Below are 144,179 nucleotides of genomic sequence, written 5' to 3'. Positions count from 1 at the left end.
ATCTGCTTGAAGAACTTCAAATATGCCTTGTTTCTCTGGGACAAGTATGCTAACCAGTGTAAACATAAAATATTAACTTTTTTCCTATTTCCTTTGGCTGATATTTTCTGTAACCTCTTCTAAAAACTAAGAGTCGTAACATCTATTAGGTAATATGTTGTATAATGAGAATATTACTATCTTAAAGTTTAAATATGACTAGCGATTTTAAAATAAGTTCCATCTACCTACATTTAATACACACGCATTCCATTCATAATGCACTCAAAATGTTGTGTTCATTCATGTTGGAGATATGTCTAAAACGTCTTGGCCTTTTGACTAATTACATCTAATTAGAGGATACATTGAAATATAGAGCAAAACAGAGTTTACATTTCTCCTTTTTGGGAGGTTGCCAACGATATAGTTACAAAGAGCTAATCAAGAGCCAATATCTTGTAGGTGCAATATACTTACTGTTTGACTTCTCTGTACATACCTGTGTAGCAAGCAGCAAGAAAGCAGCAAGCCTTGAGAGGTGAATATATTTGGGGCACTTAGAAAATGACAGGTAAACAAGTAAATGAAAACAAATAAAACATACGACGTTAATCTTATATTTGTGCCTTGAAAAAAAAAACCTTCAAACAGGCGAACTTTTGGTTGAGTTATTTATGTAAAACTCTTAAGAGTACAATCACTTTCAAGAGAAAGATGTGGTTTCCCTTAAAATCGTTTTCCTTAACCTTCATTCTCCCAGGGGTTTTATGGATTTTAGATAAGAATTTCAGCTATGTTGATGTGAAAGCTGCTTATGAAAGAGCCAGGGTAAAGATCTGAAATACAAATAACTATTGAAAAGTAAATTACTGGACACTTACCCTATTTATTTGTTTCTACTGAGTTGGGCACCAACATTATTGGTATAAGAAAGCAGACTCTTATCTATTCTGTATGGAGTTCCTGATGAATTTGATAACTTGTTTCCAATCTTATTTAGTTGATATTGTAAAGATATTTTCCAAAGAAAAAGATTGTAAGTAGAAAGTAGAGCATATGTATTAAGAGAGTCTTGAGTCTTACAGAAAGCTAGATGGAAAAACATACATATGTCCCAAGTCCCTGTTTTCTATCAATGTGAAAAAATATGAAATATTAGAACCAAAGATATTTTCATGAAATCAATAAATTGCTCACCTTTGTGGATCTCTTTAAACAAATCAATAATTTGGAACAAATACTCTGACTCCCAGGCAGTGGTTCAGCAATGAACTTTTGAATAGAAATTTAATATAATTTGGAGTCTTAAAAAATGAAAATTATCTCCCATCCTAACTTCTCTGTTAAGATATTTTAATATAAATAAAAATGGGCTCCCATAAAGCTAGGGAATCACAGAGTAAGAGATTTGCTGGTGTTCTGCGTCCCTTCTTCTCCTTCCATTGATAGCTAGGGAAGAGTTTCTTATGAAAGGTGCTCAGGAAGTTAAGTTTCCTGGCCTTTTAATGATATGTGAGGGTACCTTCTTGAAGATGAACCCAAGTGGAGGCAGAAGAGGCTTCTACTTAGGATTTTCCCATAATGTCTTCTGTTTAAAAATTTAAAAAAAAAAATTCCAAACAAATGTCCCTTTACTAAAAAGTGGAAGTTGCCACAGAGTCTTGGAAATAAATCACCTAAATGTAAACAGTAGTTTGATCCAAATGATGTTATTAACCTGGCTCTATGTTAGAGTCCTAGAGTCTAAGCTCCCAGGCATCAGAACCTCAACTTTCTTCTTCACTGTATTTTCATCTCACACATATTTGTGAAATGAATGAGTAAATGTTCACAGAAAAAATACATAGACCCTGACCAATTGAGTAATCTCATTTGTTTCTTAACTCTAATTGGTTAAAAACGAGTGACCATATGCCCTTATTATATGATTCCTATCAAGTTTATATGCCTTCATAGTTTCATATCTTTATATCATCATAACAGCCATGTAAATTTGCTGTCCCTGCTTGGTTTTGGAAAAATACTCTTAAGAATACTTGGGTGACCATACTTAACAATAACATATTATATATTTTAAAATAACTGAAGGAGTGGAATTAGAATTTTCCTAACAGAAAGAATGACAAATGCTTGAGGTGATGGATACTCCCAGCTACCCTGATTTGATCATTACACTTTGTATGCCTGTATCAAAAAATCACATGTACCACATCAATATACTAACCTATTATGTATTCATAATAATATAAAAAATAAAATAAATAAATACATTTTGAGTGTATCAGCAAAAATAATATTTGGAAATTTTCATTTTTTTTTTACTGTACTTGGTAGCACTTACAGAGAATGTACATTTTTAGCACAATTCAATAATTAAATTTAGTTTCTCTTTTTACTTTTTCTTAGAATGATACCTTAACCCTCCTCACCCCCCTGCCACCTCCACACACTCACACTCCCACACACAATTTTCAAATAAATGCATGTCATATTTGGGGAAATTTTTAAGATTACGTTTACTCTGCCTTCAATGACAGAGAAACCATGGGTTTGAATATTTGTATGCACATTGATCTAAGGGTTTCTAATCAAACTTGAACTCATTTAGGATACTGCTAGTAATCAGAAAGTGGGTAGGAGAGCTAATATTGGTTAAAGGGAAAGCCTCATGAGCTTTACTCCGTGCCATCAAGTTTCCTAATCCTATTTGCCCACATGTTGCCATCCCACAAAACTCCAAAGATAAGAATTGTCTTAGGTATGAATATTGCCTCATGATCACAGGAATGGCTTGAAACATAGATACTAATCCACATTTACTTAAAGTCAAAGAATGTAAAATATTACAGGCTGCCATAATACTTATTATAACTTAAATAATTTACAGTCTTTTATTTTGTAGTGGGGAAAAACTAAACAGAATTTAGTGGAATTTTTTCAATTGTTAAGAGATTTATAAGCCCCTTCAGAATGATTACTCAATATTTAGAATCATAACAGAGTGTAAGTATTGGATATTAATAAATCTTTTAAAAATCAATAGGTAAACACACAAGGCATTCTAATTCAGACACGAATTTCAAGAATTCAAAAACATTACCGCTATCAGCAAAAAAACCCTTGTGTCTACAGTTTATCTTACCAGTCATGGTTGTATGTCAGGGTCTAATTCTATGTTTTTAAAAAAGGGCTTGCTAATTGTAGATGCCTGAGATATTTATTTTCTGTACAGAGGCCAGATCCATTGTGGGTTTTATTGGAAAAATCTTGTGCTTCATTTCATTATTCCATCTTGTTGTCACAAAATCACCATGAAGTCCTTATAATGTACTTCCACACATTCCAAAAAGAATTAGCCCCAGTAAAGAGGTTTCTTTTCTTTGGAGATTTAATCATTGTGTATGTTGAGAAAAATGCACATCTTTGTAGAAATTATTCTAAGAGATGTTAAATTCTGATTTTTCTCCATGTTAGAGTGCTTTTAAGTCTTTATGTTAACATTTTTAAAAGTTATATTATATTCAAAGATTAAAGCAGTTTGCAAATATCCTGTGAGCTCCTTTTAAAGGTATTCTTTGTTTCTGTTTTTGTAAGATTTAATTTTTTGGAGCAGTTTTAGGTTCACAGCAAAATTGAGAGGAACAGATATTTCTCATACACCCCTGTCCCAATTCATGCATAGCCTTCTGCATTTTCGACACCTTTCACCAGAGTGGTACATTAGTCACCATCAATGGAGCTGCCTCAACATATATCACCCAAACCCCAGAGTTTACATTAAGGTTTGATGTTGGTGTTGTACATTCTGTGGCTTTGAACAAACGTATAATAACATGTATCCATCATAGTATCATATGGAATATTTTCACTGCTTTAAAGATCATCTGTGTTCTTCCTATTCATACCTCCTTCCCCACAAGCCCTGTCAACCACTGTCTCCACTGTCGGCAAAGTTTTGCCCTTTCAGTAATGTCATATAGTTGCAGTCATACAGTATGTTGCCTTTCTAGATGTCTTATTTCACTTAATAATGTGCCCTTAATTTTCCTCCATGTTTCTTCATGGCTTGATAGCTCATTTCTTCCCATGGTCTGGATGTACTACAGTTTAATTATCCACTCGCCTACCAAAAGGTCATCTAGGATGCTTCCCAGTTTGGGCAATTGTAAATAAAGCTTCAATAAACATATATAGGCAGATTCTGTTTCTTAGTTCTTAACAGCAAGATTTTTACTTGTTCTTAAAAATCTAACATTTTAATACATACTTAATAAATAATAATAATAAATTTAATCAATCTAGAATATAAAGGATAAAATATGAGAGTTTCTCCTTCTCCAACTCCCTCCACCCTTAAATCTCCCTCCACCTTTCCCAAGCCCTAAAGGTAACTACTGCTAAAATTTACATCATATATGTGCCAAACATAGATTTCAATATTTTTACTGGGCTCGGTAATTTAAGAACAAATGAGAGAAAGATACTTGGATTTTTAAAAATTACTTTAAAAAAATGCATTTAAACTGTTCAAAATAGAGATTATTACATAAGTTATCCAGGTTTATTATGTAGATACACACAGTTTGTCTTGCTGTGCCCTAATTTATATGAATATATCTTAGACAGATACATGAGTTGTTGAAATATATTTCTAGATGTATATAGTACCTCTATTTTATTTTTAAAGTTATGTTCTAAAATACTTTCATAAAAAATTAGACTCAAAATCTTCCATACATAGATTTTTTTAACAAAAACTAAAATGTCAGCTTTATTTTTGAAGAACTAAACTACAGATATAAAATAGCCAGACAGTTACTTTTCTTAAAAAAGAACAAAAGAAGTCTCATTTCTCTTGTCCTTTTTAATAAAAATAAGTATTTTATAACCCAAGATAATATTTCTAGAAAATAAAGGGTCATCAACAGAATACTTTTAACTATTATGATCATCTTGTATAATTTAATAATATAGAGAGCAAAAGCTCAATTTTAATATTGTTTTTAAATTAATTTTGAATTATATTTTTTAAAAACAAAATATAAAGATAAAAAAGCATGTTTTTGATTATTCAATGATTGGATAGATTCACAATTTTCCTTTTCTCTTGGGATCTATTTATTTGACTTTAACTGAAACATTCTCACCCTGACTTTATCAGTTCATGGGTTCTTAACTCCAACAACTTTCCAGGTCTGAAGAGAATTCTTAGTTCTTTTTCTACAGCCTGCCTCTTCATTAGCTCACCGTATTTCAACAAGCTGCTGTGTTTACTTTTCATCTCCTGCTGCAAAATTTTCTGTGGTTTCCCTTCCTTCCTTGTAGAAGTTTTTACAAATAAATCTTCAGAGTATAAGAGAATAATGTCTTCTTTTGAAACCTCAGAAAAATAGTTACATGCAGTAAAGGACTGGCTTTCTTACTACATTTAGGTAGAAAATATCAAATGAAGGAGAACATTTTAGCCCCAGAGAGGTAAATTTAGCTTAAGAAAAAAATATGCAAAGTTGAGTGAGCCTATTTTATTTCAGAAGTGAAGAAAAACATGTCAAAAATAAAAGTATAACAAGAAAATATTAATTATACCTAAGCTTCATAATGGCTGCAAGTGTGTTATTAAACATATATAGTTGTCTAAATGAAGTGTTTCTTTCATAGATGCAACAAAATAATGATCCAAAAGTAATGAGACACCTCCAGTGACCTCCACAGCCCCAGCCCTGCTTTCCTCCTCAACCCCTTGCCATGTTCCTCACTCTTGCCACAGGCGTTCTCTTTGTACCCCAAATAGGCCATGCCACTCTCAGGACCTTTGTGTACTTGCTGTTCTTCTCTCCTGTGGCTCTCCCTCGGTATTTGCTCCACATTCAGGATTTAGCTCAAGTTGTATTTCCTCACCATACTATCTAGTTAGCTTCAATACTGTTGATTTGCTTTCCATCATCTTACCTGTTTTAATAGCAATCAAAACTACCTGAAAGTATAATTTAATTTCATGCTTATATTAATTAAATGCTCATTTAATTGTCTATTGCCTGTCTTCTCCCTAGATTTAGTCTTTATGTGAGTAGGATCTGTCTGTCTTGTTCCTCTTCTGTAGCCCAATTGCAGCAGCCTGAACGGCACATAATAGTTACTGAATACATATTTTTATAATTATTTTATTCTGTGAATGCTTTTCCCATCTTCACAACATCAATTCTCCTTGACTGCACTTCAAGGATCACATAATTAACAAGTGGGAAGACTTCACAGTCATTGAACCTGATTATCTTTTCAATGTTAGCATCACCCAAAACTGTCCAATTTGAGTAACCAGCCCAGGCTGAATTTTTCTGTCACGGGAATGCAATACCTCCCAAAGACTTTCTTTTCAATATCGTTGTATATTTATTTCACAGAGTAAGCCTAAGTTAATTTATTAATCCAACAAATATTTATTCAGCAAAGACCCAATATATCCTAGGGAATGCTCTAAATATTTGGTGTGTATCATTTAACATAAAAACAACAAAAATCCTCATTCTTATGGAACTTACATTCTAGAAGTAAGAGATAAACTGTTGCACTTTGGAAGGCCGAGGTGGGCGGATCATGAGATCAGGAGATCGAGACCACACTGGCTAACATGGTGAAACCCAGTCCCTACTAAAAATAAAAAAAAAAAAAATTAGCCGGGCGTGGTGGCAGGCGCCTGTAGTCCCAGCTACTCGGGAGGCTGAGACAGGAGAATGGCATGACGTGGACCCGGGAGTCGGAGCTTGCAGTGAGCTGAGATCACGTCACTACACTCCAGCCTGGGCAACAGAGCGAGACTCTGACTAAAAAAAAAAAAAAAAAAAAAGACAAACTGTTAAATATAATATGTTTTTAGCATCCCAGTGTAACACAAGGTGAAACATAGAAGAGAGTGAAGGTGATCAGTAGCTACAGAATCAGGGAAGGTTGAAATTTTAAAGGTGTTTACAGCAGATCTTGTGCAGGTCAAGGAGATGTGTCACAATATATGGGGGTCATTGCAGGCAGAGAGAACTGCCTTGAAGTGGAGAGAAGGCCTGTTCTTTCCAGAAGCAGCAAGGAGGCTTTTGTGACTGGAGAGTGTCAGTGCAGTGGAGAGAACACGAGGAGGCAATTGGGAAGTTATTTGTGTGTAGTTGGGGATAGTGGTGGTAAGAGTGTCTTAGGATGTTGTTGGCTATTTTAGGAACTTTAACTTTCCCTACGAATGCAAAGGGGTCTTTTGTGCTGTGTGAAGTAATGACGTTATCTAACTTATGATTTAAACATTCCTTCTGGCTGTTGTATTGAGAATCGACTTTGAGGGTGAAGGGTTAAAGCAGGGAGTTCTATTAGGAGCACATCCCAGTAATCCTGGAAGGAGAAATCTACAGTATGGATCATGGTGGTTGTGGCTCAGTTAGTGAGAGACAGCGTGATTCCGGATATACTTTGGAATATAGAACCAGAAGAAATTTCAGGTGTATACGATGTAGAGTGGGAAAGAAAAAGAGAAGTGAAGAAGGACACCAAGTTCTTGGCCTTGGCCTCTGGTGTCGAGGATGGGCTGAAAGGTCAAGGTGAGGCTCAGAAAAACCGGTAGGCACACTAGTTCACCAGTCCCTCTAAAAGGAGACAAGAACCAAAACCAAGGCTGTGGTAGCAGAAGTAGGGAACAGACAGTTTTAAGCTTTATTTTGGGGAGTAGAAAAATTTTCAAAAACTAACAAATGTTAACAGCAGTAATAAACATTACTGAGCAATTGTTATGTGCCAGGCCTTATGGAAAAACATTCGTACATTAATTCATTAAATGCTAACATAATTAACATAAGCAAGGTACTGCCTGATGTAGTTTGTTCATAAGAAGAAATGCCAAGGATTTTAACTAATTTGCTGTGTGTGTGTGTGTAGGAGATGAAGGTGGTGATACTATCTGATTCACAGGATTCCCCATGAAAAAAAAAATTGGAGTAGGAGCATGTTGTATGTAAAAAAAGATAGCCCCTCTCATTTGGACAATTTATCTTATTCATCACTACCAGATAAATTTTCCTCAAGTACAACTCTGGTGCTATCTACCCTCTATTTAAGAAACACATAAGGCCAGGTGCGGTGGCTCACGCCTGTAATCCCAGCACTTTGGAAGGCTAAGGCCAGTGGATCACAAGGTCAGGAGATCGAGACCATCCTGGCTAACACGTTGAAACCCCTTCTCTACTAAAAATACAAAAAATTAGCCGGGGGTGGTGGCGGGCGCCTGTAGTCCCAGCTACTTGGGAGGCTGAGGCAGGAGAATGGTGCAAACCCGGGAGGTGGAGCTTGCAGTGCACCGAGATCAAGCCACTGCATTCCAGCTTGGGCAACAGAGAGAGACTCTGTCTCAAAAAAAAAAAAAAAAAAAGAAACACATAAGAACTATTACAACCTATAGGATTAAGGCCAACCTTGTTAAACAAGAACTCACAGATTTGGATTTAAAGGATCTTTCTAAATTCATTTCTCTATCCTTTTTCTCATAGCTTATGATTTAGTGAAAATAATCACATTCATTTGATAAGCCTCATAGCTTTCTATTTCACTGTATTTTTTCCTAACTGAAAAGCTCTTTTCCTGTGACATTTGACAGTAAGGAGAAAAATTAGACCCTCCTTTCAGGCCCAGCCTGCCTGGTAACTCTTTCCTGAAGCCTTCGCTGATCACCTTCATACCTTTGAGCAACCACTGTATCTTAGGAAAAATTGTTGCATGACTCATTATTTTCCATGTTGTATTATTAGTGTTCATTCAATATGCCTACTTAATGTATATGTAGGAATTTTTAAAAAGCAATAGGAGGCAATGTGTATTCTAACCGGAGGACATCTGATCAGATTAAATAAGCATAACATAATAATAAGGAGATAACAGAAAATTAAGGCAAAAGAAGCTTAGGTGGCATGTTCAAGGTCACATAGCTAGTATGTGATGGAGCTGGGACTTAATCATTATGCTACCATCTCACTATACTATTTCATAGCCTTCTTTGGTGAGCTGAAAATAGTTCCTCATGAGTAGATCTTCCTTTGTATGTAGTAGTGGCAGATGAGGCTATGGCTGTATGTAGGCACCAAACTTCCAAGTGAGTTAAATGCAATAAGTTGTTTGGATTATATTCTGATGGGGAGAAATGCAAGATGCAAGGGTATCATCACTCTGTGGATGGTATCTTAACAGAGTGAATTCATACCTTAGGCACATACTAGCTGTGTGAGAGGTTAAGAGTAAGTGTGGATAGTTTTAGCCTTCTCAATTGAGTCACTGACGGAGAATCCTGCCCTATATAACTCCATAGCATACACACAGCCATGCAAGGCTCAGGAGGACATGGACCCACAGATGCATTGGCTCACTCTAGTGAACTCAGCTGTTCCCTGTTGACCATGCTCTGAGCATCCCCACGGTGGCTTTTATCTCTGCCTGTCTGATAGGGTCTGAGAGGTGGGAGTAGGATGCAGGGTGCTTGTGGCTGTCAGCATGTGTGCTTCCTACAGGGCGGGGCATTGTGATCGGGCAACTCTGAGCACATTAGGGGCTCTGAAAAACTCCCCAACAGCAAGACAATATATTGTGCAATAATATTCTAAGTTTATATATTTCATTTTTAAAAGTATGTTCATTTGTATTTGTTTACTTCTACTTGAAGGAGGCAAGCTTTTTCTAATTTTCATCAAAGCACCATATGGACTTGAGGTATTTCTGATGCCATAATTAATTAGCTTTATTCAGATCTTTAATTACTTCTACAAGTATATATTAAGTGTCTTTTATGAGTCTAAACAATAAATTTGGAAGTGGTGTGAAAGATAGAGGAAGTGGAGCTTACAACATAGGCAAGAAGAGAAGTTAAAGGCTATCATAGAGTCTAAGTGGATGGGAGGAGAGAAACTATGAGAATAAAGAGAGGATCATATTCCCCAGATATCTCAGGGCTAGACTTGACAGCTCTTGATGATTATTTAAATGGACACATGGTTAGGAAGAGGTACAGGGAAGGCAAGGGATGAGAGAGAGAAAAGTCAAGGATTATTAAGATTCCAATTTCCTGTTTGAGGTCTCTGGGGAGAAGATTGCAAATCAAGGAAAAGCAGAATTAGTGGGTAAAGGAAAAACAATTTTACCTTTAGACATATTGTGCTTATATATGTATCTCATATATATTTATATTGGCATGTGTGTGTGTGTTTGAGTATAATTAATGTATGAGCTTTCTCTGCATTAAACACTGTAATTTGGATATAAAAACTATTTAGTGAATACTGATAAATTTATCAAATGTCATGATTTTTATGTTACATGTTGTTATGAGTAATTTCTGAACACTGTTTTTTTATTTTCACAGATATTTTGTGCAGAGAAGCTATGTGTATCATCTCTGGGGGCTCTATGTAAATAATATACAAAACCCTATAATTCAAGGCCTTACATTAACAAAATTACTAAAAACTCATTAAAAATGAGGCCTGAGGGAAGTGCCCCAACCACTCCTGGTGCCGGCCTAGAAAGGAGATTGGGAATAAAGAGGAAGGAAAAGATGGGGCCACAACCGGGGCAATTCCCTAGCTCTGAGATAGGGGATGGGGTGGGGGAGAAGCTGCCTATTGCTGCCATTGCTGTCGCTGTTGCTGTTGCTGGCTGCCACCTCCAGATGTGGTCCTGCTGCCGCTGTTTCTGCTGCTGCTTTTGCTCAGGTGGGATGACAGTTGACTGAATGCCTGAAGGAGAATCTTGCCCTATATAGCTTCATAATATACACATAGCCATGCACAGTCTGAGGAGCACATGGACCCATAGATTCATCGGCTCACTCTAGTGAACTCAGCTGTTCCCTGTCAACCATGCTCTGAGTATCCCCATGGTCACTTTTATCTCTGCCTGTTGCAAGCCTGATATGGTCCCAGAGGTGGGGATAGGACACTCTGAGTATTCAGTGGAGTCATAGTACCTGTGGGTGTTCACCACAGTGTCAGGTGTGAAAATCTTGGAGTGGAGCTCAGGCCATACCTATACGTTAAGGCCTGCTGGTACACATAGCCACTCAGCCACTGCTGTAGGTGGCACACAGGATCTACAAGAGTAGGTGTATTAGTCTGTTTTCATATTCATATAAAGAACTGCCCAAGACTGGGTAATTTATAAAGGAAAGAGGTTTAGTTAACTCACAGTTCAGCAGGGCTGGGAAGGCCTCAGAAAACTTCCAATCATGGTGGAAGGTGATGAGGAAGCAAGACACTTTCTGCACAAGGCGGCAGGAAGGAGAAGTGCTGAGCGAAGGGGGGAAGAGCCCCTTATAAAACCATCAGATCTTATGAGAACTCACTATCATGAGAACAGCATGGGGGAAACCCCCACAATGATACAATTACCTCCATCTGGTCTCTCCCTTGACATGTAGGGATTATGGGGATTACAATTCAGGATGAGATTTGGGTGAGGACAAAGACTAATCATATCAGCAGGGTTGGTAGAAGTGTGAGGGCTCTGATAAGGCTGGTTGGAGTAGCCAGGAGGCACCATGGTACCTGTGGGGCCTGTGTGTTCCTGCAATCCCACATGAAGTAAAGCCCTGCGAAGTATTCAAACTGTAGGAAGAGCTGGGAGTCCTCCGTAGACGAATAGCTGCTCCAACATACCCTGACTCTGTATCTTTGCCTGGATATTGGGCTCTGTGAAGCTACAGAAAATCATCACATTTTACTTGGCAAGAAAATGGATTTTACTTCTATTTATTTAGTTTTCAGAGATAGAGTCTGTCAGCCAGGCTGGAGTGGAGTGGTATAATGATAGCTCACTGCCGCCTCAAACTCCTGGGCTTAAGCAATCCTCCTGTCTCAGCCTCCCCAGTAACTGGTACTTTTGGTGTGTTATCACATCTGGCTGCTTTTTTTATTTTTCTTAGAGACAGGGTCTCACTATGTTTCCTAGGCTGGTCTCCACCTCCTGGCCTCAAGCAATCCTCTTACCCTGGCCTCTCAAAGTGTGGGGATTACAGGTGTCAGCCATCGCGCCAGGCTTGAGTCATTTTAAATTTGGGAAACTCACTTCTGAGCTCTGGCTCTTAAACTTTAACATATAATATTAAACATATAACAAAAAGTTATAATATTGCCAAATCAATGATAAATAGCATAAATAATGTGGTGTAAGTGTTGGAGGAAGGAGATGGATAGAAGACAGCCTAGGTGGAGTTCTCAGCATATAAGGTATTGAAAGGCCAGATTTTTATGTAATTGGTCAGTACCGAGGCTGCATTGCAAACTGAGAAAAAGTATGACAAAAAAAACAGTGAAATACAAAAGCACAAGTGAGATTTGGATAGAAAGAATAAGTTTTTTGTTGTTGAAATCACCAATCTGCTTGGCATTAGTTGGACATAAATTGTTACAAGTAGTCTGAGGCCAGTAATAAAGAACTTTGTGTTTCATGATAAGAGTTTGGATTTTACCCTGTCAGCATAGGGGAAACAATGAAAGTTTTAGCAAAGGAAATGACAAGTTGACGCAGTGTTTTAGCAATCTACCCACAATGCAGGGAAAGATGGGAAAAGAAGGGGAGCTGCTAAGACCAGGAAGAAAGCTTTTCCAATGACACCGGCATTTTATAGATTATGGATGCTATGTTAAAACAAGGGAAATGAACAGTGACATGCTTATACATATATAAGCACAATCCCTGAGACTGGGAACTTTCTGGATGAGGTGGGCAGTGAGGAAGGAGAGTGAGAGACAGGAGTATAAAAAAGCTGGAAAATCAGAATTAAAATACCATTGGCAGAAAGAATAAAGGAAAAAATGAGAGGCTGTTCAAAATAAACTATGTTTTGGGGAAAAAAATGAATTTTGGATGATGGAAAAACATTTGAGGATGTACATAAAGCTCAAACCTCTCAACTCCCTAAGTCCTCACCTCACTCTCAGCAAAGAGCCATACCTCTTCACTCACAGAGTTAAAAATCATCAGAGGAGGCCTGCTAATATCCCACACCAGTCTTGCAAACCGATCTGCCTCTGTACCCCTCCCTGACTCCTCGGCAGAAGGAGCCTTTGCTCCTTTATCTAAGACCTGCGCCCTGGATCTGTTTTCCCCAGAGACTATTACACAAATATTCTTTTCTTCCTAAGATTCTCAGTTTCCCCTTGTTCTCTGCCTGTCGCCCATCAGTATTTCAACAACAAAAATGTCTTCCATATTAGAATGAAAAGCATAAAACAACTACCAAAACCTAAATTTTAACTACCCCCCATGAAACCCCTCCCTTTCCAGCCACTGGTCTCTCATAGTCTCTTATTAGAACTTTAAACACTTTCTGTCCAATGTGAACACCTTTCATGGACTCCGCCCTCTGCCATCTGTATTGCCCTCCTTCCACTCCACCCAGACTACTCTCAAAAGGTTTCACAGGATTGCCTTTCTCTCAATGCTATGGGAGACTTTCAGTCCACATCTGACTTAATATCTCTTCAGCATTTAATACCATTGACCTGATTCTTTCTTAAAGGGCTTTCTCTTCATTGGAAAAGTACCATTTTCTACATCCCATTCTTTTTTTTCTTTCTTTCTTTTTTTTTTTTTTTTTGACCCATTGGTCTCCTACTCTTAAACCTTAAGCATTTGTGATGTTCAGGACACAGTCTTTTGCATCCTTTTACTTCTAACTCTGCCTATTCTCTCTTCATCATCTTGTCTACTCGTTTATAGTTTCAGTTACCATTTCTATGTTGATGAATTCACTATTATCATCATTATCACATATCCTTCATCTAAGTTCCATAATCATGTATGTCAAGTGATTTTATGGACGTAAGTCCTGGATTATCTTACAGGCACCACATTCCATCCAGTGGCTGTCAGACACTTTTAACACCACCACAGTATATCCCACACTCGACTAAACACCAACTCTTGCTATAACACATTTCCAGGTAACTTGGAATCTATATACAAATTTTTTTGCAGCTCCAAATTGTAATGTTTAAATTACCAGCAATATTTGTGTCTAGAGATGAATACAGCAATTAAATAGAAGAAATCAATTTGTTTTGGGAAAAAAACCTAGAATTATTCTCTATATTACATAAATGTAAAGCAATTTCTCACCTATTATCCTTGAAGAAAACTGTGATGTCTCTATTGATCTCAAACTTAAAACTAATTGAAATATTGATTATTTCTTAATTTTTTTTTTTTTTTTTTAGCAGAACTACATCCTTGCAGAGTGAGATAAATATTTATTTTTGGGGGGGATTTATTTTCTTTCTTAATTCTAAATATATATTTTGATAGTGCCGTCTCTGAAAAATATGATTTGTGGAGGACATGAACGGTGAGTATGTATGCGTATGCGTGTATGTATAGGTGTTTGCACACATGCACAAGTGCTAATGCACACACATGTGAGTGCATAGGGGCATGTGTATCATACAGAAGAATTACCTAGAGGAGATAGGAAGCAGAAATGTAATGACAACAGTGAGAGAAATATCTTTACCCTCCATGTAGGTGGTGTAACCTTGTATGAGTGAGCCAGAGTCATATTCCCTCCTAGATTTAAATTCCTCATTCTCCTTATTTCACATGGAGTAGAGCAATGAGCTGCTAAAACAGAATAGCATAGACTGAATGGCTTAGACAACAAACATCTATTTCTCACAGTTCTGGAGGCCAGAAGTCTGAGATCAGAGTGCCAGCATGGTTGGGGGCTTGGTGACGGCTCTCCTCTTTGTTCACAGATGACTACTTTCTCACTGCATTCTCACATAGTGGAGAGAAAAAGCTTTGGTCCCTTCATCTTCATATAAAGATACTAATCCCATCATGGGAAATCTACTTTTATGCCCTATCTGACTCTAATTACTTGTCAAAGGTCTCGCTTCAAAATATCATTATATTGGAGATTAGGGTTTCAACATTTGAATTTGGGGGGTATAAAAACCGTCCATAGCACTTACCATTTTTAATGGCTATCCTATAAGTGAGAGAAGAAACCTTTCTTAATTAGGATACCCTCTTTGTAAGCATTCTATCTTTGGTGAGGTTGTAATGAAATTTCCACTCAATGGTTTTGGAAATTCAGTCAACACACTTTGCATTTATAGATAGGAGATCTAAATTCCAATCTTAGTTCCAGGTTCTGTCAATATGTAAATAGGAGTCACTGAGGAAGTCTTTAGCTTTTTAACGCTTTAGTTTCCTCTTCTACAAAATGAGGATACTTAGCTGGATGATTTCTAAGAAATTCTTCACTTTTGAAGCTCTGATTATATGAATGAAAAATATAGAGTATATAATAAACAGGCAAGTGAAATATTTTGCTTTATCAGTGCAGTTACTTCGCTTTTAAGTCTTAGATAAATAATTTTAGCAGCACATATTTTTTAAAACTGCATTTCTGAGACAATATTTTCAAAGGAATTTTGAAAAAAGATCTTAAAGTGTAGAGATAGAGATGAAGGTTTTTTCACTTGTACTAATTACTCTTGAAAATACTGGAAACTCTCCTCTTGCCAAAGAGCCAGGAATCCTGCAGACTACAATATAGCCCAGTCTGCACTGTGAAATAATCCCAGTAAGCACGGTGCTGGTAGAAGGTTTGTATTTCTCTTTGTAATGTGGCTCTGGAGATCTTACAGGATTCTAAGATTGAGAAATAATTGCCTTTTAATGCCAGTCCAATCTTTGGCAGGAATGCCAAGCAGAGAAAACAGCACAAGGCAATTTGATAAGGATGAATATCCTCTCACAGGGACATATGATCACTTGAGCTTTCCTTCCCCCCAAATAACTTCTAGTCAAAGCATAAAAACTCCTTTAAATATTACTGACTCTTGGTAAGTCAACAATTCAACTCATACCAGAAATAAATGAAATCTAAGTTTTCTACAATGTTTTTCCACTGCATGTATTCTCAAATTGTGCCTCAGAGAAATAAACATTTTCCTAACTGGAAGTCCCTCAGCATACAAGCAGCAAATCCAGACACTTTGTGCATATAAGCCACCACGTCCCCCTAAGATGCCCGTGTTATGCTTTCCAATGCATACCTTATAAACATTTATTTAATAATCAAAACTGACAAAGATATTAAGATTCCTTAGTGGCTTTGCTAAAGGCTTTCACATGAATAGAGAGAGTACACAAAAATCAAGTGAAATATGAGATGCCAGCATTAATCTAAACTGTCCACTTTGTCAGTAAACGTCTCATTTCCTTTTGGCTTTGGTGGGATATAGCAGTTCATAGCAAGGAAAATTTTTTAAATTACAAACTTTTTGGTTAAACGTGCAAAATTAAAACAGAAACACTCTAGTTTAAACTTTAAATAGGCAAACCCTCAATGTTACACAAGATATATAGGGAAAATGGCATTTAAGCTGCAACTGGGCACAGTGGCGTGCACCTGTGGTCTCAGCCACTCAGGAGGCTGAAGTGGGAGGATCACTTGAGCCCAGGAGTTTAAGAATACAGTGAGCTACGATTGCACCATTGCACTCCAGCCTGGGGGACAGAGTGAGGCTCTGTCAAAAATAAACAAACAAACAAAAAACAACAAAAATTTAACAGTATTTCAGATGAGTACCTAATCTAGGACTAGGGTGAGCATTCACCTGAGTTCCAGTGAGGCATTCAACTTGGGAGCAAAATTTAAGGGGGTCAAAAAAAAGATAATATTTTTAAAATTCAAAATTAATGCCATGATAAAGTCTTAAAAGTTTAAATAAAGGGAGCATCAGTATTACTAATTTTCTTTTAGCTTCAGGCTCCAGTATGGCTTGGCTTGAAAATACTGGATACTATACTATAAATACCCAGGTTTTGGGGGCACATAATCATGTTGCAGCACAACAGTAGTCTTTTGGCACCTTTTTGTACAAACAGATACAGATCTGTGTATTCTGATTTTAATAGGCAGGTAGGGGGAGTGATTTCAGAAGCAAGAAATTGACTATCCTGCTTATGGTATGACAGTATAAGTTCATTTGCATTCAAATACATTTCCCTTAATCTTGCAACAGACATTATGAGTAATCACAAAGCTCAGAAGGATAGTTTTACAAAAAAAATCTCCCTTCAAGAGAAACATTTTATATTAAAGTTTTATTATATGTACAATTAATTTCAATAAGAATTGGTGACTAGGTAACTACATGTGAAGTATTGTGATGTGGAATTCATCCAAACATAAAATATACTTACCCTGATTTCAATAAACTCACTTTCTAGTGAGAGAGGTAGCTGAATTAAAAAAATATATATATACACACACACACACACACACACACACACAGTATAGTTAGGGTATTAAACTTATGCTCAAGCAGAAGATTCGGCATATAGGAAAGCGTGATTGTATTTATTGTGAGATCCTGAGATTAAAGGCTTAAATGAGGGTGAAAACTTAGTATTCATTGGTGGACAATAGTGAAATGTACACTTTGGGCAGAATAACATGTACAAAAAGAGTCAAGAAACTTTGTAATCTGTTTAAAGGACTCAGAGTAATTTGTTAAGGCCATAGCATAAAATACCTTCAGTGGATGGGATGGGATAATGAATAGGTAACAGTGATGATTGTCTTGTATAAAAATTCACTAAGAGATATATACTAGGGGAGATAAGAATCCAGATTTTCACTTAAAAGAATAAACTCTAGTGAAGGATTAAAGGATTGTTGGGGGATGGTTAAGACCAGAGTAAAGGCACCAGAAATGACTGTCATGATTACGGTCATCGTGTGTGTTTGTGTGGGTTGTGCCTGTATAGCTTATAAGGGCATCACACTCATGAATTGCAATATGCACTGCTGAAGCCCTGGAGGAAGTATTTATGGAAAGAGACATTGAGGTCAGAAACCAATAGTGAGGATGCACTGAGAGACAATAGGAAGTAAAATCAAAATAAAATAGAAAACTGTTGAATATTGGGGGGTGAGGTAGAGAAGGAGTCTAAATGATATTTGATATTTTATCTTTGATAAATAGGAAGATCCTCACTAAGGCAGGAAATACAGTTAATTAAAAAAGTAGTTTGGTGGGAGGATTCAGGAAACAAATATATTCGCTTTTAATTTCTATTTTTTCCCCTAATACTCACAGGTGGCTAATATTTAAACGGTTCTGTAAAATACACACACACACACACACACACACACACACACACACACACATACACACACGCTGTGTTTAGACTGATTTTAAATCTGAATACTGTTCCATTTGTAATAGAATCATGGCATATGGCACACAACTGTCAGCTCTAAAATGTTTGCACCATTCATCCTTTTCTTTTCCCAAGATTTTAGAATGTTTAATTGTTTAGAACAAAAGAAAATGGAATTTAGTAGTCCACGCGACAAATTTCTGGTTTTGGATATTGCTTAAACCAAAGTTCATGCGTTTCACTATGAAGGTCCAATCTAACCAACTTATGATCACCTGCAGTAAAGATTTAGTTGGTGACATAATTTTTTATTTTTAATATTTTCTTAACATTGTCTATGACATTTGTCCTTTTGTTAAAAGGATAAAAGAATAAATAAAAGCGATACTTGGATATATGGCAACACTATAGTTATAAATAAATGCAAGTAGAATCAACAAGAGCTTTCTAAAAAGAAGTTTTTATGTATTCAGTAAAACTAGAATGTCTGACCGTATTTTCACAAAGACATTCTTTTAAAGTATTGAGATTAAAACAGTTTCTGGTGTACAAAGTGTTTGAATAATTTTGTGGAGCTGAAAAAAAGACAGAAAGAAGCAAACAGGCAGGTAGAGAGAAGGAGGTTTAACACCAAATAAAAACATGAAGTTGTCTGGATGGCAAAAATATTGACAAAAATTCTGGTTCTTCTCTCTTTCATGAGAACCTACTTAGAAAGTGTGGTTTTCTGAAAAGTTTGTAGGCCAGTGGGACTGAGTGCTACACTTGGAACAGTTTTCTGACAACTGTGCCAGATGAGAAGATGGCCCCAGGTTTTAGGAATCTATCCAGTTTGGTGGTAATATTTTCCAAACTTAACATGAAATACTTTACTCAGTCTTGTTTTGACTGGATCAGACCTGAATGAGTTTACTTTGTTGTTTCATTCTGTTAGTTTGAGTCTTGCTGATATGGCACATACACAAAATATCTTTTCCTTGTATTGGAAAACAGGTTAAAAGCCTAGTCTTTAATTTGAAAAACAGCTCAGCTGCTGTTACTGCTTCTTTCTTTGACTTTCATGGCAGATTTCATTGTAAATGTACACATACTTTTTTCCAGGGTTGGACTTTAGCCCAAGACTATCATGATTTACGTGAAGAAACATGCATGAATGTCACCTGGACTCTGTGTTACAATGTATTTTTAGTTTATGCTGTTAGAGAAAACTCATTTAGATCCAATTAGATTTTTGCATTTAAACTGTACTTTACACACACAACCTAAATGTTTTACTATAAAGATCTAGTTTGAATATAATTTAACATTTTTAACCTCTTTAAAGTTGATCTCCTTTAATATTCTTGTCATATGGAATATTTTTACGGCTGTTTGACCAATATACAATGGAGAATTTAAAGGCTTAGATAAGTGAAAGGCAGGATTTCACATACCTGTAGCTTTCTACCTTTAGTCTTGCTTCTTAACAACTCTGGCTTAGGAAAAAGCTTGTATGAGGTTGAACCAGTTGAAATATCTAAACACTATCTGTATCACCCTCCTCACTACCATATGTAAGTGGGATCTGACTGCACATTATTTTCCCCCATGTAACAACTCATGACAAACCATAGGAAAGAACCTCACCTCACATCTCCCTTTAATGTCATACCACAATTGGCCAATTCCTGTAAGTTATTTCAATAATTTAAAACTTATGATATAATGAAACATATTTGATCAATAATTACTTTTGTCATTGATAAATCTGGGAAGTTTACTTTTCTTCTCCAAGTCCCAGAAATCGGATATATATATATATATATATATATAATTGCTAAATTTGGAGTTTTACAGATATCACATCAGCTCTAGTACTCTTTGGCCTAAAGACATATTGCAACTTGAAGAGCATGTGGTTGACAATGTTGTATAGCAGCTGGTGCAAAAGAAATCTGGCAGAGCATAACTTGGAATGAGAATAAAGTAAGACTTTGCTAGTTACCACTGTAAGCTTTCCTGTCTTGAATACAAATTGCTACTAGAGTTATCTTATTAGCAACTGTCTCTATTATAATATCATGAACATCTATATTTTAGAAATAAAAAGCCAAGTTTCTATAAATATTTACAGATCCCTATATATTAATTTATTTTATTGACAGACACAAATTGTATATATTTATGATGTACAACCTGATATTTTGATATACACATACACTGTGGAATAGCTAAATTGAACTAATTAATATATTTATTACATCACATACTTATCATTTTTTGTGGTGAGATTTCAAATCTACTGTCTTAGGAATTTTCAAGTGTATAGTACACTGTTATTAACTACAGTCACCCTGTTACACAATGGAGTGCTTGTTTATTCCTCCTGTTTAACTGAAATTTTATGTCCCCAGACCAATATTTCCCCAATCCCACCCCACTGAACCTGCCAGCCCCTAGTAACCACCATTCTACTCTGCTTCTATGCGCTCAACTATTTTAATTCCACATGTAAGTGAAATCATGCTCTATTTTTGTGCGTGACTTATTTCGCTTAGCCTAACGTCCTCCAAGTTCATCCATGTTGTCACAAATAATGGTATTTCCTTCAGTTTTAAAGCTGAATAGTATTCTATTGTATATTGTGTTAGTCTGTTTTCATGCTGCTATCAAGATACTACCTAAGATTGGGTAGTTTACAAACAGCAGAAGTTTCATTGGCTAACAGTTCCACATGGCTGGGGAGGCGTCAGGGAGCTTACTGCCTCCCGAGTAGCTGGGATTACAGGTGCATGCCACCACACCCAGCTGATTTTTTTTGTATTTTTAGTAGAAACAGGGTTTCACCATGTTGACTAGGCTGATCTAAAACTCCTGACCTCAGGTTATCCACCTGCCTCGGCCTCCCAAATTGCTGGGATTACAGGCATGAGCTGCCGCACTCAGCCAGGTATGCTTTTTTATAAGTGCAAAATAGATTAAGACATATTGTAAATGGCATTGTTTGCCTTAATTTTTTTCTGGATCGTTCATTATTAGTGTTTAGACATGCTACTGATTGCTGTATGTTGATTTTGTATCCTGCAGTTGAATTCCTATTACATTTCAATAAATGATCCCTCCATTTGGCACAATCTTTCATGTAACAATATAAACCTTTAGGAAGCACTACCAAACCATTTTAGACAATGTGTTGCACCTTCTGGAAAAAAAAGATAAATTAAGATCACAGAATTGGTTTTATGTCAGTTGTCCAATGCTCAATTTAGTGATGACAGATTCTAATTTTCAAATATATTCGTATTGAAAATGACATTTTAGTTATTCAGAGATATATTCAAAATCTATTCACAGAGTTGTTGAAAATTCAGGTACCTCGGAGTAATGCTTTTAAGAAGAGGATTTTAACTAATGCCAACATGGTCTTTCTATTTATTTCACAGAATTTATATGTTGTATTATGAATAGCAAATAAATAAGATACCTAATATTGTTTCATACCTAACTTCAATCAAGTGTTGCATAGTCTCTAATTTTAAAATTGTAAGTTCATCTATTTTCACTTCTATCAAAATTATTTGTCATGGGTTAATCTGCTTTGGCAAGATTGGTTATACTGGAAGTTTTTGAGACTATCTATCCTTTGCCCTGCTTTTGCTGAACTGGTTATATTCAGAGCAATTTCTACTTTTCTTCTCTTACAAGTTGTTTCACTGCATCTTTATGCACTTTCTATCACTCACTAAATATAAAGTTCTTCTGTAGAAAAAATTTGTATATGTAAAATTTCCCATGCCTAGTATGGTATACATTAAATAAATGTCATTGAGTGACTATCAAAATATTTCTCACCCCCAAAAAGCTCATCTTTTTCCAGTCACAGCCTTCTCCAGTGGCTGTGTAGCATCAACAGGAATCACTCCATGAGTGAAACCACAAATTCATACACATTTAGGACTTTACCTCTCATTCTTCTCCCATTGTTAATTTCAAACACTGGTTGTCTGATGACAGTAAGACCCCTATTAATTCTAAAACTCCTTATTTCATATATGGCTTTTCCTTTTTAAATATATCTCCCTATCCAGCTTGAAGCCTGTAATTAGGATTTCAATTACTATTTTTCCAATATCCTTTGCTGATACCTATTTCTTTGTAATTTTTTCACATATTGATGACAACTGCTATTTGCCCATTTTTCTTAAACCTTTCACTAATCAATCACTAGGCCTCTGCTCTGACTTCACAGAGAAAACTTAAGCTACCACAAGGGTATCCTATGACTTCCTACCTCAAAACCTCAACAATTATCTATGTCCTCCACTTCTCAATATAAAGGAAGACTGTTCATTTAGCTAATGATTAATGTAGGCACATATAACTTTGGGAATTGCCCTTCAACTACTTCATCAATTATCTCCTTATGTCCTGCATTGACCTCTTAATTGATAGCAATTAATTATTTTCTTGACCCTGAAATGTTCATATTATATGGAAGATAACAGATGTTGAATGTACAATTTCAATACAACTATTATTCGTTCAGTCAATAATGTTTACTGGGTACAAATTAGTTGTCAAACCTTGTTTACTTAGAATACAGCAGTCTACACAGATACTACCCTTTTTCTTTCTAAGGGTAAATTTTATGGGAAGAGAGAAACTAAATAAAAAAGAGTAGCTATATCATGTTAAAAGGCTCTACGTACAATGGAGGAATGCAGCAAAGTGGAAAGGTAAATAGGCAATCCAGGAATGAAGTAGTAAAATATCACAGAGTCATGTCTGAAGTTCACACTAAAAATGGTGACATTTGAGCCAAAACCTGAAGGTGGCAAGGAGGAAAGCCAATGCAGATATTCAGAAAGAATGCTTCCTAGACAGATGAGATGTCAAGTGAAAACCCTGAGGCTGAGGCAGGAGAGGGCTTAGCATATGCAGGAAAAAGCAAGGCAGCCTGTGTAAATTAAAAGTGAGAGGCAATTTAGTAAGAACTCATGCCAGAGAGGAAATAAAAGTCCATCGTGGAGGAAGAGTGACATGATCTGACTTGGGTTACAAAAAGACAACTCTGTCTACTGTGTTGAGAAAATACTGAAGGGAACAAGGACAGATGCAAGGAACAGGGCTCTGCAGCTATTGCAGTCATGTATGTAAAAAAGTGGTTTGGACTGGGAGAGGAGTGGTGACTGCAGAGAGACATTGCTGAGATCTGAATATAAAGACGCAACTGCTGTTAATGTGTGGTACAATGGGACAAGCATTCAAGCATGACCCCAAGATTTCTAACATATAGAGTTCCCACTTTGTTGGGGAAACAGTGTCAGGACTAGGTTTGGAAGGAGTTTTTGTCTTGGCTTGTTAATTATTAAATGCCCATGTAATGTCCAAGTGACATAAGAAGCACAGAATATGACCCTGGAGTTCACAGGCGTGTCCTGAAGTCCAAGTGTGATGCGTAAAAGGAGCCTAAAATTTGAATATTAAAATTGTGTGAGTAATTAGGTAGTCTTCCCAGAGGAATTGATTTTTAATTTTTTTAATTGTTATTTGTTGTGGGTACATAATAGGTATATGTATTCATGGAGTACATGAGATGTTTTGATACAGGCATACAATGTAAAATAATCATATATGAAGAATATGGCTTCCATCCCCTCAAGCATTTATCCTTTGTTGAAACACAGCAAATAAAGATCCATTAAAAACAAAATATTTACTGCAGTATAAAAACTTGAACTTGGAAAACAAATTTTAAACTCTATTTGAGATATGTTTTCTCACAATTTACCCAAATAAATGTTTCCTTTTCAAAAGTTATTTTTTGGAACATGTAAAGTATTACATTTCAATACTTTGTTAAAGCATTGAATTTAATTTTAAAATATTGGCCGGGCATGGTGGCTCATGCCTGTAATCCCAGCACTTTGGGAGGTCGAGATGGGTGGATCACGAGGTCAGGAGATCGAGACTATCCTGACTAACACGGTGAAACCCCGTCTCTACTAAAAATACAAAAAATTAGCCGGGCGTGATGGTGGGCCCCTATAGTCCCAGTTACTCGGTAGGCTCAGGCAAGAGAATGGAGTGAACCTGGTTGGTGGAGCTTGCAGTGAGCCGAGATTGCACCACTGCACTCCAGCCTAGGCGACAGAGTGAGACTCCATCTCAAAAAAATAATAATGTAAAAGTAAACAAACAAATAAATAGATAAATAAATAAAATATTATGTACCAAAGTTAATCATTAAAATGATTTCAGTATCATACTGGTAAATTTATAAAAGCACATATCTTCCTCTTTTTGTTTTATCAGAAACTATAATTTCACATATTGAAGTGAATCCTTGTTGGTGACATTGCAGAATGAAAGTAATAGTTTAGTTACACTTATTGCTTCATTTATAAAATCAAAATGCAAAATAAGCATTTTGATATATTTTTATACATTACTGCATGCAGTCAATGATTTCCAACAAATATTTACTGAATCACTATATTGTGACGCCAAATGTGCAAAGAACTCGGGATACAATGGAGGAGAAAGATATTTCCTGTTTTCTCCACCAGACTTTAAATTCTGAGATCAGTGAAAAAGATGGACAGTCATTTAATATACAATGTAAAAAATGCCATGAGAGTAGAAAGCTATGATACTTGGAGAATAAACTGAAATATAATAAAGAAAAATGGCAAAGATAGAAAGGGCATACTGAAAGGAATAATGACTATGCTCAGACCTGAAATCTCTGTGATATATGCAGTGAATTGTAGAAAGAGAGAACAGTTAGTTAGACCTGTGTGAAGAGAGGATAGAACAATTATGAAAATAACAGTAATTTAAAATAGATATTTAGATGAACTGAATGGGGTTTTGTAAATCCTAACACTTACTTTTTCTTTCCTCTAGGGATTATTTTGAGAAGGAAATCCGACAAGGTCTGATATTAATGATATTCCATTTTACTAATAACTGGGATAGTACTGTGATACAGAGCTAGAACAAACTAATATGAACATAACATAACCTCGACAGACAAAGTACGTATTATACTCTTCCCAATTAACCAAAAATGACTAAACTCACAGATCGAATTCCATCTGATATGCCCCATAGAGTCCAGCAGAAAACTTGGACCACAGTAAGAGCAGATCAATCAGAGTAACAGGCAGATGTTGCCCAAATATGCTCATAATATGGGAGATATGAAGCACAAAACAGATCAACCTATCTGTTGATCTAGCAGGAGCCTAGCAGGGTTCTGTGTATATTCTGTGCAAAGAACAATGAGATTAGTCAGTACTCTTTCAGTAGAAGTAGGCCTAGAAGGGGAGTGGCACAAATACACACAAATGACCTGAAAGTGCCCAGGAATGACAATGCCTTGGGATGTGGCAAGAGGAGGAAGTGATTGAAGTAGATTGGATAAAAGTAGTTTGTCCAGAGGTTATCAAAAGTCATCCACAAGAATGTCAAAGTCCTCCAAAATAAGAGAATTTAGGAGATTTGAAAGAACTAAAGTGATTCAGTTCTAGAGTTTGGTTGAACAAGAAAAGATGACCATGAATTTGACAAGATAAAGATAAACAGAGGCTGATATAAACAGAGCACATGAGCCTCAAAACATGAAGTTCATTTTAAGATAAGGAGGAAAAGAAATATTCTAAAAATATGGATCTTATTCTAAATATTCTTAAAATGTGGATTCCTGGGTTTGTGGTAGAAATTTTTAGAAGAGATGGAAGTAGGAATTTAGGACAGTAACACAGAGAGGAAGCAAAAATTAACATAAAAATGAGACTCTAAAGAGAGTTTAAATGATCAGAGGGGAGTTGGTAAGGCAAATAGAGAGATGCAGGTGGTAGAGGTGGTAGCAATGCTGGTTGTGAATAGCTAAGTTCCTTTATTGGGATTCAACTGTTTTCTATTTTCTACATTGTTTAAGAGGTTCAGATTTGTTGTGTGGCCAGAAGAACAACTCAGTCTTCCTCCAGAGCCCCTGACATATCGGTCTTAGGGAATGATAGAAAATCTGTCTCCTAAGGCTGGCAAAGGAATAAGTCCCATTAATCATGGCTATTCTCTCAGATCTGAGACTGTGTATAGTGAGTGGGATGTTGATCTCTACTGGTTTCATATAGATCTGATATATCCTCCCTTAAGCATTCAAACAAGCATAGTTTCTCAAGATGATAAGTTACAAATAATAGAAAATGAAGAACAAGAATATTTTTCTTTGCATTTTACAGTCATTAGATTTAAATTAGATTAATTCACTATTTTTCTTCTAAATTTTCCATTTATTCTTTGCCTTTGAGTTTCAAATGAAGGAAACAGCAAAATTGATGATATAATACTGGAAATATTATAAGCAGATTTTTCAACAGAGGCATGTGTACATTCACTATCACACTTGGATCACTGGAGGCGAATGAACGTCCCAGTCTTCTTTCCAAAGCACTGGCACTAGTGATTTCACCCTGAATGAATCTTGCCCACACATGAGGTGAGCACATGCAAACTGAACAATGGGCAAGGTAGGGGTGTGTGTGTGTGTGTGTGAGAGAGAGAGAGAGAGAGTGTTAGAGAAAGAGAGAGACAGAGATAGGGAGAGACAGAGTGATTTGGGCTGTTATAGCTTAAGAGTCTGTTTGAAATCACCCCTCCATCTTCTTTCCACCATGAAACAGCACTACTAAGCTAGATATTATATTGTGGTTTATTGGTTTATTCTGTTGGGGTCAATGAGAAAAAATACAGTGATTTTGAACAGGTAGCAAAAGCTAACATAAAAAGAATGTCTGGGGAACATTCCCAAACTGATGGCTTTGAGGAAAAAAGGAGCAAAATTAAATACCTGTGAATAATTTTTTAAAATCCATGTTAGAAACTTAGTGACAACTAACATCAACATCATCAAACACGGCTCTGCTGACCAAAAAGTACAATAGTTTATGAAGTATTTATATCAACATTAGTTGATGATAATAAACTTGCAAGATTAGAAAGTATATCTTATAACTAAAAAAATTTTTGTGACCTAATATATAACTTCACAGAGGAATGTAGAAAGTGATAGTAGCAATCACTAAATATAGATTATATACTATACAAAAATAGACAAATATTATCTTAAGACATCATGGAAAGCCATATTATTGGAATTTAATAACTTGACATAAGGACACAATAAACAAATACCTCTATTTCTAGTAAATTACAAAGTTTCATATCCTGTAATAAGTCCCACATAATATAGAATGATGTGTATTTTAAAAAGGTTCAAGTATCATAACAATGTAAACTCCATTATTCCCCATTATTCTTTATGCTTAATATTCCTTTACTGCTTTTTGGGGATTTAATTGATAGACAAAAATTCATGTATCTAATGTGTACAGTTTGATGAGTTTGGATCTATGCAAACACAAAACACCCACGGTACTATCACCACAATCAAGGTAATAGACGTATCCATCACCTCACAAAGTTTCCTTATATCTCTTGGGGTAGGGTGCTGGTAAGAATACTTAACATAAGATCAACACTCAACAAATTTTGAGGTGTACAATACTATAATACTGAATTATTACATTTAGGCACTATGTTATACAGCAGGTCTTTAGAGTTTATTCACCTACTGATACCAGTTGGCTCTGTGTTCCTGCCCAAATCTCATATCAAACTGAGGCAGGAAAGTAGGGTCTGGAGGCTGGGAACCTAAGTCTAATTCACACTTCAGCTATAACGGAAAATATCCTCTCCATAGAGCATACACCAAGTAAATGACTTTGTAACTTTACTTCATCCTCTTCCTTTACATGGAGCATAGCCCAAGTAGAGAGTATTTAAACTCCCTAAAATTCCGTAATGGGGCCTTTGAGCCCCTATGCTCAGGCCCACTCCCACAATGTGGAGTGTGCTTTCATTTTTCAGTAAATCCCTTCATTCCTTTCTTGCTTTGTTTGTGCATTTTGTCCAATTCTTTGTTCAAGACGCCAAGATCCTGGACACCCTCCATCTCCACAGTTAACAAAATTGTAATCACCAATGTTGGAAGAGGAGCCTGGTGGAAAGTGATTGGATCCTGGGGACAGATTTCCCCCTTCCTGTTCTCATGATAGTTAGTTCTCAAGCAATCTGTTTGTTTAAAAGCCTGTAGCACCTCCTGCTTTAGCTCCTGCTCTCTTCTGCTCTGGCCACGTAAGATGAGGTAGTTTCCCCTTGGCCTTCCACCATGAGTGAAAGTTGGCCGAGGCCTCCCCAGTCATGCTTCCTATAAAGCCTGCAGAACTGTGTGCCAATTAAACCTCTTTTCTTTATACATTACCCAATCTAAGGTATTTCCTTTAGCAGTGTGAGAATGGACTAATACACCCAGTGTAACTGAAACTTCATACACATTGAACAGCAATTCTGTTTCTCTCTCCTGCGGCCCCTGGCAACCACTATTGAACTATCTTCTTCTACAAGTTTGATTCAAATGATTCAAAATGCCTTGAAAATAAAATTGGATCTCTCTTTAGATCAAAAAGCCTGGACCTCTCACACAATCTAGGAAACTGCAGATTTCCTTTAGAGAAGCTCTTGCTCCCACCCTCCCCTCACCCCTCATCCGTAGCCTTGCACCACCCCGCCACGTTTCTCTTGAAAAACAGCGAAAAAGTGTCATGCCAGGATTGTATTATAGAACAATATTCCATCCTTCTTGTTGCCATAATGAAACTGACATAGAAAGAACTTATTTCAAATGATAATGGAAAGTTACAACAAGCGTCATTGATTAGAATCTGTAAGTCCACGTTGTGTGAACCAGTATCACTGTGAATTAGTAAGCCTCTCTGAAGCTCATATTGAAATAATTACATATGTGCTAGTGTTTCATGATGGTGGTTACAGATCTACTTCGGTTTGTTTTCATTTTCTTGCCTTCACATTAATAAGTGCAATACTAAAAATCAAATAAAAACAGGTTTAAACTTGAGGCTGCTGATTTGATGTTAGATGGATGGGTAAAATTTGTGGTTTCAAAGACTCATACACATCGAATATCAAACATAATATTGAAATGCCTAAGGTAAATTAAAAAGATAGTATCTTTCTCAGTCTCAGAAAGGGGGAGGAATTTCCTGAGGACAATAGTTTGAATTGTTATTTTCATATACAAATGTATTACAATAATTCCAAGTAATGTGAAACTCCCTCATCAGCAGACCAGTGTTTTGTGTTTCCTGAAACAATGGAACAACAGCCATCAATATATTTCACCTCTTGTCTGGCTTGTCTCCATTTGGAGACACAGGCAGGTATTCATAAGGCTCTCAGATCTGGAAAAGCCAAACAGCAAACCTGCTTGGCAGAATCTCAAGTTCTCTTTTTATTGGTTTTTGAAGAACTTAACCTTGATTTTAAAGCCATATTTGTGGCAAAGAGAGTTTAATCTGTACTATACAGAATTGTTTATTATAATCTTAACCAAATATCATTTTATAATAAATGTTTTGTCCAAAATGTCAAACATTTCATTTTCATAAGGCTATTTTTTTTTGAATAGCAAAATTAATTATTTAAATTTTTGCAAGAATTCCTGACATCTGATTATTTTAAAAACCAAACAAATATTTCCGGAAATAAAAAGTTCGGATACTCATCCTAGCCATACTTTTTAACATATTTGGTGAAAACCATGGCACATGTAAACAAGAACATGTAAACATCATCCAGTGACTATTAATATGGTAATATAAATGATATTATTTAAAAATGTAAAAAAACACCACCAAAGTTATTTGTTTATCTACAAGAAAAAAAACTTTGCAATTAAATTTTAAATAAATGGAAATAGAAGCTTTTTAAGAATATTTTTCTTCCATTTTTGTCAACATTATAAAGGGAAATTGTATTGCGCATTTTGGGGAAAAATGTAAGAAACCTCATTCAGAAATTAAGTTGAAGAATCTTTAAAATTTCCTGTAGTTTCCTTTGTTTCATCTTTTTGGGGATACATAATATATATTCTGCCCTTCAATATTGAAGACACAAATTACCTCAACTTAATTTTGATTTAAAATTTAAGTTCTATATCACTTTGAATATACTAAAAGTATTAGCTTTTGTTTTAATATTGCCGCTATCTTTGTTCAACTTTCTTGGCACTCATTTTTGAGGCTCCCTCAAACTTTCTTGGCATTTGACTTTTCCATTCTCCTCTAATTCTTATTTTATAAGCATCATCTGGCTTTTCTATGCTGTAAGGGACCAGTAAAATTCGGCAGGCTTTTTTAGCCAAATTCATCTCAGTCATTCATTAGCACTTGGAAATGTTTAGGCACAAAAAAAGTCATATTAATTGGAAAATGTTTCTAATGTTAAAGGTTTTAAATACTTCACCATAAATGTGGCTAATTTTGCAATCAGATGATAAAAAATATAAAATTATTCTAATGAACACATGGAATAATGAATTTTTGTATTGCATGGCTATTCAATTTAGGTTTCAGTGATAATTTGGGGGCTCCTTGTCAATAACTTGCTGATTTCTTTTTAGTGAAATACATAGATTGACTGCAGATTTTGATCAGAACAAGGTCTTTGCAGGCCATTTTGTCTTTAACACCATGTTTAGAATACTCTTCCCACAGCCAACCTTCAAATAATGGGGGTTTAATGAATTTCACCATCATCTTACTGTGATGTGTATCTCTTCTCTCCATTTTTATCTGCCAATTTATTTCTCAGTTCTTTGACTGACATTCCTTAGTCCCTTTGCTTGCTCTCTTTCTTATGCTTGTAACAAAAGACTGGCTTTAAACTGTGTTACAAGATACATTTAGGTACATCAAAATTTTAGAGAGTTTATTTGACTAGACGGTGATTCATAAATGGAACAGTACCAGAGTGCAGTGGTTTGGGCTCCACTAAAGGGCCATAAAGGAAAAATAGAAGGTGTTTGAGGAAGCAAGACATAGAAAATATTTGATTGGTTAAAGTGGAACAGTATCCTTAAAGTCTCTAGTTAGAGGTTACTTGGCAGTTTCTGATTGGTTGAGCTTAAGTTTCATTTCCTAGCATATGACCATTTACTGTGAATTGGGTTTGTTTGCTTAGGTAGGAACCCAGGGCGCTGGAGCCACCTCAGTCTATAATGACTGCCTTATTAATTATTTTAACACCTGTTTTAGGCTGCTTTTAAAACATTTTTCCTAAGACAACATTTTCTATACATTTGGCTTTCTCTACTACCCCTAGGTTCTAACTTCCAGACCCCAAATTCCAGCATAAACTGGAACTCTTCTAAAATATCTTATTAGCATTTCAAGCATCACAATCATTTCTAACTAAACTCATTTCTCATTTTCCCTTGTAAGTTCACCCCCTCCACTACATCCTTTTGGTCCAGAAAATTGTTCTGGTGCTTGCTCACCTCTGGGCAGAAATGTTCCCTCAAAAAGCACACTTGTAACACCACATTTCTCCCATAGCTTTATACATACCAGAGCAAAACTGTAGGTTTATTGATTCCTCAGTAGAATTTAACTTGGGGAGGGGAGCAATGGTTCATTTCTGCATTCATAACTCCTGACTCAGAGCAGACAGTAAAGACAAAATAAGTATCTGTCAAAGAAATGGATTAATCTGTATGTTTACTTATCATCATTGGGACTGTTCAGAGCCATACTGATTCCAGGCTCAGCTAATAAGATGTATCATTTATTCCCATGTATGTGGAACACTAACCAAAATTTTTAAAAACTAGAGATTAATGTTTTAGTTTAATAATTTTGTTCATGCTTGTAATCGTTGATGGACAGCAACTTATCTATTCAATTATCAAGGAAAATATTTTAACAACTTTCTTGAAATATAATTGCAGTATTTTTGTTTGGGCTGCTATAACAAAATGCATAGACTGGGTAGTTTATAAACAAAACAAATTCATTTCTCATGGTTCTGGAGGATGAGAAGCTCAAGATCAAGGGGGTGGCAGATTCCGTATGTGGCAGGGATCTGCTTTCTCATAGACGGTGCCTTCTAACTGTGTCTTCACATGGTAGAAGGAGTAAGGGATCTCTCTGAGCTTCTCCTGTAAGGACACTAATCTCCTTCATGAGAGCTTTGCTCCTATGATTTAGTCATTTGCCAAAGGTCCTACTTCTTAATACTATGCCATTGGGGATTAGGTTTCAATATATGAATTGATTATACAAACCACACACAATAAAATGTTCATTTGATAAGCTTTGACATATTTACATACCTATAGAGTTGTCACATCAAAATTTTGAAATATCTATTACCCTCAAAAATGTCCTCATGCTTTTTTGCAATCTCTCTCCTGCTGCTCTGATTTCTAGTCTCCCAGGCAACAACTAATATACTTTCCCTCACTGTATATGAGTGTGCATTTTCTAGAATTTAATATAAATAAAATTACGTAGTACGTATTCCTTTTAAAGTCTGGTTTCTTTCATTCGCTACGATTATGTCAAAAGTCAATGTCACTGCATAAAGCAATAGTACATTCCTTTTTATTGCTTCAGAGCATACCATTGTAGGGGTATACCACAATTTGTTAATGGACATTTGGATTCTCTCTAATTTGGGAATATTATAAATAAATCTGCTATGACTAATTTTTGTGTAAAACTTTTTATAGGCATATGTCTTCATGGCTTTAGGAACTTCCTAGGATTGGAATGACTGAATCCTATGGTCACTGTGTGTTTAACCTTTAAAAAAGTCTCAAAATGTTTTCCAAAATTGCTGTACCATTTTGAATCCCAAGAGCATATGAGAGTTCCATTTGTTGCACATCCTTATTAACACTTTGGATGGTCAATCTTGATAATCTTAACATTCTACTAGGTAGCTTATTGTGCTTTTAGTTTGTGTTCATCTAATCACTAAGGATTTTTGCATCTTTTTATGTGCTTTTTGCCATACTTGTATCTTCTTTATTGAAGTTTCTGTATGCCATAAGTAAATTAAAATGAGTGAGTTATGGGTACACATGGCAACATAAATGAATCTCAGAAGGTTGAACAGTATAAACCAGATACAAGAGGAACCTCCTGCAGTATTCCATTCATCTCAATTCCAAAAAGCCAGAAAGTTTGCCTAAGGGAATAAAAACTCCAGATCATAGTTACCTTTAAAGCTGTATTTACTAAAAGGAAGCTACTATTATGTTCTATTTCTTGATCTGGGTAAGTTACAAGGTTTATTTTTCTTTGTTTTAACTTTTGAACATTTATCAAATTTTTACTTGTGATTTGCTGATTTTACATATGTATGTTATATTCAATACAAAATTTAATTTTGAAAAATAAGTAATAACTTAGCTTATGTTAACAATAAGAAAAACAAGAAGCAACTTTATTAAGTGCTTCTTATGTGCCAGATACAACACCAAATGAAAAGCTAAGAAAAAAAACAGAAAGAGTGTGAAGCAGTAGAGCCAATAATAGTCTTATACACAGAAAATGTTTAGATCTGGTGTTTATAACTCTGAATAAAACCGCCTGTATTTAATACTTGCTGCCATAAGGTTGCTTGCATTGGAAACACTGTTTTTAAATCCACTATGCAGTGTGATAAGGAGACTCAATAGTTAACTTTATTATGGTGTAAAGGTAGGAATATACATAAAATAGGAAAACAGACCACAAATATTAATATTTTTGTTGGAAATTATTTGGCTCTCGCTAAAAGAGTTTTTGTTGTTCCATTTTATTTTATTTCTTTGAATGTTGGTAGAAGATTTACATTATAGTGATAGCCAGAATACAAAGAATGTGTTCACAAGCATTCACTCTGCTTTGTCTAGTCTTTTTTTTCTTTTTAAAGCTAGCAAACAAGTTTTCAGTAAGTGAATAATGAAAGGGCACATAAATTCCATACTTTTGTTTTGACAGATGATTTCAGATAGAAAATTTTCACTGAAATAATTGATCACATGTAAAATTATTATGTTAAAACTGAACATTCAAAATAAACACCTTCCAAATTTATTTAGCTTTTAATATTAAAAGGACTGAAATACCAAAATAAACTTACCTATGATTTATCATTAGAGACTGATATGGTTTAGCTCTGTGTCCCCACCTGAATCCCACGTTGAATTGTAATCCCCAATATTGAGGGAGGGACCTCGTGGGAGGTGATTGGATCAGAGTTCTCCCTTGCTGCTCTCATCATAGTGAGTTCTCATAAGATATGGTTGTTTGAAAGTGTGTAGCACTTTCTCTTTCGCCCTCTGCCATGATTGTTATTTCCTTGAGGCCTCCCCAGCCATACCACCTGTGCAGCCTGTGGAACCATAAACCAAATAACTTCTTTTCTGTATAAATTACCCAGTCTCAGGTATATCTTTACAGTAGTGTGAAAACTGACTAATACAGAAAATTGGTACCAGAGAAGTGGGGCCTTACAATACAGATACCTGAAAATGTGTTAGTGGCTTTGGAACTGGTAACAGGCAGAGGCTGGAACAGCTTTGTGGGGTCAGAAGAAGACAGGAAGATAAGGGAAAGTTTGGAACTTCCTAGAGACTTGTTGAATGGTTTTGACCAAAATGCAGATAGTGATATAGACAGAGATGGCCAGGCTAATAAGGTCTCAGATGGAGATGAGGAACTTTATTGGGAACTGGAGTAAAGGTCACTCTTGCTATGCATTGTGCCTCTGCTTTAGGGATCTGTTTAACTTTGATCTTGAGAGAGATGATTAAGGTATCTGGCAGAAGAAATTTCTAAGCACTAAAGCATTCAGGATGTGACCTGGCTGCTTTTAAAAATATAAGCTCATATGCATTTAAAAACAGGTGGTCTGTAATTGCAACTTATATTTAAAAGGGGAGCAGAGCATAAAAGTTTAGAAAATTTGCAGCTCGAACCTTTGGTGGAAAAGAAAACCTCATTTTCTGGGAAGGAATTCAAGCCAGTTGCAGAAATCTGCATAAGTAAAGAGGAGCCAAAACAAAGGGAAAATGCCTCTAAGACATTTCGAAGACCTTTAGGGCAGTCCCTCCCATCACAGGCCTGGAGGCCTATGAGGAAATAATGGTTTCATGGGCCAGGCCCAGGGCCCTGCTGCTCTGTACAGCCTCAGGATATGGTGCCTGGCATAACTCCGGTGACTTCCGTGTAGTGTTGGGTCTACAGTTGTGCAGAGGGAAAAAATTGAGGCTTGGGAACTTCCACTTAGATTTCAGAGGATGTATGAAAATGCCTGGATGTCCAGGCAGAAATCAGCTGCAGGAGTGGAGCCCTCATGGAGAACCTCTACTAGGGTAATGCCAAAGGGAAATGTGGAATTGGAGCCCTGAAACTGAATCTCCACTGGGGCACTGCCTAGTGGAGCTGTGAGAAGAGGGCCACCATCCTCCAGACCCCCAAACAGTAGATCCACGAAAAGCTTGCACTGTGTGCCTGGAAATGCCACAGACACTCAATGCTACTCTGTGAAAGGCATTGGCTATACCCTGCAAAGCTACAGGGATGGAGCTGCCCAAGACCATGAGAGCCTACCTCTTGAATCAGTGTAGCCTGGATGTGAGACATGGAGTTAAAGGAGATCATTTTGGAGCTTTAAGATTTAATGACAGCCCTACTGGATTTTGGACTTTCACTGGGCCTGTAGTCCTTTTATTTTGGCTAAGTTCTCCCATTTGGAATGGGAGCATTTACCCAATTCCTGCAACCCCCATTGTATCTTGGAAATAACTAATGTGTTTTTCGTTTTACAGGCTCATAAGTGGAAGGTACTTACCTTGTCTCAAATGAGATGTTGGACTTGGACTTTTCAGTTAATGTTGGAATGTGTTAAGACTTTGGGGGGCTATTGGGAAGGTATGATTGTGTTTTGAAATGTGAGAAGGACATCACGTTTGGGAGGGTCCAGGGGCCAAATGATGTGATTAGGCTCTGTGTCCTCACCCAAATCTCATGTTGAATTGTAATCCCCAATGTTGGGGGAGGGACCTGGTGGGAGGTGATTGGAACAAGGACTGATTTCTCCCTTGCTGTTCTCATGATAGTGAGTGAGTTCTCATGAGAGCTTGTTGCTTGAAAGTGTGTAGCACTTCCCCCTTTACTCTCCCTTTCCTACCACCTTGAGAAGAAGGTTCCTGCTTCCCCTTTGCTTTATGCAATGATTGTAAGTTTCCTGAGGCTTCCTGGCCATGCCTCCTGTACAACCTGTGGAACTGTGAGTCAACTAAACCTCTTTTCTTTATAAATTACCAAGTCGCAGGTAGTTCTTTATAGCAATGTGAGAATGAACTAATATACAGACAGAAAAAAATCATTTGATGATACATCATAAGATTTTGGGAGAATACTCATAATATCTATGTTTAAATTTTTATTAGTAAATTATTATGAATAAGATGTATCAATTGATTACATCACACTAAAAGTATTTCTTGCATCATCTAGTCAAGAACATTCTTGTTGAAATCTACTGATGTGTACACATATGCAATTATGTTGGATGTATACCTAGGGGCAAAACTTTTGAGTTAGAGTATATGTATATTGAACTTTAGTAGATGCTGCCAAACAATTTTACCAAATTGGTTATACTGGTGATAAAGTGTTGGGCAACTACAATCCCTGTCTATACTTAAGGAGCCTAGAATCCAGGGGAGAAGCAGAAAAGTTAACAACAATTTCAAAGTATGTCAATAAGCACCACTATAAAGGTTTATAAAAGAGCACTAAGTACTACAATATGTATATGTATACATAAATGTATGCAGAAACTTGTAAAAGAATGTTATTATTACTATCATCGTAGCATATTACTGCTTCTGTATTATAAAATAGCTAAAATCTGAACCCTTATTTCAAACAATTGAGTCCCATGGGAAAAAGATTTTGGTTTTATTAACAATATTCCAAACAATGCTTAAATGCTTGGAGTCTAGAATGGTAAAATTCAGTTGAAGTTGATTCCATATGTTCAGTTTTATCAAATTATTTTTAGTTTTCTTAAAGTGGTAAATTCTTTCTTGCACCCCTGATTTAGAGACTAATTCTCTGGGCATCTTCAGCCGTAGAAATTATCCTGCTTTTTAGAATAACAAACTGTATCAGGAATCAGCATGGGTTGATTGGAGAAACGTTCTCCTGATTCACCCATCTGTCTGTCACTGACACACTTCAGGAAAAATTGCCTTGGGTATTAGTATTGAAAGGTAGATTACTGAAACTATAATTCTTGAGGCAGTGGCAATTTTTGCTGTGTGATATCCCTTAAGAAAAGTTATATTTGAAAATCAACCCCAGTCATATTGTAACAAGCCACCAAGACTTGAAAAATCAGCAAGACCTAGAGGTGATGAGTAGGTCATTCTGGACAGCAGGCAACAGTGAAAGTGGTTACAAACCATATTTCTTTTAACTGCCCTGACTGTCTGGATTCCAGCCAGGAACATCAAACCTTTGTTTCAGCACAGACTACATGCATCCCAGTCTAAGAAGAAGGGTTGCAAAGAGGTCAGCAGTTCCTGAGAATCACTGTGAGGGACACATCTGAGAACTGCCAAGAAGAAGTAATATGCAAACATGAGGATTACAAGGAATAATATAAGCAGTCTTGGTCAAAAAGGCAGGGACAATGTTTTGCTCTCTAATGTATTCCAACACCTTTCAATACAAGGTGCATGTTAGTTACTTGACAGATATCTGATAAATAACAGAGTAAATGAATTACCTACTGAATGAAAAACATTTCTGATAGATTATATAATCAAGTTGAATGAACTAAAGTGTGGGGGTGGGAAATACGTTGGAGTTATGTATGTATATGTAAAAGTGGGTTCTTGGACATGTGTGTGTGTGCCTGTGTATAAAAATCACTTTGTAGATAAACTCATAATGTTTAGAGCTAGAAGGTCCTTTTGAAATAATGCCATATCATATTTATCATTTATTCATGTAAAATATTAAAAATATAATTTGTATCCTTTTGTAATGCAATAGTTATTCTTTTTTAAGTATAGAATTTACTACATTGCAAATATTTTTCTAAGTACTAGTCCTCATGTTAGCTCTGTTTAGATATGTCTTAGCCTAGGTTCTTTAGAAAACAGAGTCTGAAATTTTATGTGCTAAGGCCTTACTGGAGGTGCAACCCCAGCATGACAAAAGTGAAGTCAGAAGGAAAAATCAGACTGCGAAGAAGAGACAGCAAATGTAGCTGACAGTTGTTATTACTGAGCTGGTTGTGGATTCACAAGAAAATCAGCTGATTGTTCAGTCAAGGGGGATATCGTCCACCATTCATGATGGAAGATTTCAAAACTATCCTCGGATAGATTAAGGGAAAGGAATTTATCTGTCGGCTCCTTCTGCCTCTTCTCTGTCACTAGACTAATTTCTCCCCACAGGGCATTAAGGCCTCTGCTCTTCAAGATGAACCACATACCTGAAAGCACTCTTCATCTGAGTCTGAAAGTGCTGGAGGAACCTGAACCTCCTCCATAGCTCTTGCATAGATAACTCTCAGTGTTTGGTAAACTGTGGCTTCTAACACAACTGGAATAATGGAGGAAGTTTTGTTATAGTTACTCCAGGGACAGAAGGGACAGCCATCAGTGTTAGGAGATGAGAGAATGCTTGGATAGTAGGAGGCAAAATAAATGTGGAAAAGGGAAATACTAGTACGTTCAGAGCAGGAAATATTTTATACAAATGAGGAAACAGTGGCACCTGTAATTTAAGTAACATGCCCAAGACCACATAGCTAGAAAATGGCAAAACCAGGATCTGAACCCAGATGCTTCTGACACCAAAGCCAGTCCTTTTAAATGTACAGTAAACTGCCTCTAGTTCAGTTTAAATGGCACGCAGGAAAAAATATATTTACTGAGCACTTTTTGTATGCGCAACATATTATGATAAATGATAAAGTTATGAAATAAATACATATGAAAATAAATCTAAAATATGTATTGTCTAGAAAACAAATTTATAGGAGTTCTAACACACATTAAAATCATCTTACATCACTTGGTGTGAGGGATATCGTCATGGTTAAGGCAGAATGAACTTTAAAGAATTTGAGTCATTACATAAATGGGTAAAGGTACACGCACTTCGGGAGGCCAAGGTGGGCGGATCACGAGGTCAGGAGAACGAGACCATCCTGGCTCACACGGTGACACCCCGTCTCTACTAAAAATACAAAAATTAGCCAGACGTGCACCTGTAGTCCCAGTTACTCAGGAAGCTGAGGCAGGAGAATGGCATGAACCCAGGAGGCAGAGCTTGCAGGGAGCCAAGATCACGCCATTGCACTCCAGCCTGGGTGACAGAGTGAGACTCCATCTCAAAAAAAAAAAAAAGTACATGCACACATGTGAAATATAGGATCTCTATGCTTTCAAAATGAAAAATGGAAGTTGTAGAATATTTTCAGTAATATAATCTATTGAAGAAAGACATTGAGAGGCACAGAAGCCAGTCAGACTGGATCATTTGAAAGAGTTAGAAGTATTTACTTCTACATGAGGCAGGGTGAGGGTAGACCTTTTTACTTTTTATACTTCACACTTTTGTATCATTCATTTTTTAAATAACAAATATTTCTAATAACTTTAAATCACATTTTACATATTTATGTTTTAATTTCCATAGTTGATATGCGTTACTTAAAAAGCTATTTTCAGTTTGAAAAAAAGACATTGGCTTATTTGTGGGTTTCTTTACTACGTGGTTTATAAAAAATGTATGATATCTCATTTCTTTCTTATGGCTCTAAAATAAATTTTACGAAAGGATGAGTAATGACCTAGATGTTTTCTTATCTTCCTTCAATTTAACCCTTTTCAACTTCATTCTGCAAGTCTACCATTAAATATTTATCATTTCTAAATCTGTGAAGCCTAAAAGATGTTGAAAGTCAGGGAAACATTTAGGCTACACCTGAAAGGCATTAAAACAATTATTTACAACTTTTCCTTCACAAGACCTCAGACGCAGCAAAGCAAAACAAGCATGTTCTTCTCAGAGGAAAGTCTGCTTTTTGCAACATCTACATTTGTATTTCTTAGACTAAACCAAATTTAGCACAATGAAGGCATACTATCTCTAAGAAGACAAAAGCTCTCTAAGCCCATTGGCCAAGCTTGCAAAATCTCAGATTTGTCTAATCTCTCCAGGCTCATTGAGGAAGCTCACAGTTTCCTAGGATTTCTCAAACAACCTTGCACACTCTGTTCCTGGAAACTGTGAGTATGACCCTCTTTCACTATAAGAAAAGGCTGCCCAAGTCTTAGCTAGCTATGATGAGAGATGTGGCTCAAGCACCTGTGTCAGCAAGAGTTCAGAATTGCTGTTGACCAAGTAACTCCTGTGTGCCTCTCAAATCTCCTCTTTTTGATCAGGACTGCCTTGTGCAGTTTTGCTATGCCTGCCCCACCATTGTATGTTGAGTATATAGGGACCAGATGACCAGTTTCCATTAGTTCACAGGTTAGAAGGAACTAGACGCAAAGCACAACTGACACTATTCTAGAAGATAAGACTCTTGAATTTGAGCTGGTGGTTCACAGGGAAGAGACTCTAGGGCCTTCGGATGTATGAGTTTATTTTTTGTGTATGAGGATATATGATATTTTGACGACCAAGGGCAGACTCTGGTGGTCAGCCTCATCGTCAGAAGTTTCTGGCTCTAGCCAAGCCTTCCCAGAACTGTATTCTCTACCAACGTCTCACTGTGACCCCATGAGAGACCCAAGGCAGAACTACCCAAATGAAATGCTCTTGAATTTCTGACTGACAGAAACCATGAGATAACAAATCCTTATCATTGTTTTAGGATAAGAATTGGCAAAACTTTCTATAAACAGCCAGATAGGAGAAATTTCAGGCTTTCCAAGACATATCATCTCTATTGCAAATACTCAACTTTGCTATTTTAGCATGACAGTAACCTTAATAGATAATAGTTAAGTGAGCATGGATATGTTATAAAAAAACTTTACATATTAGGGAATATTATACTTATTTTGATTGTTTTCAACCATTGAAAAATGTAAGTAGCCTTTTTCGCTCACATGCTGTAAACAAAATTAAAAAACAAAACAAACAAAGAAAGCAGGTGTTAGGCTAGATAAGGCATGTAGGACACGGTTTGCTGATCTTTTACGCCATTAAGTATTTGGATGATTCACTGTATAGCAATACATAATGTATAGAGGAGCCTCTGGCAGGGTGTGCTGGCTTATGCCTATAATTCCAGCTCTTTGGAAGGCTGAGGTGGAAAGATTTCTTAAGTCCAGAGGTTTGAGAACAGCCTGGGCAACACAGCTTGACCCTGTCTCTGCAAAATACATTTAAATTAGGTGGGCACCAGTAATCCTAGCTACTCAGGAAGCTGGGGTGGGAGGATGGCTTAAGCCCAGGAGCTGTAGGCTGCAGTGAGCCATGATTGCACCACTGCACTCCAGCATGGATGACAGAGTGAGACCCTTTCTTTTTAAAAAAAGAGGAAGAAGAAGGGCCATCAAATATCCTAAATAAGAAAAACCCAGGCAACAAAAAGAGCAAAGACTAAGTCCCCGAAATGAGATAGATATCTGTGAGGGTTGAATATAAGAGTGTAGAGTAAAACAAGAGATGTTGCTACTCCAGGTAGTTCTTCCCCTCTGTCATTAGATTAAGCTTTACCTCTGCAGTTCTTACGTACACCTGAAGCCAGTTCTTATCCACGTCACTTCCCTTAGTCATGCCCTGAACGGAAAAGACTCTTCAGTTTCGCCCAATCTAAGAATCTCAATACTCCTTCCTTAACAATTTAGTTTTCAAAATGTAAATTTGAATTATTAATTTTATAATTTGTATTTTCAATGTATCAGTCGTGAATACAAACTTCTGGCATTCTGGTTTCTGATTCTGTCTGCAGCAGGAAGCACTAGGGTAATGGAGGTACATTAAGATCAGTAAAACAGAGGATGCAGTGGTTCAGTGTTGCCTCCCAACCTCTCCCCTCCTCTCCCATTTCCTCTCCTCTCCTCACCTCTCCCATTTCCTCTCCTCTTCTTACCTCTCCTCCCCTTGCCTCACCTCTCCTCTCATACTTCTGTAGCTGAGTCCTGCTTCCAAAGGCCCTGAGGTAAAGTGATCCACTTCACTTCCAGAGTATGATAACTACTGAAGGCTTCTCTAAGAGGGATGGTAGTACCATAGATTTTTCTCCCCACAACCAGGCCAGTCCAGAGCAGTTCCTCTGGACTTGGAAGGGCATAAGGGGGTGCTGTGTTTGAATGTGTTCCCTCCAAATTTCAGGTATTAAAACTTAATGGCTAATGTGATCGTTTCGGGCACCTGAATTAGATTAAGGCCTTTAGAAAAGAGACTTCAGGGTTCAGTCCTGTTGCCCTTCTGCCTCTGCCATGTAACGTTGCAGAATTTGCCCTTTCCAGAGCATGCAGCAATGGAGCATCATCTTGGAAGCAAAGAAAAGGCTTTACTAGAAAACCAAACCTGCCAGTACCTTGCTCTTGGGCTTCCAAACCTCCAGAACTGTGCGATAATAAACTTCTGTTCTAGAAAACCAAATACCACATGTTCTCACTCATAGGTGGGAACTGAACAATGAATCCACTTGGACTCGGGAAGAGACATCACACACCGGGGCCTGTCATGGGGAGGGGAGGGAGGGAGAATTGCACTGGGAGTTATGCCTGATGTAAATGATGAGTTGATGGAGTGCTGTGAGTTGATGGGTGCAGCACACCAACATGGCACAAGTATACATATGAAACAAACCTGCACGTTATGCACATGTGCCCTAGAACTTAAACTATAATAATAATAAAAAAATTAAAAAAATAAAAAATAAACTTCTGTTCTTTACAGTCTCAGATATTTTGTTATAGCAGTACAAATGCTATACGACTTTAAGACTGGAGAGCAGATAGTTTTTTTAACCAGTGTTACAATCAGCTACACTTGTGCAAACAGCCTTACCTTTACAGCATAACCACAGGGCCAAGGAGCATGATCAGAAGATATTCCAGTATCAGTGCCTTGGGATGATCAGACCTAGCTCTCCCTTACAGCCATATAGGCTCAAATCTTGAAAGCCCAGAAAAGGGTTTCAACTCCTTCCTTTAAAGTGAGGTTCTCCTGGGATCTTTCTTTCCTTCCAGTGTGCTCAGCTGGGACCAATCCCTTACAATAGAAATTAAGTAATGAATTAGAAATTCAAAGGGGAAAGGTGGAGATCCTCAGCCTCTTTTTGCTGCAATACTCCTAGCCTTTACAAGAAAAAAACAAACAACCCCATCAAAAAGTGGGCAGAGGATATGAACAGACATTTCTCAAAAGAAGACATGCATACAGCCTACAGACACATGAAAAATGCTCATCATCACTGTGCATCAGAAATGCAAATCAAAACCGTAATGAGGTCTGCATCTCATACCAGTTAGAATGGCAATCATTAAAAGTCGAAACAACAGGTGCTGGAGAGGATGTGGAAATAGGAACACTTTTACACTGTTGGTGGGACGGAAAACTAGTTCAACCATTATGGGAAAACAGTATGGCGATTCCTCAAGGATCTAGAACAGAAGTACCTGCCATATGACCCAGCAATCCCGTTACTGGTATATACCCAAGGATTATAAATCATGCTGCTATAAAGGAGGAACACATGCACCATTATGTTTATTGCGGCACTATTCACAATAGTAAAGACTTGGAATCCTTAAATGTCCATCAGTGACAGACTGGATTAAAATGTAGCACACTTATACACCATGGAATCATATGCAGCCATTAAAAAGGATGAGTTTGTGTCCTTTGTAGGGACATGGATGCAGCTGGAAACCATCATTCTCCAGCAAACTATTGCAAGAACAGAAAACCAAACACATGTTCTCACTCATAGGTGGGAACTGAACAATGAGATCACTTGGACACAGGAAGGGGAACATCACACACCGGGGCCTATTATAGGGAGAGGGGAGGAGGGAGGGATTACACTGGCAATTATACCTGATGTAAATGATGAGTTGATGGGTGCTGACGAGTTGATGGGTGCAGCACACCAACATGGCACAAGTATACATATGTAACAAACCTGCACGTTGTGCACATGTACCCTAGAACTTAAAAGTACAATAATAAAAAATAAATAAATTAAAAAAGAAAGAAAGAATTTCTCACTACTTTTCTAATATTCTTAAAAAATGTTCCAAACCAATGAATGTGTACAAGACTATATGTGTGTACATACTTTAAGGCCCAAGTATTTGCCTTGCTAAAAACAAAATCCAATAACATTAAAATTTATCTTATTACCTGATTCTTCCAGAATAATATAACATTTCATACCTTAAAATTACATAATTGAAAGAACCACTAAAGCTTTGCTTCTTAGAAAATAAATTAAGTTCTGTACTAATGTAACTTCTAGAAAGTCCTCTGGAAATAGATTCAGCTAGGGGCTACTAATTGCTCATCTGCCTACCCACAGTCCATTTAAGAAACCAAGTAATAATCACTAATTCATTAATTTAACAAATATTTGTGGAGCACTTAATATTTGACAGACACTGCATAAAGTGCTTGCAAAATGCAACACAATTTAAAAGTGAGATAAAGGTATTTTTTTTTCTGATACCAAGATAATATGATTAGCTAATTCATGTAAACATGTAGTTCAAACAAGGAAGGAAAGTTAATCTTAGAACTCTGCCTTTAGAGAGAATAAAAGACAAATTAGTTTAGAGGAATTACAAAATACTAAAATAAGAAGCTGTCTGCACTGGTCAAAATTTCTTTCTACCTTAGTGGTTTTATAATTTATTTCTAGAAAGAAAGAATAAAAGAAGTGTTGTCAAGTTAATTCACATTCACCTACTTTCTCTCACTTATTGCTTATGTAACTGAACTAGACACTGTTGAAAATAGCAACACATTGGTAAACAACTAAGGAATATACATTAAAATATCTCTTTACATATAAATATTATTAATATTGACTTAATCATTCTGTATTGGAAGATTTACTTCCATATAAACAAGCATTCAAATGAAGAATTAAAAATGTTTTGAAATAAATAATTCTACAATGACTATATAAATAAATGGCTGAGTTTACTAAGTTATCGTAAACTTGTTCATATGGATTTGGAAATTTTTAGTACTAATGTGGTTACTCCTGATACATAGATCAATTTTAAAGTACCCTTGGTGGTCTTTTTGTTGTTGTTCTTGTTGTTTTGTCTTTTAGAGATGAGACCTTTCCTTATCGCCCAGGCTGCAGTGCAGTGACATGATCATAGCTCACTGCAGCCTCAACCTCCTGGGCTCAAGCAACCCTCCTGGCTAAACCTCTCTAGTCTCTAGGATTAGTCCCCAGCCACTGTGCCCAACTTTGATGCTTTCAATTTACATCCCACTATCTTTGGCATGACCTTTTAAGTAATAGTGGGTCATAATTCAAAAAAAAAGTCAACAAAAATGCTTTAGGGAGCGACCTATTATATATTTCAGTTAAATCTTAATCATTCTCCATTGATGAAGTTTAAAAAAAAAAAAACCAAAAACATTAGAATGAGAATTAGTAAATCTGTTTGTAGATACTTTTCTGACACTAAATAAGTGGCCTTGAGCACATCACACACTCTTGGTGTATATTATCATTAGTGAGATATATTATACATATTCACCAGAACTCTCCACGATCATCTTTCTCACTCTTGGATTCTTTCTCTTTAGAATGAAAGAGAAACCTCCATCCTAATTTTAGTCAGGAAGTTGGTTGGTGTTATGTGTTTCATAAGATGTTTGTTAAACTTTGCAAAAGTGACAACCTATATCGTATGTTGCTATTTTTTCAAATTCTATTGCAGCATAATAAATTTAACAATGATAATTTTTCTGTCTCTCTTTCCCTATATATATCTCTCTCTCTCCATATAAACATAAATATTGTACTTTTATGTATCTCCATATGTGTATATACATATATAGTATGCATATATATATAAATAATATATGTTTATGTGTATACACACGTATACAAATATTGGATTTTAAACCACAGATATAAAAGACTCTCATGCCTTTTCAATCCTCACTCTCACCTCACTTAGGTAATCAACGTTAATGTTGATTTGTACTCTTCCACATATTTTCGATTTTCAGAAGCTTAGAGAGCATATATTTGTATTCAGAAAGATGTTTCTCTTCCTTCTTCTTTCTCTCCTTCTTCTTTCCTCCCTCTCTCTCTTTTTTTTTCCATTATTCATTTCTTTCTTTCTTTACATATACATGTTATCAGAATACACACGGCCATTTTACTAATTGTGGGTTATAAGCCACTAGCAATTTGTGGAATTAGCTTAATAATCTTTAAAAAACTTTACTTAAAAAACTAAACTTTAAAAATAAGAAGAATGGAATAGAATAGAAAATATTAGGGTATCAATTGTAAAAAATGCAAGGAAATTTCATTTCATTAAACTTTATATCAGTTTATGTATACATTTATATGTGTGTGTGCATCTAAGATTACAAACATAGATGCAGAAGTTTGTGCTTGAAATGTGCACATGTGAATGACTACTGAGTGTAGATCATTCTAGAAGATGAATTTCTCATAGTAATAATAGAAGAAAATGGTCGAAAACTTTCTTTTGTAACATTTTTTCTTCTTGTTTACAAACTATTTGAAATCCAGTTGTTTGGAATATTAGCATTTATTATTTACAATTTACAAAGCACAGGTAAGTAAGCTATATAGAGCCCAGCAGTACACTTGTTCTTTGAATAGCGTGTATCACATTAATTAAGCAATTTGTAAAGTGGTTTTCATCCCTGGAATGCAAATGTTTCTAGCCCATGCTAAATTATCCTGAGGTTATTATCAACCACAGTTCTGATGAGTGTTATTCTACAAGTAATTTAGGCAAGAGGACATGGCAAAAGGAAAAAAAAAAACAGAATAATAAAGAAAAAGTAATATAATTAATAATAATTAATATAATATTGCTTTAATTTTGCTTTGCCATAATTAGAGTTCAGTCACCACAGATAATTTTATGATTTTAGCTGTAGTAAGAATTCAGATTCTCAAAAACATAACTTCTAACATTTTAAGTAGCTTACTAATAAACTTCAATAAAGATGGAATAAAGGACTTTTGAGGAACACGCCTGATGAATATGAAAACACCTGAATCCATCTATCTATTGGACTCCATCTTCCACTTTTCATATATATATAAATCATGCTTACTTGATCCCTCTATAACAACATAAACACAAACTTGGATTTGGCTGCAATCGCCCTTTTACTTACTGAAATCACCAAACGTGTAGCAGGGTCAAAAATACGGCAGCAAAAGTTTTTCCTTTTTCATCACTAAAACCATTTTAAAATTCCAAAGTTTTTAAAGACATTTTTGAAAATCTGAACAAACTCTATAGAAGTAAGTTGGCGGCATGGCTGCGATCTTAATGTAAGACAAAAGTTAAACTCTCACCTGTCGGGTAGTGATTGGGAGAGCAGAGAAATGACTGATTTCTATATTTCGGGGATTCAACATTCTTATAAGAAGTGAGTATCTATCTCTAGGGATCATGATTCAGATACTATGTGTCTAGAACAGCATGTAAAGTTTGGAAAAGGAAGTTACCAACAATATTGTAATAGAAAACTAAAGACCTCCTGCCAGCTGCGCTGCTTTCAAAACTTGGTTTAGTGAGTGATGAAAAGTAGTTCCCCAGTTGGACTGTGAAAAAATAATAAGAAATTAACATTATGATAGACATGCAAATCAGAACCTATCCCAAAGCCCAGGATATAAATACAATTAGGCCAAAGGCAATAGAAATACTATTCATTCATTTCCACACTTTTCTCAAGTCTTGGCTCCGATGTCATGTCCTGAATGAGTCCTCTTCTTTCTCTTTTGAAAATAACCCTTTCCTATATGCCTTCTTTTCACTTTATGTACCATTGCCAAACTTTATTTATTTGCTTATTTGATTATGATTGCTCTGCTTCACCAGAATAAAATTTCTATGAAGAGAAGGACAAGTCTGTCTAGTTTACTGCACTATTTCGAACATCTGGAACAGTCTTGGCACACAACAGATGCTTAATAAATACCTTAAAAATAAAAGGCACTAATCCTTTCAATTCCAAAATCAGAAACATGTGAGTTGTTTTCAGACTTGTCAACTTCTCTTTAGCCATTGTGCATATCAAATCTGAAACTGTTTATTCTCTCAACAATGCCTCCCGTATGTTTGTCACTCTCTTAATTCCTACTTTTACAATCTTGCTTCAAAATTCTCATCTGAAATAACACAATTTTGTGGCTAATTTGCTGCAGCCATTGAGCAGTCAACATGGTAATATCAAAATATAAGGGCATTGATTTGTTATTGTATTAAAATCACCAAATAAGCTCTGCAGCAGAACCCCTAGACCCTATTCCTTCTGGGCCCTCTAGCTTTCTCGTCTCTCTCTCCCCACTCTTGGTGCCCTTTTGTAACCCATATTAAAGCAAAAGCAAATTCCAAGAAATGAAATCAGTACTAATCAAATGTATGTCAATTCACCATTCTTTTTAAAACTAATATTTTTTTTCTCATCTCAAAACTTCTGAGGTGGCTACGCCTTGATACTTTTGGTATCATTCAGAATGAACTCACAAGGCCCAGTCATGAAATTTCCAAATATTTCAATAGTCAGAATTCAGTACTCTATTTTTAATGACTAAATTATGTGGTTTTTTTAAATTCTTTTTTTAAATTATACTTTAAGTTCTAGGGTATATGTGCACAACGAGCAGGTTTGTTACATATGTATACATGTGCCATGTTGGTGTGCTGCACCCATTAACTCGTCATTTGCATTAGGTATATCTCCTAATGCTATCCCTCCCCACTCCCCCGACCCCACGACGGGCCCCAGTGTGTGATGTTCCCCTTCCTGTGTCCAAGTATGCTCATTGTTCAATTCCCACCTATGAGTGAGAACATGTGGTGTTTAGTATTCTGTCCTTGCAATAGTTTGCTGAGAATGATGGTTTCCAGCTTCATCCATGTCCCTACAAAGGACATGAACTCATCCTTTTTAATGGCTGCATAGTATTCCATGGTATATATGCGCCACATTTTCTTAATCCAGTCTATCATTGATGGGCATTTGGGTTGGTTCCAAGTCTCGGCTATTGTGAATAGTGCCGCAATAAACACACGTGTGCATGTGTCTTTATAGCAGCATGATTTATAATCCTTTGGGTATATACCCAGTAACGGGATTGCTGGGTCATATGGTACTTCTAGTTCTAGATCCTTGAGGAATCGCCATACTGTTTTCCATAATGGTTGAACTAGTTTACAGTCCCACCAACAGTGTAAAAGTGTTCCTATTTCTCCACATTCTGTCCAGCACCTGTTGTTTCCTAACTTTTTAATGATTGCCATTCTAACTGGTGTGAGGTGGTATCTCATTGTGGTTTTGATTTGCATTTCTCTGATTGTGAGTGATGATGAGCATTTTTTCACGTGTCTGTTGGCTGCATAAATGTCTTCTTTTGAGCAGTGTCTGTTCATATCCTTCACCCACTTTTTGATGGGGTTGTTTGATTTTTTTCTTGTAAATTTGTTTAAGTTCTTTGTAGATTCTGGATATTAGCCATTTATCAGATGGGTAGATTCCAGAAATTTTCTCCCATTCTGTAGGTTGCCTGTTCACTCTGATGGTAGTTTCTTTTGCTCTGCAGAAGCTCTTTAGTTTAATTAGATCCCATTTGTCAATTTTGGCTTTTGTTGCCATTGCTTTTGGTGTTTTTTTCTTTTCTTTCCTTTTCTTTTCTTTTCTCTTTTCTTTTCTTTTCTTTTCTTTTCTTTTTCTTTTCTTCTCTTTTTCTCTGGTCAGTGTAAATCATTGTTCTTTCCTAACCTGACAAATATAAGATGGAAACAAAAGGCTTTAACTATGATCTTGTGACTTCAATCATTTGTTTGAGCCAGGTATATTTTAATGTGTTTCAAATGTTCAGAATTATATTTTTAAAGACCTAAAACATGCAAGTGATTTGGTAACAAAAAACAGGTTTTAGTATGTTTTATTCTGATATGGAAACAGAGGTATTAAAGAAATGTAGTGAGTTTGAGGATTGTCAGATGTGTACAAGCTGTGGTCATAAAAACCATTACTAACGAATGAGCAGATAGGAAGGGGGTTTGAGTTAAGGTTTTAATCCATGCATATGAATATATATGTATATATCTACATCTAGAAAGACTGATATAAAATCTAACTCATATCCACATATGTATGCACACACATTCACACATATATATAATTAATATAATATAATACAATATAATATAATATAATATAATGTAATCCAAATGCCCCTAGCATCAAATATACCGTGTCAAGAATGCCCTTATCAAAATGTCACTTAACAACCTCTTCTCGAGCAGGCAGTCTTACAGTAACTTCTAATTTACCTGTATTTTTGTAAATATCATTTCTAAGAAATGAATCCCTTCCCTACCAGAGTGATATAGCTAAAATGAAAATCTGAAAATGTTGCCTTCTGTTGAAAACCTTTTAGTAGCTCTGCGCAGTCTACTGTAAAAAGCAGAAATATTTAGCTCATGTCAGAGTCTACCATTACTAAGCCTATATTTTACCCTCTAGCTTTGTCTCCTACTGCTTCCCTAGTCAGTTGGTCTAGCCATAAATAAAAGTCCCCTCTGTTTCCTGAATTGACCATGCTGTTTTATGCTTTTAAACCTGTGATTGAGTCAGCTTACTGCTAGTAGATGTAGAAGGCTGAACAATAAAAAAATCCAAGCTCCTGCAGAAAGAGGGACTGTTTAATAGGCAATACAATGGCATCCATATTTCTTTGTATTTGGGGATCTGTTCTCAGCTCAGTACCTGGAAATTAATGTTTTTATCTCAGAAGTCAGAAATAGCCACTCTTCCAACTCTAGCAAAGTATAAAGCAGACAGAAAAGGGGAGTCAGCTAACAGACAATGTTCAAAGGAGACATAAAGCTACAGTTCCATAAAAAAAGACAGAAACCATTTCCAGGACAATGAATAGCGTGTGGTAGCATTTAACAGAATGCACTGGAGGAAAACATGTTTCAAACGCATTGGACAATGTCTCTGTACCTAAAATCCATATATTTATTAGCACTTCACAAAAGGAACAAGAGTTTTCTAAAATTAGGGATAAAGTTTCTAATATGACAAATGGACCATTTCAGGACAGAGCTGACTAGACCAAGAAAGGAATGAGAATCTATTAAATGGGATAGCAGTATGGGAAGAAAGCAGGATGAGAAATTAGTAGTAGAAGATAAAACGGAAGGTCTCATAGTTGGACTTGGCAATTGGTTTTCATTAATTTTAGTAGAGAAAAAAAATTGAAGGCCATTATGTACTATTTCTAGATGTTGAATATAATTGTTTTAGTAAGCTGTCTTATAACCATATATACAATTCATATTCTTCATTATAGGGATGTTGTTTTTCCATTTGTTTTATTGTTGCTGTTGCTGCTAGTCTTCAAAATTTCTTAGCTAAAGAATTAACTCCTTGTCTGCTCCAGATGTGGTTCCACTAGTTATTCTAGTACTCTGAGTCATAAACGTAGACATGAAAATCCCTCTTATAAAGCGTGGCTTTAGCAAACATGAATAAATTCTACATGTGGTATTTACTGGAAATGGCCTCTTGTTCTTTGTATACTGGATCGGTATTCCTTCTTTTAAACAATATCAAGCAGCATTTCCTCTTTGAAGTTTTATCTGACCATCACTCCACAAAGTTCTTTTCCAGAGTGTGCTACAACTATACATTCAGATCACAGCACTTAATTCAAAGTACTGCTATCTTGTGCTTATATGTAATTTCTTTCATTAGATGAAGCACATTGAAGTCAGGGATGATGTAGTTATTTCTTCACCTCCACCTCTCAAAGCACAGTGATTTACTTGCGGTAAACATACAGAATACAAATATATAAAAGATGGGTGGAAGGAAGAAAGAAAGGAAAAGAAGAAGAAGGAAAATTGAAAAAGAGAAGAGAGGAGGGAGATGAAAGGGTATTAAATGTTTGAAGTCATAACCCACCTCAAAAGTTTTCTTTTTAACTGTCATAGACAAAAATTACTACAATAGTGAAAAGTGAAAAATGGAAATCCAATAATTTGCAATTCAAGCCAAATTCTTTTTCTCCAGATAAAACAAGATGCACAATTGCTTTATTGTTTAATTTTGTTTTATTGGTTTGCAAATTGTACGACCTGTGTATATAAAGTATCTGCAAACTTTAAATGATTAGTTTATTATGCTTTAATATATATTGTACCATGTCAAGTACTTTCTTAAACACCTGATAACTAGAGTAAAAACAAGCCATAAATAGTCTTAATAATAGCTTTTTAAGTCCTATTGGCTTTTTACAAAAAAAAAAAAGTAGGTAATATATCCATAAGCGTTCTTTATGGTTCCTTTTCAAGTTTTACTGTATTCACATACAAAAACAGATTAATACATTTTTTCATAAAGAAATTGCTAACCCGAATAAGAATCATGTGTTGATTGCTCTCTATGGAGCCTCTTTAAAATGTAATTTTCTCCATTCTGTTACCCTAAAGATGTGTTGTCACTAATATAAATCCTTTTTGCTTTTTATTATAGATTTAAAATATACAAAACCATATTTGACCATTTAAGCTATTAATACATCATTGTATTTTCAGTCCAAAGTTAAAATTACAGAAAGCATTTTGGAAGGAGAGAATACACTAACAGCAACATTTATTTTACCAAGATTGTTTCTTCTCATGCATAGATTTTAGAATCAAAAGCCATATCTGGATGTATTTAACCAGAAACCTGAATCAACCTCTTTCATAGTTTGCCAATGACTGTATTATTTGTGTGTTTCTGCTTTAAAAATCTATTGGATAGGCCATAGTATAAATGTTCCTCAATTTTTATACCCAAACTTTTATCATTTATAATGTAAGTTCTTTTGTCAAATCTATCCACTGGGCCATTAATGTGGCCCAATGATTTACCAAAATAAATTGTAGCATCTTTTATATCTAGCACAAATAGCTTTGCAAAACCTGGGGGAGGAAAATCTTTTTAAAAATCCATTTAAAGGTACATTAATTAAAAATTAATTTAGTATGGGAAAGTTTTACCAAAGCAATAGTAAGAACTATGTTGTAAAAATTTAAAGAATCCTATTATCATAGGTAAGAAGCAGAGGATAAAAGTATATTAAAGGACCTAAAAGTTTGCAGTATTTTGTACACATGTAATTTAAATACTTTTTCCCTCATTTTAAAATTTTTTTAACTGTTTGTTTATTTATTTATTTATTTATTGAGACGGAGTCTTGCTTTGTCATCCAGGCTGGAGTGCAGTGGCGCTATCTCAGCTCACTGCAAGCTCCGCCTCCTGGGTTCATGCCACTCTCCTGCGTCAGCCTCCCAAGTAGCTGGGACTACAGGTGCCCGCCACCATGCCCAGCTAATTTTTTATATATTTTTAAGTAGAGACGAAAGGAGGAAAGAAATTGCTTAAAGTGATTAAGTACTGCCCAAAGTAAGAGATACAAATTATGGGAAAGATAGAATTCATTTCCAGACATAGTTGACTTAAAAATTGCCATTCTTTTTATTTCAACCATTTCTGAAAGTCTAAAAGCCAAATACCTACAGTCAGGAAAGTGCAAATCATGCTTGAAAAAATAGTGAATAGTTACTTGTGGGTGGATCCTGACATATACTGGAGAGCCAGTATCTGGCTCCCTAAATTTTATGTAGCACCTTATGGAAGGTAGTGAATATTGAAAAACAGTGAAGCAATGAAATTAATACTATGTTTTGAAAACATCAACCAGTGTTGCTGTTCAGGGATGAGACTGGATGTTGGGAGAACAGCTAAAGCGACTAATGAAATAATCGATCTCACAATAAACACCTGAAATGTGGAAATAACAAAGGAAGTAAAATGGAGGCCTTAGATGTGAAAAATATATTAGAAATAATGTATTGGCAATGGTGACTCAGGAATTGATCTGGGTAGCAGAATATGACTGTGCTCAGAAAAATAGAACTCACGAGAAGTAAGTTCAGAATGTAAATGATGAGTTTGGCTCTGGAAAGTTTGAGTTTGTCATGTAAAGGGGGTACATAGATAAATATTTCCCACAAGAGTTGTGAATCTGAACCTTGAGGGAGATTGGGACCAGGAAAATAAATCATGGAGCCAACATTAATGAGATTATTTTAGAAACTGTGAGAGGTAATAATACTGACTAAAATGAAAAACGGATAGAAAAGAAGAGAAAGAGAAAGTACTTTACAGAGGAGAAAAAAGAAAAGAGAAGGTCTAGAAAACATTTGCTTTTAGAGAATAGGAATGAAAATGAAGAGTTGGGGAAGAGGGGTCAGTGATGTAATAGACAAATCTAGAGAACACTTTAGCATCGAAGCTAAGGGGTGCTATGGACTGCATGAGGTGTCCTCAAAATTTCTATGTTCAAGCCCTAACCTCCAATGTGACTGTATTTGAAGATAGACCCTTTAAAGAAGTAATCAAGGTTAAGTGAGGTCATAAAGCAGGGTTCCTAACCTAATAGGGTTGACATCCTTATAAGAAAAGATACCAGGGGCTGGGCACGGTGGCTCATGCATGAAATCCCAGCACTTTGGGAAGCTGAGGCAGGTGGATCACTTGAGGTCAGGAGTTCGAGCCCAGCCTGGCTAACATGGTGAAACCCCATCTGTACTAAAAATACAAAAATTAGCCAGTGTGGTAATGGACATCTGTAATCCCAGCTACTCCAGAGGCTGAGGCAGGAGAATCGCTCAAACGTGGGAGATGGAGGTTGCAGTGAGCCAAGGTCACACCACTGCACTCCAGGCTGGGCAACAGAGTGAAACTCTGTAGAAAAAAAAGAAAGAAAGAAAAAAAAGATACCAAGGGTGTACACACATGGAGAAAAGGTCCTGTGAGGATACAGTGAGAAGGCGGCCATCTGTAAGTGGAGAGAGCCCAAGAGAGACCAAATCTGCTGACACCTTGGTCTTGGGCTTCCAGACTCTGGAATTGTGAGAAATAAATAAGTCTCCCAGTGTGTAGTATTTTGTTGTGGCAGTCCTAGCAAACTAATACTAACTACAACTTAATTAAGTCCTCAGTCCTGGGGGAAAAGACATTATAGAATAAAAATGCTGCAAAGAAGTAAAAGAGAAAGAAAGTTAAAGTCAACTCATTTATTAAATTAGAATGTCAAGGCTGATATTCTGTAGAACTTCTGAAGCTGTGGCCTGAGTGGATGGTAAGGAAACAGACTGTGAATAGAAAATGGTATTTTGAAACTTTAGAAGAGATAACTGTGGAATAGTAAAGAACTTTGTTCAAGAGATACTTCCAGAATACTTGTAAATAGGTAAGTTTGTGATTGCTAATCATAGAAGTTTTTTTTGAAAGGTTGACATTTTTGAGGTATTAATTGGTTCTTAAAATAATGTAAAGTGCAAATATTGCATAAATGTATGTTCCTATTTTCACTTGAATGCAATCTCACTAGATCTCAAAATCCTGGTGAAACAAAACATATTAGTAAAAGTTCTTCTCTTCTAATTTATTTTCTCTTCTACAATTTATTTTATTAGAAAATAAGAATTTAGAATTTAGCAGTCATGTTAAATATTTTTCATTTTAGGAATTAATGTACTTGTGAAGGCACACATTTTGTTTCTTTTAATGTGCTTTAAAAATGAATGTAAAAACATTGTAAGTGTAAAAAAAATCTGAAATAAAGCATTGTAAATGTAAAAAAATCTGAAATAAAATCTAAAGTAAACTTTAGAGAATAAAAGTCAATCTAATTTTATCACTTTTTCAAAATCACTAAATTGAGGATATATTGGTGCAAGTAGAACAGAATTTTGTACTCATTCGTCATAACCATTAGTGTATTGTTTTGTCCTTAGAATTGTAGTATTTAAACATAAAGTTTAAATAAATAGTTATTTCTGTTTTTAATTTTGACTTTTAGTATAAACTTTAAGATATGCCTTTCCTTTCCATTTTGATAGATTTACTAAATGTCAATTTAGTAAAAATGTTGTCAGAAAACATTGTGAAAGACTTTGAAATTCACTAAAAAATTATTGAATGACTTAATGGAAGTGTTTAAGTGATTTAACAGCATACCTTTTCAGTTTATCTAGTTTTTGCAACATTATTTTCTTTGAGCTATTTTATAACTGAGTTGTGAATGACCAATAGGAAATGAGAGCATTCTTGACTACAGACATGAAAATAATTAATTTTGCTTCATATCCAATGGGGGAAATGGGGGAAAAAAAGCCAGTTTTGCATCTTCTTCTAAATTAATTTCAGCATTTTTGATTGACTCATGTACATGTGATATTTTGAATTCTCCTTTGAAATAACTATTTTACTGATTCTCTCATTAATTAATCAGTTACATTAGATCTTTGACATGTGTTTATGTTATATATGTATAAGAGACATTATTTTATCTTTTGAGAACTATCTTCTAATAATGTTAGTACCTCTCTCTGAAGGCTAATCAAACTAATATGCTAAAATTGAGGCTAAACATAGAATGAACATAAATATTCATATGCAATTTAAACAATTATCTATTTTTTTCAGGACAATAAATACAGAGAAATTATAATGAGCATATGGTACCCCAAAAATGTTTGTGTGTTAATCTCTGGAACCTGTGAATATATTATCTCAAATGACAAAAGGTGCTTAGCAGATATGATTATGGTTAAGAATTTTGAGATGAGATGATTATCCTCAATTATTCCTATGTACCCAATGCAATAAAAAAGGTAACCCTTATAAGAGGAAGGCAGCAAGGTCAGAGTCAGAGAAGGAGGTGTGGTGATGGAAGCAGAGGTCAGAGAAGAGAAAATTTTTAAGATGCTACACTTGTGATTTTTAAAATGGAGGAAGGGGCCACACGCCAAGAAATGTAGGTGGACTCTAGAAGCCAGAAAAGGCAAGGAAGAGATTCTCCCCTGGAGGATCCAGAAGGAATGCCACTCTACCAATAACCTTATTTTAGCTGCAATTTCAGAATTCTGGTCTCTAGAATTATATGAAAATACATTTATGTTGCAAAGATGTGATAAATCTTTTAAGCCACCAAGTTTGTGGTAATTTTTACAGTAATAGTAAAAAACTAGTAGAAGGCATTTGAAATTGGCACAAAGGCCTGTTTCTATTGTTTGAGCACTAAAGTATTAAAACAATAAATTAATATGCGAACAGCAGATTACTACAGCTTTAGAAAATGTTCATAAAGGACATACAGTATATTCCAGGATTTACTAGGGTTATAGAATTCGGTGTCCAGTCTTTATATATCCGCATAGTTTTAATGTATAAGCCCTCACGATGGCTAGTATTATGTGTTGACTTAGTAAGGTTATGGGACTTAATCAAATACTGATTACGTATTTAATCAAATACTAATCTGGATGTTCCTGGGAAGGTATTTTGTAGATGTGGCTAGCATCTACAGTCAGTTGACTTAAGTAAAAGGGGTTACTCTTAATAATGTGGGTGGAGTCTCATCTAAGCAGTTGAAGGTTTTAAGAGCAAAAACTGAGGTTTTCTAGAGAAGAAATTTTGCCTCAAGACTGCAGTGCTAATTCCTGCCTGAGTGTTCAGGCTGATGCCTGTTTCTCTAAATTTCAGACTTGTCAGGCTTTGTAATGCTAAAATGAAGATAATCATCCTGACTCCTATGAGTATACTTTCCTTATCTCTCCTATCTCTCCCACGTATCTCTCACTGAAATATGTCAAAAAATTTCAATGTAAAATCAGACTTTTTCAGACAATGCTGAAAGAACAGTCAAATTAAAAAGTCAGTACAATTCTCATTAAAATGCCTTGCTAGTATTTTACATCCTGCCTGATTTTTCTTCTTATACTCTCTAATTTCATAAAAGATAATCAGCTTCCACTTGACACTCGATGAAACACCAGATACAAACCTGATATTGATGTATGAATTGAATTGTGTGAGATGACTAGCCACTAATTTAACTAATAAAATATATTGCTGTGTATAAAATACTTAATACATTGTTTATCATTTCTAGAAATTTATCTAAAGAAAGCAATTCTAGATGAAAATTACCCAGGTATGGTGGTGTGCGCCTGTAGTCTCAGCTACTCAGGAGGCTTAGGTGGGAGAATAGTTTGAGCCCAGGAGGGGGAGGCTGCAGTGAGCCAAGATCTCACAATTGCACTGCAGTCTGGGTGACACAGCCAGACCCTGTGTCAAAAAAAAAAAAAAAAAAAAAAAAACAAGAGAAAACAATTATATTTGTGTGTAAATATTTATCTAGAGGATTGTTTATCAAATTATTATACACACGTCTTAATATCCAACAATGGGGGTTCGTTAAATAAACAAGATGGAACTATCTGATGGGGTATTGTGCAGCCAATAAAACAAGTTTATAGTGAAATCTCTTATGATATGGATATATGTTTATAATATAGTACTAAGGAGCAAAAGGATACAAATAAATGTATGTTTTTTCAAAAAAAATTTCAAGAAAATTAATACATTTTATATACAATTTAAAATAATAGTGAAAAAATTACATCTAAAATGTTAACTTTATATATCTCTAAATGGTAGTGTAACAGAAGTGTGTTGTGCTTTTAACAATTAATGATATTTTTAAAATAAAAATAATTATCAAACTATGATAATGAATTAATGTCATTTTGAGACATGAACTTTTATACTTCCTAATTCTTTCCAGAGAAGACCTTAGAAATCTCTTTAATATCTTGTAATAGTTAGAAATTTTTCTGGGAAAAATGCCTTCATAAACTAACCAAGAGTACTTAAAATATTTTGAATAACTAAATGCTCCTTAAGCTGTGTAGTAGTTTTGTTTTTCTTGGATACTCCCTCACACTCTCCCTATCTTGGCCCATTATTGGCTTGGTCATGGCAGACGATTCAGGGATGCACCTGACACAGCCTGGATCAATCACTGGATAACATTCCATGTGGAGCTAATATTTAATATGAGCACATCTATGCATTGTTTTTCACTCACTATTAACCCTGAACAATGTTAAACTTTGCTGACAGAATATTTTAGGATGATGAAGGTCTGTGTAAATTACAAGACAAGGAAGACAGCAAGATGGCAAAAGCAGAGATGAGAGAGAAAACAGAAAACACAGATGCAATTCAAGCCCACAGTTCCATTCTCTGTGGCTTCTGTTGACCTGTGTGAATTTGGACATTATCTCTCCAGTAAATCTCTTTCTCGAAGTTGTAACGGTTATAGTAAATTAAAATATACATAAAAAATTTTAAATATGATCTAGTCCATAATATTTATTAACTAAAATAATATAGAATCATTACAAATTATCTATTAAATAGAGAAAAGAACATAACTTCTTGATTATATAGCAGATACAAACTTATCCCCCATTTTTATTCTATACGATTGGAAACTGAAAAATGGCAAAGAAAATACATATAAACAATTTGTAGTTAATGGAACAAATTCAACATTTGCCTGTTTCCTCTTTCTAGGGGTTCAGAAAATGCGACCCCAACGTGCTTTGAACTGAAGGTGATTGGGAGGGCCTCAGAAGCAAGAAGGTCACTCTGAGCTTCTCCTGCCTTTCAATATGAGACCTGGCCAAAAAGGAATTCTCTGTCCTACCTCAACTGAAAGCAGCTTATAAGAACTTCATCTCAAAGGGGTACTGCCTTATACTCAGAGGCCAAGAAAAGTTATCACAGAGGCCCTGCTGGGTCCCTCTCCCCCAATTTGTTTACCATTAGATCATACCCCTTTTGTCCCATCACACTTCTACATGATTTTACTGGATCTAAGCACAAAAATACTCAGTTTTCCCTGGTGTTTGGTCCTTATTTCTAATGGATTTTTTTCCCCATAAAACTTTGGTTAATACATTTGTTATACTTTTTTCTTGTTAATCTGTGTTTTGTTATATGGGTGCCAGCCACAGACCTTGGGATGCGTGAGGAAAAAAACATTGTTTTTTTCTCTCATACATAATTCCAATGACTAGCCAAATACCTGAGATTTCTTTTGTGGCCCAAAATATCAGTCATTGGTTCTAGCAATTTTACTGAGATCCAGTTTAAAAAAAAAAAAAAATGTAGACTTCAAAGGTCAAATATTACAGTTGAAATACACTATATAAAGTTGAAATTTGAATGTACCAAAAAGGTCATAAATAAATAAAATTATTTCCTATAATTTAAAAATTAACTTGGAAGTAACATACATTGGTTGGCATAATTTGCTAATGAACAAGCAAAAATAAGAATACTTTTTTGGTCTAATTAACAACAGCTGCTGTAAATCTGGTCTTCACTAAAACTCACAGTTTCCAACATGGTAAAAGAAAAAGGGCCTAAACTAGTTCCAAATTATGTACAAGTAAGATTATATTCTATTGGGCTAAGTCCTCACAGGAAGGAATATTAACAATAAATGATAAAATAAATATCCTGGGGTTTTACTATCAGCATTTCCAAAGAAGAATATGAATCTTTGTTAAAATCGCAAATTATCAGGATAGATGGCCTGGAAAGGCCATGCTTTATTCCGAAAAACCAAAGTCTCAAACCTCAAAACTCAAGAAGAAAGTAAGAAATAAGAAATGGAGAGCAAACCAAGTCAAACGAGTGTGGTGCAAAAAGGCAGTGTCCAAAGACATAATATTGCAAATTGATCTAATCTCATTATAATGGCTTTTTCTGGGTGGTCTAAGACCCATGGTCACTTTGTAATGAGGCACTGTAGTTCATTCGAGGAACTATCAGCGTACGCAGACACCTTTCTTTTGTGGTTTAATTTAGAAATGGTAGGTCATAAATATGTCAGTCATATTTCTGAAGCCTCATAAATATATTTGTAAGCAAAATTTATCATCAAATGCACGAAAATAAAGCCACCTAAGTACATACATCTACAAAACATTTCATCACATAACTAGGTCAGAGCCTGAGTAATAAATAACAGGTTGAACAAGGGAAAAGCGCGCTCCATTTAACTCAGCATCAGGTCTAGGGGCTGAAAGGCAAGAGGTCTTTATTTAAACAGAGAGTTTGGTAATGTTAAGAAGTGTATATGGGACAAGAAGATACACACGTACACAATGATCTGCTTAGCACTAAGTGTGAATATGAAACTGAGACACATCTTTTATCATGGACCTCCATTTTCCAGAAAAAGAATATCTCATGTAGCCTCCTTGAGGCAATTGCCTTTGACTGCCTTTTTACCTGTAGTCACCTTTGCCTATTATACCTCATACATTACCCTCAAATTCAGCCACACTCTTGAATTTCCTAGTTTGGTCTTAAATTTCCTGTTTTTGAGACTTTTGTAAATAGTTTCAGTATGCAGGTCTTAGAAATGATTAGCCCCATGTATTTTTATCTTTTTTGATGCTATCAAATATATATTTTATTTTCCAATGATTTATTGTTATTATCAAAAATAAATTTGAGTTTTGTATATTGACTCTGTGTCCTGTGACCATTGTAAATTGTACTATTAACTTAATAGGTTTTTTTGAAAAATTTCTTAGGTTTTGCACTGTTACAATTGCCAAATATTTGCACTGGCTATCACCTCCTGTAAAATGATGAATAAAAGTAGTCTAAGTGAAACCTTTTACTTGTTCCAATCTTTGGAGGAAAGTTTTTAGTTCTTCACTGTCTTGTATGATATTAGCTGTAAGTTGTCTGCACATGCTCTAAAACATGTTGAGAAAGTTTCCTTCTGTTCCCAGGTTGTAAGAGTTTTTAACATGAATGTGTGTTAACTTTTTAAATACCCTGGCCAACATGGTGAAACCCCATCTCTACTAAAAATACAAAAATTAGCTGGGTGTGGTGACACACACCTGTAATCCTAACTACTTGGGAAGCTGAAGCAGGAGAATCACTTGAACCCAGGAGGTGGAGGTTGCAGTCAGCCAAGATCTCACCACTGCGCTCCAGCCTGGGCGACAGAGCAAGACTCCGTCTAAAAAAAAAAAAAGTAAAATGAATAAATAAATACTTTTCCTGTTATTATTCAAATGATCATATAAGTTCTCTGTTATTACTTTAATGTATTAAATTGCATTTATTACATTTAAAATGTTCAACTACTCTTGCATTCCAAATATAAATACTACTTGGTAATGTTGCATTTCCCCCTTTACTTTCTGTTTCTAGAATCAATTTCCTAACAGGCTAGGGATTTTTTTGTCTTAATTCATGGAAAAAATTTTTATAGTTTTCTTATAATTACTGTTTCCAATTTTGGTATTCAAACTATCTGAACTCATACAAAGAGTTGGAATATGTTCACTATTTCTCTAGTTTATTAAAGCAACTTGGTGAAATTGATGTTACTTCTTCACCATAGAAGTGTGTGATAGACTTCAAAAGTGGAGTCACCTGAGCGTGGGCTTTCTTTTTGTTTTTTTTTTTTTGGAAAGGTTTTTAATTACAATTTCAAATTCTCTTTCAGATATAAGACTTCAAATGTCTATTTGTCCATTTATTATTTGTGTGTGTGTGTATGTGTATTTTAGTAGTGACTGGGTTTTGCCATGTTGGCCAGGCTGTTCTCAAACTCCTGACATCAAGTGATCTGCCTGCTTCAGCCTCCCAAAGTGCTGGGTTTACAGGTGTGAACCACTGCACCCTGCCTATTTGCCTATATATTCTTTTTTTTTAAATTATTATACTTTAAGTCCTAGGGTACATGTGCACAATGTGCAGGTTTGTTACATATGTATACTTGTGCCATGTTACTGTGCTGCACCCATCAACACGTCAGCACCCATCAACTCGTCATTTACATCAGGTATAACTCCCAATGCCATCCCTCCCCCCTCCCCACTCCCCATAATAGGCCCCGGTGTGTGATGTTCCCCTACCAGAGTCCAAGTGATCTCATTGTTCAATTCCCACCTATGAGTGAGAACATGCGGTGTTTGGTTTTCTGTTCTTGCGATAGTTTGCTGACAATGATGGTTTCCAGCTGCATCCATGTCCCTACAAAGGACATGAACTCATCCTTTTTTATGTTTGCCTATATATTCTTATGTTAATTTAGTAAATTGTGTTTTCAAGGAATCATCCACTAGCTTTCAAACATATTGACCTAAAATTGTTCAATAATTTCTTTTTTATAATTTTAATCTCTATATTATCTATTGTGATGCTTCTCTTTATTTACTGATATTAATAACTTTTAATTTCACTTTTTTTTTTACCAATGAAGCTAAATGTTTATCAATTTTATTAATATTTTCAATTAATTGATATTTGATGTATTGCTCTATTATTTTTCTGTTTTCTAATTTATTGACTTTTGCTCATGTCTTTACTATCGCCTTCCTTTCATCTAATTTGAAATTATTTTTTCCTGCCATTTAGTGCTATTTATATTCACTATGTATAGCTTAAAATACAGCCTACACATTTGGATATATAGTATTCTCATTTACATTTAAAATATTTAAAAATATTTCCTACCTGGCTGGTTGCGGTGGCTCACGCCTGTAATCTCAGCACTCAGGGAGGCCGAGACGGGCGGATCACGAGGTCAGGAGATCGAGACCTTCCTGGCTAACACAGTGAAACCCCGTCTCTACTGAAAAATACAAAAAATTAGCCAGGCGTAGTGGCGGGCGCCTGTGGTCCCAGCTACTCGGGAGGCTGAGGCAGGAGAATGGTGTGAACCCGGGAGGCGGAGCTTGCAGTGAGCCACTGCACTCCAGCACTCCAGCCTGGGCGACAGAGCGAGACTCTGTCTAAAAAAAAAAAAAAAAAATCCTGCCTAATTTTGTTTGACCCTTATGTTATTTGAAATTCTGTTGCCTAATTTCCAAATATTTGTGGATATTCCAAATATCCTTGTTCTTAATGATTTCTAAATGAATCCCATTATGTTCAGAGGCTATACTCAAAATGTGACGTGATGATCTGGATGATCTCAAAATATTTAATTTGTTTTGATATTTGTGCTATGGCCCAGCGCATGGTCTATCTTAGGAAATCTTCAGTATACACATGAAAGAATGAGTATTTTCCTGTTTAGGGATGCAGTGTCCTGTTGATTTCTACAAGTTCAAATAGTCCTACAATATTATATAAGTCTTCCATTTCCTTACTAATTTTGTGTATATTTTCTCCAGTCATTACTAAGAAAATAGTATTCTACTCTCCAGTGACAGTTGTAGATTTCTCTATTTTCCTTTGTAGTTCTGTCAGCTTTTTCTTTATATGTTTTGAAACTCTTATTACATGACATAAATATTTACGAGTGTTGGATATTATTGATAAATTTACTCTCCTATCAGTATAAAGTGTCTATTTCTAGAAGTATTCCTTGTATAGAGTCTACTTTGATATTACTATGCTAGTCCAGCTTTCTTGTGGTCAGTATTTGCATGACATTTGTTGTTTCACATTTTCATTTTTAAAATGAATTGCTTGAAAACGTCACATAATTGTGTTCTGTTTGTTTATTATCCAGTCTAAGAGTTGAAGGTTCTAATGAATTTATATGTAATGTAATCATTGAGATGCTTAAGTATATTGATATCTTTAAAATTATTATTTAATATTCTATCATCTATTATATCTGCTTCCATTTTTATTGATTGATTTTTTATCCTGTTATATATTACATTTTCCTATTGTTATGTATGTCTAACTATTTTTTATTGTGTATGGTTGAATATAGTTATATATTGTTAATATAGTTAAATATATGCATTATTCAATACTTGAGTTTTATTGTCTTAATAGAACACTGGGTTTTTTTTCTGGAAGTCAGTTAATTTACTTGTAGATCAGCTTAATCTCTTTGAAGCTTGTTTTTCAAGCTTGATTATGGTGGGTCGTAGTAGCTTTTATCTAGGACAGATTAGCCCTACTCTTAAGGTATGGACTTTCAGAGACCAGAACTTAACGATCTGGGTTTCCAGTGAGGTCTCTCCACTTTGGAAGGTCAGTATTCAACATTACCAGCCTTTTCCAAGCTGAGGTATTTGTTCAGCTTACAGTTCTATACCTGTTGTTTGTTTCACAACCATTATGGAAAACAGGTTGGAGATTCCTTAAAGAACTAAAAGTAGATCTACCATTGGATCCAGCAATCCCACTCCTGGGTGTCTACCCAGAGGAAAAAAAAAAGTCATTATATATAAAAGATACTTGCATATACATGTTTATAGCAGCACAACTCGCATTTGTCGAAATATAGAACCAGCCCAAATGCCCATCAACCAACAAGTGGATAAAGAAAATGTGGTGTATATGTGTGTGTGTGTATATATATCCACTATATCCACACACACACACACACACACACACATATATATATATATATTCCATATATATATGGAATACTACTACCATGGAATACTACTCAGCTATAAAAAGGAATGAAACAATGGCATTCACAGCAACCTAGATGGAATTGGAGCCCATTATTCTAAGTGAAGTAACTCAGCAATGGAAAACCAAACACTGTATGTTGTTACCCGTAAGTGGGAGCTAAGCTCTGAGGACATAACGGCGTAAGAATAATACAATCAACTTTGGAGACTCGAGGGAAAAGGTGGGAGGTGGGTGAGGGATAAAACACTAACATTAGGTACAGTGTACACTGCTTGGGTGATAGGTACACCAAAATCTCAGAAATCACCACTAAAATCCTTATTCATGTAACCAACCACCACCTGTTCTCCTAAAACCTATTGAAATAAAAAAAGACGACTGGGGGATAAAACCTGTGCATCCAAGTATCCAAATACACTTACCTTATTGCCTTCTTAAAATACCTATGTAAAGAGAATATTTACTTTCTCTATCATTATCATTTATTGTGGATATTAGGAAGCTGGAATTGGTGGCAATCCTGAAGCAGAAGAGTGAAGCCTACCCAGGGAGACCTAGAGATAGTAGAGTATCAGTGGAGGAAGAATTAATACTTGAGTCATCTGCAGAAGTAGAGTACTATGACCTGTATGACCAGCTGGGGGGAAATCCACATTCCTTAGCATTTAAGCAGCTCCTACATCCCAGGTTGACACCACAAATTTGGGCAGGCAACCATGAAATGTGGTTTAATCCAAAGGGGAGGCAATCATCTAGGCCCTGACATTCAATCTGAAAGATTCCTTCAATTACCAACCCTCTTGCTCATATATCTTTGAGTATATTTATGTACTTAAACTTAGGACAATACTTTGTCAAAAGAATTGCATTGTGAATTAAGATAGTTGAGGACCAGGGTATATGATCTCAATGCCTTTCTCTATTCTAGTTGAAGAGGATCCTTTGTGCGTTGGTAAGATTGATGTGACCCAAATATAATAAAATTTCAACAGGGTCAGGTATTTATAACTCAAGTCATAAGTGTTGGTCACCCTAACTATTAGTCGCTTTCTAATTGTAAATATCCTATTTTCTCAAAGTCATGTTCTTTGATAAATTGTATCCTAGTGTTTCACACCATTAATTATGTTTCCTTTAAGTATCCTCCAAAAGAATCTGCTCACCGAGGTTTCTTTTATCCCAGGGCTCTCCTGATTCTTCCACAAAGTCATTTTATCCTTGGACTTACCATTCTGATACCTGTTCTCTCAAGTCCTCATCATTTCATGTGTTTCCTATGACCTCATATAGTGTCTTGGAAATGAAAACCATGTGGGTTTTATTTTCTATTTAACACCATCAAGCCACAATATTGAGATGGAAAGCATATATATATATACACACACATATATATATACACACACACACGGAGGTTAAATATCACTAGATCAATGGGACATGGATTAATCTTTGATTTAATAATATCTTGAAATGATATGTAAGCATGTGATGAAATATTAACAATGGAAAAACCTATTTGACTCACTGCATGATGAAAGTAGAATATTCGTGTTATTTTAATGGAGCACTTTTTATATGATAAACATTTTGTACACTATCTTGATATTTTACCTTCATACCCAAATATTCAGAATAGGCATATATATGCCTGTAAGTTCATACTGTTACCATATTTGAATGTCTCATTAACTGATAGAATTACCTTTATCCAATCTTCGCTTCAGTATGTGCTACAATCACTGAATTAGGCCTTTTCTTTAAATAAAGAATATTTTATATTTTTGTTTTCAAAATCAGTTTACAGTCTGTTCTATATACCAGAGGGCACTGGGTTTCAATGTCAGTATTTCCGTTCTTTTGATAGCTTGTTAGAATTTAGTTGCTCGTGGCTTTCTGTAGAACTCTGCTGATTTTTCTGCTTTCATGACGAGAATATCCTGAGTGAATTTACAGCAATAAAACGTCGATTGATGGCTTATGACTTGCCAGCTTATTGCTGCTAGCCAATAAGAAGTACTTTCATATGGAGAGTGTGTTTCTGTTTAAGAATTTGAAAGAATTCTGTATAACAACTCATTGTAAATTACTTCTGGAGAGCTACTGAAATATTTTTTACCCAAAGCATAAACAAGCTCCTTGATCCTAACATAAATACTTACGAGCATATTGAAGTGTTTTAGGTCTGATTATTTTTTTAACATTCATATGCTAAGAGGCTTTTGTCTTATTGTTTAAAAAACTAAATTGAGAGCCTTGATATAGACTCACCAAAGTATAAACTCTCAGGTTTTTCCTCCCTTCTAACATCAAATACCCCTTTGGTATAAAAACAAGTGAAATATGACGTCAGAAAATTAAAAATTACATTTTAGATGTCTACCTTAATTCTATTGATTTTTGCCTTGTCTGACAAGTAAAACTTAATTCTAATGCAATATTTCAGGACTCCTACATTTTTCTTTCACAATAAAAGTACTGAATTTCTGAGTTATCACTATTGTTTGGGTGACTGAGTGTTCTTTTGTTTGTGGACTTGGCAGTAGAAGGGCACTTTTGCAATTCGAAATGTTTAGCTTTCAACTTCTGAGTCTTCCTGATGACTGTCATGTCCGTTATGTCTAACTCATAGTATGCATGTTAGTTTGAGAGCTAGTCCTCTTGCCAACAGATGTCAAATATTATTTTGGTAAGAACTGTGGGTTGATTTGTTCAATCTCTGTAGTACCCTCCTTTTGAATGCCTGCGTGTTCTAGAGATGCTAAGAAACTGAAAACATTATCTTCCATTATCTCTTAAAATTAGGATTCTGGAGAAATAGATTACTCCAATTAGATGTATTTTTACAAGATTTGGAAGTAAGTTAAAAGTATCTGCTGGCCTCTTGTTTTCCAGGAGTTCCCTGATTAGATACTGGTATGTGGAAATTGCGTGGTACTCAGCCATGATTACAGCAACGTAGGCTTACAATTAAATTAAAAGTGCATTTTTCACAAGCAATCACATTCTTAATTTTCATAACTTCATAAAGTTAATGATTTTCCCATGAATGTGTAGGTAATACTATTCTGTGTATCATATTCTTTCCAAGTAGCAAGATATCAATTCATCAAAGCCATGGTTTTCAATTTTAACTGAAAATTAAAATTTTCATACAGGACCAGGCCTGAAGCTGGGCCAGAATGCAATAATCATCCTAGTCATATTTAGCCTTATTCCTCCGTGATGATTTTCCAACCCCAATGCCCTTAGAAGACATATCTCCTTAAGATTATAAGATGCATTAGTCAAGGTTCTCCAGAGGGACAGAACTAATAGGATATATGTATATATGAAAAGGCATTATTAGGGATAATTGGCTCACACGATCACAAAGTGAAGTCCCATGACAGGCCGTCTGCAAGCAGAGGAAGAAAGAAGCCAGTAGTGGCTCAGTCCAAGTCCAAAAGTCTCAACAGCAGGGAAGCCAACAGTACAGCCTTCAGTCTGTGGCCAAAGGCCCAACAGCCCCCTGCAAACCACTGGTGCAAGTCCAAGAGTCCAAAGACCAAAGAACCTGGAGTCTGATGTCCAGGGTCAGGAAGAATGGAAGGAAGCATCTAGCACCAGAGAAAGATGAAAGCCAGAAGACTCAGCAAGCCAACTTATCCTACCTTCTTCTGCCTGTTTTGTTCTAGCCACTGGCAGCCAATTGGATGGTGCTCACCCATATTGAGGGTGGGTCTTCCTCTCCCAGTTCACTGACTCAAATGTCAATCTCCTTTGGCAACACCCTCACAGACACACCCAGAAACAATACTTTACCAGCTATATAGGTATCTTTCAATCCAATCAAGTTGACAGCTAATATTAACCATCACATAAGGTATCAGATTTGGGACAGTACATGCCAAGGAGTCATCAGAATCAGTGCGCAACATTCAAATATTTGCTTCTCTTCAATTTTTTTGAGAAAGCTAGAATAATCAAGATAAAAATTTGTATAAAAGAGCTGCCTTACTATTATATGTTAGCTATAGATGTGAGGAAGGTTATACGTATTGGGATGGTGCCTAGCGCAAAGGTGGGAGAAGGAAACTGTGGTGTCCCACTAGTCTCTATATCCTTTAGACTCCCTGCAGATGTATGCTGATGTAATTTTAGGATACTTTTAGCATCCCTCTAACTTTGCAGTGATAAAAAAATCTTATTCAAAGACAAGTTCTTCTATTTCTTCTTTACAGCTACTGGCAAATTCTATTAGGATTCTCTAGAGGGACAGAACTAATATGATAGATGTATATATGAAAGGGAGTTTATTAAGGAGAATTGACTCACACGATCACAAGATAAAGTGGCATGATAGGCCATCTGCAAATCGAGGAGCAAGGAAGCTAGTAGTGGCTCAGTCCGAATCCCAAAACCTCAAAACTAGGGAAGCCTTCAGTCTGTGGCCAAAGGCCTGAGAGCCCCTGGCAAACCACTGGTGTAAGTCCAAGAGTCTAAAAGCTAAACAACTTGGAGTCTGATGTTTGATGGCAGGAATTATCCAGCACCAGAGAAAGATGAAGTCCAGAAGACTCAGCAAGTCAGCTTCTTCCAACTTCTACTGCCTGCTTTATCTAGCCATGATGGCAGTCAATTGGACGGTGGCCACCCACGTTGTGGGTGGGTCTTCCTGAGGGTGGGTCTTCCTTTCCAAGCCCACTGACACAAATGTTAATGTCTTCTGGCAACACCCAGATATACGCAGAAACAATACTTTTCGTCCTTCAATCCAATCAAGTTGACATTTAATATTACCCATCACACAAAAATAATCTGGTTATAGCTCTAATAGGATCAGGTTGACTTGGCAGATTCTTTGTCCACTAAGAAAATGGGAATTTTGTTCTTTATGGAAATCTGATCCAGGGAGAGAAAGAGTACCATCGACTATAGAAAGCTAACCTGGCATAATCATGCCTCTTATCAAGAGTGGATGGACATTCATGGGAAACATGATTATATTTTATATGCAAAAAAGTTTGCCAATCATTTTAGATCACATTTGTAGATAAGGGCTAATCACATCTTTTCAACTGAAGTAACAGTTATATATATACTGTTCTTTATGTAAAGAACATTATGTATATGTTGTTTAAAAATGTTGTACCCTCTGGTTTATAACATAAAATATACAGATTTCAACTTTTGTGAAAAAGTGACTTGGTGACCAATGAGAGAAAAGAATAATCACTGCAAGTAGGCACTAGCTTAGAGAAACCAATTCTTAAAGGAAGGGGATTCTTCATTGAGGCACCTATGCCGTTCATTGAGTTAAATCAAATTAGAATCAGGAGTTTGGTCTGTGACTGGCACTACATTTAATAATTGAATAACTCTGTGAGTGATCCCACCATTTGACTGACTAGATATGAAAGCAGTTATTTCAAATCCTGCTGGTTTTTCAGGTAAAATGCTTTTGATAAGCATTACCTGCCTATATTTAGCTAAGGCTGAATCTACAGCTAAAGCAGCATTTAGTGGGTGAGGACACATAAAGACGGATATTCCTATAAGACACTGGAGTTGGTAGGAAAGGTTTCTGCTGGCAACAGCTCTAGTCATAATGTAACTCAATCTAGACCGTACTTCCGAGCAATCCTACTGGCATGTATTGCTGAAGCATCTTCCCAAGTTCCTAAAGTATTTAAATAGGACTGGTTGCCTAACAATCTTTAGCAGACTCTTTGGTTAGGGTTTTGAGATTAACTCAACATAATTCATTCTATTTTAAGCAGAAAGAGATTTTCTAGAGGCTATTTTGTGGCTTATAGAATCCTTGGAGGAGTTGGAGGTGGGTGGGGTGGCTAGATACTGCCCAGAAAACAGCCAAAGGAAACATTCATCCACAAGATTCTTCTGGTAGAAACCCTGTGGGATCTGGCTCATGCCACTTGGCACCTACGACAACAGGAACCAGATGCTAGAATCCCTGCCAGGGCTGTCTCAGAAGAACATGCCTACTCTTAGTGTTTACGCAATGTACCTAGCCTCTCCTGCAGCCTCAAATTGTTTCCTTTTCTCCTAATTCTCTATCAGAGGTTTTCCTGCCTGGAGGACTCTAGCACTCTGGCTGGAAAGGAGTCTCCTAAACTTTTTAGTTTTTCAGACATTGCCATTTTGAAAGGCATGCTGGAAGGCGGTTGGATGAATATTGAGCAATCCAATCCATAGTATCTTTCAGAGAAATTTAATCTATGTCAGCTTTTCTGCTTACGTAAAGTGGTCTAAGGAGGGAAAAATGTCATCAGAATGGTCCAAATATCTAAATATTACAAATATTTTCCAATGGATATTAGAACACAGCAACATAAACTGATAAATTATGAAATCCCAGAGAGACTTATTTATGAATATGAAAACTTAATAATTATTTTTTCAGTTACAAGATACAGTTGAATAGTCAAACTATGCTGCAATGTAGGTACTTTTTAAATCAGGCTGTTAAGAATTTCAGGCTAGTAGATATAAAAATGGCTGAAAACATTAATAAGCCAGATCTTAAAATATGAGAAGTAGGGATTACATTTAATTGCTTTCTTTAAAATTATAAATCACAGAAGGGATTATTTAAATCCATTACATTAATATTTCTTTTGCCTATTGGCAATGTACCATTCTCTTAATTTTACAATTTTAATCTTTCCTCTTTTTGCCTTTTTACTTGTAAGTTTTGAAAGTTTTATTAAATAAAATAATTAAAAGATAAGTATCTATAAAATCCAAGTGGGACATTTCATAAACTATGAAGGAATGCTGAAAAATACAAGGAATGCAACTCCACCCTAGAAAAGTACTTAATACTCTGCAGAAATACCCTTTGGTTTATGTAAAGAGAATTTCATGAGGATGAATAATGTGCTTTTTCTCACTTGGTAGTGATTATCTTTTCCCTTGCTGGACAATTCCAGTATGACTCTACTAAAAAAATAATTTATTAAGTGTTTATAGTATGCAATATACTATGCTAGATCCTGAGAAGAATTTTAGAAGAACTCATATACAGTTTTCATAAAATGTTAATAATTTCCATAGGTATTGGATCATAATGAATTCTGGAATATATATTTATGTTTAATATACAATAACTAAAATATAACAGGGAATATATAACTTTAGTATTTAGATGCAGCCTTTTTTTTTTTTTTTTTTTTAGTTTTTGACTTTTTAAACTTTTATTTTAGATTCAGAACATATGTGTGCAGGTTTGTTACATGGTTATATTGTGTGATGCTGAGGTCTGGAGTGCAATTGAACCCATCACCCAGATAGTTAGCGTAGAATTCAATAGGTAGTTTTCCAACCCCTGCCCCCTCCCATTTTTAACAGATTATATTCTATTAATGATATATAAATACTTTTTCTTAAACCTCCAAGGTTATTATTTTAAGAAAAGTTTCTCCCAAAGTGCAATACCTTTTGTCAAAAAATGTATAAATTAGTCCATGAAAAATAAGAATTTTAATCTCTGAAATTAATTCCAAGCCAAACCTAGTTTGTGATTATAAAAGACTGTTTAACCTCCCATTTATAATATAATTTGTCCTTTTCTTACATTTAAAAAAATATTATTTGTTACTATTAGATAATCAGAAGATTTTTTTCTCCTCCAAATGAATTTGGAAATGTCTAAGTCAATTTTTCAGTGTGATATAAATCACAGTTAAACCTTTCCTAGTGAAATGTGCCTAAAATTGTCATAAAGATTCTATATAAAATCCATTTTTATAATTACAATAAATGGTATTCTAGGTCAGACCCATGGGTTCAACATTTCTCAAATTTGTATTGAACAAAGTTGTGTTTCAGAAGGACTGATTTTCATGCTAAATTAATGATGCTCAAACTGAATGCAGATTAGATTCACCCTGGAATCTTTGGGCATCCAGAAATTCTGATTGGATTGGTCTAGGAAGTAGTTTGGATATCAGTATTGTTTCTAGATTTCCTTAGGTGAGTATACTGGGCAGCAAAAGTAGAGATATGCTGTGCTGGACATTAATCTCAAAAGGTTATGATCACAAAACCTAAAACATCTTGTTTCTGTTAATAAATTGTGTCCTTTACCCGTGACTGTGTCTACGCAGTTCTTGTAGCCTCAGATTTCCATTAGGCATTTATTTTTGGCATTTGTCACATCAAATTAGCAAAATTACTCTTACAATTTACATTACTTAAGATCATTTTATTTACTGTCAGCATTTTACAATCAGGTGGCTGATATAATCCTATATATAAACATAGGATTTTAGGTTTTTATAAAATGTGATGGTGTCCTCTATGTATATGGTATATTGGCACCCAATAAATATATCCAATAAATATACCTAGTACCTCTTACATTTAGGTATTGGCAATCTTATGCTCTATTTCTAAGACCACTTTGGAAATGAGGTTCTGGAAGGTGTTTAGGTTCAGGAAATAGATTTTGCGTGATATTTTGGAAGGTAGGTATGATCAGACACTAAACTTCTGATGCAACTGCATTTCTACGGGTAAGTACAGATATGGAGATAAGTAGTTTTCTGAAGTAAGTGAGCAGTGGCTTCAGTATCAGTCTTAAGTGTCGGGGTGGTTAAGAGGCAGCGCCTGAGACATCCATTTGGCCAGTGCAATTTGTAAGTGAGGTATACAGTTATATCAGTGGCAGCAGTAGCAATTACAGCTTCCCTATTATGAAATATCCCTGAATGTGTGGGGGTTCTTGATTCTGGTAATGAGGTTGTGATTCCAGATGTGGTAGCTTTCTGATAGTAGCAGTGGTACCGGCTCTGCTGGTAGCCTGATGGAGTTGTATGTCTTTGGAAGTCATTCCTGGATGGTATGTGATATATTTAAACCTGTTTTCAGATGTCTTACTCAGGGAAAAAGTGTTTTGGTTTCTTTAATCTGAAACTTCCTTTAGTTCGATTATGTTTTTACTGAGGTACTGTAACCAAATATTAATGCAATAATCCTGTTTTTGTTATGGAAATAACTTTATTAGATTATAATACAATGCATCTCACCCCCGTGACATTGAGCCAGGAGAAGGGAAGCATAAAGGCAGAATTAAACCAAATTCATGTCTTCAGATAATAAGTTATAGTGATTCTAATGACCTTGCCTTCATCATAATCTGTCTTTACAATAAATTGTCTAAACAACCTCATTTTTTATTTGAGAGGTTTATCACTGATTGTCCCTGCTGGAAAGACCGTCATAGCCACCTACCACTAAAATCCAAAGCGCTTTTGATGTCATGTTTGGTTTTCAACTAGATTTTTAGACCAGGAATATGGCAAGATAGGTAAACAAAGAAGATCCCAGGAGAAGCTGCTAGAGATATGGTACAATTATGCTGATGACAACATTCGGGGGAAGTTGGCTGACACTAACTGGCTCAGTAATTGAGCCCTAGATAATAAGCAAGGACTAAGCTGGCAGTTGGTGGCAGGAAGGCCTGATGATAGAGATGCTAGATGCAGCAAATAAAAATGCAGAATTCCCACTTAAACTTGCCTTTCTGATAAAGAACAAATAATCTTTAGTATAAACATTTGGGTTGCAACGTTTGGGACATACACTACAAAAATAAAATCGATTGTCTGGATTCAAGTTTAACTGGATGTATATAGTATGTATTATCTGGCCATCCTACTTGTAGTTAGCAACCATAAACAAGCCACACATGGATTCGGTTTGAATGCAACGTCCCACTTCTAAAGAAAACAGTGCAGGCTGTGGTGCTGTAGAAAATTCAAGTACTCACGAGCGTTTCAAGACAGAGGCTAAATTTATTGAAGCAAGTCTCAAAATGATCTTGTGTTCTCACGCAAGACAGCGAGAACCTAAGTACTCAAACTGGGCTTTGCATTATGGAAGGAACAGCGGACCTCAGCACGATGTTACGCCACTGAGCTTCTGACTCTTTAGTTACCCTTGGCTATAAGTAGTATTGATTTTAAAGCCTAGCCCTGAAATAAAACTTAAGAGAATCAAAGTGTGTTCAGTGGCAAAGATTAGACACTAGTAAAAGCAGGGAACCAAGCTGCTCATTGCATTTGAAAATGGCTAAATCTTAACTATTTACCTCGATTTTATCTGTTGCCCCTTATTGGGCTCTGGTGTCTCAGTATACCCTAGAAACCTACTGTTCCCTTGAATGTTTCTTATTTGTTATTGTCACACTTTGACTTGCTAAGTCTCATCGTGAATTTTAACCTTTCCTACTTGTATCAACCACCTGGTGTGACATAGAGGATGTAGCTAAGAAATCAAAGCCATTGTTTTATAAGTATAGAATTTGTACTTGCCCCCAATTGCACTGTTTCTGTCGTCATCTACCCAAAAGCTCATTTACCACGTTACTCTCTCCCTTCATCTCATAAACAAGAGCTTTGAAAGATTGTGCATAATGTATCTTTCTGAACTATGTTTAAGAACATTTAACAGCATTGAGGTTTCATTTTTTGCATCATCTTATGCATCGTTTATAAGACTTCTAAATAAAACTCTGACAAATAGTACTATTATGAACTGCAGACCTCAGAGTGTTCTCCGCCTTGACACTGCTCTGTGCATACTGTTGCTTTGATTTTGGCCATTGCCCTCCATTCCTTTCTGATTCAGTTTAAAATAGTTTTAATATGGAAATTTGTCAAATTCTTTGAAAGTCTACGTTTTTCTCTTTTCACATAATTATTTCTTTTTAAAATAAAAACGAAATCTGTTATTTAAATTAATCTGGATAAAAAAAGATAAATTGATTTCCATGTAATATCCATGAAGGCAGGGATGTTTTGCCTGTGTCATGGTAAGCTGAGAATATGTGCCTTTTGAATGAATAAGTATATGTGGTAAATGAATGTGGCATTAAAAAGTCTAACTAGTTTTTGGATTATTAAATTAATCTCCAAAATATTTTCAATTGTATATCTTCAGCTTACTCCTCACACGTCACATCTAGATTTCTATATAAAACTATTCAGACATCTTCTTTTGGATTATAACAGAAATTGCAAATTCAATATGTCTAATACTGAGTTCTTAGTATTCCTTTCACATTTTGTCGTCTTCAGTTGCTCAAGGCCAAAACATAAGAAACATATTTTCCTTTCCTCCAAATCTCATCTATAATCAAGTCCTTTTACTCGTTCCTTTCCGAAAGAATTTATCATTACTGCCTACATTGCTCCGTCTCTACTCTGACCCCAGCTTGGATCGTACTCCACGCCCAGCTCTCCCAGTTCATTCTGTATTCATCATCCACAGGAATCTTTAAAAAAAGTCAATAACCTTATGACAGCCCACTCCCTACTTCCCACAGACTTCAGTGACTTTCCATTGCACTTGAACTTCTTACCAAAACTGCATAAACTGCCTCTGGTCTCTGCATTGTCAGCACATTCCATTTCACCTCTATTTGCACACACTGTTTCAGCCACATTGACCTCCTTCTGGTCTTTAAACATGTGGATCCTTTTACCACTTTCTAGTCTTCAAGCTTATTGTGCCTTAAGCATAGGATGCTCTTCTCTCATATCTGTGCATGACTTGCTGATTCTTTACCTTTCAGATTATAACACAAATGTACTTTTTAAAATATAGCCTCTGGTTAAAATATATCTCATCGCCCTGTTTATTTCCTTCATTGCCTATGTTACAGCTTGTAATTATCATTTATCTACTTGGTTGGTGATTTTCTCTATTTCCAAAGAGAACATATGTTCTGCGTGGACAGGAACTCACATCTGTTTCATTTACCATAGTGTGCACAGCCTGTAGAATCCTGCCTGAAACAAAATTAGAAATTAAAAAATACTTATTCAGAAAATGAGACAATCCATTTCTAAAAATTAAACTACTCCAATGAGCTCAGCCTTCAAATTGTTTATACATTTTCTTGAAAATACCCACTGTCACACAAAATATTGTAACATTAATAGATTCATAATCAATAGATTAACAATCATTTAATTGAAAACATATTACATAAAACTGTTTTTTTACAGTGATTGTTGTGAAAAAATATGTTTAAAATACAAAATAATTCTAGATAAATTTATTTTGATATTTGAGACATTAAATTTGCTATTGTGTCTTTTAAAGCTTGTTATGCTTTTCTAAAAGTGCAACACTAAGTGATGTGTCTATTCCATTCTTGAAATGGAACAATTTAAATTTGCAGTAATATTTTAAATAACCTAATACCTACAGTATATTAGACAGGGTCAATTAAAATTTTGTATACTTTCCTTTGCTATTGCCTATGGAATTTTGTAAACACCAGAGTCTAGTCTTACATGTTCCTATGTCATTTCGGTGAGGCTCAATGTATCATGTATAACTATTTTCTTTTTCCTTTTTGTTGAGATGGAGTCTTGCTCTGTCACTCAGGCTGAACTGCAGTGGCGCGATCTCAGCTCACTGCAGCCTCTGCCCCCCGGGTTTGAGCAATTCTCCCGTCTCAGCCTCCTCAGTAGCTGGGACTACAGGCACACGCCACCATGCCTGGCTAATTTTTGTATTTTTAGTAGAGACAGGGTTTCACCATATTGGTCAGGCTGGTGTCGAACTGCTGACCTTGGGTGATTCACCTGCTTCGGCCTCCCAAAGGGTTGGAATTGCAGGTGTGAGCCACCTCGCCTGATCATGTAAACTATTTTCAATACTTTTTCTTCAGTTTTAAAATAAAATAATTGATCTTTAATCTTACAAATGTTTCAGTATCTTAAACTCATTTCATAATTTTAACAAAATATGGAACAAGTGTCCCCAAAGAGCCACAATCTTAACATCCTTTAAAATATAGTATTCTTTGTGTAAACTGAAGGTAAAGATAGTTATTATTAAACTATTCACTCTGAAGAATTTTGTTGTATTAGCCATTTTTAAACATTCTATAAGTATCTGATTTTTGCACGAAAAAATACTTCTATGGAATGAGTTACACCAGTTAGATAATTTTAAAGGTTTTTATATTAAAATTCTGAAGTAACAAGTGTGTATGTGATGACATAATACACATAAATATATTTTTCATCATATATTTGGTATACCACTAGCCTAAAAGCCAAGTAGGAATTTTTGACATCTGTTTCATTTTAATAGTAGGCAAAATCATAGACATATTTATGATAATGCAAGAAAAAATAAATCACTGGTGACTAAAATTTGACCCTACCCAAACTCTCAAAATAATTTTTATAATTGCCGGTACCAACTCAACATCAAAATGAGAGTTATAAATGCAAAACACAATATAGTTTTTGCTAGGATAATATAGATAATATTATTGGTGAAAACTGTATTATTTAAGTTACAAGCTAAGAGTTCATAATTTCGGACAAAGAAAATAATTTATAGACATCATTCACTGGTCAATTGACTGCTTTTCAATCTTTTAAAAACCTCAGCAGAACACACCTGCATTGATAGCAGTCACTCATCAAGAGACGAATTCTTTATGGGGTGGAATAGAGAGACAAGGTGACTTACTTAGAATTGTAGCCAGTTCTCCAGGGCAAAGAGTTAAATGAGAAATCTAACCGAGTAATTCTAAACTCTCCACCTATGAACCCGCAAGTTCCTTCCTTCTATTGGGTATGACTGCATAAATAAGGAAAGTCACTATTATGTCAAAATTGAGGCTATGATATGCCTGAGAAGTGGATTCAAATACAATAATTTATATAAATGGTTGGATCTTCCTGAAAATAAATTCAAGTTTCAGGCAGGTATAAAAATGCTTACTGTGTATGTAGGGATGGGAGGCATTGAAAAGCAAAATTTAAGATAGGGCCATTGTGGGGTGAGGAAAATGAGAAAACACTACAAATCTCTTTGGAAAACCTCCATTGGAAAAAAAAAGGAATCCTGTCTGATTTGCTGCTGCACATGGCAACTGTCTGAGATACAGAATAGAAAATATTTTCAGTTTCAGTATGGATACCTACTTTGTCACTCTTTGAAAGAAAAAATACTTATGTTAAAAATAAAATATTAAAATACAAAAATAATGTATATTTCTTAAAAATAATGGGCCCAAGTAATTCTTTTGTAGAATATTCACAAAAAAAATGAAGTGAAAGGGTGGTATACTATTGATGTGAGTCAATGCTGGTAACCTCGAACAATGGAATAAATCACAGTGCCATGAACCATGACCCGAAGAATTGGACTGGCAGGGACAAGGTGGCTGCTGGCTTCCGTGGAGCCCTGAAAGGGTGGCATGCTGCAGGGGACTGCAGGGCAACATAAGGTTAAAAACCTTCAGAAAAGTGACAGGGAATGTCCAGCAGTCATCCAGACTGATGTAAAAGAATGTATGAATTAATGACAAAGTGCATCCTGAAAGAAAATAAGGAGATCTGCCACAGACTATTAAATTAGAGGATTTGGGGTCTACCTGATCAGATAACATCATTTTTATTCCCAAGCAGAAGCTTCATGGGGGAATATTCAGTTCATCTTTGACTTTCTGTATAACACCGAATGAGGTGTTCAGTCTGTGGTTTATTCTAGATGATGAGAAAATTGGGTTCACATGCTTAAGTAGTTATATTTGCGAAACAGAATATAAAGAGCCTTATACTTTAAAAAAAAAAAAACTTTTAGAAAATCTTATCTTTAATCTATAACTTTCTTTAGGTAAATTCCTGCCTTATTATTTGGTCTCCAATCCAAGTGAAATTTTCAACTCATTATTTCTTAGCTACTCTAACATGGTAAGTTACTTCAATTACAGTTTCAAAATCCAAAAGGCTCTGAAGATCTATTTCTAAAAATATTATATTGGTAGGAAAAAGTGAAGTGACCTAACTTGTTTGTTGGATAAAAGAGGAAAATTAAGAAAGAGAGAGGGAGAGAAGGCAGGAGAAGAAGAGGAGAAGGAATAGAAAAGAAAGGAAGGAAGAGAAAAAGTGAAAAAGAGAAAGGACAGAAAGAAGCAACGAAGGGAGAGTGGATCTGGTTTAGACTGACACAAAGGTATTTACAATTTTTTACTTGCATAGCTTGGTGTAGATATTTATTTCACTATTTTAATGTTTTGGCTAAAAGTGATGCTTACACTCTTGTATGGAAGTGTTATATAACATAAGGCAGATATACATTTCCAAAATCTAAATAAATAAATAAATTGCATTTTGAAACATATCTGGCCTCAAGGGTGATGAGCAGGGGTCTTTAAACCTGTAGTGGAAGTAGATTACAGAAAATCAGAATTAAGTAAATAAGGAACTGGGTAGTAGTACTTAACAAGTGAATTAATAACTGGCATACTCTTGCCTGCTTTTCTCTCTCTCTTTTCTACCTAATTATTTATTTAGTAATATATCAGTGCTAGCTACTCTAGTTACAACTATAGTCAAGATAGTCATATTTTATATCTTAGTGGGTCTTCCAATCTACTACTAAGACAAATTCAGCAGAGAGTAAGTATTATGTTGGAAGATACACAGAATATTATAGGGACTTATAAGAGAGATATGAGGATGCATAAATATGAGACATACATGGGAGTTTGGGGAGTTCAAATGCTTTATATAATAGAGTGAGTAAAATTTGTAGTTCCTAGGAATGATCAGAGGGAAGAAAAGGAGAAATGGGCCAATAACAACAGTAGTTATTATGTATATACCTCCTACTTAGGAAGCAGGCACTATTCACAGAAACCCTATGAGATAATGCTGTTAATATCCCTATTTTATAGATACTTTATGGCATAAAAAATAAGCAAGATAGAATCCATATAGTAGTACACATGCAAACCTGTCCTGGCATAGCTCTTTCATACTGTGCTATTTGCAAAGTAAAAAGGGCTCTCTCCCACATTAAATTTGTTCCACCTAAACTGGATTACAGGCTGAATGTCTGAAATGCTAAAGAAAGATTGTCACCATGATTTATTTCATTTGATATTATCTTATCTGTTTACATAATCATATAATCAATTGCCAGCGACCCAGAACCATCTGTCTTCAATTGTAATCCTGTACAGAATGATTAAAGCTGATTTAATGATATGAAAGTTATAGAAAGTCTATCACAAATGTGAAAGCAAAATAAATTATTTGCTTGTTTCCAGGTATGGTGATTAGTGAAACATACCGTTTATTATACTTCTTAGAAATTAATTTTGAGTGCATAACAATACATTTATTTACTTCTTAATTTTTGATAAATATAAGTAGAATAAATACTTGAAATTCCTTTTTTCTTTACAGGCTATTTATTTAAAATGCCAGTTTTATAGAGAATAAACGTGCTTAAAATTCTTTTGGGATTTTTAGAAAAATATAAGAGGGCTTTGTAAGAAACATTAGCAAATATTTTTGTTAAACATTCTAAGCACAAATTTAAAATCAAGTAGCTCAAATAACATTTAAGTAGATAATAATATTTATAATTGCTTTCCTTTAAAGGCAGTACATTTAGATTTACATTTGAAATATAATACCTCTGAGTATCATAAGAGTGTTGTGTTTTGAGTATCATAATAGTGTTGTGTTTTGGTTTTATTCTATATAAAACTCATAAGAATGATGCTTCTTACGGTTATAATAGATGACTGTACTGAGAATCAAATTAAATACATAGTATATTCAAGCTCAGCATTTGACAGTTCTATTATAGACCTAAGACATAGATTAGTTTACTGCATTCAATGAAACACAAAACAAAAGTATTTTAAAAAGTTATTTGCATGTGCTTCCATGAAAACTATTTTGTAATTAATTATTCAGTTGCCAACAATTCTACCAACTTTCAAAGTTATTTTAGGTTTCCATAGGAGAGAACGTTTATATGTGAAAAGTGAAATAGAGTAAAAGGCTTTTCTTTTTAAGTATTTATTATGAAAAACTTGGCTGCTTTCTCCTTAAATCTCATTGTATTATATCATAGTTAGGTGTGGTTCTGAGAAATCATTTGCTCTAGCCAAGTTTTTTAAAAGTTTTACAATAATATCCCAAGTGAACCATTATCCTTGAGATGAGAGAAATGCCATATGGTTACAATGTATGTTGTCAGTATTCTTTTAGAGATGCAAGGGAATGCTGACAAAATTTAACCTGGCATTTAAAAAAAATAAGAAATGTATTTCAGAAAATGTATTTGTCATGATCTAGAATGCTGACAAAATTTAACCTGACATTTAAAAGAATAAGAAGTGTGTTTCAGTAAGTGTATTTCTCATGATCTAGAGCAAAATTACAAGGATGAACATTCTATGAAGGTAATAATTAAACTTCAGTTTTCCTAGCAGTTTGTCAATGACATTTAAGACAAATTTAGAGGACATTTCTAAGACCTGTATTTTTTCTCTACTTTAATTTTTTTAATGTTTAAGTAAAATTACTAGAAATGCATGAAAAAAATTGAGGCATAGTGAGTCAATTCCATTTTGAACTGAATTCTATCTGTAGATAGAGTTGATTGGTGCTTCTCTGGTGCTACACCTGGATACCTTAGATATTTATTTCCTTTTCTTTTTTTTTTTTTCCTCCACATGAATAAGTTCAAATTGCTAAATAAAAATTCAGTATTCTACTTTCAAATCTTCATTTTAAACTGCATACTCTTTGAGCAGTGATAATATATATTTTTATTTCTACCATTATGCCTAGTATAAAGAAAATATTTAAAAAATGTGGAGTTGACCTAGATTTAAATATTGGTTTAATAATAAACAGTAGTGACGATAGCAAAATAAAATTTTCCTTTTATTTCTTGCAGTTGTGTTCTTTTTCCATGCAGAGATTTACATCTATAGTCCAGAATGAGTGAATGTCTCTAGGCAAGTTTATTGGAGTCTTGAAAAGTCAAAAAAAAAGATCCAGAGTAGAACCAAGTAAATAGTGTGGTCTGAAATGGGTGTAATGATGAGGAACAGAAAAACAATGGCAGTCCTAGAGCTTTGAGAATAGATTCAGTCACCTATGTATGGTCCAGAGTATGTGAGAACAGAAGACAGATAAGAAATCCTGGAAAATCGAGGCAGGACTAACTTGTAGTTTTCACTCCAATGAACAGAGCAGCATGTGGAGACTCACATTGTGAATTTTTTCTCCAAGAACTACCGCAGGAACATACCAGGAAAGCCGAGAGATTCCACAATGTTTTAAAGGAGCTGGATTGCTATTGCAGGCTCCCTGAGATGCTGAAAAAGTGTGAGTCTGCTTGCTTTCTCAATGGGGAGGCTCATGGTCTGGGACAAGTTCTCAGCCTTGGTCACTGGATGACTTGGTGCTGTTGTTGGGGCACGGTGGGAGTAGGAATGGCCTTTAAGACTGTGGGTTGTGTGGGAGTGGGGTTATGTCTGTGACTGCTGGCTTTCCCCCACTTCCCTGGTGACCCATATGACTCAGCAGAGGCAGCCATAATCTTCCTGGAATATAACTCCATTGAATTTGGGAACCACATCCCATTCCCCACGGCAGCAGCAGCAAGCCCCGCCCAAGAAGAGGCTGAGCTCAGACACCCCTATCCCCGCCTTCACCTGGGGTCTTTCTCAACTCACCCTGGTAGCTGAAGACAAAGGTCATAATCTCTTGGGTGATCTATGGCCCTGACCATCACCTGACAAACCTGAATACTTAACTAGGTGTCCCTAGGGCAAGTTTGCATCCTCCATATAAGACCACAGCTGATGAGTTCTTGAAAGTGCCACTTCCTGGCTAGAGGCCAACCAACACAAAACCAGTGCACTAAACAAGAATACAACCAAGGACTCTCAAAGAGTCCACTTCACTCCCCTGCTGACTCCACTGGAGCAGGTGCTAGTATCCACAAATGCCAAGACCTGAAGATGGATCGTATCAAAAGACTCATTGCAGACATTCCCCAGCATCAGCCTGGAGTACGCTACTTGGCTGGGTGGCTAGACCCAGAAGAGCAAAAACAGTAACTACAGTTTGTCTCTCGGGAAGCCCCATTCCTAGGGGAAGGGGGAGAGCACCACATCAAGGGAGCACCCCATGGGACAAAATAATGTGAACAGCAGCCCTTGTATCCCAGATCTTCTCTCTGACATCGTCTACTCAAATGAGAAGGAACCAGGAAAACAATTCTGGTAATATGACAAAACAAGGTTCTTTAGCAGCCCCAAAAGATCATACCAGCTCACCAGAAATGGATCCAAACCAAGACAAAATCTCTGAACAGTCAGAAAAAGAATTCAGAAGGTTGATTATTAAGCTAATGAAAGAGGCACCAGAGAAAGATGAAGTCCAACTTATCAAAAACATGATACAGTATATGAAAGGAAAATTATTCAGCGAAATAGATAGCATAAATAAAAACTATCACAATTTCTGGAAATCAAGGACACACTTAGAGAAATGCAAAATGACTGAAAAGTCCCAGCAATAGAATTGAACAAGCAGAAGAAAGAACCTCAGAACAGAAAGACAAGGCTTTCAAATTAACTCAATCTATCAAAGATGAAGAAAAGATAATTTAAAAAAAAATCCTCCAGGAAATTGGCACTATGCTAAACGTCCAAATCTAAGAATAATTGGTGTTCCCAAAAAGAAGAGAAATCCATGAGCTTGGAAATCATATTTGAGGGAATACTCAAGGATAACTTCCCTGATCTTGCTAGCGATCTAGATGTCCAAATACAAGAAACGCAAAGAACATCTGCGAAATTCATCCCAAAAAGACCATTGCCTAGCCACATAGTCTTCAGGTTATCTAAAGGCAAGACAAAGGAAAGGACCTTAACAGCTGTGAGAGAAATGCATTAGGTAACCTGTAAAGATAAACCTATCAGATTAACAACAGATTTCTCAGCAGACACTGCAAGCTAGAAGGGATTGGGGTCCTACCTTTAGCCTCTTTAAACAAAACAATTATCAGCCAAGAAATTTTTTATCCAGCAAAACTAAGCTTCATAAATGAAGGAAAGATAGTCTTTTTCAGACAAACGATTGCTGAAAGAATTCGTCACTACCAAGCCAGCACTATAAGTACTGCTAAAAGAAGCTCTATATCTTGAAGCAAATTTTTGAAATATACCAAAATAGAACCTCCGTAAAGCATAGATGTCAAAGGACCTGTAGAACAATAACATGATGAAAAAAAAAGAAGAAGAAAAAGAAAGACCAAGGTAGTTAGGCAACAAATACCACCATGTATAGAATAGTACCTCACATCTCAATACTAACATTGAATGTATATGGCCTAAACGCTCCACTTAAAAGATACGGAATGGCAGAATGGATAAGAATTCACAAGACAAGTTTCTGTTGTCTTCAGGAGACTCACGTAACACATAAAGACTTGAATAAACTTAAGGTAAAGGAGTGGAAAAAGATATTCCATGCAAATGAACAACCAAAAGCACACAGAAGTAAGCTATTCTTATAACAGACAAAACGAACTTTAAAGCAAAAGCAGTTAACAAAGACAAAAAGAGATTATATCATGATAAAAGGACCAGTCCAACAGGAAAATAGCACAATCCTAAATATATATGCACCTAACACTGGAGCTCCCACATTTATAAAACAATTACTGCCAGACCTAAGAAATGAAATAGAAGACAGTGCAATAATAGTGGGGGACTTCAATACTCTACTGACAGCACTAGACATGTCATCAAGACAGAAAGTCAACAAAGAAACAATGGACTTAAACTATACCCTAGAACAAATGGACTTAACAGATATTTACAGAATATTCTACCCAACAACTGCAGAATATACATATTATTCATCAGCACATGGAACATTCTTGAAGATAGACCATATGATAGGTCTATCATATAATAGGTTCTGTGTCTTTTCCTTATTTCATTTATTTTGTTTCTGAGACAGAGTCTTACCATGTCATCCAGGCTGGAGTACAGTTGTGCAGTCTCATCTCACTGCAAACTTCGTCTCCTGGGTTCAAGAGATTCTCCTGCCTCAGTCTCTCAAGTAGCTGGGATACAAGCATGTGCCACCACGCCCAGCTATTTTTTTTTTTTTTTTTTTTTTTTTGTATTTTTAGTAGGGGGTGGGGTTTCACCATGTTGGCAAGTTGGTCTTGAACTCCTGACCTCAAATGATCCATCTGCCTCGGGTTCCCGAAGTGCTGGGATTAGAGGCATGAGCCACTGCGCCCAGCCTCTTCTCCCTATTTTGGACCCCACATTATTAAGGTGATCCTAAAACCCAGTTTGCCTACAAAAAAAAATTTCCAGTTTACTCTCGATGTCCAGAAGTATTTATTATCTGTCACTTCCATTCTCAAAATTGTTCAAGTTTACATAAAAATAATTTGGTAACACAACAATAAATACCCATTTCACTGTTACGTATTTATGCTTACTAATTTTAAATATGCACATCTGTAAAATAAAAGAAGAAATAACAATTTATTTCTTGGAATGAAACAAACTACAAATAGCAAATGATAAAAAAAAAATTCAGAGAAGAAATGAGTATTAAATGAACTGAGCGAAGCAAGCACAGTAATTATGAATATTTTTATTCTTTGATTTAGAGTACCTTACTTTTGTAAAATAATTCAGAAGTGTAGAAGTGCTATGAGGAAAGCCTCTAATGGTGACAAATCTCAAATCTTGATAATTTATCTGTTTTCAGTGGCTGAATAGATATCTATAATAATATGTAAACACTTAATTTTTAACTAAAATTAGCCGTATTTGAGTTACAGATTATAAATACACTAGTAGTACGGAAAAATGGTCTTGCATAAAGAAAATAAAATTCAGACTCAGAAAGTGATTTTATGTTATATTTAAACTGGTAAACATCCATTTAACACTTCTGAATCTTACCTTCTTTTCCCCATTATTTAAGTTTTGACATAAAAACTTTGGAATAAAGAATCCAATTTCTATAAACTTAACATTGAACAAAAGCAAATGATAAAATTATGTAATAATACTTTTTATGAAAGGTGTAGAGGATACAGTATACGATAGTTACTTTTACTCTAGTTTCCATGTTGCTAAGAAAATATTTTGATACTTGTAAAAATGAACAACTCTATAGATGGGAGCATCATACAAAGCCAGAACTAGCTGATTCATCAGGAAAATCTGTTAACCACATCACGGATATTTGTTTTTAAATAAACTATTTTCTATGGATCTAAGCCATAACATGAAGCAGAATTGTGGCTCAGAAGGTAACTCTCTTTTAGTATAGCCCAGTATCCTGGATTCAACAGAAATATTTTACCTTCTTAGTGGTTTTCTGAATGTTTTTCAGTAAACTTTTCTTCTAACTTAAGAAAGCCACAAATGTATGAACTGTACTTTATAAAAAATGTAATTTTGTCTTGACGTAGACTTGAATATCTTCATCATTTGTTTATTTATTATCCTTTGCTCACTGAAGTTTCTCAGTATAAGACTTCTGTCATAAATCTAACTTGTCATTTTACATTAAATCTAATTAATGGTTATCATATTAAACATGAATTTCATTCACTCTATGAATGAAAAAGACCTTCACTATTTTTCAAAACAAGAAATCTCACAAAAGCTAACAAACTATGTAATAGTTTATGAAAATTAATTTAACTTTATTGCACAGCATGCCTATTGTCTTCTAGTGACTGTACAGGACTCATATAAAGATCAACAGACACGGCCCTGTCCTCAAGTTGCTTACAATAGAATATCCTGATATCATTCTGCCCTTACCTTTAATAGTAAGCATTCTAACAAGAAAATTTCACTATGATAGTAAAATTATTTCTCAAGAGAGTAGCTGTTATTTATTCCTTGACATTTTATTATATACTATCACTGTACCAGCTGCATATGTCCACTGTCTTAGCAAACAATCATAGCAATGTTGTCAGTTAGCAAAGAAAGAACTGAGTCTACAAGAAGTTGAAAATCTGGCCTAAGATCCTACAACTACTTGTGGCAGGTTCAAGATAAGGTTAAAGATATGGATAGCTTGAAGAAGTAAAGTCTTTTCACAGTGGTATATATCCCTCTTTCCAAGAAATAAAATTGAAAATTGGTTATTGAATATGAAAATTTTGATTTATTTGATAAACATAAGAATCAACCCCAGATCAAGCCTTGTCCACTATAATTAGCTTGATTTCTAATGTAGTTTGTTTCTACATGAAATACAAATCATGATCCTTTAGAAGTGTATGTGTGTTGAGCAAACTATCACAAGGATGGAAAACCAAACACCACATGTTCTCACTCAAAAGTGGGAATTGAACAATGATAACATTTGGACACAGGGCGGGGAACATCACACACTGGGGGCTGTCATGGGGAGGGGGGAAGACAGAGGGATAGCGCTAGGAGAAATATCTAATGTAAATGACAAGTTAATGGGTGCAGCAAATCAACACGGGGGGCATGTATACATATATAACAAACCTGCACGTTGTGCACATGTGCCCTAGAACTTAAAGTATAGTTTTTAAAAAGGCAAAAAATTTTAAAGGAAAAAAAAAAAAGTGTATGTGTGTGCAGTATTTGTGGTACAAGTGAACACATGAAACAATGTGACTTTTTCTTCCATGATACTTTATGGATTTATGAGCCAATCAGGCATCCTGTAGACAAAGCTATGGCTTTTGTTCTGCATAACTGCTGGAATGGCCATGACAACTACAATACAAATAGAGGTTAATATTTGTGCCAATTTTTAATCCACTTTTACTCTCTTCAGGGTGTGACATTAATTACATGAGATTAGGAAGGGGAGCATGAAGTTCGTAAAAAGCCAAAACTTAATATGCCAGTAATACATTTCACCACACTTGCAATGAAATAGGCAATTCTTAAAACATGTACCCCTTTAGGTGGAGTCTTGATGAAAATGCATCCGTAAGGGACTATTAGGCAGAATGTGATCCCAAAAGTCTCTTCTCTTAATTAATTCACTCTTTATGGTTTCAATTTGGCATCATAAAATATTTATCCAAAGAAAAAGAAACATGATTTTGCTGTGCTGGGATAAGACTGAGATCAGTGTAGAATGCATGAGTCAGACTGAATATTGAGTAAGATTAATTTTGTTTTCCTGGCACTTTATAGCCAAATGGAATACTCTCTCCACGCGAGCTTTTGGCCTATCTCCTCAAACTATAGTTGTAAGAATTAAGAGAAAAATTCAGAGTCCTCATATATACTTCTCAACATTTTGCAAATATGCAACCCTTTAACTGAATACACTAAGTATCCTTACCACAAGTTTTCTGTCATTGTTTGTTAGAACATATGCAAACACATACACATTTCACATGTACACACAAAAGAAAAATAATAGCTCAATAATAGCTCTTTCCAGAGTTCTTTAATCACCAAATAAGGTTGAATAGTATTAAGAATTTGAATTTAATTATTTTAATTCAATGCAGTAATTTATTAAAGACTGGTAAAATTTTAAATAATTATAACTAAACATTAAATTTACACACCCTAGAGAATTGTGGATTAACCCCCATTTAAAGAACTAAGATGAATTTTGAAAGTGGACATCAGTGAAAATCTGTCAATGGGACTTGATGCTTTGGAAAGGAAGATTGTCGACTATAAAATTTTTCATGTAATGTAAGAAGAACATATTTGAAATTACATACATAAAGAGCATATACACAAATTTGGCAGCCATTCAAAGAATGTATTCATATTCCTATTCTAGGAATTAGACTACATGACTATAAATATAAAATTGGCATCTATGTAAATTATTTCTAAACAGTAGTCTGGAAGAAAATATCACAGCTGTTGCTGCATATTTTTGTGTACATGTTACTGTGAATGTGTGTGTGCCTGTGAGTGTGCATGAGTGTAAGAAGAGAATTTCAATATTCTCTACAGATTACCTAGAAATCATGCAAATGCTCAAGACCAGGAGTTGAAACCAGGTTCCAGATTCCAGCCTTGCGGTTTTATGTATTCTGGCAGCCACTTTATCTCTCTGAAACTCTATTCTCCAATTTCTAAAATATAGGAGAAGGAATAAATTGTTCCCAAGATTCTGTTTTGCCTTTGAAAATCCCAACTATATAAATTTTGTACTCTAACTCTTTTTTTTTCTAGTTATTTTCAAAGGCAGTACTGAATAGAAAAGAAAAATGCAACAAGGATTTCCAGTGGGGGTTAAAAGACAAAAAGAGCAAAGATAAATAAATCAAACTAAGAATTATCTAAATCTTACAGGATGATTAAAAGTAGTTTAAAACACATGTTCTAATAATGTTACATTATCACTCACTCATTTGGTGGTATAATATTCTTCTATTTAACACATTCTACACAGTTTTCCCCATGGCTGATTGATACTGCTCTGCTAACTGGATCTATGAAATGGAGTGGAAGGAGTGTTGAACTGTGAATCAAGAAAGACTGAATTGTAGAATCAACTCAGCTTATCTAAATATTAATATTTGATAAAAGTTACATACTGTTGCTCCCAATTTTTGCATCTGCATAATAAATTAATTGGAGAAGTTAATCTCTTAACTCTCTGTAAGTTAACTTCTGCAATTAAACTCTTAGGAAGAACATGATATTTGGATTTGCAAATACTGTACACCTATGATATATGTATATTCACTCATATATGACATAAATATCACACAAGTTAAGTACTCTACTCAGTACTTAATGATTTAGTATTTTTTAAAAAGTGCTTACCTTTTTTTCAAATTATAAACTTGTTTCACATTTGAGGAAGACTTTAAATTCTGTAATACTTAGAAGAAATAATTAAAACAACCTAGAAATACCCTTGTGTGTAGTTTTCATTTTAAAACTATCTTTTTAATAAACAAAGAATCCACTTTAGAATTATTTATTGCAAGAATTAATGATCATATTATTACAAAGATTCCCAATTGTACCTAGACTATTGTCAAAAATCCAAGGAGTTATTGGACACCACACATCTGTTCATTGCTGAAAAAGCTTATTCATTTAATTTATAGTTTAATTATAAAATCTGTTCTAAAAACCTTGGTAAAAGCACTATGCTATTATTTTATTTAAGATTTTAAATAAAATATTAAAATATAAAGAAATTATTCTGAAGTTCTTGATTTTTTCTAAAAGAAAGTAAACATGATGTGCATGATGTTTTCCAAGTTTAATAGTATGCATTATGGAAACATATTTCAATGTGTGGATCATTCACCCAGAAGTATTTTTAATAAGCTTTTCATTTTACAACGATTTTAGATTTGCTGTATTAATATGAAGATACTTCAGAGATTCTCCACACACCCCACACTCAATTTCCCCTATTATTAATATCTTATTTGGTTTCATACATTTGGCACAATTAATGAAATAACATTGAGTCATTATTAACTAAAGCCTCTACTTTAGATTTCCTCAGTTTTTTTTCCTACAGTTTCTTTTGGGGTTCCAAAATCTTATCCAGTATGCTTCATTAGGTTTACAAGTCACGTCTTTTTAGGCTGTGATATATTCTTGGACTCTCCTTGTTTTCAGTGACCTTAAGAGTTTGGGGGATTACTGGTCAGGTACTTTGTGGAGTGTTCTATAACTTGGATCTAGCTGACGGTTTCTCTGGATTACACAGAAATAATTTGTTTCGGAGGGAAAGGTCACAGAGGCAAAGCACCATTCTCATGACATCATAACAAAGATACATACTATGAGGATGACTTACCACTTATCAGTTTTGAACCTTGATGACATAGCTTGATGTAGTATTCGTGCAGTTTCTCCACTTTAAGTTACTCTTTTGTTTTCTCATTTTCTATACTGTATGGTAGGTAGAAAGCCACCATATGCAGTCCATATTTAAGGAGAGGGGAATTATGTTCCCCCTCATTAAAAGTAGAGCAGCTAGGTAAGCTATTTGGAATTCTTTGGCATGAGAGATTTGTCTGTTCTCCTCTATTTAATTAATTAATTTACTTTTATTAGTATGTATTTGTGCATACTTATTTTACACTTTGGATTATAATCCAATACTACCTTATTTATCTTCCTTTCATTTTCTTTCTTTGGCCATCGGGAATTCTTTTGGTTGGCTATCATAGCTCTTTAATATACCCTATCATTATGGGTTTTTTAATATTATTTTTGAGAGCACTTTCTTAGTTCCTGGGACTATAAGATGTCCCAGACTTATCTCATATATTTCCTGTACCAGTCCTAGATTCAATCATTTCTTAGAAAAGCCCTGGTTCCTTTTATTGAAGAATGACATTAGAAACCAAGACCTAGGACTTTGAGGAATTGCCACAACCACAATGGTTGAACTAATTTACATTCCCACCAACTGTGTATAAGTGTTCCCTTTTCTCTGCAACCTCGCCAGCATCTGTTATTTTTTGAGTTTGAATAATTGCTATTCTGACTGATGTGAGATGGTATCTCATTATGGTTTTGATTTGCATTTCTCTACCAATCAGTGATATTGAGCATTTTCTCATATGACTGTTGGCTCCAAGTATGTCTTCTTTTAAGAAGTGTCTGTTCATGTCCTTTTCCCATTTTTAATGAGGTTGTTTGTTTTTTTTCTTATAGATTTAAGCTCCTTATGGATGCTGGACAATAGACCTTTGTCAGATGCAAAGTTTGCAAAAATTTTCTTTCATTCTCTAGGTTGTTTACTCTGTTGATTGTTTCTTTTGCTGTGCAGAAGCTCTTTAGTTTGATTAGATCCCATTTGTCCATTTTTTCTTCTATTGCAATTGCTTTTGGCATCTTTGTCATGAAATCTTTGTCTGTTCCTATGTCCAGAATGGTATTGCCTAGGTTGTCTTCTGTGTTTTCTAAAGTTTTACATTTTATATTTCAGTCTTTGATCCACCTTAGTTGATTTTTCTCTGCAGTATAAGGAAGGAGTCCAGTTTCAATCTTCCACATGGCTAGCCAGTTATCCCAAAAGAGAACTATCATTTAACCCAGAAATCCCATTACTGGGTATATACCCAAAGAAATATAAATCATTCTGTCATGAAGACACACGCACACATATGTTCACTGCAGCACTATTCACAATAGCAAAGACATGGAATCAACAGAAATGCCCAGCAATGCTAGACTGGAAAAAGAAAATGTGATACATATAAATCATGGAATCCTATGCGGCCATAAAAGAGAAATAGATCATGTCCTTTGCAGGAACGTGGATGGAACTGGATGCTATTATCCTTAGCAAACTAATACAGGACCAGAAAACAAAATACTGCATGTTCTCAATTATAAGTGGGGGCTAAATAATGAGAACACATGGGCACATGGAGGAGAACAACAGGCACGGGAGCCTTTCAGAGGGTGGAGGGTAGAAGGAGGGAGACAATGAGGAAAAATAACTAATGGGGACTATGCTTAATACCTGGGTGACAGAAATAATCTGTATTACAAACCTCATGACACGAGTTTACCTATATAGCAAACTTGCATGTGTACTCCTGAATTTAAAATGAAAGTTAAAAAAAAAGAAAACAAGATCTAGGTGCTAGATGTCAATAAAAATTAAATATGCAGTTTTAAACACTTTTTTCAAATATTTGAATCACAGTATTAAAAATAAAGTTTTAGTTTCTGTTAATGAGCTACATTTATATAAGTAATGTATCTATAATTGTTGAACAACTTTGGAAAACTATAATTTTCACCTGCTTGCAACTTGCATAAAGCAAATTCCATAGCAGAGTGAAGAATATCAAGGACCTCTATTAGAAGGAGCCTCTTCAGTTACTCAAGGGCACAAAGTCCACTTGTGTAGTCAGTCCCCTGGGAGTAATTATTGTAGATTGTGTTCCATATTCCAGAAGACAGGTGTTTTCACATTACAGATCTTGGGAAATTGTCCATGACCTCTCTGGGCCTTCTATCCTATTGCCCTGAATTAGAGAAAGGAACGCACCAACAATTCTGCATAATCAATTCTAATTATTAAACCTATTTAGAATTTATGCTTAATTCTCTTATATAGTTATTTTATAAATTTACTCAGTAAGCCAGTATATATAGCATAATCCACTTATTTAATGTATATCAGGGCCAAATTTTAATGAATATTCTCATAATATGATGGAATTCAGAAACACGAATGTTTGGTGAAGTGTTTTATCAGAAAAGGCATAATTAAGAGCTTTTTCTATACACGTTTGACTTCACTTAGTTAAGACATATATGTAATATATATATAAACATATATAGAGAGAGTAGACGTACATACACATGTCTTTTTCCAATATTGATAAAATAGTACAACTCCACTTGGTGGTGGTTTTCCTGTTTTCTTTTGTGTGTGTGTGTGTGTGTTTGTTTGTTTTTTAGAGATAGGGTCTCTGTCACTCAGGCTGGAGTGCAGTGGTGCAATCATGGTTCACTGAAGCCTTGAACTCCTAGGCTCACGTGTTCTTCCCACCTTAGCCTCCCCAGTAGCTGGGACTACAGGTGTGAGCCACTGCAATGGGCTAATTTGATTTTTGTTTGATTGTTGAGCCATTTATGACAGCACTTAGCATTTAGGCTTCTACCCTTTCCTTCCCCATCACCATACATCTGGTACTTTTTTTTTATTGAAGAAAAACCAGTGTTGCTCCTGAGCTGTTGGCCCTGGTGGTAAGTTTGATCCTGTGTCCCTAAGGCTACATGAATCCCTTCTCCAGCTCCAGCCTCTAGCTACCGTAAAGGCCCAATATATTCTCTACTCCCTGTTCTTGCCATTCCACATTGGTTGGCACTTAACCTGCTCTCCCCAGAAGGCCCTTGTGTGAGTAATAAACCTTTAAAATTCTCTTGTCACGTGTCCCATCATCAGTCTCCGCATTGGATCTGTTAACTGGGAGGTGGTCCATTCTATCTCTGTGGAGAGATCACAAAGCACTTGTTCATAAAATCTTATTTACAATTATACTAATCCATGTTACATTTTAACGCGGTGACCTTGTCTCAAGAACTTGAAACATAGAAGCTGAGACTACAGGCCTGAGCCATCACACCCAGCTAATTTTTGATGATATGCTTAGAGGAAGACAGTATGTTTATAAAACAAAAGCTTACTGAGAAAAATAACAGTGAGAATTGGTAGGAGACATAAATAGGAAAGATGAGAGTTTAACATATCAACCTCAATCTGATGGGAATGTTTTAAGATGTAGTATATGTAACGTTATGAAGGACTCCTCCTAGCTCAGAGGTCAAGTGTTGATCTTAAAGAAATAAAATCCAGGACACGGTGGTGGCAAACAGTTGCAGTCTAGATAGGAGCACCTCTGTAAACCAGTTAGAGATTTGGAATGTCAGGGGCATTGCTCATCAATGAAACGGAGTCTGTAGTACCTTCTGACATTAAGCTTCAACAGTTAATAAGCATGACAATGAGAATTAGGTTTGTGATAGACTGGTGAGACCACTTGTGGATGGGCAAAGCTGTGGAAGTATTTGGGAAGTCGTAACAGAAACACAATTTTCTTTTCTTTTCCTTCTTTTTTGCTTATTTTATTTTATTTTATTTTATTTTAACAAGGTCTGGCTCTCTCACCTAGGCTGAAGTGCGGTAGGCAGTCTTGGCTCACTGTAACCTCCGCCTCACAGGCTCAAGTCATCCTTCCACCTCAGCCTCCCAAGACTGGGACTACACGCAGTCACCACTATGCCGGCTAATGTAATTTTTGTAGTTTTTTTTTTTTTTTTATAGATAGGGTTTTGCCATGCTGCCCAGGCTGGTCTCAAACTCCTGGGCTCAAGTGATCTGCCCACTTTGGCCTCCCAAGGTGTTGGGATTGCAGGCGTGAGTCACTGCACCCAGCCTCTGATCGTAGATTGTTATTCTTTACTAGACAAGAGAGTTACCACTAACTAGTTAATTTTCAATTTCTTAAACCAAAAAGAAGTAGTATGCTAAATTTTAAGCAATATGGTGAGTTTGTCAGGACTTTGATGAATAAGATAGTTAATATGATTAAAGGCTTCACACAACAATTTATACCTTTATGGTTCATGTAAAACTCTAATATCCAACTCTCAAGTCAGAACCAGAAAATAGAAACAGCAGAAGCCTTACATAAATTTTGATTAAATTCCACAAAAAACAAAGCAGGATGAAATAAATTCAAGGCAGTGTAAAAGATAGTCTTCACACCCTGGACTGTAAAGCCAGGACAAATTGAAAATCAATGCTGTAAAATGATGAGTAGATAAAGTATGACAAGAAGTACAAGAAGTTCAAGAGTATTTCTTTCAGCTCCTCATCTGTAAAAACACATGGTGGAACTAAGAATTCATGTGAGCCTTAAAACGCTAAAAGTGCATATATGTCCATATATACAATTTGTTTTGTTGTATAAGTATGGTTATTGTAATAGTTATTTAATTTATACTAGTGATTATAAACTGAATATTTTAATATAATATGACTAGATCATGTTGATATTTTTTTCCCCCAGTTCACTACTATGATTGTTCAATTATTTAGCCAAAGCACAAATGCTGAATAGTGACAACTTCCTAAAATGCAGGTTTCAGGCCTGAGAAGGGTAATCCATTTGAGTCTCTTAAGTAATGGGTTTAAAACAGATATTTTTTTTTGTCGACTTTTCTTTTATATACCAATAATCAAAGTCCAGAGTTTATTTTATGATTTTTCTTTTTATCTCATATTCTGCTTTAATTTATTCTTTAGACTCTCTTATGTCATATATGTGTAAAATCTCACAATTAGTTTGTTATCATTTATAAACTCCAGCTATTACCTGTGGTTATGGTATTTGATTTCCTTTCTTGATGATCAAAAAACTCAGAGTTTACTGTACTTGCACACTTCATAATATTTACTCCAACATTTCATTTTTACTTATAATTTAATGTTTCCAAGGAATGGAGGAAGAAAAACTTGAGTAAAAGAACTTTTGTATTGGAATCACTGCAAATATGCATTTGGCCTGTGTCTGCTGTGACCAATACCACGCAGAAGAAAAATGGGATTAATTAAATCTGCTGTTCTCTCCCTCATGTTCAATTAAATCATTCTTTTCTGGCTCTTGATGTTTATGCCTTTGAACAACACTGAAGGGCTTACAGACCAACTCTTAGTATCCTAAAGACTTGGTACTTAACCAACCTGTGGGGTGTCTTACATCATATCCTAATTTCTCATGGCTGGCTTCCAAAATAATCTAAAATATTTAAAAGCACATCTGAGTACTGACTACAAATGTTGTTCTTTATAGATATAAATGAATTATCTCTTCCTCATAGGTTTGCAAGTTAAAAGATATAAACAAGTAGCAAAGACTGGTAAATGAGACACAACCAGATGTGCATATGTGGCGTGCATGTTTGGGGTGGGAGTAGGTATGGTACAAAGAGCAGGTTAGACTGCATTAGTATCCTCTGGTATCAGTATCTTCTGGCATCAGCTTAAAAATAGTTAATTCAACAAATATCCTAGCATTAATTTAGTGAATTTTAACTGACATTTTAAAAATGCTTAGAAAAAAATAGAGCTCTTCTTTAAAACAAACAGAACACAATTTAAAAAGATAAAGAAAAAGTCAAACGAAATAAAACATCACATTAAAAATAGAAACAAAAACCCTTTCCTTGTCAATAGACAGTGGTAACTGTATTATGGCTTCTCTTCTTGGGTGTGCCCTAGCCAAACAGTCTTGCATCAATAAATGGTAATTACACATTTTTCTAACGTGGTTTATTGTGTTTCAGTGCCCTTAGTGAGGACTAAACAGCACTCACAGAGCTTGGACGTGCCATTGGAGCCACCTGGTTGGAATTTGGAAAAGAAAAATCAAACTGAACAAAAAAGCTCTAATTTTGAAATGTAGAGTTTTTTCCTATCATATTAAATGTTCTCAAAATTATTTGTATTCTTTTGAACACATGTTTATCTTTAGCCTCTTAGAGCAAAATATATTCTACTAGACTTGCATGGAATTTATGTTTCACAAGTACAAGAAGGTCAATGAATCCAATAGATAACAATATCTCTGGATCTAGTAGAACTCTCAGAGTCTAGGGGTACTATAATAACTAGGAAACAATTTAAGTTCTGCAAACTGTTCAGTATTGTAAAGTGCTATAAAAACTTAAGATACTGTCATAAAAATTGATCATAGATTATCTTTCATATTTTGAAGGATCCCATTTAATCGTCATCCCTCAAAAATGTGCCCTAGACACTTTAGTTGAGATGTTCAGATAATTTAGTGTAGTAAATTTAAATTAGAACAGGAGTCACATTTCTCCATTCTATGTCAATATTGTTCATTGTATTAGCTCATTCTCACACTGCTTTATTATAAAGATATTACCCGAGACAGGGTAATTAATAAAGAAAAGAGTTTTACTTGACTTACAGGTCCTCATGGCTAGGGAGGCCTCAGGAAACTTAAAATTGTGGTGGAAGGAGAAGCAGGCATGTATTACATGGCAGCAGGGGAGAAAGTACTGTTGTACTTCTTGTCATACTTTATCTACTCATCATTTTACAGCATTGACTTTCAATTTACATTTACATGTAATTACATGCCTGTAATTCCAGCACTGTGGGAGGCCAAGAGCCCAGAGATTTAAGACCAGCCTGGGCAACATAGTGAGACCCTATCTCTAAAAGGAAAAAATACAAAAATTAACCTGGTGTGGTGGCATGCTCCTGCAGTCCAAGTTCCCAACTACTTGAAAGGCTGAGCCGCAGGAAAATCACTTGAGCCCAGGAGTTCAAGGTTACAATGAGCAATGATTACCACTGCACTCCAGCCTGGGCGGTGGAGCGAGACTCTATCCTCCCATGCCCAAAAAGAAAGAAATACATAAGAATTATAAATCTAATTTAATGAAGGGTTTCTACATAATTTTGTGTGAAATAAAATTAAAAAGCAAAAATTAGAATATCGATCAATCTATACACTGATACTTATGCATTTATTAATAATTCATTCTAATTTTAGTGGTTCTATGTAGATATTCATGTTCTCAGTGCTGCTCCCCTGCCACAACCTGACCTTTGTCATTGGAATGTAACTGAAGCAGGGACCCTCAGAGCCTGCAATTCTCCTGAAAAGCCCCCACTAATTGTTGATCTTTGTATCAACAATTATTTCCTGTCTTAATCAGCCCTATACACGTGCTTGATGATTTCTCTATATGTGGAAGTGATTCTATCAACATTTCTTGACTCCTCCCTTCTAATGACCTTCCTCCCGTTATCTACCATGGTCATAAGACAGATTTTGCTACAATTGCCTTGACTCTTCCAGAACCTAGAGATTTACTACTGTTCCTCACCCCTGTTTCATTTCTCTCTCTCTCTCTCTCCCTCTCTCTCTCTCTCTCTCTCTCTCTCTCTCTTTTCTTTTCTTGAGATGGAGTCTCGCTCTGTCGCCCAGGCTGGTCGGCTCACTGCAAGCTCCGCCTCCCCGGTTCACGCCATTCTCCTGCTTCAGCCTCCTGCGTAGCTGAGACAACAGGTGGCCGCCACCACGCCCAGCTAATTCTTTTGTATTTTGGGTAGAGATGAGGTTTCACCGTGTTAGCCAGGATGGTCTTGATCTCCTGACCTCCTGATCCGCCCGCCTCGGCATCCCAACGTGCTGGGATTACAGGCGTGAGCCACCGTGCCCCGACCTTGTTTTGTTCTTAAGCACTCAAGACATGGCTTAGATCCCATGGTCCATTTCTAAAAATTACATCCTTGTATGCATCTTTATCTCCCTTGCCAATCTCTTTCTCCACACTGTCATATTGACTTTAAAGTCACGATTGTCTAACTTCAATTTAGTTCTCACAGCTACTAGCAAATCAACTAAATTTTCTTCTTCATTTCCTTCTCTGACTCTCTGACATTTAATTTCAGTTTCTTTTTTCTCCTGTCCTAAAACATCTGCTAATCCTTACTCTCCTTGCTCTACAACTGCTAATCCTTTTTGTCTCCTTGCTCTCAGCCCATGAACTAGTCTCAGAAGCAATCAGAATAGAATTACTACCTACTCCCCATTACCTTCTTATTACATTAATGATTCTTCCATTCTAACTAAAGCCAACCTCTTAAATTATACTACTTAAAGATACCAGTCTTGCAGGTGTCTCCTCTGTCCTAAAACATCAGTTTTACTCCATACTGAGTCTGTTCCATCAGCATTCAAAGAGGCTGTAATATTTTCCATCTTACATTTAGAAACAAAAATTTAAAGCGATCCCTAAACAGTTGCATGTGAAATAGCCTAAAGTGAATTTAACATTGTATTTCCAAAGAGTAAGCTGAATTGACCTCATCAAATAATAAAAATACATTAGAAATCAAAATTATCAGGCTGCAAAAATTACTGATAACCCATCTCATCTCATGAACACATTTTACATTTCATTCATATACCAGTAAAATTTTTACCAAAACTAGCAGAGAGTAATTTCGAAATTAGCATTATGTAGAAATATAAGGAAAACATAAAAGTGAGGCACCAATATGACATGTACTACTTACCAGTCATAAAAGAAAAGCATTGTATTCTATGCCAATGCCTATCTTACTACCTTGAGGTATAGTAAAATTAATATAGTTTATTATTTTTATTTAGAATTTTTACATACACTTAGAGTTATTTGTGGAGTTCATCCAGTCCAACTACAGTTTTAGTAAAGCAGCAAAGCAGTTTATTTCTTTAAGAGCTGGTGATTAGTGTAAGTAGCATATTTTCATATGTCCTCATAAGTTTTGACAAAGCTTTTTGATAACTGATTACAAAAATAAAAAGAACATAAATATTGAAAACAATTCAGCTTCTAGGATCTGAATCCCAAACTAACAACTTGTCTTTAATATTTTTCTTACTTATTAGTTTGTTCACATTTGTAATTTTTCTGTGCCAAGTATAGTTAGGAGGGAAGATAGATAGGCTCGGAAATTTTGAGCTGGAATCTTGGTAAAATACTAATCAAATCTTGTTAGGACAAATCAAATTTTCTCCAAGAATATTCGAGCTTTAAATAAAGAATGTCGGCAATTCTCATTAATTTACTGTCAATCCTAACCCTGACTTCAACATTCTGTTTAGTGAAGAAGAGTATGTCAAAATATGTGATATTTTGCCACTTTCTTTGAGACACAGATTACTATTAAATGTAAAGCAAAACAAACAAAAAGACCCTTGTTTCTAAAACATCACTTTATACATTTATATAGTTATCCTAACACCACAGAGTTTAGGATAAAAAGCTGTCATTTTAAACTGTGTGAATTCATTTCCTCACGAAAAATTAAATAAAATTATTTTTCTTGTCATTTTTACCCCAGTACAGCCTAACAGAGTGTACAACTTAACATATCAGGAGGCAAAAACAATTTAAGTAAAAATAAATACTAATATTTAAAATGCAAATCCTAACATTAACAACTGATGAAGACATTTAATGGCTATAAGCATTTTTAAAAAATTATTAATTATTAAATACATAATGTAAACTTTAAATATATTTTTAAGGAATAAGCTTAGAACAACTATATTTACTATAGCATTTTTAAAAAGCTTGTATCCTATCTTAGTGGGGAATAAAAGATTTAGTAGCTAGGATTATGAAAGCTTTCCAAGAATGCAACAGTGGGAAATTACAATGCTTTATATGTTTCTACTCATTTTCATAATCATAGCTTGTGTTGTTTTCTTAAAATGACTTAAAAATTCCATTTATTTTTCTTTTACTCAAACTTATTTTGCTATTTACTTTTATTTTACTCAAACTTATTTTGAGTAAAAACAAGGAGCTTTAATAAGCAAAGTGAAGTGTATCTTCATTATATAAATGACAGGGTTTGGCTGTGTCCCCACCCAAATCTCATCTTGAACTGCAACTCCCACAATTCCCGTGTGTCATGGGAGGAACTTGGTGGGAGATGATTGAATTATGGGGGTGGGTCTTTCCTGTGCTGTTCTTGTGATAATGAATGAGTCTCTTGAGATCTGATGGTTTTAAACAGGGGGAGTTTCCCTGCACAAGCTCTTTTTGCCTAGTGCCATGTAAGATGTGACTTGCTTCTCCTTGCCTTCTGCCATGATTGTGAGGCCTCTACAGCCATGTGGAAATGTAAGTCCTATAAATCTCTTTCTTTTGTTAATTTCCCAGTCTCAGGTATGTCTTTATCAACAGCATGAAAGCAGACTAAAACAGAAAATCTAATACAATAAATAATCATGCTTATGTCAATATAAAAATTATATGACATTATCATAAAATGAAGTTTATAATATGAAATCTGAACATATTTAAAATATCATTTTTTTAAAGGAAGCACACCTTAAAATAAGAAAATAATAAAGATAAATACAGAAATCTATGTTAAAGACAAATATCTACTACTTTTTAAGAAATCCATTGTTACTTAGGCTGGCGATTTGCCACCTGCTAATAAATTAGATATTACATCATCTGCATAATTTTCCTTCAAGCATATATATTTTTTTGAGATAAGGTTTTGCTATGTTGCCCAAGCTGGCCTCAAACTCCCGGCCTCAGCAATCCTCCTCTAAAGTATCTGGGACTTGTAGCAGGTGCCACTGTGCAGTTACTTTTGAGCATTTTTATTTTGAATTAGTTGGTGACCGGAAAAAATAAAATAAAAGACACATTTTGACATAGTTTTAGTATCTGTTTCCTCTTAATTTACTTGAAAGACATTACTTTTTACTTAAGAACAATATATTTATAAAATTATTTAATTTTATATCTTTAATCTTATATATTCATAAATATTTACATATACTATTTTGGTGTTAAATAGTTGAAAAACAGTTTTGAATATTAAAAATTATAATATTGCTCTGGTACACAGGTTCATTCACTTCATTTATCAATTTATAAGTATTATTAATCATTATAATATAATAGAATTGCTTAGCTTTTCAAACTATAATTCAAATCTGCCCTGTAGTTGTATTAAGGGTACTATTAAACCAATGCCTACATTTAATTGTTATCCCCACTTTTAAATTCATCTTATTTAATTATTCATATAGTCTAAATTCATGAAAAATATACAATCAATCAAAGAATACTTTGTTGTATTTCCCTGATCAATGACTGGCTCTCTATTGTCTATCAAATTAAGTTAAATCTTCATTTGTCATTTCAGATTCCAAAGCCTGTTTCTAATTGAATCAAACTTCAGAAGGAAACCAGTTTTGCTGTCACTTGAATGCCATATTGCTTTCACACCTTTACCTTTTGCTCTTACCATTTCCCCATTTTAAGAATTCCTCCACTGCCTTAACTGGACCCATTCTTGAAACAAACTCAGTTTCTTGCTTCTTCATGAAGTGCCTTCTCTCTACCACAATATGCAGAGCTTTCTCTTCCTCTAAGTTCTCAGGAACTTTATAAAGATCTTGGAATATGCGTTCTCTTTAAAAAATTTTCCCTGCTTATCTCAATCTAATTGAAAAAGCATTGAGATCAGAAAATATGTTTTGTATCTCTTCCCATCTGCATTGTCAAGCACATATCAGAACCTCATAACTCTTAAGTAATTTGGGGGGACTAATTAATGATCTAATTAAACTATATTTTGATGAATTTACTTGATAATACACAGTATTCCATGTGATTTGACTTCTAATGTCATTAATTATATCTCCACCTAAAGATTGTAATTTGCTGAAAAGTATTTTATGTAATAAAATATAATTCTAAAATTGAGACTCTTTAACTTGTGATGATATAAAACTTAGTTATTACCAGATAGAGAGAATTATTTGTATCAGTCATTCATTACAACTGGGAACAATAAACAAATCTTAATTATAAGAATGATATATGGCTTCAATGATTGTTAAAGTCGGACGAGTTTTGTTGTTAAAGCAAACTGTATCCAAATGTATCCCATATGTCTTGATTCTAACACCAAATGAAAGGAAATCTCCAAGAAAACATGTTTTATAGATGGCTTCATGGTACAGTATTGTTACCCGTTGAAAGTCTACTGTGATACTGAATAATGGTTTGGCATGGAGTTAGAGTGAGGTCATTATGTTATACAAAAACTTTATATGAGAAGGTATTAAATTTCTTGGTGGTTAGAAGTAGCTATAGTGAATAAATTTGTCTATAAAAATCTCCTTCAAAGAAAGAATTATGATCAATATAATCATTAATTCACAATTAACTACATTATGGATTTTTTAAATGTAAGTGTTCAACTATAAATCAGGATAAAGAAGCAAGAGAACAAAATCCACTTTCATGTGCTCAAGCGGTCATTTCCAGAACATGAGGGCTTGATAGACTGATTTTCCTCTGTCAGTTTTGTATTTGTGTCTTTGATATGGGTTTTATTTTATAATCTTTGATTATTGTTTGATTTTGCAAAAACCATTGATAAGTCAAATAGTGCTAAACATGAAATCTATTAATTTGAGATTCGTTAAATAGTTTTTCAATAGTACATCCGGGGTTAGAGCATCGAGGGGGCGCCAAGAGTCAAGGGGCGGGGATGGGCAGTGACTCCGCTGGCAGCGGACCGCACGCCTGCTCCCAAGATCCAACTACGAGCTTTTTAATTGCAGCAATGTTAATATACACTATTGGAGCTGGAATTACTGCGGCTGCTGGCACCAGACTTGCCCTCCAATGGATCCTCATTAAAGGATTTAAAGTGAACTCATTCCAATTACAGGACCTCAAAAGCTACATTGTTTTACAGCTAGGTTTTTCTTTATATTTTTATTTTATAAAGAAGTCTTGAAAATAAAGCTTTTACCAGAACACAGGAAACCACTCTAAAATAAATGAGTTAAGACTATGCACACTTCATAGACGAACTAGATAACACAGTGATGTCAATCAACAATTGAACCAATTACTCTAAATATTTCTTAGAATGCTGGTTCTATAGACATATACATAAGGCAAGTACAAACAAAACTTTTGCTGAATGAGGTTCACATTTCTATTCTAAAGAGAAGAAATAGAAATAGCCCATTTCGCCATATATGTTATGATATCTAGTCATTAAAACATAGCTGTGAGTTTCAGGTTACCAAAATTATTTTAAAGTCAAAGAAGCTGAACCTAAGGAATGTTGAATGAGTCAGCTGTGGCCACACAGCTGGTAGTATATCCACTTCCAGAAATAAGGTAAGGTAGCCTTTTATTGAAGAATGTGTTCAGCTTAAATGCCTCACTTTTTAATAAATAAAACTTGACTGTAAGTAGAAAGCACTCAAATCATGAAAGAATCTTGTAAAAACATATTTTTTGGTATCCTCTAATAGAATTGATTTTATTAAACTGAGCTTAATCCTGTGTTATCAGCCTACATCCTAAGATGTTGTGATACCCAACCAATAAATCCCTGTCATATTTAATATGAGCAGTGTTGAAGATATATATTATCCAACTAGATTATATTTCCTGTTGTCTTCACTTGCCCTCTGAGTTTTTACATGTAGAAATTTGCCCCAATCCTTTAGTTCTCATGTTAGATTTAACTTTCTTTAATGATGAATTTAATAATTTTCTAAGACAGGAGACCCATGTATACCTATAGTATACTTGGTGGCCTGTCCTGCTGAAAGAGAAATAGATGTTAGACTTAAGTGAAAGCTTTCCCCCAACTGTGCCTCCATGAATTTTCTGATAAACATTTCACTAAGGAATCTTTCATTCTCCGAAACTTCATCCCCTGCCCACCTTAACCAATACCATTATTCTAACAGGAATGTTATTGATGATAAAATGTTTTATCCCCAACATATGTTAAAGTAAGTCTTATGCAATATATGCATAAGACTGATAATCTCTGTTCAAGCTTATTTAGTTCCACAGGCACCTCTTTGTCTCATGGGAATTCAGGATGGCCTTAACTTCATGGGCACACTCTAGAAAGAGATATGTTTTGTTTGAATGTAGGGAGATCAACCATTTCGTTTCACCCAGGACAAGTTCAGTCCTGGGCAAACCAAGATTGTTAGTCATCATATTTGAATGGAAAATAATTTGTGTTCTTTTGTTTGAAACTGAAACATAAAATTGACCATCATAGTTGCCAAATCTGCTTTTCCAAGAAAAACTGAAAATCTTGACTTTAAAATGTCAAATCATCTGATTTTTAAATATTGTTTTGAAATGTTTAGCCTATTAATCCAACACTAACCTAGGTGTTGCTATGAAAATATTTGGTAAATTTCATTAGGATCCAGTCATTTAAGTTTAAGTAAGGGAGAATATTCCCAATAATCTGGGAGAAACTGGCTCAATCAGTTGAAATAAATTAAGAGCAGAACTGAGGTTTTCCTGAGCAAGAGGAAATTCTGTTTCAAGACTGAAGCATTAGCTTCTCCAGGAGAGTTCCAGCCTTCCCCTTTGATGGACTACCCTATGAATTTCAGATTTACCGAAGTAGATCCCCATGACTACATAAGTCAATTCCTTGCAATAAATATCTCCCTTTCCCTTTGATGACTGATAGATAGATAGATAGATAGATAGATAGATAGATAGATAGATACATAGATACATAGATAGATAGATACATAGATAGATAGATAGATAGATAGATAGATAATAGATAAATAGATAAATAGATGGTAGATAGACAGATAGATAGACAGGAAGATAGCTAGATGATAGATAGATAGAGAGGTAGCTCCTATTGGTTCTGTTTCTATCCCTGCAGATACAGCAGTACTGGTTAAACCTTTCTGTGTCATTGTAAATTATCTGTAGTTTTGCTTCTTTAGATAAGGTGCCAGCTCTGAAATCACCACAACCAGCATCTGACCTCCTTCACCCACTTACTATAATTGCTGAATTCCTAGAGGCATTGTGACTCACCATGGAAATGATAATATTTTGCTGATATTATAATATCTGTACTTAAAAAAAGAGAATGCCTCCCAACTTTGCAACTAGGGATTGAAATAGTAAAAAAGATAGAGATAAGAAATGTTGAACCATAAACACAATTTATGAAATGCTAGGGTAGTAAAATAATAACACAAATATTACAACTCTTCTGGCAATTTTTTGAAAAAACCTAGAAAGGAGAGGTTTGGATTAATATTCAGGAAGTTTCTAAGGGTAGAATAGCAGACATTCTTGAGGAAAGGATTATGAAGCAAACATGTAATCAAGAAGGGAGGTACTCTAAATCCGGAGAAAGTGATATACATGTCCTTCTATTCTTGAAAAACCAACCAAAGCAGCCAGATTTTTAAAATAAATAAATAAATCACTTGAAAGATAGGCTATGGTTTATTCTTCGGTACCACTTCACACTTTTAAAAATTGGATTTATATTCAGGGGCAGTTGTTTAGGCTTATTGTATAGTCAATGGATTATACCACCAACTTCAGACCACTCTCTCCCCCACAAAACTAACAAGTCCTCTTTCCCTTATCATATAATCTCTCATGAGGTTCCCTAATCAGTTACCTAATACTGTCTCAAATGTCATGGTTTTTATTCTCAACTATGCTAAAAGCTAATAAAGTTTATTTTATAAACACTTTTATATGAATGAGTTTCTGTTACAGCAGTTAGTTAATAAACAAGCATAAATGTCACTTCAGATTCTTCCATTTTAATAGGGAAACAGAGCTGCCATTATCTAAGATGAGGCTGGAGATACCCATAGGACTCACTATATGGAGTAAGATCAATTCAGTTTACTTCGGAGCTAGTAGAAACTCTGAGAGAATTTCTCTTTTTTAGAACTATAAATGCAACTAGCTATGCATTTCATAATTTCCTTTTTTTTTTTTAGCAGTTGACTTAATTTATTTAACTGTTGCTATATAAAAGACATGAGTGTAATTTGTTTTACTCACTTTCATTTCATCATCTAATTTCTATCAGCTACCTCCTCAATTATAGTTTAAGAAGTTGTCACGAATTAGCTAGCAGCAAAATTGGAACATAAGAAGGACATGTAGTACACATTAAAAGAGCACCCAAGATGCAAGGAATCCAGAAGGAAACAGGTGGCTCTACCAGACACAGCACTGAGTTAGTCATGATGCTGGCCATGCCTTCCTGCTTCTGGCTCTCATATGCATAAAACAAGATACTGCTTCTTCATTTTGGCAGGTGTGACCTTTACATTGCTAAAACCAGAAATGTTTCTATCACTTTACACATGAGACTCCCAACATCAGAGACAGTTAAGAAAGAGCTTGTTTTGAAATGTGGACCTTTTTGGCATGCCAGTGTGAACCATATTAGATCAATACAAAAGCTTAACACAGAGCTATTTCCCTTATTGACTTGTTAATAAAGGTGTACTTGGGCTTGCCCAAGACTGCCAGTAAGACAGAGTATAAGTATAATGATATACAGTGGATTCCAGGATGCATAGTAGCATTCTATTTATGCATATCATCTATTTCCTTGATCATAAATTCTAGGCCACTATTTGTGATGGTGGAAATTACATTTCAGTGATTTAAGCCTTCGAACATAGCAAATCACAGGATTAATTATGATAATAGGAGGAGCTTACCCATTGCACAGTGAAAAACAATGAAAGGTCCTACATCAATTTTTGTTGAAATGATAGAATAATGATTTTATGCTTTGATTTAAGAGCATGAAGTCTTCTGTTGTTAGGAAAAGAGGAATTTTCAAACAAATAGTAAATATGGTTAAATTCGCTCACAAAAAGTTTACACAAAAGTTTACAATGTTTATAATTAAAATCAGACCTCTTCCATGTTTTTGGTGCTATTTTTATTTCATGGTTATTTATTTTTACTTGCAGACTTTTATTATATATAAAACATTGGAAAAATCATATTCCAAATACTTGTGTGTTATAGTAATTCCAAATATATTTATTAAAATTATTTTTATTCAGGCATGGTGTCCAGATGCTAATCACAATTGTATTTGAATATTTAGCTACCCTTTTTTTTTCCTTCTTGGCAAATACCTTCTTTCTTTCTATGTCATTTATGGAAGTCACATTTTATCCATCTTTCAGGGAAACATGCACAAAAATAAAATTGCTAAATATTATTTATTACATATTTTAAAAATTAATCTAAATCAGAAAATTCACATACAACAAATCTAAAAATGATAAATATTGTCCTAGTTTGAAAATGAAAATCCAGTTGATTGTGTGTCAACTCTAGGTCAGGCAATGTGCTAGTGGTTTTTCCATACTCGATCACATTCAATGTTTAGAACAATCAGATTAATCCTCTATCCTCATATTAAACATAAAGTAGTTTAGGGTCAAAAATGAAATGTCTTGCCTGGTACCAAAAAACTGTCAGTTGATATTATTGGGATTGACAAGGGCCTCTGTGATATTAAGTTGTTCCTCTTTCCTAGTAAAAAACAAATAAATAAATATTTAATCCAAATATTAGTTTAAAATTTATGAAGATTGGCAAATAACAAATAGATTTACTTTAGGATGTTTGTAGAGCTCCCAAGAGTTTCTTCACCAATGTTCTCAATTGCATAGCATGATGGTAATTTGAAATATAAAACAGGATATTCTTGGTATTATATTTACTACCTCTAAACTTTCTTTTCAAACTCTTATTAGAGTATTTTAAAAAGTATATGTTTCATGATAATAGTTATTTTTTTCTGCTGAAGTATGCAGTTAAGCCTTTTTTCAGCATTCAATAATTGACCATGTTTTCTTGTGTTTCCTATTAGGTTGACTTCATGCTACGTATAAATAGACTTTAGAAATATTTATGAACACAAACTTAGCTATATAACTGGTTGTGTTTTCTAATAGCCAATGTGAGAGCAATACATAATGCAGCCTAGATAATGTGTCACCCTCATGAGAATTATTATTTTAGGAATTAAAATACTGGGGGTAAATAATGTTATTAACCATCCTAATTCACTGAAACATTATTTTGCCTATAATTACATATAATGAAGAGCTATTTTTTAATCTGGATTGCACAACCTGAAGTTCATTCATATGTTGAAGTGTTCTCTGTCAACCATCATTTATTGTCTCAGATACTGAGCAAGTTGCCAGGACTTCAAAATTGAATAAGGAATGGCATCAGCAAATATGGCAGAATTAAGAACGTCAAACTCCAGCACTTTAAAAGTATAATTTGAAAATGGGCAAAATCTATCCGAATCAACAGAACTCTGGAAATTAACTGAAAGTTTGCAGCAGCCAAGAGAATGTTCATTTGAGAAAAATGGGAGATTCTTGATAGGAGCTGTAAACTTTATGGATTTACCCTAGTTCCACCTCCCATTTTCCACTTCAGCAGTAGTCATTAAAAGAACAACCCATATTTTCCGTACAAGAGGAATCCAAACTCCACTCCCCAACGGACCTCATGTACAAAGAATTTTAATTAATTATTTGTTCTGATCTGGCTGGTGTCTCTTTGGAAGAACATCTTAAAATGCTTGTCTTTATTTTACTGAACTCAGAACTATTCCAGTGCTGAAGCTGATTCTAGGGTACAAGGAAAAGGCATTTGTCAAGAATATTTACAGGCTCATTAATGTCTTAGATACTGCTGCCTGAGGCAATAGATGATTGTTGGGGTAAATAAAATAGAATAACCAAAATGCTTGTCAGGCAAAGCTGGTAATGATATGCCTCTAAAACCTGCCAAAAATCTCCATCATATTCCTGGGAATCTAGAAAGCCATATGCGTGTTCAGGGCTGTTTGCATGCTCAGGAAAGACCTGATAAAGTGATAAGTTGTCATCTCCTGCCGACCTTCAAGCTCTGCAGAAGCTAAAGATTTAGATAATGCAGTGGAAATGGACAAATTTCTATAAACACACATAATACTAAAATTGACTCAAAACAAAATAGAAAATCTAAGTAGATCCATAAGAAATAAAGAAATTGAGTTGGTAATCAAAAACTTTAAATAAAGAATAATTTAGGACTACATGGCTTCACTGGTGAATTTTACCAAATAGTTAAGTAATTAATACCACTACTTCTCAATCTCATCCCAAAAAAGGGGAGGAAACACTTTCTAATTCGTTCTGAGACACCACTTTTACCACTATTAACTTGATACCAGTCAAATACATCCCAAGAAAATTACAAGCCATTATCACTTATAAATATGAATGCAAAATCCTCAATAAAATACAGTCAAACTCACTCCAGTAGCATGCCAAGAGTATTGTACATTATAGCTAAATAGGATTTATCCTAAGAATGCAAGGTTGATTCAACATATGAAAATTAATCAGTATAATACACAATATAAATATGACAAAGGCGAAAAACTCACATGGTCAGTTCAATAGATACAAAAAAGCATTTGACAAAATCAAACATCATTTTACACTTAAAACACTCAAAAATTATGAATAGAATGGAACTTTCTTAAAAGGTAAGTGGCACTTATTAAGTACTCACAGCTAATGTCATACTTAATGGTGAAAAACTGAAAGTTCTTGCCTAAAGATTAGGAACAAGACAAGGATGTTCACTTTCACTACTTCTGTGAAAACATAGTACTGGATTTTCTAGCTAAGGCTATTAGGGAAGAAATAGAAATAGAAATAGAAGTTATCCAGATAGAAGTGAAAGTATCTCTATTTACAGATCACATAGTGTTACATACACCAAACTTTAAAGAATACATACACACACACACAGAGCTAATAAGTGAGTTCAGAATGCAAGATTAGTGTTTTAAAAGTTGCATTTTATACACTAGCAACAAACAATCCAAAGATAAAATTTTACAAAATAATTCCATTTAAAGCAGCAGTCATATGAATAAAATACTTAGGAGTAAATTCAACCAAAGAAGTACGTGTACACTACAAACTATAAAGTACTGTTGAAAGGAATGAAGCAAGATCTAAAAAAATGGAAAAACATCCCATGTTCCTGCACTTGGATCTTAAAATGGCAATATTCCTTATTGCCATTTTTGGAATCTATATAGATTTTTGAATCTATATAGATTCAAAAAATCCCTGTCAAAAATGCAACTTTTTTTTCAGAAATGTAGAAGCTAATCCTAAAAATCATATAAAATTTCAAGGGTCACAGAAGAACAAAAAAAATTGAAAAAGAAGAACAAATTTAAACTCACATTTCCTAATTGCTAAACATAAGACATAGCTACAGTAATCAACACACTGGTGTAAGGATAGATACATACACTAGTGGGGTAGAATTGAAAGTCCAGAAACAAATACACAAGTTTATGGTCAGCTCATTTTTGATAAGGGTGCCACAACCACTTAATGGGAAAATAATAGTCTTTTAACAAATGGATATCACCTGCAGTGATGAATTTAGACCCCAACCTCACACCATAACAAAATCAACTCAAAATGGTAAAATACATAAACATAAGAGCTAAAACTATAACACTCTTAGAAGAAAATCTAGGTGGAAATTTGTGAGATGTTGGATTAAGCAACAATTTTTTAGATATATACCAAAGCAAAAGCAATCAAAGACTTCATAGCAATGGAAATATTTTATATATTGAAGGATGCTATCAAGAGGGTGAAAAGAAACCCTAATAAGAGAAAATAGTTGCAAACATATCTGACAAGGGCCTAGTATGCAGGAAAAAATAGCTCTTACAACTAAAAAATAAAAAACAAATACAATTTTTTAATGGGCAAAAGATTTGAATACACATTTCTCAAAGAAGGTATTCAAATGGCCAATAAGCACATGAAAAGATATTCGATATTGAACATTAGGGAAATTAAAATCACAGTGAGACATATTACACCTACTAGAATGGTTACACGAAAAACAATAAAAGGAAAATAAGTTTTGTTGAGAATGTAGTGAAATTGGAACCCTTGTATATTGCTGGCAGGAATGAAAAATGGTGCAGCCACTGTAAAAAAACAGTTTGATGGTTCCTCAAAATATTAAACATAGAATTCCTATTTGACCCAGCAATTCAAATTTTGGTATTTACTTAGAGAATTAAAAACGTATGTTCAAACAAAAACTTGTACATGTATGCTCATAGCAGCATAATTCAAAAAGCCACAGAGTGGAAAAAATAAACAGATTTCTATCAGCTAATGAATGTAATGTATTTTAAAAAATGGTAGATCCATGCAATCGAATCAAAGAATAAAGTACTGTTACATGCTATAACATTAGTAAATCTTGGAAATATTATGCTAAGTGACAGAAGCCAGACACAAAATGCTGTATTCTATATGATTCCAATTGTATAAAATGTCCAGAATAGGCAAATCTATATATACAGAAAATAGACTAGTAATTGCCAGAGGATCAGGAGCCAAGTGGGGAACTGGAACCAACTGCTAATAGCCATGGGGTGATGAAAATTTTCTGGAATCAGGTAGTGCTTGTGCAATATAGTATATGTACTAAAAACCCTAATTTTTTTACAAGAGTAAATTTTGTGTTTTGTGAAATATATCTTAATTTTAAAATGCTAAAAAAAGAGTAAGAATAGATGACAAAATACAGTAAAAAATCTAGACTTATAATGAAGCATGATAAATGTTATAATTCCATGGGAACTTAGTAAAGGTGCATCTGAAGCTAGATTGGGAGGCCAAGGAAGACTGCCTCCTGGAGATGAGAAGAAGCGGCAAGAGATAAAGGTATTTCTAAACGTTGCTGATTTTTATGTGAACCCTTAAAAAACAGAGTAAGCCCAAATGATCAGTAAAGGTAACATATAATTACAACTTTCATTTACTCTTAAAGAAGAAAAGGAAGCTACTAATGAGAACTTCCTATTACATATCAAGTCTAATCACCAAATTTATAATTATAAGCAATCCTACTTTTAAGAATGTGTATATTAGTTTCTATCTCTGGATCTTTTTGTATTTTTCCTGCCTGCCCATTTTTCACCCCTTCATTAAATCCATTAATCCACCCTGGTACTTATTTAACAATATGACTTTTATATCTCATTTGTGAAGGAAGAAAGATCTTTGGGAATTCCTTATAGCTCAATGACAAGAATTTTTTCACACATTAAGGCATTCTTCCTCATGTTCAGTATTTTCCAAAATATTACTTTCTAGGTTCATTGCTATCCTCATCTCACTTTATATTTATTCCAAAAATTTTAATGATATACATGCCACCTCTTTGGAAAATCATACCTTGTGCCCCAAGGATTACCTACTCCTGAGTTAAATATTTATGTCATTGTTCTTTTACATGTGTCCCTCGCAGGCAGCACTTATTTTTAACGAGATGATCCCCATTTCCTCCTATGGGCCCAGTGGTCAACTAAATACTGAACTATTCCATCCTTTCACATGTGATACTTTAGGATAAAATTTTTATTAAACAGTGAAGAGAAGAAAAATCAACAATAATTTTACATCATCATATCGCCTATTGAGTAAAAATATTTAAAAAATGAGATTGACAACTTTAAAATGGTAAAGTGTAGATTTTTCAATGTACTCTTTACAGGAAGATAAATGTGTATTATATACATTTTGTTGAACAATTTGGAAATATCTTACACAATTTAGTATGAATATTTATTTTGACTTAGCAATCTCATTCCTGGAAATTTACTTTACAAAAGTATGCAGCTACATATTTATGTTCCAGGTTTTCAACTTTTCATTTTTTGTAATGGTAAAAAATTAAAATTAAAGTACCCATTGAAAAACAAATTATTAAATAAGTTGTGGTATACCACATTTTAAAACATAACACTATGCATCCAATAAAGGAGAAATAGAATGAAGTGAATATAATGTATGTATGTAATGTAGTGAAATGAAAAGACAAAAAATACATTTTTAAATAAAATGGTTATAAAGTAATATGTTATAATAGAGTTTATAAATATGAAAAGGCATTTTAGTAACAGAATTTATATTAAATTGTTGACAATAAATTTCTTTGGGAAAAAGTACAGAATTATGATCAATTAGAGTTCAATAGAACTTTAGTATATTTTTACACTTCTATATTACTTGAGTAGTTGTACAATATTTATAATTAGACTATGAAATTAGATTAATAAACTATGTTGAAAAAATAAATGTGCTTATAGGTGACTTACTAAATTTTGCTAGATAAATATTTTATAGGCTAATATGTGTAAGCCATTCAGTGATTTCAACTAAAAATTCAATTGGCAATCACCACCCTACCTATCTAAATTCAGAACAAATGGCTGATTCACTTTTCAAAACGAAGTCAATTTGTGTGACATCATGTAGCCATGCTGACAGATTGACTCTGACTTTTCAAATAGGTGTTTTGTTACAGTGCCAAGGAAACTTTTTTCCATATTCCCGATTAATGATCCATATGATTCTGATCTGGTACAGACTGGAATTCTGTGTGCACAATAAGCCCTATTGTCTCAGTCTCTACAAGTTACAAAAATGAGTTTTCTAAATGTATGGTAGAAAAAAGACCCAGTAAAGCATCAAAGAAGGAATCAAATTCTCACACATCTACCTAACTACAAAGGTTTTATCTTCATCAGCACTGGCTCTCAGGAGCATTGCCTGGTGCTCAGCTCTCATCTGAAATTTTGGTGAGATAGGGGTTGAAAGGGCTAGAAAGTGTAAGAAGATAGAAAAGAGGGAGGAAAAAGTGGTAACTCAAGAAAGTTAATAATCACAAAGCAGAATTAAAGAAGGGCCCAAGGAATCTATCCTAACTGTAGACATGTGTGAGGTACAAGGGAGAGAACTGTAAAAGTTTAGGCAGAATATGGTAATTTCAAGCAGAGTAAGGGTTCAACAAAACCATTCTTCCCAAAAGGTTAGGAAGGCAGGTCTGCAAGCCCGGTTCCCAAAAATAAGCTTTTGGCAGAAATCAGCTGAGAAAGCAGACTGGCTATTAAAGGGCAGCCTCCTCCTGAGATCCGAAGGCCTGGGTGGGGACTCAGGGTGGTGATAAAGATTAATATTCCACCAGGCCCATTTCTAGCTATCAACAATTTAACCCCAGTTTTATAAGTTTCCTGAAAACTGAACAATCAGTTCTCATAAACCAATAAGAGCTGGATCCAGCACGCCATCTGGGTAAGTATTTTAAAAATCAAAAATACCCAAGTGACTTGGGAAAAAGGTACCATTGAGGCTAGAATTCAATGAGGAATATGCAAGAGGCTGCTGCTGTTAACACAGCTGTGCAGACAAAAAGCAATTCCATATCCTACTAGAAAGGGAGTGTGATATGCAAATATTTTCTCTGTTAATTTCCTTAACATTTCAGAGGATAGATAGAAAAATTTGTGGACACTGGGTGCTAAGTGCAAATAGATGTGATAGAGCTCTGAGTGTAGCAAGAGGTGACATTCACAGCCTCTGACATGGGTCAGGAAATTCCCTAGATGCTACCAAAATATTATGGCTATTTGCATGCTTTGGATGTATCATATAAAACTGATAGCATATCTAAAAGTTAAACTAGTTTTTCCTACTCTCAGTATAGTATATACATTCTGCCTTCTGTACTTAAATATACAATATAAATATCATATATATACCATAATTCAGTGCTTAGTCAACCCTGTGTTGAGTCAGCTGCTCTAGCACCTGGTCAAGCCAATGAGTACATTTCTGTTTTGCTGTTTTGAACAGGCATTTTACTGAAGATGCAGTAATCCCCTTCTGGGTTTCCTCTAGTTTAACTTCCAACCTGAGTAACTCAACAGCTTTCCTTTTACTTTAACTAAGGACTAGAATTACCATCTTTCCTTGTTTCAAGCCCATTTCTCAGTCTTATAGACCCTTCTGAAACACTACTTTAAGCTCCCTGTCTTCCTCCTGGTTTTCCTGATATATTATGTCATTAGATTTCCTAGTCCAATGTTCTTAATCAAATCCACTGAGACATCCTGCTCTGAGAGTTTCGTATTTCAGTTGCTCGTGTGGCCCCTGTCAATATTCTCTGTGGATTTTGTATAAAGCTACTATTATAAAAGAGGAATACATACAAGGATGAAAGGTATGTATAGTTAAAAAAATAGCAACATCATGACATACTTTCCTAAGCTGGAAAGGAAAGAGTAGAGATACAGGGAGTTCAGTAAAATACGTAACTTTACCTCTGCAATAGGCTAAATACCAAGAAGAAGGAAAAAGTGTAGGAACACTTGTGTAAATTATCACATAAAAATGTCCTCAGATAAAAATGTGTTAATTTAATTTAAGTTTTGCCTAATTCATGATATGTGTGGGAAGCATCCAATGTGATGGCTGTGGATGGAAATAAATTATATGAATTTTAAATAAAACTGCAAATATTTACCTTTCTGAAAATATAATTTAAGTATTGTAAATTTATTAAGATTTATTTTGATTTTGAATGCTTTGTTTTATGTCCATGAAGTAATATTCAATTATTCATTGCTCTCCAAATATATGAAATATTGTATAAATGTTTTCAAGTTAATAAAAATGTGAAAGATGAAGTAACACCTGCAGAATTCTGAAAAATGTGAAGGTTTTGGTTAGAGGTTTCAGTTTCCCTAAAAAGTACATGGATATCATTCTTCATATAGCTATTTTCATTGATGGGAAGATATAAAAATGTCAATGTGAAGGAAACGGCCTAAATCAAAGGGTGTTATTTATACGTAATGAAAAGCTATTTATCAATGCTGGATTATTTACATTAGTAATTAACCAACAATATTGCAATGTACAGATGGAGCAGCGCTCTTTATGTTGTTTTATTATAGATTCATTTTTATCCATAGTTACTTATTTGAAGTATAAATTATGACATATTAAAGAACACATGGACAATTCAATGGGTCTGTTTCCCGAGGAAGGTGTTTCAAAAATGTATGCAAAAATTCTTTGACATTCCCTTAACCTTGAGTTGGAGATGGACCTAGTGACTTGATTCTAACAGCTTATGACAGAGTGATGGGGTATATCACTGCTGAGATCAGATTATAACAAGACTGCAGCTTCCATCTTGAGTCTGCCATCTCTTTCGGATCACTCTACCGGGGGGAAAGCCAGCCACCATCCTGAGAAGACATTCAGGCAGGGATGTGGGGAGAAATGGAAGCCTCTAGCCAACAGCCAGGAGGCTCTGAGGTTGGTCAGCAACCAGGTGAACCAGCTTAGAAGCAGTGTCTTCAGACCCAGTGGAGCCTTGAGATGACCGCAGCTGCAGCTAATAGCTTGCCTGCCACCTCCTGAGATACCTTGAGCTGGAACCAGCCAGCTAAACTGCTCCCAGATTTTTGACCCACAGACACTTTGAGATAAATGCTTGTTCTAAGCTGCTACATTTAGAGGGGGTGGAGATAAAGAACTATACTTTTAAGGTCATCAGGGTCCAAAGCAAAGCATTGCTATTTATCAAAGTTGTTGGGTCATGTTGTGTGGGTTAATATAGAGAACCACACTTCTAAAGAATTAATAAATGTATTAATTACCAGATTACTTACCAGAGGCTTTATTAAACAAATAAAAAGCAGACAAAGGAAGTTAAATATGTGCGCAGCAGTGTGTTGTTTTATTCAGATAGGCTTAATGCAAAATATTTATGAGGCTATAAATTAGTGATCCAAAACATACAGCAGGAATTGCGTCCGGTAACGAAATTCTTTTTTTTTCTTCTTCTTTTTTTTTTTTCCTTCTTCTTCTTCTTTTTTTTTTTTTGAGACGGAGTCTCTGTCACCCAGGCTGGAGTTCAGTGGAGCCATCTCGGCTCACTGTAATCTCCGCCTCCTGAGTTCAAGCGATTCTCTTGCCTCGGCCTCCTGAGTAACTGGGACTACAGGCGCATGCCACTACGCCTGGCTAATTTTTTTTCTTTTTTTTTTTTTTTTTTTGTATTTTTAGTAGAGACGGAGTTTCGCCATGTTGGCCAGGATGATCTCGAGCTCCTGACCTCGTGATCCGCCTACCTTGGCCTCCCAAAGTGCTGGGATTATAGGCGTGAGCCATCGGGCCCTGGCCGGTATTGAAATTCTCGTTGTGAACTAGATCCATGATAACAGAGTGCAAGACAATGGAAGGCTCAGGGAAACAACTGGGATTAGATAGCACAAGGTGTATGTTTATGTGAAAGATATAGATAAAACAGTTGGATTGTATTATGTGTTCAAAAAAAAAACCAAGGTGGCCACTATTACACAGAAGGTAGTTTACTATCCACACTGTCCTGCACATTGCTTTTTCCAAGTTTAAAATATATGTCAAAAACTTCAGTTTCAGCAGAGCGAATCTTCCTACTTCTTTTAAACAGCAGCAAAATTATTTAAGCATAACTCCAGTATGTTTTTTTTAAAGAATATTGTATTGAATGCTTTGATTTTTTTTCTAACAGTTTGCTATTAGAAACAGTAACATAAAGGTACTTATTAAACATTTGTCTTTGGGGAATATATTCAACAGGTAAATTACCAGCTGTAATATTGCTGTGACAAAATGTGTATACACGTTTACATTGTCAAAATGCCATGCAGAAAGTTTGCACCAATTCACTTTCCCAACACTGTATGAAAGAGAACATTTTTCCTAAAGTTTTGCTATCGCTTATTATCAAAAACTTCTAGCATACTTACTAATCATATAAATTAAGCCTATTATAATTTGTACTTAATTGTAAGGGGAATATACTATGTTCTTTTCATATGTATTCACCATCGGAGTTTGTTTTTCTATGAAGTGCCTGCTCGTTCTCTTGCCTCGTATGTCATTTAATTATTGGTGATTTTAAATGAAGTTATATGAGATTTTTTGGCATAATAGCTATTAACTGAGTTGTGAGTGTATTTCCAAATTTCTTGTTAATTTTTACTCTATGTAGGTAATTTTTTGCCGCATAGAGATTTTTTGGTTTATTTGCTTTGCATTTTAGTAGAATTGTCCAATCTTTTCCAAAATGTTTTCTGAGTTTTGCTATCTTGCTTAGAAGAAATTTCTAGACTCTGAGATTATAAATAAAGGAAGAGAGAAAAGGGCTAGATTCACATAGGACTAGGAAACCAAACCTGAATATATCTCATGAATAAAAGTAGTGTCAATATTGAAAAACTCCCTAATCCCGATTCAAGTAAATTTTATTTTGACCAAGCATAAGAAGCCTTAAGGAAATATTTCTAGAACCTGCAGGCTATGTATCCCGCAGACAAGTGAGTGCCATTCACATCGCAGAGTATGTTAGAAGTTCTACTTGACTGGGGGAGGATTTCTCATTGGCGATTGCCCAAGGACTATCCAGTAAGACACATAATTGACATTGGCACAAGATTTTGCTAAATTTTGCTAAATAATTCTTTGTAGACAACCATCTTTTTTAATAACCCAGGGAACTCACATTTTCCCAGAATTTATTTTAGGGCATTGGAAGGCACATGTAGGGAGACAATGAAGGTATTGGAAAGAAAGCAACAGGCTGCATCTGCGTGGAACTGAATGAAAGCAGTGCATGATGCTCGGCTCATAAGCCAGGATGTGGTAGAACACACGCTCTATTCATAAACTATTACAAAATATCGAGTGTGTTTAAATTATTCCTTTTCATACTTTCTTTGTTATTTCAGACTTACCTTTGTCAACTGCCTTCTTTCATTTTATTTATAACTTGTCACAGTCATGTATTTTCTTATAATTCTCTCAAATTCTGACTGGTATGTCCATAAATCTCACTCTAGCCTGCTATTCCTGCCTCCCTCCCTCCTATTGTTCCTTCCTTCCTTCTTTCTTTCCTTTCTTCCTTTTCTTTGCTCAGATTTTTTTCATCCAAGCTACTATTTAAAACTCTGTGTAGAGAAGCACATCACAAGACATGGTAAATATCAAGATTAACATATTAAATAGAAGCTTATATTTTCATCTAGGGCTCAATATTATACCCTCTTTCTACCAATATTTAATACGAGGTAGGATGGTATAATAGAAGAGTGAATTTTTTAGACGAAGTTAATCTCTGGGAGCCAAATTCTCTTACCTGTAAAATGTGTAATAAAGCAATGTCTAGACTTTGGATGAAAATTAAATGAGATCAATTTATAATAAAGTGATAGCATCTTTGAAAATGTAGGACGTTTGATTCATAGTTCTGTACTTACACTATAAAACATAGTCAAGTATTCTAAAAGTAAACCTTGATAATGCCCATTGTTATTTTGACTCATTAAACATAATGGGCTCAAATTATAGAAAATGATTTTTTAAATTTTACACAAGTATTAAGTAATGAATCAATTTAAATAGGAATCTTTTCTAGATAAGATACTAAAATACAAATAATATTTAAAATAATGACTGATGCTGATTAAAAAATAAAACTGTACGTGTAGTAGAAATATTATAAAATTATAATTTATAACACTAAATTATAATTTAATAGTGTCTTTCATCTCAGACACTGTTAAAAATTCTGTATGGAGAAGAGCATCACAAGACACAGTAAAATATCAAGATGACCATATAAAATAGAAGTTTATTTTATATGTTATTATTAACAAAATATTTCACATTTAATTCAAAAGTAAGAATTTATCTCAATTTTATATTATACTCATACTAATATTATAATCAAGATTTTAAAAATAATTATATTAAGATATTTGGAAGTATGTGAATTTTTAAAAAATTCAAGTTTCATCAGTTCCAGAAAAACACAAAAAATACTGTATGGGAGAAAAGATAATTCCCTTTAAAACAGAGAAAATTCCCTCAGTAATTTTTAATTGTGGGAAGGTAAGTTTTTCTTTATCTTCAGAAAATTTCTTACCCAGACATTTTATGAAAAAGATGATACATAAATGTTATAATACCAAGATAATCCATCCACTGAAGCCTCTCTGGACATATGGGTAACTGAGTCATTCGTCCATGTTCCTGACCCGAAGCCAGCAGTTCTCAATTATGTAGTCTTGTCTTGACTACAAATACCCTAGCAATGAACTCTTCCTGGCCTGGCCAAAGACAGGAAAGCTCACAGTTCATGTTTAATCCACAGGTAGATGCATCTTCTTATCTGATTTTGAAAATGGAATGGGAAGGCAAGGACATTCAGAGAAGAGTGGCTTTATCTAACATTATTTAACCTAGGAATATCCCTATGGAACTAATTAATAGCCTCATTTTTCAGATAAGGAAAATGAAAATGAAGAACTTACTCAAGCCAGTTGCTTCAGCTGCCTTCCAAAACCTTTACAACATGATCCAGTTTCTAATTGTTTATTTATATTTGTTTCCCTTGATGGCCATCATCATAACAGGCTGAAATTATGAGTCTATATCGATGTAAGATTTGCAGACATCTAACTTTTTTCTTTGCTGATCAAGAGACAGTTGTATAGATATAAAAAGGTAAAAAAAAATGCTTTAACATGACAACAATATTTGAGCTGTGATATTTAAGTGATTTGGAGAATTGCAAGTGGCAACACCTAAAGATTACTTTTGTATTCCATTTGTTTTAACAAATGTTCCACTTGATCCAGGATTCCCACTTCTGGAAATGTGTTCTTACAAATGTAATTAAAATATTGAAATAAAAGATCAAGTTATCTTTTATCCATTGGAGGTATATTTGGAAATTCCTCAGTGTACAAAAATATAAGAATTGTTAATAATAAATAGCACTTACAGTATATTATGTAACTATCAGAATTAAAACAAATTTATAATAACATAAAAGTATTACTCTGTAATGTTAAGAAAAAAGTGGAATATGAAATCGAAAATGAAGGAAAAGTTAGGACATTTACATCTAGACAAACACAAACATATAGCATTTAGTCACAACTATATAAAATAGTTTTAAAAGACTGAAAGAAAATAGGAATAGTGACCTTTTTCTATTTTTTTTAATTACCTTGTAATTCCTAAAATTTTTGTTGTGGAATTTGTTACTTTAAAAACTGAATTTTTTTTTAAACCAAGAGAAGAAAAGTATCTCCATTCCTATGTTTTACAGATTTTGTAAGATGTTTGGAAATTATGAAAACAAAGTTCCAACCGTCTTTATTGTCATTCACAGGTATAAACTCTTTCTCTCTGAATTATTTCTTTCTGATCCTAAGCAATATTATATTCTCAAAAGTTTCCTAATAAATCAAAAGTAATTTATTGCTATACAATTTATTGTAACTGAATAATAAATTAAGAAATTTGTCTCAGAATGTTTTATCATAGTATAGAAGATGCAGTTATCAAAGGGGGTCTTTTAAAAACAGAGACAATGCTCTCTGGTTTAAGACTTGGACAGATGGTTTAGTAAAAATCCCTGTCACCAAAAGGACACATTAAGTTATAATATAACTGGACTAGAATGATTTGTGGTTGGCTTTATGAATTACCATTTCAGTATATTTTATTGTCCATAACATATAACATTGTTATTATCTAACATATATGTGATAATTATGTTATATATATATATGCACTTTGTAGTTTTCCCTGTTTGTCCATGGTACTTTCATTTTTTGTTGCTTTGTAAAAGAAAACCATATCATTCTTATTTTTCCTTTAGGTGTTTTACCTATTGTTGCTTATGTTTGAAACAAGAGTTGGCCAAAAATGTACAAACTTAGTTAAAATGACAGTTTGATCAGAAATTCATACATTTTCTAGTTTGGATGTCTTAACTCAAAACTATAGTCCTTGGAAATGGCTGCAGGTGTTTACGATCTCCACAAGACAACTATAGATTTAGGGAAATACGTTGATCGAGAAATTAGGGAAAAAATCTCACCGAAACTATATTCAGTGTCATTTTAAATTCAAAGCCAACAAATATTTTAATCAAAAGAGCAAAACTAAGTTCCAATCTGGGAAATAGTGCAAATATAATTCATGCCTCTTTTGTTATTTTGATTGCATTCAGTACCAGAAAAATACTTTGCATCATGTTTTGTAGTAACATTTAATGTGGTTTTAGCATATGACTTAATTTATATACATTTATATCAATAAATAAGATATTTATAATCAATATCTTTTTCCATAAAGTGAAGAAAATCAAGTGTTAGGAAAGTTTGAGCCATTTACATGTCATTTATTATTAAGAAATCATAGGGGCTAATCTCCAACATAAAAACATCATAATATTTTTATACAAGTAAAAGATTTAGGTATCTAATTATTGGGGATATCTCTAACATGCAATAACTGTTATTTCAAATAATAGAGTATATCTCACTATAGAATATTTGGCTTCAGGTACAGTCATGTTGGCACAAAACATACATTAAAACATCATAATATTTTGACACAAGTAAAAGTTTTAAAACATCTTAATGTTTTGACACAAGTGGAAAACTAAAACATCATAATATTTAGATACAAGTAAACATCACAATATTTTAAAACATAATATTTTGACACAAGTAAGAGATTTAGGTATCTAATTATTGGGCACATCGCTAACATACAATAACTGTTATTTCAAGTAATAGAGTATATCTCACTATAGAATATTTGGTTTCAGGTACAGTCATGTTAGCACAATGTTCTAAAGTTACCTCAAATAATAATGTATTCTTTTGAATGGTTATGTTATTTATTAACTGCATTTTTTATAACTTTTATATTTCAAATATGTAAAATTTACATAGTTCTAAAGTCAAAATTATGTTGAAAAATATAATATTCTATGAGTCTTGTTCTCATCCCCATTATCACGTATCATTGTTTAGTCTTTTCCTTCCTGAGTGCTTATGCATATGTGTGTGTGTTCATTCATGCATACAAAAAATAAACACATACATACATGCATAATCTTATTTTCTGTTTTTATAACAGAAAGATAGCATCCTATTTTTTGTTCTTCTGTACTTTACATTTTTCAAATAAATTCTTCTCTCAATGAGTCAATTATAGAACATTTATTTTGAAACAAAATAACATAGTATTTGGGCAGATTCTGAAATTCACTAATCATAAATCTTGCTTGATAACATAGACAGTTTTGGTAACAGTGATGTACAGATGCACTTTATTCTAAAATAAATTATGGACATGAGCAATGTATTTGTAAAGATAAAATAATAACAGCTAACATTTTGAGTGCTTAAGTGTAATCTACCATTCCGGATAGTTTCAGTGTATATCTTTTATCTCATTACTTTTCCAGCTTTATTCAGGTGCAATTGGCAAATAAAAACTGTATGTAATAAAGTTACACAACATGATGTTTTGGTATATATATATATATTTCTATATATACAGTTTACACCACTTTATATCATCCTGATAGACATTTGTTAAGACAATAGACATGGCAATTGTGCATAAATAATATAAATGTATGTTTTATAGAAATCCTCTCTGTTTGAAGTATTAATGTTGATATATATATATATATAAAACACACCTGATTGTGGTAATCAATTCACAATCAGGCTAATTGACATACCATTCAACTCACATAGTTATCTTAATTTTTTTGTGGTGAGATTATTTAAAATCTACTCTTTTAGCAAATTTCAAATACGTAGTACAGTCATATACACTATAGTCACCGCCAGAACTGAACCATTCTGCGTAACTGAAATTTTGTGTTATTTGACCAACATCACTTCATTTCCCCTCTGCCCTAGCCCATGTGGTAACCACCATTCTATCTTTGATACTATGTGTTTAACTTTCTAAGATTCCACATATAAGTAATATCTTGCAATATTTGTCTTTCTGTGACTGGCTTATTTCATTTAGCATAATGTTCTCCATGTTCTGCCATGTTGTCACAATTACATTAAATGGATATTTGGGGCCGATAGGTGGAAGAGGAACTTGTTCTGCCCACTCCCTGCATTGACCTAGCATTGCAGTGTGTTATGTCATTAAATGCTTACAGTCACTCCACGAAGTGAGGCTATGCTTAAACCAATTTTTTCAGCTAAGTTACCTGGGTCTGTGAGAAGTTTAGTCACTTGCACAGAGTCCCAGATTAGAGCAAAGTCTAGTATTAACCTCATTATGCTGCTTTCCAGCCAGTATTAAGTAACAGAATAAAAAATATATTTTTTTAAACGTATTTATGGTAGATTGAAAAAACAGGAATTAAATAACCAAAAGTGAAATTCAGAATTAAAGTAACAGAAGTTTAACCACTTTACACCACTTTATATCATACTGATAGACATTTGTTAAGACAATAGAAATGGCAATTAAATTGTGGATAAATAATATACATGTATATTTTATAGAAATCCTCTCTCTTTGTGATATTAATGTGCATGACCTTTCATACACTCTCTATAGCAAGTGTCAAATGGAAACAGATGTAGAAAAACTACATGATCAAAGCTTTTTAAAAAAATAAATCTTAAATAATATACACAATAAAAGATAAAACCCAGCTGTACACTATTGCTAAAGAAATTAGCACACAAGAATAGTTTTTTTACTCTTCTTTATTATTGTTATTAACTCTGTAAAATGAGATTCAGTTCTCTACCTTAATATTTATTTTCTTGCCAGAATTGTACCAGATGGAAGAATTTTGTATAATTGAAAACATTGATTGGTATGTACTTCTGTTAAGATGTATTATCGCCAATATGATTCTATTTTATTTTGTATCTCAGCAAATATTATCTTTTCTTTTTATGTCATGCTATGTAACCCTTTTCTATTTTTTCTATTGTTTCTATGTCATATATGTAACCCTTTTAAAATAGCCCTTGCTGATTTTCTGCATGTCTTTTCAAAACCAAGACAACTATAGTCTATAAGGCAACTATGTCAACACTGAATACAGAAAAGGTTAACCCAAAATGTAGCCAAATAACATAACCAATCTACCAAGCAAGAAACCAAGAAAATAGTAAAACGGAAAAGGCCTGCTATTGGATTCTTAAGTAAATATTTATGAAAAACAATTTGGGACATGAAGATTCCAGAGGTTTGAAAGGAATGCTATAAGAAGACACCAACCTTAACTTTTTATAGAAACCAATGGGGTATGGGAAATTGAGCAGGCAATGCATCTGCATCAACTCAGGGATGCAGAAGTAGAAGTGGGGATACATATGGAAGTACCACTTAAAGCAAAAACTGCAGAATCACAAATCACAGCTTCTTTAAATGGCAAATACAAAGGAAGAGCAATCTGCTGCTTCTAGTTGAACAAAGGAAGTTCAACTGTATTAAAACAACTGCTGGGCATGCATTATGTTTTATATAATCCCTCTGTTCAAGGATAGCTGAAGAAAAAAGATATATATATATGATTGTAATTAAGGAAAGTTACAAATAAATTTATTAAAATTCCTTAACCTAAAAATGTTTCACCAATATTTTCCAATGGACAAGACTATTCTACATTTAAAATTAGTAAACAGAAACAATCCATACAATACCAAGAATGGCCAGTGCTCAGGTGTTCAGATTTCATAGCATAAATTAATTGATTACATTTTGGCTTTATTTGCATCTTGTCTTTTTTCCCTCGCTAGTCTCACTAAAACAAAGAAGGAGTACATAAATAAAGAAAACAATATAGTCATCAGTGTTACCACCCCCAAAATGATTATTTTTCGTTAAAAATCTCATGAAATCTGTGTCAGGACCCATCTCCAGAAGTGTATCTCCTAAGTTATCTTCCTCGGTTTTTATAGTTTTAGGTATAACATTTTAGTGTTTAATCCATCTTGTGTTGATTTTTTTCTGTGGTGTAAGGAAGTATTCCAGTTTCAATCTTCTGCATATGATTAATCAGTTATCCCAGCACCATTTATTGAATAGAGAGTCCTTTCCTCATAACTTGATTTTGTCAACTCTGTTAAAGACCAAATGATTGTGGGTTTGAGGCATTATTTCTGGGATCTCTATTTTGCCTCATTGGTTTATGTGTCTGTTTTTGTACCAGTACCATGCTGTTTTGGTTACTGTAGCCCTATAGTGTAGTTTGAAACTGGGTAGCATTATGCCTCTGGCTTTGTTCTTTTGCTTAGGAGAGATCATGGCTATTCAGGATCTTTTTGGTTTCCACATGAATTGTAAAATATTTTTTTCTAATTCTGTGAAGAATGTAGTTGGTAGTTTAATAAGAATAGCATTGAATCTATAAATTGCTCTGGGCAGTATAGCCATTTTAACAGTATCGATTCTTCCTTTCCATAAACACATAAAGTTTTTCCATTTGTTGTGTCATCTCTAATTTCCTCGAGCAGTATTCTGTAATTCTCAGTGTAGAAGTCTTTCACCACTTTGGTTGCTGTTTTCCCAGGTATTTTATTCTTTTTGTGGCTATTGTGAATGGGATTGCATTATTGATTTGGCTCTCAGTTTGGATGTTGTTGGTGTATAAAAATGCTGTTGACTTTTGTGCATTAATTTTGTGTCCTGAAACTTTGCTGAAGTTATTTATCAGCTGAAGGAGCTTTTGGGCCAACACTACGGGATTTTGTAGGTATAAAATCATATTGTCTGCACAGAGAGATACTTTGACCTCCTCTTTTCCTGTTTGGATGCCTTTTATTTGTTTCTCTTGTCTGACTGTTCTGGCCAGGATTTGGGGTACTATGTTGAATCCAGGTGGTGAGAGAGGGAATCCTTGTCTTGTTCTGGTTTTCAGGGGAATGTTTCCAGCTTCCAGCTTTTGCCCATTCAGTATGATGTTGACTGTGGGTTTGTCATAGATGGCTCTTATTATATTGAAGTGTGTTCTTTCAATGCCTACTTTGTCGAGGGTTTTTAACATCAAAGTCTATTGAATTTTATCAAAAGCCTTTTCTGTATCTATTGATATGATCATGTGGTTTTTGTTTTTAGTTCTGTTTATATGATGAATCTCATATATTGATTTACATACATTGAAGCAACCTTGCATCCCAGAGATGAAGCCTACTTGATCATGGTGGATTAACTTTTTGATGTGCTGTTGGATTCGGTTTGCAAGTATTTTGTTGAGGATTTTTGCAACTACGAATATTATATTATTATAGCACTTATTTATTGAACACTTATTTGAACCAGTCTTAAAAGTGCTAATGCTCTAAATGCAATTAAAATTCCCCATAAACTATGAAGTAGTCATATTCCATTTCACAGATGAGAAGCATAGAACCAGATTAAATAATTTAAATAGTTGAATGAGGTTTTGATTCCAGGTCTATATAATTTTGATTTGTTAACCATTATGTAATACTGCCTTTTAAGCAATTTTAGAAGATTTTGAAAAATATCTGTAAATACGTGAATAAATAAGTAAAATAATTATTAAGATGTGTGTTGTATTTCATTGGGTAAAGTCATTATATGTCATTAGTCTAACACTCTGATTCTTCTCACCAAACACAAGGAATTGCCTTCAATACTCTAAGCCTAAAGTTCCAGGCTAATTTTTAACACTAATCAAATAAATCTGCCAACAATAAGTTATTGAATTTGAAAGCATTTCTCCCATTGTATGATAATGTCTGATATACCTAATTATTAATGAAATATTATAAAATTTAGAGGGTGAATTTTGTATAGGGCCTATTATGCACAGTGCATAGAGTTACTGAGCAAACAAGATTTGTTAAATCAGTGAATACAGAAGCATTGATGACTTTATTGATTCACCCAGAAGATACAATTCTAAGGAAATGGAATTCAGTTTTGTCTCTCTACCTTCAATGTACATAGACAATTTAAAATAGATGAATTAAGATGACTCAGGGTTAAATGCCAGGAAATTGCTTATTTACTGGAGATTGTTGATCCAATTGCTTTCTCCTTTGTAACTGCAGAGTATCATCTGTGCCCCTTTGAAAGTGGATGTGATGTAAACTCTCCACGTGGCAGGGATAAACAATAATAGGAAGCAGATGAAACTCAGCCCCACGGGAATCTGCAGTGAATGAAAGAGGATTTCATTATCTCTGCAGGCAACCATGCAGTAGAAATGTCAGAATACCTGATTTTGTTCATCAATGAGAAAAAATAAGCAAGTAACTTTATTCACCGCCTTTGTATAGTGGTGAAGTAAACTTAAAATTATTTGATAAATGTGTTGCTTCATATGATATGCCTACAATGGGAAAAAGCAGAAGGATAGTTGTTTAAGATAATGTTAACAGTGAAGGAAGGGCGAAGAGAACTAAAGGCTTAGTTATGGCCACTTACATTTCTTAAAAATATAGCTGAGTAAGAATAAGCCAAGGAAAGCCTGCAAAAATAGTCTGCATAACACAGGGAGGAATGCCAGTTTATAAGCTACTTGTTTTAAAATAGTCACTTCTGGTTACTTTGCTTCTTACCTAAGAGAAAAGAGATATAGAAATAGGAAGTATAAATGTAAGGAAATTTAAAATACATTTCTTTTATTCATTTATTAACAAAGGGGGCTTATCCATTATACCACAATCTGTGATTCTGCAATTCAAAAGGGTCGTATTTTTCCTGTCATTTTACTAATGAATACACTGAAGTCCTAAGTCAAAGACCAATTAAGTTGTGAAATTTCAGCTCATATTCTTATTTGTTTAAGTTAAAAAATGTTCTTCCACAAGATTCTAAAAACATTTACAGAAGATTCCATTAAAAAGTACTATGAGTATTTGCTAGCTACATGCCCATTTTAATGGCATTACAATACATGCACATACAAAAGATAAAACATCTTTCAAATATGTTAAAATAGATATTAACAACAAATTCAATTTTTAAAAAGCATCAAATCATTATGGCTAATTCCAGAATTTACAGTTCTTCCAATTTTGTGTGCAACTATTATTTACCAACTACCGAATAGAGTAATATAGTTGCAGTCTTCCCTAGAGTACCTTATTATCTAGATACAAAAAAACAAACAAAAACCATAGTCTAATTTAAAATTTTAAATAAATACAAACAAAACACAACAGGAGCTCAGATTGGTCTTCATCATTTAACTAGAATTGTGTAAGATTTTTTAAAGAAACAAATATAAATATCATAGGTAATGTTTGAAGTTAAATTTTCATCTTTTAGGTTTTAGCTGCTAGCTTTATGTTATTCTAGATTATATTCTCAGATTCTTACAAATGTTACTGTCAGGAAATATATATATATATATGTATGTATGTATACACACACAAATGTATATATATGTATATACATATTTACATATTCAAGAAGCATATACTTGGGCATACATCTTGTAGAAGCTTGATGTATAAGATATAAATTGCAATCAAAATGCTAACTTTACTTTTGTCTCCCCTTTTCTTTTCAAAATTTATTTCATTGACAAGTATCTTTCTGTGCCAGTGGGTGAAATTTGGGCACATCTCATGACTTTTTTGTTTACTTATTAGTAATCGAGAGTCCTATATTCACTTTCAGTGAAAACAGAGACTGTTGAATCAGAAATTTAAAATATCCAATCCAAGATGGTATTTAATATTTAATTTCCATTATAAAGACAGACTTTTACATCTTGCTAGCAGTTGACATTCTCTGATATTTGGTTAAGAAATGCATGGCCTTTCTCTTTTCCCATTCTGCCTAAGCATGGGAGAGAGGAGAATCAAGGGAATAAGAAAGATTTTACTTCAACTGATGACTGATGCGTTCTATGTTAAGTTGGTGCAGGGCCTGGCAAAGGTTTAAAATCATCTGTTTTTCTAGTGGGACACTTCAAACGTTTTTCAGAGATTCTCTTGTGGTTCTCCCACCCGTACTTCCACTGAGGCAGATAGATAAGTCTCTATGTCAAATGATGGCTTCTAAATCCTTAGGAAGGCCCTAGGAAGCTCTTGTGTACCTCCAGCTTCCTGCTGCTTGGCTTTCTTTGTCCGTATATGTGACCCCATTGGCCAAGGACCAAAGAAGATACTACATTGCCACCAGCACCCTCTAGCACGTGACCCACTTGTTTTATAGGAAGCATTCACACATCCTTTGCTCCAACAAACTCTGAGTACTGTCTGATTCCAATCCTGTAGCAACTGTCCTGGCCCTGAAACCACAGCACTGGTCCGCTTTTTTAATCCTCAAGATTTCCTAGGTCAGATATTCTCCAAGTTTTACTGGTCACATGCAAGGTTTTTAAGTGGTGCAGTTAAGGCACCACCTCCTACAAGGCCTCACATTACAAAGCTGGCAAATATCCCTTTACGTGAGGGGGAAAATGTAGCTTACAGAAAAATGTTTTCAGGAGCTTTACTTCTACATGCTCTGATCCAGGTATCGCATGCTTGATTTCACTAAGTGGTCTAGGATTCAAGGATTCCATTCTAGAACATGTGTTTCTAAGTCCTGAATTTTGATCTGGCACTTTACTACAGCAGGCAGAACATATTTATCCTGGTGCCAGATGGATATTTCATTTATTAGGTTACACAAAAGTCTCAGAACCTTAAGAAAGACTATAATTGAGGAAAATACACACAAACATATTTTTTATATAATGAACTTCAAGCATATCAAAAATTTAGACTTTCACGATAATTTTTTGTGGCTATCTATAGCAAGGGCATGTCTGTGAAGCCCATAAATTCTTGGTACACAAGACATTTGTAGTGAAAGTTATGGTGACTATGATGTAAAGAAGTAGGCTGTGTAAAATATGCATCGGTGCATTCTAATAGACTTATTTCAGCAGAAAATCATTTTAAAGTTCAAAAAGCTAAAATATCAATTCACAAATTCTATGCAGCTTTGAGAATTAAAAAAAGACACACATATTTTCTTGAGATGCTATTTTAGGCTCTGTGTAACAGCTGGTATAGATGAACAGGTAGAAGTTGAGAGTATTTGGTTTTGCTGGATATAATTTTATAATGATAATGAAAAGACAATTGGTTAAGTAGACTTTAAATAAGAGGCAGCACCACTTCCTTTCCAACATTTTAATTACCCTAGTTTTTGTTTTTCTTTGCCAGGAGGGCAAAATAATTGTTATTTAATAGGACTCCAAGGTTTTTACAGTAAATATGTATTCCTATTCTTTCCTTCTCCTTAACAGACTCAGAAACATTGAGATATAATTGATTCATTCTCTCTCTTGCCTTTTCTCTTCTTCATCCGGAGAATGTTAACTCTAATTTGTTAATGGCTTTAATAAATACTAACAAATTACAATTCTTAGGTAAGGTTGTGTCTGATATATCAGTGGGCTGATTTTGAAGTTTAATGGCAAAAGTACAGCCAAGAGAGATAACCAGGATGCTGTCCAGCGATTGATCTGATAGTAAGCAGGTAGTTACAAAGTAAACAGAGATGTGATCTGTGTTACCAGGGCTGATGAAAATGATGGCAAGAGATAGTGTAATGGCACTTGCTCTAGTCATGACATTAATGATCAATTTAATAGCAGTCTTACCTATATTGGTCACTCAGTCATATAATCTAACAAAGATTTGAGCTCTTAGCATAAATCATGTATTTTTTTATTTTTATAGGTCCAGCACACTGTGTTTTTATTTAGTCAATCAATACTCATTGAGCATCAATTTTTGCCAGGCCTTTATCTAGGCCCTAAAGAATTTAGCACTGAACTTTCTGAGTCAGTGCCTACTCTCACAGGACTTTTATTAACTGAATAAATAAATGGCAAAGATGGGAATTAATATTTATTAGAAATTTGATAGAGGTATGTGTATTTAACAAGCATCATAAACTTTTGGAGCATCTACTAACTATTAGATTTGTATATTTAGAAAAACATGGCTTATCAATCGTTAAGGGTGTCGTGTAAGGCTAGTGTGCTTCTGCTAATGTCTTAGCACCTTCACTTACTCTCTATGTGACTTAAGCAAGTTAACCTCTCTGTGCCTTGGTTTTCTTATTTGTAAAATTGGAATAGCTACAGTTTCAATGTCATGAATTTATTATCATGATTGAAAGAGGTTATACTTACAGAGTTTAGAACATATCAATCAATATCAAAATCTGAGTTAACTTTTGGAAGTTTAAAAATGATACATACTTACAATATGTATCTTAAAAGAGGTGTCTGTAAAATGTAAATTAAGGAGTTGAAAGTTGAAGAGTGTGCAGCAAAAGTCTGATTTTTTTTTTGGCATTAGTTAACAAATTGTTTCTGAGGCAATTCCTGCTATTTCTCAGATGGATAGGTATTTCTTAAGTCTTTAAATCTTAAATTAGATGTATCTGTTTGTGTGTAGATAGGCAGACAGAGAGAGAGACAGAAAGATTCATAGTTGAGATTTTCTCTCTTCTTAATCTCTTCCCCCATCTACTCCTCTAGTTTTTTAAAGTAATTAAATTTCTTTTTCAAATAGAATATGTGCAACATATACTAACTTTTATTTCCTTGAACGTGTCCTTGTTTACAAGGGAAAAATAACTTGCCTGGACTATGGGTGTTGGTTTGCAACAGTGTGAAAATGCCGTTCAGTGTCTTCTCTCTTTTCAGACATGAAGTCTGATGCCAGAAAGAGAGTGGGAATGATACCAATGTTTTTGGTTTAAGCAATCAAGAGAAGAACAGAGTTGTTATTGAGATGAAGAAATTCAGGAGGAGCAAGTTTGAAGGAATGACTAGAGATTTCGTTTTCTTTGGGGATATGGTAAGTTTGAGATATCTATCAGACATTTACATGGAGGTGTAAAGTCAGCAGTTTGATATCTGAATCCAGATTCCATGACAGAGATTAAACAGTATACGTTTTAGATTGATAAGCCTGTGGATAATATTTAAAACCATGAGACTAGATGAGATGAAGCTAATGAGTGAACGAAAACAGAAAAGAGTATGTCAACCTTTGGAGATTGGGAAAAAGAGCAGAAAAGTGGAGGTCTGAGGAGAAGAGAGGAGTAGACAGAAATCAGGTTGGTGTTGTGTGCCAAAAGCTAAATGAAGAAAGATTTTCAAACACTTTATCAAATGCTGTTTACAGGTCAACTATGAAGAGGACAGAGAATTGAACACTGGACTTATAAGCATAGAAATCATTAGTCTCTTTGACAAGAACAGCTCAAGTGAAACACCGAGGAGGTGAAGGTCACATTAGAATAGGTTTAATAGATAATGGTAGAGGAGTAACTGGAGACAACAAGTATAGAGAATAGTTTCTAGGGCTTTAGATATTAAAGGAAACAAACAAACAAAAAATGAGTCCTGCGGATCCCAATTCTCTTCTCGTTCTCTGCTTTCACGTCTAACCACCTGGCATGCACCCAGTCTGCATGGAAGGAGGTTAGTGCTATTTCTCCGGTTCTCCGATTCCTCATTTCATCACAGCCAATTTTCAGACCTAACTTATACCTGGTTGTCATGAAATGACCCCAGAATTAAACATTATGGAGAAAAGTTGATTTTTTAAAAATTTGAGTTTTGAATCAGAATTTTTAGAAGTACCATTTAGAAATCATTTGTCCTAACCAGTGTTTTCCAATATTTTTCCATCACAAGGCACACTTATAGATAAAAATAATTTGTATATCACATTTGCAAACCACCTTTTCCTCCACCCAGGAAAACAAATAGAAAATTTGCTAATTTACTTGAAAAATTAAATTATTTCCAAACATTAGTAGATTCCAATTAGGAATAAATGACATCCTTTTTACTTCACAGCAAATCACAGTATATTACATTTATGTTGATACAATTTTAGAATTGCTAGTATTAGTGACTACATTTAAAAATTAGAAAAATGCAATCTGGAGGGATAAAGCTATCCACAAAAGCTAACTCACTCTGAAATGAAATGATTTATTTGGACTAGACCTAGTTCCTCTAGAGGACAGAGATAGCAAAAGCCACAGGTAGGAAAATCCTGAAGGAAATGAACTGAGCTCAGCGGTCATTTCCTGGCTGGAAATTCTTTTTCTCAGAGGATACTGGGAGCAAAATCTCACCGTGTCAAAGAAGGTTCGTCTGGGACTTTAACCTTTGAAAAGTAAAGTAGCTAGCAAAAAGCTGCTGTACCTGGAGATAGGGCCAAAGTTGCCTGCCACAATTGTACTAGAAGCTGGAAACATCAGAAGCTAACGTAACTTAATAGAATTCATTTTTTAAGGCTCAAGGGAGAATTTGATATAAAATTATAACAGTTTGCAGTTTAATAATTAACTTTCCAAAGGTATTTACAGAAATGATATTTGATTCCCATTACAAAAATGTGAAACAAAAAACCTTTTTATTTTCTCCATTACAATAATGATAAAATAAGACACAGAGAATAAACAACATTTATCCAAGATCACAAAATCAGAAAATTGTAAAACTGGGATTAAGTCAATTCGAAATGATTGTAAGTCTAGCACTGTTTTCACTAAATGAAGTTGTAAGTCATAACAAAAATGAAAAGTTGCCAAGACAATGCATGATTTATATATCGATTGCTGAAAGTGACGTAAGACACTCTTAGGTAACTCTACTTGTCTGCCTAAGTAGTTAACGGGGTTCTGTGGGTTTCCTGTATTAAAGATCTCTCTGCCAATCATTTTCACACGATTTCACAAGTTAATAGCTCCAGAGCTTTAGATGCATTAACCTGACTTAATTTCTAAACCTTAAATTAGAGAAAGTATTATCTGCCACAAATGTGGATGTGAATAATAAGGATTAAATATTCAAAATGAGTACAATGCCAACCACAACATAATGGTCATACTGGTTTAGCCTTAACTTGCATATCTGGAAAACTCTGCCCTAAGTCAGTCACATAAACAGTGAATCAATTAGGAAAAGTATGAAAGGATAATATAGAACAACAGAAATTTAAAATTGAGAATTTGAAAAATTGATGTAGAAGAAACAGAATTTCAAAGCAGGAAAGAAAAGGCAGATTAAAAAAAAAAAAAACTAATGTTAAAATACCTTAGAAATAAAGGAAAAATTACATAATGCCAGATAAGTTGTTTCAGCTTATTAATATTTTTTGATATTTCCAGTCAGAATTTCCAAAACGTTAATGAGATAATAAAAATATGTAGAGACCTAGACCTCAATTGCATTGTATTCATTATTTACACAGATAAATAATCCAGGTTCTTTACCCAAACCTTTGTCATCCTAGATTCTTCTCTTTTTCTCACAACTTCCATCCAATTGTCAGCAAACACGGTCAGGTATAACATCAAAGTACACCCATAATAGGGCCATGCCCATGTCATCACCTGCATGGCTAACAGCCTTGTCAAAGCCATCATTACCTCTCAGCCTAATGTACTCTTCCTGTTAGCTACCCATTCCAGCTTCCCTGGCCTCATTGCCTATCTCAAACCCCCAGGCTCAGAGCTTCAAGGCTTTTGATTTGTTTTTGCCTAATCTTAGACTGTTCTTCCCTAGATGGTTACATAGTGTTCCTCTCCTTTTCAGATCCTTGCTGCTCTGTGAGGCCTCCATCAGCCCCCTATTTGAAATTGCTGTGCCACATTCCCCTAATAATCTATAACCCTGTGTCTGTTATTATTAGTATTCTTCCAGAGCCATTAATGCCATATTTACATATTTATCTTCTTCCCCTACAAAGCTGTAAAATTATGTGAGGACAGGGATTTTTGTTTGATTTTTAACTGCTCTATCTCCAGGACATTGAATAATAACACTTGCCCTATAGTAGATAACCAATAAATATTTTTTGGAATAAATTCTTCCCCTGAAATAATCTGAAAAATAAACTTATGGAATAACACAGATCTTTACACATTTACTAGTTGAGTTTTCTTTCTGCATTTTCACATAAAACAACTGCCATGTCCTTAAGCATTTTGTGAAAAGATTCTTAAAAGGGACCTCTACAGAAAAAAAAATAAAAGATTTTTAAGTAAATCATTTGTTTTCAATATATACTGTATGTTTATATTTTTGTCTTCTATAAAACAATGCTAGCTTCAGATGATAAATGACACTTTTTTTTACTTCTGCTTTACTTGAACTTTAAAAAACATTTTATTTTATCTCAACATTGCACTCTAGCCCTAAACTAGTAAACAGAATTTAATCTACAAAACTATAAGGTTGGTATACAGTTATCTAAGGGACAGAACAAAAAGTAAATACCAATGAAACAATGCTCCAACTTCAGGGCATACAAATAGTATTTCATAAGGGCTGTTTGATGTTTTCATCAATGATAAATTAGACACAATACAAATTTTGGTCTCAGAGCTATGAGCAATAGTTGGCAGGAAACATGTTCAAAATTCAAACTGGTCTTGGTTATCAGGATCATAAATAAATGTAATAGGATTAAGTTACGAGGTCACTGTAATACATCTCAGGAGGAATAAAAGAACTCAGCAAAAGAGGCCATAAATGCAACTGGACAAAAGTCGCAAAATTGTTTAATCTATACTATACTATTTATTAGACACTATCGTAGACACAGGTCAGAATTCAAAATGAACAGGCCATAGCATCTACCCCCAAGAGGTTTTCTATTGCAGGGAGTGATAAATAAATAAAATAAAATGCAAGTTGAAAATGTTTTTACATGCTGAAAAAGAGGCATGCAAACAACAGCAGCACAGTGGGGGAAAAGAATTATGAGTGAGATCAGTAATATGTCGTCTTCCTTTTAGCTTCAGCACAAGCAGCCATATAGTTGTTACCACTTTATCCTTATTCCAAACTGCCAAGAGAAGCAAACACATCATATTCATTAATCCAAAGGGTTGGATACCTTTATTCAACTATGCTCCAGTTAGCAATGGATGGAGAAGGGAAAAATAACACAAAATAGCATACTTACAGAGGTGAATTCTTGAAGGTAGATGACTGTGCAATGCCTCCAAGAAAACTGAAGCTAGAAAAAGGTGCTTCTATATATTACTTATGAATGCTGAAGAGAAGGGGTAAATAAGTGAAATAAGACGCTTGCTTTTTCTTCCCTACTGGACACTACAAAGTTACTTTCATTGCTTGTCCTGTTAATATCCTAGTACATGTCTGCTCCCCACTTGCACAGTCATTAGATTCCTAAGGATATTCTCAGCCCTTGAGAAGGCAAAGAAGATGTTGTGCTTGAATAATAGAGACTCTTGAAAGAGAAAAAACAAATCACAACTTTTAAGAGATTAACCTGAAACTTGAGAACAATGTTAGTTCTGTTATTGAACTAATTACTCAGTGAGAGAAGTTCATTGATAATTCCTGGTTTTGATGAGAACCTCACTATTATTTACGTAAGTAAATTACACCTGAAACAGAGAGATTTTTCTTACAAGATCAAAAGCAGTTAAGAGACATCCATAATAAATGGCAGAGCCACCTAACAGAAAATGGAGCAAGTAGAAAATGTTAAGCAAGTGTCTCTGACAAAAAGACCTGGAGTCAGTGCTTGTTAAGGAGTCATAAAACAGGTATGGAGTAGAAGGAGTGCGAGATTCTAGCACCTACATCAAAGTCCCCCCGCATCCTCCGGCAAGTCACTTAGAAATCTCAGTTGAGATGATTTGCCATTCTGCCCATTTATGAAGAGATGACTAGATAATATGCTTCAATGCCCTATCAGAATTGTTTCTGTGAAGAAAAATGAAATGTGTCAAATCAGTTCTTTGAGTAGCAACATATTCTTTCTTATTATTTTAGTTTTTGACTTTATAATAGGAAGATTCCTTTCATGGCACCAAAAAGATCCTACAAGTGCATTTTCCATAAGTTGTTTGAAGATATCTATGTTTGGACAGTTAACAAGTCACTGGGGAGTTCATGAGTAAGAAAAGGCACAGCCCTGACAGTGAGCCCATGTTTTTATAAAGAATGCCTGCCGTTGAAAGGTCATAGGCTGAGAAGTTGTGGTTAGCAAAAGAAATTAGTCATGAAAACACAGTACAGCTCAGTAGGGATTTATTATGCATGAACCACTTCCATTTTTTGTTTATTTAAAATAAGCCAAATTGTGAAAGTGTTGAAATTTCCTCGTGGCACATAACTTTAGGGGAGTGCCCTCCTCTCCTCCTCAGCACATCGTGTTGATTGAGATTATTTGGAAGATATGACTGCTGTCCAAAACTAAAAGTAAAGCAAGGATTTCAACGCATGGGAAATTCCAAATGCATAAACAGGAAAATTACCACACCTATAACTGAATATTCAGTTTGTTTTTTAGAAAATCCGTGCACATGTACACACATGGTTTAAGATAAAAGTGGATATGGCTCCCCAAGCATGAATGCGAAATGCTAAATTTGGTTACAACAGGCTTATTCAGAATTATGGATTCTAAGTGGGAGGACTTAGAACACATGTTCAGCATTTTTTGGAGAAATAATTTTGAAGTACCTGTGATACTTTTAACCTACTAACAAGCTTTGAAGGAATTTAATAAAGAGTTTAAAATTTTTAGAAAAACTTTCCAATCACTCTCTTGAATTTGTAGTTCATTTGTGTTTCCTCTTTAGCTCTCTCCATGGTTCACATTCAGCATCTTGTTTCTAAGAGTGCATATGTGCATCTCTGCTCTTTTATTTCAATATCATTTCAATAGTATACTAAGAGAATAAGCACCTGACCTTGGAGTGTTTGGTTAAAGATTTGATATCATATTATCATCTCAAATCAAAGTTCCATTTGGTATTCTAGAATACATATTATTTTGCAACTCTAAATGATAAAAGTTTTGAACGTCTAACCTATATTTCTATTAAATGAAGTGAGTATGTTGTGTTCAATGTGTTTTATCAGCTCGCACCCCCACCTCATCATCAAATTGCTCTCTCACCTAGGAGTTGCCTTTTCTTAAAATACAGAGATCTGTATTTTAGAGATATTCCTTTGTAATTTTAGATTGCAAAATCCCTAAAGGTGGTATTAGAGGATATTAAATATCTTCTAATATTAAATCAGGAACACCTTGTGGAAATGAGTTCGTATAAATCTCTCCCTTGGAGTCAAGACTAAAATGCCATGAGCATATGGAAGAACTGGACGTGAAAAAAGACTGAAGTGGAGAAAAGGTTTAACAAAGAAAATTGAGATATAAAACTTTGTAATTCAAGATGATTCACTATGACATTTATTCTTTGATTAAGACATAGTAGGATATACTAATAAGCCATGATATATTAATACAGTAAATACTCTATAGTAATCAAAAATCATAAGCAGTATATATGAATCTCAAAGACAAAATGTTGAATAAAAGAAGCTAGAAATAAAAGAATACTTACTCGATGATTCTATTCATATGAAGACCAAAAAGAGGTGAAGGTAACAGAATTGAAACAGAGGTGTAAAGTAGCAGATTTCAGAAACTTCTGATTAACCTTTGGATGCAAAATTATGACTGAAAGGGAGCATGCTGGTAACATTCTATATATATCTATGCCTATATTTATATCTATATCTAAACAACTAATTTATCTTAAAGTCTCTGAGTGCCAGACATGGCAGGCAGACTTGAAGATGGCCTTCTTTGGTTATCACCTCCTGCTATGTATGTCTTTGTGTATTTCCTTCCTTGAGTGAGGATTGAACCCCGTGAGTTATTTTTAATGAATAAAGTACAGTAAATTCATTTTATGATTATGTTACATAAGGTTGTGACTTCTGTCTTATTAATAAACTCACTCTCTTGCCGATTTTGATAAAGCTAACTGCCATGTTGGAGACACCTGTTTGACTAGGAACTGAGAGCAACCTTCAACCATTTGCAAGGAAGGAACTGAGACCTTCAGTCGAACAACCTTAAGTCATGCCCAGATTCCTGTCCTTTAGAAACTGTGTTGTTTTGAGATGGCAAGTGTTGGGGCAATTTGTGATGTAGCAATACATAATACATCAAGCAAAACATTTCAGAAGCCACATTAGCCAGCAAGTTGCTAGTTCTGGATAACTGAAAACTACTTAATGCTATAAAGCAGATTACTTGAAGTTAATTTTTCACTGCATTAATATTTTATTATAGGTAGGTGTGCAAATAGTTATATGTAATGTTTGCTTTGGACTATGGGGCCTTCCAAGATGTGAGACTCACAGTTTCAAAACCATAACAGTGGTTTGGGAAAGCCAGGACAGTTAGTCACTTTACATATTGACTATGAAATTATTTTTACTCTTTATTTTGTTTTTCGAACATAACAGGGGCTTACTATTGGTTATGTAAGTGAATATTCCAAGTAAATTTTCCAAAATAAATATTTCTCATATAAAACTGAGACTCACGAAAAGGAAGCTATAATTTTTTCTTGTTTTCTTCTCTTTTTCTGCATGACATTAATATGTGAGAAATCGGTTACTATATTTCAATAAAATAACACTTATGGGCCCTATTTTAGAGGATCTGTCTGAATATTTTGCTGTTAACGATGACAAAGCCTTGCTAAGATGTCATAAATCAAGTGAGTAAAGGTCAGTTTTCACCAGAATTGTCATCGCTGGTCAGTCTTACTGTAACAATTTCCACATGTAAGGGAGTGTATTAGTCCATCTTCATGCTACTGGTAAAGACACACCCAAGACTGGGAGTCCTCACAATCATGGTGGAAGGTGAAAGGCAAGTCTCATATGATGGCAGACAAGAGAAGAGAGCTTGTACAGGGAAACTCCCACATCAGATCTCGTGAGACTTATTCACTATCATGAGAACAGCACAGGAAAGACCTGCCCCCATGATTCAATTACCTTCCACCAGGTTCCTCCCACAATACATGGGAATTGTGGGAGTTACAATTCAAGATGAGATTTGGGTGGGGACACGGCTGAACCATATCAGGAAGGAATAAAGAAAACAAATAGATCTCAGAACATTCAGTATTTTACAGGGAATGGCATCTTCTACAGTAAAACTTGTAGTAAAGACTAAGTCACTTCTTCGGGATCATTATCCTTTAACACACGATCTCCCTCTCCCTCTCCCTTCCTTCCCCCACACTCCAAATGCCTCCTTTTACTTGCACATACTTCTTTTTTGCATGGTACCAATATTGCATATGTATTCTTAAAAAGGGTAGAACACTAATGTTAATCATTCAATGATTGCATTATATACTTACCTGTGTTTAAAGAAAATATAAAGTAAATCACAAATTAATGTCTTTGAATTTGTTGTAATCTATATATATATGGTTTCTTTTTTTTTCTAAAAAGCAGTGTACATTATTACACATACTAAAGCTGAAGAATTTCTAGGACAGCTATTAATTAACCTAATAATGACCATAAACGTGGAGTTGATGTCTTCCTGCATCAGATAATTTGGATAGTACTCAGACTAATTTTCTGAAGTTATTTATCCAATTAACCTGAAGGTTGTTTGTAATTACTACTACTATTATCACAATACCTTGGGTTGTGGTGTTAGAAACCCTAGAAAAATTTTTAAAATAGTGTTAAAATTTCAATTTGATTACTTAGAGGACAGCACATATTTAGCCATTTAGATTCATTCACCCATTAGTATGGATAAATTAATCATATATTTATTATTTGTACCCTAGAAGAGAATAAAGCTGGAAAGTAAGACAAGTACATTTTTCCAAGGAGAAAAAATATTGAAGTATATGTGGCTTGTTTGCTTGAGGATTAGATGAAAAGCATCAGGAATAGCCTGGGAACTGGTGCGGATGGTAGATCCCAAGGGAAGAACGGTAAAGAATATCAATATCAAGATACAAGCTGTTTTTATGGTATGTTATACCTGTATTTAAGCTTTGTTAATAACTTTCCCTAATTCGTTCTTCTGTAATATTAGATTCATTTATGTATAGGTGGGAAAACAGAAATACAGTTTTGAGTGCTTATATAGGAAAGTTCACATGTGAGGGTTGAGGTCGCCTCAAATATAATTTAATATTCCAACGCAT

The sequence above is a fragment of the Papio anubis genome, chromosome 4, assembly GCF_008728515.1.
Source record: "Papio anubis isolate 15944 chromosome 4, Panubis1.0, whole genome shotgun sequence".
Taxonomy (NCBI): Eukaryota; Metazoa; Chordata; class Mammalia; order Primates; family Cercopithecidae; genus Papio; species Papio anubis.
Note: the sequence above shows the minus strand (reverse complement) of the source record.